The 144,179-nt window shown below is 41.7% G+C and overlaps 2 protein-coding genes across 4 annotated transcripts; both read left to right on the top strand.

Moving 5' to 3' along the window:
- Positions 1 to 27,762: 27,762 nt before the first annotated feature.
- LOC307131416 (uncharacterized protein) lies at positions 27,763 to 43,590 on the top strand. Of its 3 annotated transcripts, XR_013817166.1 has the most exons (11): positions 33,485 to 33,945; positions 34,064 to 34,149; positions 35,142 to 35,276; positions 35,411 to 35,581; positions 35,665 to 35,692; positions 37,427 to 37,446; positions 37,661 to 37,746; positions 37,859 to 38,079; positions 40,595 to 40,941; positions 41,071 to 41,579; positions 41,670 to 43,590. XR_013817166.1 is itself a non-coding variant. In XM_079825057.1 (10 exons), the coding sequence occupies exons 2-10, from the start codon at positions 34,113 to 34,115 to the stop codon at positions 41,331 to 41,333; spliced, it is 1,308 nt and encodes a 435-aa protein (XP_079681183.1). In that variant the 5' UTR covers positions 27,763 to 27,879; positions 34,064 to 34,112; the 3' UTR covers positions 41,334 to 43,590. The 3 variants fall into 3 exon arrangements, 2 of the variants coding, with proteins under 2 accessions (XP_079681183.1, XP_079681182.1); XM_079825057.1 differs by lacking the exon at positions 33,485 to 33,945 and adding an exon at positions 27,763 to 27,879 and having other exon boundaries at positions 41,071 to 43,590; XM_079825056.1 differs by having other exon boundaries at positions 33,645 to 33,945; positions 41,071 to 43,590.
- A 23,382-nt stretch (positions 43,591 to 66,972) lies between these two features.
- Positions 66,973 to 91,648, top strand: LOC307132040 (zona pellucida sperm-binding protein 3-like; the record flags this gene model as incomplete). Its single annotated transcript, XM_079826173.1, has 11 exons — positions 66,973 to 67,040; positions 67,161 to 67,353; positions 67,638 to 67,744; positions 67,812 to 67,821; positions 67,990 to 68,165; positions 68,334 to 68,451; positions 68,528 to 68,610; positions 73,135 to 73,195; positions 79,039 to 79,182; positions 79,258 to 79,482; positions 91,574 to 91,648. The coding sequence occupies 11 exons, from the start codon at positions 66,973 to 66,975 to the stop codon at positions 91,646 to 91,648; spliced, it is 1,260 nt and encodes a 419-aa protein (XP_079682299.1).
- Between the last annotated feature and the right edge of the window lie 52,531 nt (positions 91,649 to 144,179).

Raw genomic sequence — 144,179 nt, 5'->3', positions numbered from 1 at the left:
TAAACATTTGAGTTCTACCATTTTTCGAATCCATTCAGCCAATCTCTGGGTCTGGCGGTAGCACTTTTAACATAGCTTAGCATAGATCATTGAATCTGATTAGACTTTTAGCATCGTTAGCAAGACCAATGGAAAATGAAACGTTTTCTAGACCGATATGGCTAGGAACTATACTCTCAATCCTGCGTAATAATCAAGGAACTTGGAGCCGTACCATGAGTGCAGCGGCGCAATGATATTACACAGCGCCTGAAAATAGGCTAACTTCCGTCAACATAACCAACGTGACAACCTGCTTGCACAAAGAGTGTGTTGGGGACTATTTTTAGGAGCTGCATAATATCATTGCGATAGCCATATCGGTCTAGAAAATCACAACTTTTCATTTATAGTCGGTCTTAGTACATGATGTAACTACAGAAGAGTCATGTTTTAAATAGGAAAAATATCGAAACTCTTCTGTCATTATTAAGTGAGATGCTAACGGTCTAATCAGATTGATTGATCTATGCTAAGCTATGCTAAAAGTGCTACCGCCACACCCGGAGTTCAGCTGAATGGATTCGAAAACGGAAAAACTCAACTGTTTAACTCTAGGGGAGTTGGAAAATTTGCCTATTTTTTTTTTTTTAAAGTGGCATGTTCCTTTAAATCATAACCCTTATTATTAATAATAATAATAATATGTTTATTTTTTATAGCGCCTTTCAAGAACCCAAGGTCGCTTCAGAATGGTGTACAAGAGAACAATCAATTACAGTCAGACAGTCAGCCTGTTCATTATAGCAATTAAACAAGCAGGTGTACAACAAATAACTCCAACAACAACAAAGAAGTTATAGAATCAAAAGAACAATTAACAGTAGCTGGTCATGTAGCATAACATGAAGAGGTGTGAGATCACTTGAAGGCAGAGGCGGTGAGAGAAAAATTATTATTTACTGCATGGAGAAAAAAGATGAGTTTTAAGTTGGAATTTAAAAATCTGAAGAGTAGGTGCGTTACGGATAGTCGAGGGCAGCTTATTCCATAATTTAGGGCCAATAACACTAAAAGCCCTTCCTCCAACAGTAGAGCGTTTAAACTTGGGGACGACAAGCAGGTTTTCATTGCTGGATCTGAGGGTCCGGGCAGGAACATATGGTTGAACTAAATCAGCAAGATATTATGGTGCAGGGCCATGACTGGCTTTATAGACTAAACCTAACAGATGCAACTGGCCACAGGAAGCCATTGAAGTTGGTTGAGGATGGGAGTGATGTGTACGGATTTTTTATTAAATGTTAGGGCTCGAGCAGCAGAGTTTTGCACCATTTGGAGGCGATGTATAGCCTTAGTTGGTAAGCGCCGCTGTATAAGGCGTTACAGTAGTCTAATCTGGAGGTTATTAAAGCGTGAATAACAGTTTCAGTATCGTTAAAGTTGAGGGATCGACGGATACGAACAATATTTTGCAGGTGGAAAAAGCATGACTTAACTGTCTGACCAATATGTGAGTCGAAAGATAACGTGGAGTCAAGCAATACTCCCAGATTTCGCACAGTTTTTGAAGGTGTAATCTGGACACCATCAATATCAGTAAAAATGTCATCACGTGGCAAATTTTGTGATTTAGGGCCAATCGACAAGATTTCAGTTTTATCAGTATTAAGCTGTAAGAAGTTATCAGTCATCCAGGTTTTAAGTTCCTGAAGGCAGGAGTTAACAGAAGCGAGAGGATAAGCTGAGTTAGGTTTAACTGTGAAATAAATCTGAATATCATCAGCATAACTATGAAAGGCAAGACCATGTCGTCTGATTATCTGACCTAGTGGCAGCACATAAATGAGAAATAAAAGAGGACCAAGTACAGAACCTTGAGGTACACCATGAGTGATAGTAACGGTACTGGATCGATCTTTAGCTATCCTTACAAACTGCTGTCTATCTGATAGATACGAGGTCAACCACTGAAGAGCAGCACCAGTGATGCCTATTGCAGATAGTCGTGAAAGGAGCGAGGAATGGCACACAGTGTCAAAGGCTGCACTGAGATCGAGCAGATCTAGGACACTGTTTGCACCAGAATCAGAAACCAGAAGGAGATTGTTTAGCACTTTTAAAAGTGCTGTTTCTGTGCTGTGATAGGGACGAAAACCAGATTGAAGTGGTTCAAAAAGATTATTTTGCTCTAGATGAGATTGCAGTTGTGCTACGACTACCTTCTCAAGCAATTTGGCAATGAGCGGGAGGTTTGATATTGGTCTGTAATTGTTCTGAATGGTGTTATCAAGGCCCGACTTCTTTAGTATCGGAGTGACAGCTGCTACTTTTAGATCATTCGGAACATAACCAGTTGCAAGAAATCTATTTATGATATGAGTAATGGGTTGAATAAGTGAAGGCAGAAGGGTTTTTAGAAGGTATGTTGGGATAGGATCAAGTGTGCAGGTTGAATTAGAGTAGAATTAGATTTGATAATCAGTTGTTCAACCACAGATGTATTAGTGAGTAACAAAGTGTCCTGGGGATGACCTATCAGACATGGAGTTAAACAGGAAGAGGAAGTTGGAGAAAACGATTTATAAATGTTATCATTTTTTTTGTTGAAAAAATGACTGAAAACTTTCACAGAGATCAACAGAGCCAGTTATAGCTACGGGTGAGGGTTTAACCAGTTTGTTTATTTCAGAAAAGAGAGCTTTCGGTTTGCATTTAGCTTTGTTGATGACAGTAGACAGATAGTCAGAACGTGCAATGTTAAGTGCTTCTTTATATTCCACTACCGAGTCAGAAAAATCCATGGAATGCACAAGAAGGGGTTTTCTTTTGTAAAGTCTTTCGAGACGCCTACATTTTGTTTTCAAAACTCATAGTTCTGGAGTGAAGCAGGGAGAGGAGTGAGTAGACGGAACAGTTCTAGCTTTTAATGGAGAAAGATCATCCAAAACATCACAAATAGATTGATTATAGGTTGAGACTATCCCATCAGGATTTAGGAGGTTGAGTGATGACGGTAGAAAAGAAATAGCAATAGCAGCAGGGAAATCGTCAATGGTTATAGATCTCAGGTTACGGTAATATATTGTAGTTTTGATGTTTCGTTTTACAGAAGGGAGTGAGAAGTCGAGGACAACTAATTTATGATCAGAAATGCCTAAATCATGACCCTTAGCATGCACATTGTCAATACCAACAGTACAAAGCAAATCAAGAGAATGAGAGTGGGAATGTGTGGGAAAATCAATATGCTGAGACACTTCAAAGCAATCCAAAAAAGGACATAAAGTCTTTTGCAGAGGTACAGAGTGGTAAAGCCTAGGTAATGTTAATGGGCAGAGGGCTCGCAGGGTGTACAGCAGTTTGTAAAAAGCAGTCCAAAGAATGTCAAAGGGATTTCAAAGTTGAGTTTTTCATGTCCCAGAACTGACAAAATCACACGGCAGCTCAAGACGCTTAACTCAAAGCATCTTACACTGTTCCACCAGATTCAGACTTGAAGTCCTAAGCAAGTAACGTACAGTATATCCAACTTGAAGTCCCCAACAACAACATCCACACGTAGTAGTCCCGTTGATGATAGACGATTTACAGATGATTAACAAAACAAGAGACAAAACAAAACAGAACCAAACAAAACAACGAACGGTGAATAGCGGTGAGAAGTGGCAGCCATTGCGCGCACAGCGTACTCTCAACCGCAACCGGAAGAACACCTCCTACTGTGAACTCAATTATGGGTGGGTGATATTCTGGTAGATACGATTAACCGGTAGAGGTTTTGGATTATGGTCTCTATCATGATTACGTTCATGTGACGTTGCCGTGATGCGGCATTACAAAATCTTATAATTTGAATGCATTTTAAGCCTTGCAGTTTTAAAACAAGTGATTTAAACCATTAAAGTACAATGCAAAGCAGCGAAAGAGGATTCATTTCAGTATAAGCGCAAGCTGTCTGAGCAACTCTAATCGCGAACACCTGAAACGAACACATAAAAAGCTGCGGCTCATACAGCGCACGAGTGCTGAACTGATTTAGTTTTGCCGCCTTATTGGGCTTGAACGTCAAATACACATGCTTATGTTTCAAAATGGCCACAAGTATCCTCGTAAACACAGTCGTTTATGCCTTAAGTCAGGGGTGTCCAAAGTCGGTCCAGGAGGGCCACTGTCCTGCAGAGTTTAGCTCCAACTTGCCTCAAAACACCTGTCTGGAAGTTTCTAGTATGCCTATTAAGACCTTGATTAGCTGGTACATGTGTGTTTAATTGAGGTTGAAGCTAACTCTGCAGGACAGTGGCCCTCCAGGAGCAGGATTGGACACGCCTGCCTTAAGTGAACGTGAACAGTTGAGAAAGAAAGCATGTGTGTATCAGTACATTAGATCAGTGCATTCAGTCTTAAAGTGACAGCAGCCTAATAAACCTGCAGCCGCCTGTACCATTAATGCTAATCAAACACTCTTGTTTCTCTTGACTGAGTCACTTTTGATCATCTTATAAAGTTTATGTAGCACATTTGATTAATCAGCTTTTTTAATCAGGTCTATTTCATTTGTGGAATTTGTTAATAACATACAGTCAAACCAAAACTTATTCAGACACCAGATGAAATGTTTTACTAGTGTGTGCAGGACACTATAGTTAATTTATGTAAGTGAGGATAGCAAAATAAAGTAAACTGTGACATATTATACCCAAACATTTATCATAGGGTGGACTACCAGTAAAATTGATTTAAAAAAATTGGGTTCAAAATGATTCAGACACTTTGACCTGATCATGTTTTGCTGAAGTGTGTTTTCTTTAATTGCTAATGTGACCTGGTTCTTCAGCGGTTCTTCAGAGGTGCATAGCACCTTAGTCAAAGAACCGGTGAAGAACCTCTGAAGAACCGCTGAAGAACCACTGAAGCACCAAAATTGGTGCTATATAGCACTAAAAAAGGTTCCCCTATGATTACGAGCCAAGAACCATTTTTGGTACCATATAGAACCTTTTTCAAGTGTATGACACTTGTACTTCTTCTCATCAAAATGCAGCTGCTCCCCTGCATGGAGTTTTCCAAGAAAACTGGCCAATAAATCCTTTTGTCCCCTTTTTTGGGGTGAACTTAGTGAATAGTTTCATAAGAATCAAACCTATCATGTCTGATCATGTTCTGATTCGATCCCCCTCTCATACAATAACTTTGTTTTCTATTCTCTGCGATGTCCTGTCTAATGAAGGCTAATGAATAACCACAGAAGGGGCACAATGCAACACTACATAAAAAAAAGGAAGCAATGTTACCTGGAATGTTTTTACAAGTCAGGAAAATACCTAGTATCAGAGGCATTTTTTTTTTCTTCAGTTGTTTAAAATAATCTGACAATGAATCACCACAGGAAGAGGGTTTCCCCTGCATTTTTGGTGGAGTAGGCTATGCATGTTCTCCCAATGTTGATGTTGGTTTCCATTGTAATTAAAAAACATTCATGATAAGTGCATTGGAGGCACTAAATTGTTGTTAGTCGCACAACAACTCCAGATCCATGACACTCAAAACTGTCCTGTTACTACAGCTAACATTACGACAACATTGGCCCTGTTAAAAATAGCAAGACTCATATTACTCACATATCGAGCAAAAACAATGCAACCTTGGCGTCAGTTTTCAGGCCTTCCCACTTAAGTTTCTCCAGTGCCGGAAATCTTTTCATCTTATTTAGTGTATTCATTAAAGTCCCCCTGTCACTGTAAAAAATGATCGTGATTTTAACGGTAAAAGACTGTAAAAATGCTACGGTTAAAACCGGTTAACAGAGCGTTTCTGTACTATATACGCTGAATAAGATCTAACCTTACTAATTTTACAGTAAAATACCATTAAACTGACAGTTTTTGGAAGTGAAAAAGAACAAGTTGTTGTGTAATTTACAGTGATAAACTGTAAATTGACATTCCCAGAATTTCCTGCGTGACACTTCCCATTTGAGCAACTGGGAAAACCAGGTAGCTGCTGGTAGAGGTGTTAGTGAGGCCAGCAGGGGATGCTCACCCTGTGGTCTGTGTGGGTCCTAATGCCCCAGTATAGTGATGGGGACACTATACTGTAACAAGCACCGTCCTTCGGATGAGACGTTAAATCGAGGTCTTGACTCTGTGGTCATTAAAAATCCCAGGATGTCCTTCGATAAGGAGTAGGGGTGTAACCCCGGCATCCTGAACAAATTTGCCCATTGGCCTTCTCCATCATGGCCTCCTAATCATCCCAATATACAGATTGGCTTCATCACTCTGTCTTCTCTCCACCAATCAGCTGGTGTGTGGTGGGCGTTATGGCGCAATATGGCTGCCGTCGCATCATCCAGGTGGATGCTGCACATTGGTGGTGGTTGAGGAGATTCCCCCTTCTATATGTAAAGCGCTTTGAGTGCCTAGAAAAGCGCTATATAAATGTAACAAATTATTAAATTGATGTATTTTCGTTGAATTAACCTTCTTCTTAGTTTTTCTTAGTTTTTTTTAGGTTTATGTTACATTTAATGTTGTTAAATTAATGTTTATTGCATTTTTTAAATGTCATGTGTGTTACCATGATGGTGTTTAGAGTTTCTGTGAATGACACTGTGCACCTTCTATATATTTGATATTCCTCCAAAAAGCTGCTTGTGATTCATCATTGTCTTTCTTTTTTTTTCTTTTTATTTACTGGAGGGCAAATACATTACTTAAGTTCCTGTGTTCCTGTTTCTCGAGCACCCACGGGATTGGGGCCTACACCTATGTGTTGTTGTCCAGGTGCAGAAAGCGATTTCTGGTAAACGCTGTGTATACAGTATTTGAAATCATCTAAAAAAAACAGCTAAAAAAACGCCCGTTTATCTGTTGCCTCTGCCCCCACGTTGACTCATATGTGGTATGCAACAGTCAACGACTATGGCGAAATCTGCTGTGCCTGACACCCAAGGGTATAATGTCACCAATAAGTGAATTTGGGTTTCTGTGATAATTCAGGTCAAATTGTTATTTAGCTCCTCTACTCCTTCGATGGCAAAGTCATCCATTCCATCCCAAAAAACAAACAAACAAACACCATTTTCATGAACAGCTCCCTACATAACACGACAGTCCAAGTAACAAACTGCCCAGCCCAAACATTTTTTTAGTTAAGTCGCTGTTTGGATTTACATAGGCAAATGCTTAAGAGTCTATGATTTGATCATTATTGCAGTGATTGCTATGTTTCTATCATGTTATATGTTTGGCAACAGTTTTAACTGATGGCGTGTGTAGCTTTTCATCTCTAAGATAGCCATGTAGGAGGACACATCATGGCCGTATGCCAGGATGATCAGTCATCAGGCTTAAATTGTGAAATAATGGTTGGGAGGAAGCATCATGAATCATTTTCACACATGATTTGGCACCTCTGAGTCCAGACCTTAAATTAATTGAAAGTCTTTTGTGCTGGAGGAGACTTTACATAGTGCTAGATTAGTGCAGTGTCGATACAAGATCTCAAACAAAAATTAACGTGTCCTCTTAATGGAAATAAATACTGTGGTGTCACAATTCTCACAAAAGAAAAGAATTAGCGTAAATAATATGTCATCCCTGATATGATCAAGTATGACGCAATACCAGCTTCAGATTGCATAGTTCATTGTTTTGCCTTAAAAAAGCAAGTAGTGCTGAAACCCAGTCATGGATTTATTCATAGATCCATTTAGTCATCCCTTCACTTTATTACTCACTTTTCCTCAGTCAAGTCAGGGTCATACAGTATATACTGACCCAATAACATATCTTGAAAACTAGAGCCAATCAACAATGAGTTTGACTTCATTTATTTCAGAAGCATTTTGGCTGTAGACCAGTGTAATTCATGTCAGTTTCATGTGTTCGTCTTGAAAAACACTAAATAAAAAGTCAAATTTGACACAGCTCATTTAATTCATTTGACTGTAATGGTGTGAAAACGGACTGGGAATGAGACACTTATTTTAATATTTTGAAAAAATGCCTCAATGTCTTTTTCCCCACAAACAATTACTTTCAGTGTTTCAGTTATTTTTGTGTAACCTATCCTTTTAAAGGTAGGGTAGGTCATTTTGGAGATGCTAGCAATAGAAATAGCTTTCTATTAGCTTTCAGCTATTTCTGAATAGAATACTGAATGCAATGATTGGTCCTAAGACTTCCACTGAGGATTATATGTAAAAACATTTTATATTTAGACCACTTCTATTATTGTTTGCTATCAGGATGTGAAAAGAGTTTCAACCAGAACAACAATAAAAAACCTCTGCCTCTACCTTTAAGAAACCAAGAATAGTTTCTTGCTGCAGTGTTAAAGCCAGATCATAGTTACACATGTGCATCCATTTGGGTTTCAGCAGTCTTCGGGGACGTGGCTGAGTCAAGATTGACTTTTTTCTTTTATAACAGAGATTTAGGCAGCTGATGCAAGTCTCTGCAAAGACTTTCTTACAAAAAACAAAAAGTTTATAAAGGCAGACACACCAAACCAATATCAACAAACTAGTGAGACCGAGTCTCCTCACGCCCACTGCATCTGGCCCAAAGAGATTCACATCTCCGAGACAACAACCATGATGTGAACTAGCACGTACGCTCTGCAACTGTGTGCAAAGGATTTACTGCTCCTTTACACACTAAATCCCACTCACTACAAACCTGATCATCATGGCAAGTGAGATGAAGATTACTCGTGTGCATGATCCCTTGACTTCATAATTTGCTTGTTTTCATCACACAGTTTTTGTTCTTGTGCACTGGTCAGCAAAGCTGAACAACCAGGGCTGGACTGGTAATCTGGCATACCGGGCATTTTCCCGGTGGGTCGACGCACTTTGGGGCCGATACAAGGTTAGGCTATTTATTTATTTAATTTTTTGCCACGGACTGGCCCATCATGCAGGGACAGCGGCCCATTGGTTTGTCTTCTGAATTGACAGGCCAAAGCGAGAGAGACCTTCCCTCCTCCATAGACTGTGTCCATATTAGGCGCTGTTTAAAAATTTGGACGCATGAAACTGCAAAAGGCGAATATCCGCTGCCGCTGACGAACGTGCGCTGCGTTTCTGCTGCTCTATGAAGTGATGAACCGGCACTTTGACTCCGAATGTTGTTTTACAATCGTGTGATATGGGAATATTAAAGGTTCTGTGGTGAATCAGCTGAAAACAGCCGCGACCATGTAAATACATCACGAGGTAAATTGGAAAACAGCAATACACACAACTACAAACTTGTCACTCTAATCTAGCACAACCAAATTCAATAGTTTATTATTATTTATTTATTTATTTTCGAAACCATATACCTATGGTAATGAGGAGCATGATTTTACCTGTGACTACCATGCCCATACAGTTAAATGAAACTGACCTACAGTTATACTCAGTTAAAATGTCATTACACTCTAAAAAAAAAGGTTCTAGCCTATATGGCACCAAAAATGGTTCTTGCCTCGTAATCATAGGGGAACCTTTTTTAGTGCGATATAGCACCAATTTTGGGGCTTCAGTGGTTCTTCAGCGATTCTTCAGAGGTTATATATAGCACCTTAGTCAAAGAACCGGTTAAGAACTTCTGAAGAACCACTGAAGAACCTCTGAAGAACAGCTGAAGCACCAAAATTGGTGCTATATAGCACTAAAAAAGGTTCCCCTATCATTACGAGCCAAGAACCATTTTTGGTGCCATATAGAACCTTTTTTTTTTTTAGAGTGTAGGGTAATTAAATTATAATTCAACAAAACAGCTTTAAAGCCTGGATCCCATGCATTAAAGGGATAGTTCACCCAAAAATGAAAATTATGTCATCATTTACTCACCCTCAAGTTGTTCCAAACCTGTATGAGTTTCTTTGTTCTGCTGAACACAAAAGAAGATATTTTGAAGAATGAAGAATGTTTGTAACAAAGCAGATAGAGCAACTATTGACTACCATAGTAGGAAAAAAAATACTATGGTAGTCAATAGTTGCTCTATCTGCTTTGTTACAAACATTCTTCAAAATTTCTTCTTTTATGTTTCACGGAAGACAGAAAAAGAAGGGAGCAAAGAAGAGAAGCCCAGATGACTTCAAGAGCCAGAGGGAAAAAAAGAGAGAGAGCCACAGTTCCAATCCTCTTTTATCAATTCCTTGACCATGTGACTGAAACCAAATGTATTCTTTTAAACTGACCAATCAGACCAAACTCACACATAACATTCAAACTGACCAATCAGACCAAACTTCCCCCACTGTAAAAGGTGTGGCACCCCATGTGGCCTACAGGCCTGTCTTTTGTCTTCCAGGTCCTTCTGATAAGCAAATGTGTTGACAACAGTAAAGAACATTTCTTTGTTGGATTTCAAATATCAAATATCTTTGATTATTTTCAATCCCTTCAGTCACCCCTTGGCACATTTGGCCACATTCATAAAATGTCCAGAGGTGACACAGTCAACAAAGACATGCTTTCAGTTGTGTAGATGTCATCTTCAGACTTGTCGTCCAGGCACGCTGGAAAAGCAGTTTGTCCTTACAGCCCTGCTTGAGAACTTCATCAAATGGCGTGGTGCAATCTCTTTGATCACTGATATGCAAAACGTCCATTGAATACCTCACACCTCAAGAACAGTCACTGAAGATGAGAACAAACGCTTGTCTCTCTTTCTGAGGCAGAACACAGGAGGTGAATTCGAGCAGCAGGAATCTTTAAAAAATAGCCCAACAAACAGCAAAATAGCATACACTTTTGTCATTTGTCATTTGGTCATTTGTCATTGGTCAGAAGTTTGATATGGTCAGATTAAAATATTCTCTGGCAATAAGCCTTTAAATCGATGTACTTAATAAAGTGGTCAAGGTTTCGAATAAAAGAAGATCTCACAAGCTCTTACATTATGTCTAGATACATTTAAATAATCTGCATCATAACAAACCAACAATCACATTGTTGGGTTTACACCCCTCTTTCATTAAGAGTATTAATTCAATTCAATTCAAATTTATTTGTATAGCGCTTTTCACAATACACATTGTTTCAAAGCAGCTTTACAGAAAGTGCATTTCATAGATGTACAGTAAAAATGTTAGAAAGACAATGTTAAAGAATAATGTTCGAAAAAGTTAATCAATCGTGTATTAATTTAGGCCATAACAACGCTGGCGTTGAGTCGTCTCTTCACAGGCGTGGAGTCGTCTCATCACAGGTGTCGGGGCATCCGAAGTCTCCATGAGAGGCTGGATACAAACTGGAGCTGATGAACTATTTACCTCGGGACTAGTGTCCCGAGATAACAACAGAAAAGCAGATGGGAAATGATTAGCGTAGCTGCTGTTCAGAATATTATATTAATGTTTTTGATCCGATTTAACTGTAGTATAAAAAGATAATTATAATGTGAATGCTTGGCTAAAGAGATGCGTCTTTAATCTAGTTTTAAACTGGGACAGCGAGTCTGAACCTCGAACAATATCAGGAAGACTATTCCAGAGTTTAGGAGCTAAATGTGAAAAAGCCCTCCCTCCTTTAGTGGACTTAGATATCCTAGGAATGACCAGAAGCCTAGAGTTTAGTGATCTTAAAGAGCGCGATGGATTGTAGGGCGATAGAAGATCCGTTAGATACACTGGAGCTAAACCATTTAGGGCTTTATAGGTTAGTAGCAATAGTTTGTAATTGATACGGAACTTCACAGGTAACCAGTGTAGAGATGATAAAATTGGTGTTATATGATCATATTTTCTTGACCTAGTAAGAACTCTAGCAGCCGCGTTTTGGACTAACTGTAGTTTGTTTATTGAGGATGCAGGACAACCAGCTAATAAAGCATTACAGTAATCTAATCTCGAGGTCATGAATGCATGAACTAACTTTTCTGCATCAGAAATAGATAGCATGTTACGTAGCTTAGCAATGTTTCTAAGATGGAAAAATGCCGTTCTTGTAACATATGAAATATGATTTTCGAATGTCAGGTTGCGGTCTAATATAACACCCAGGTCTTTTACTGTAGTGGATAAAGTGACAGGACATCCTTCCAAGGTAAAATTGTATTGCGAGAGGTTTTGTGGGCAGTTTTTTGGACCAATAAGTAACACCTCCGTTTTATCTGAATTTAATAGCAGAAAATTACACGTCATCCAGTATTTAATATCTTCAACACACGCTGTCAGTTTAGATAATTTAGCGTTTTCATCCGGTCGTGATTAAATATATAATTGAGTGTCATCAGCATAACAGTGGAAATTAATTCCATGTTTTCTTATAATATTACCAAGTGGCAGCATATATATAGAGAATAGCAGAGGGCCTAACACGGATCCTTGCGGCACCCCATAGTCTACTGACGTTATCTTTGATTTTTCCCCATTTAGACAGACAAAATGGTAGCGGTCTGATAAGTACGATCTAAAGCAGTTTAATGCCTGTCCCTGAACACCAGTATAATTTTGAAGTCGATCTAAGAGTAGTTTATGATCTATAGTATCAAACGCAGCACTAAGATCGAGTAGAACTAGTATTGAGATACAGCCTTGGTCAGAAGCTAGAAGTAAATCATTTGTGATTTTAACGAGTGCAGTTTCTGTGCTATGATGTGGCCTGAATCCTGATTGAAATTTTTCATAGATATCATTTTCTTGCAAGAAAGCGCACAATTGAGCGGACACAACTTTTTCTAGTATTTTAGACATAAATGGAAGATTTGAAATTGGTCTGTAATTTGCTAGGTTATTATGATCTAATTGTGGCTTCTTAATGAGAGGTTTTATGACTGCCAACTTGAATATTCTTGGAACATGACCTAAAGATAAAGATGAGTTAATAATATTGAGAAGAGGCTCTTCCACTACTGGTAACAATTCTTTCAGTAGTTTAGTGGGTATTGGATCTAATAAACATGTTGTTGGTTTAGATGCAATGATAAGTTTGTTTAGCTCTTCCTGTCCTATAGTTGTAAAGCGGTGTAGTAGTTCTTGACGGGCGATAGTTGCGGTTGAATCATAAGACATCATTAAAGATTGTACATTTACAATTTTGTTTCTGATGCTTTCTATTTTTTCAGTGAAGAAGTTCATAAAATCATTACTACTAAACTGTGACTGAATATTTTGTTCAGGCGATGCTTGTTTATTTGTTAGTCTAGCCACGATGTTAAATAAAAACCTTGGGTTATTTTGATTATTTTCTATTATTTTGCGGAGATGCTCAGCCCTGGCTGCTTTTAGGGCCTTTTTATAACGTGACATACTATCTTTCCACGCGATTCTAAAGACCTCTAAATTAGTTTGTTTCCATTTACGCTCCAAGTTACGAGTTTCTCTCTTGATAACATGTGTAGCACTGTTGTACCATGGTGCTTTAGTTTTCTCTCTAACCTTTTTTAATCTAATTGGTGCAACAATTTCTAATGTGCTCGATAAAATCGTGCTCATACTGCTAGCCATTTCCTCTAGTTCATCTGTTTGTTTGGGTTCACTGAGCAGCTGAGCCAGATCAGGTAAGCTATTTGAGAATCTATCTATAGTGGTTGGAAGGATTGTTCTGCCTGGTCGATAACGTGGCGCAACATGACAGATTTCAGCAGTACGCAGTATGCAAGTTACCATGTAATGGTCAGTGACATCATCACTTTGCGGTATAATATCTATATCGGTTGGGTTGGTTCCATGTGATATAATTAAATCTAGTGTGTGATTAAGACGATGAGTGGGACCAGTGACGTTTTGCTTAACCCCAAAGGAGTTTAATAGATCTGTAAATGCAGCCCCTAATGCATCATTTGTGTTATCTACGTGTATGTTAAAATCTCCAACAATTAATGCTTTATCGACGTTGACCAATAGATCTGAGAGAAAGTCTGCAAACTCTTTTAAGAAATCAGCATAGGGCCCTGGAGGTCTATACACAGTAGCCAAGGCTAGAGATAATACGGATTTCTTTCTTACATTTAAGAGCGTAACATTTAGCACTAGTACTTCAAACGAATTAAACCTGTGACCTGTTTTCTGAGTAACATTAAGAATATCTCTATAGATTGTTGCAACACCCCTGCCACGACCAATCAGACGGGGCTCATGCTTATAACAGTATCCTGGCGGAGTAGACTCATTTAGACCGAAATAATCATTTGGCTTAAGCCAGGTTTCAGTAAGGCAAAGTACATCGAAACTATTATCTGTGACCATTTCATTTACAATAACCGCCTTAGGTGTGAGCGATCTAATGTTTAGAAGACCCAGTTTTAGAAATTGTTTTTGTTCACTAATATTGAGATTTTCTGGTTTAATCACAATTAGATTTTTCCTAGATCCTACAGTAGATTTAATGTTTGACCTCACTAAACGAGGAATAGACACAGTTTCTATATAATGTTCTACACAGTTATGTTCAGACACAGTTTCTATATAATGTTCTACACAGTTATGTTCAGACACAGTTTCTATATAATGTTCTACATTGGTACTTATGTCAATTAAGTTTGGACAGCATTGTTTTTGTTCACTAATATTGAGATTTTTTGGTTTAATCACAATTAGATTTTTCCTAGATCTTACAGTAGATTTAATGTTTGACCTCACTAAACGAGGAATAGACACAGTTTCTATATAATGTTCTACACAGTTATGTTCAGACACAGTTTCTATATAATGTTCTACATTGGTACTTATGTCAGTTAAGTTAGGACAGCAAATACTGTGATTTGGACTTTGACTTACTAGTCATATGGTGGTGTGCAGCGCTCTGGAGATGTTGTCCGACAGAAGAGCCGCTCCGATTCTGCTGGGGTGAAGGCCATCAGGACGGAAGAGCCTAGGTCGCTCCCAAAACAGATTCCAATTATTTACAAAGAGCAGCTTCTGTTCATTACACCATGACATTAACCATTCATTTAGAGCAAATAATCTACTGAACTTTTCATGTCCTAGTCGGTACGTGGGAAGAGGTCCAGACACGATGATCGATGCTTCAGGCGATGTTCTGCGCACCGTCTCGATCAGGCTCCTGTAGTCCTTCTTCAGAACCTCCGTCTGCCGCAGCCTGGTGTCGTTCATTCCCGCGTGCAGCACGACAGCTCCGATGCGCTCGTCACCGTTCAGGATCTCGGGAACCTGCGCAGCGACATCGAGAACACGAGCACCAGGAAAGCAGTGAGTGATAACCTTGCCTTTACCTGAGGTGGCGTGGACATGTCGGACGATGGAAGTACCGATGACCACAGCGTCGCGTTCCGTCTCGCGAAGAGGGGAGAAGCGGTTCCGGGTGGAGATCTCGAAGACCGGGAGGGGCGGAGAGGTCATAGCTCTGGTCCTGGCTCGCGTCTTCCGCTGTGGAAGCACCCAGGGTCGTGTCGGCGCCGGAGTGAACGAAACCAGGGATGATGATCGCGTCCTGGGTGCTTTGGTCCTGTGCAGAGAAACACACGGAGTAGACGAGGTCGGAGTCAAGAGGTTACTAACCGCATCGGCGCGTATTGTTTCAAGCGCTGATCGTCGCTCTCTCAGCACGGCTCGTCTCTCTAGTAGATCGCTAATCTGCTTCTCCAACGACTCCAACTCTAACTGCACCGAATGCAGCTCGAACGTGTCCTCGCCTGCACTCAAAGGTAACATTAGACACACATCCGAGTTATTCGTCATTGTAGCAGATGTGTTGCGATGACGAATTGTCGGTTTCAGTGGTGACCGGTGTAAATAAGTTACCACGCGTGCAATGCTAGCGGGCTACCGGTGTAAATAAGCTACCACGCGTGCAATGCTAGCGGGCTACGGTTAGTAGCGGAAGTTCGGATATAAGTAGTGATATCAAAGCAATCCGATTGTTTTTTATAGAGAATCGTATCGGAGATATATTCACACGCTGTAAATAATAGAAAATAATCGTTTGTAAGTGAGTGATAAGGAGAAAATCAAGGATTATGAATCAATTCGACGGAGCTCTAACATCAACAACGCGCTCACAACCCGCGCATGCGCAAAAATTACAGGTGTCATTAGCAAAATATTGTGTAACCAAATACAGAAATTCAATTGAATTCATGTCCAAAACCATTGTTACATTATAAAATTAGTTAGTTAGCTTTTATTTGTCATTCAACTGTACATACAGAATGCACATATGAACGAAATTCCGTTGCACTGGCCCATAATACATCTCTATATACTACTGTGCAAAAAAAATTATCTGTATAATATATTAATCTAAAAATAGAACATATTATATAAAAATAAATAAAAAGTGCTACAACATGCATTAAAAATGTCACAATAAAAGGCTTTTTTAAAACGGCATATCAAATTATTGCACTTGTTAAGTGGCGGTATGTAGATTCAAAATTTCATTACACATTATGAATAAATTACAGTTTAAAAAAAAAAAAAATTCCCAATCCAGTTCACATGAAAACTCCCTGCAGGGGATTTTGTAAAATATAGTGGTTAAGACGTTATGTCGAGTTCAGGAGCCTGATAGCTTGTGGAAAAAAGCTATTACAGAATCTAGCTGTTCTGCCCCGAATACTGCGAAACCTTTTACCCGAGGGCAGGAGAGAAAACAATCCATGATGAGGATGGGTGGGGTCTTTTATAATGTTTTGTGCCCGAGTCAAGGAGCGTTTGTGTGCGAGGTCCTGGATGGATGGCAGTGAAGAGCCAATGATCTTCTCTGCTGTCCTCACCACTCTCCGTACAGACTTCCAGTCTGATGCTTTGCAGTCTCCAAACCAGACAGAGGCACAGCTGGTCAAAATGCTCTTTCTATACTACCTTTGTAGAAAGTGATGAGGATGGGAGGTGGAAGATGGGCAGTTCTCATCCAGCGCAGAAAGTAAAGACGCTGCTGTGCTCTCTTCACAAGAGAGGTGGTATTCAGGGACCATGTTAGACTGTCTGTGATCTGCACCCCAAGGAACTTGGTGCTACTGACTAGACCCACCGTAGTGCCGTTAATGAGCAGTGGTGTGTGACTGTGCTGCTTTCTCCTGAAGTCAACGATGATTTCTTTTGTTTTTTCCACATTCAGGAGCAGGTTGTTTATATTGCACCAGTCCACAAGCTGTCTCACCTCCTCCCTGTAGGCCTGTTCATTGTCATCCTGGATGAGACCCACAACTGTCATGTCGTCAGCATACTTCACCAGATGGTTTGTACTGAACCTAGCACAACAGTCATGGGTCATCAAGGTGAACAGTAATGGACTCAGGACGCAGCCCTGAGGGGAGCCAGTGCTTAAAGAGATGGTACTGGAGATGTTATTTCCAACCCTCACAGACTTTGATCTATCCATTAAAAAGTCCAGTAACCAATTACACATGGGGGTGCCAAGGCCCAGGGGTCCCAGTTTGCTGACCAAATGCTGTGGAATGATCGTATTAAATGCCGAACTAAAGTCCAAAAATAGCATTCGCACATGGGTGTTCTTCTCCTCCAGATGGGCCAGACTCAGATGGTGTACGGAGGAGATGGCGTCCTCTGTGGAGCGGTTGGGGCGGTAAGCAAACTGGAAAGGGTCAAATGAGGGGGGGAGTAATGAAGTGATGTGATCCTTTACCAGCCTCTCGAAGCACTTCATCATTATAGGAGTGAGTGCCACAGGACGATAATCATTGAGGCATGTTATTGTGGATTTTTTGGGGACTGGTATTATGGTAGCAGTCTTAAAACATGACGGGACAACAGCCTGATTCAGAGAGATGTTAAAAATGTCTGTGAGGACAGGAGCCAACTGATCAGCGCATTCCTTAAGCACCCGTCCTGGGATGTTATCAGGGCCCGCTGCCTTCCGAACATTGACCTTTTTCAGGGTCCTCCGGACGTCCGCTATGTTCAGACTGAGTACCTGCTCATCTGAATGCGGAACACTTTTTCTTGCAGGATTGTTATTTTGTGCCTCAAACCTTCCAAAATAATTATTGAGTTCATTGAGAAAGTGAATGTTGTCCTCGCAGGGTAGTTGTGCAGCCTTATATCCTGTGACAGTCTGTATACCCTGCCACATGCGCCTGGTGTTTGTAGAGTCACAGAAGAAACCCTGTATTTTCTGGCTATAGGCACGTTTTGCCCTCCTAATGGCAGAGTTCAGGTTTGCCCTTGCTGTTCTGAGTGCCACCATGTCCCCCGTTTTGAACACAGCACTTCGTACCTTTAGCATTTCACGCACCTCGCCAGTCATCCAGGGCTTCTGATTGGCTCGTGTGATGATGTTCTTTGTGATGCTTACATCCTCCGTGCACTTCTGAATATATGCGGACACAGACGCAGCATACTCCTCCACATTAATGTATTGATTTTCTGTCGCAGCCTCCTTGAACATGTCCCAATTTGTAAAGTCAAAGCAGTCCTGTAATGCTGACATAGCCCCCTCAGGCCAGACCCTCACCTTCTTTACAGTTGGTTTTGTCCTGATAAGTAAGGGCCTGTATGCAGGAATTAGCATAACAGAGAGGTGGTCGGAGGAGCCGATGTGGGGGCGGGGGACTGCCTTAAATGCCTCCTTGATGTTAGTGTAGGCTAGATCCAGTCTGTTCATACCTCTGGTGGCAAAATCCACATACTGATGGAAATGAGGGAGAACTGTCTTCATATTAGCCTGGTTAAAATCCCCAGCTACAATGAAAACACCCTCCGAATGTGTGCTTTGCAAATCACTGATGGAGCGGTAGAGCCTATCCAGGGCCACTTTAGTGTTTACATTGGGTGGGAGGTACACTACTGTAATGAGAACAGTTGTAAATTCTCTAGGCAGATAAAAAGGTCTGCATTTAATAGTCAAAAACTCAATGTCTGAAGAACAATGGCTTGCGACCACTACAGCATTATTGCACCAATTGTTGTTTGTGTAAATTAACACACCACCACCCCGAGATTTTCCACTGAGAGCACAGCTCCTATCAGACCTGAATATAGTTAGCCCCTCCATACTCACGGCGTCGTCCGAAATGGATGGATTTAGCCATGTTTCCGTCAGAATTATGGCACAAAAGTCTCTCATCTCCCGTTTTGTTGTTAAGTCCAGCTTCAGGTAATCTAATTTGTTCTCCACGGAGCGGACATTAGCTGGCAGAATGGATGGAAGCGGCGTTCTGCATGGGTTAGCCTTTAGCTTCGCTGTTAATCCTCCCCGACTGCCGCGCTTCCGATTCCTATCGCACCGCCTCCGTCTCCTCCTGGAGCGGTATGATTCGGCGGTAGACTCCGCTGCTTCGTGGGCCACCGGGTCTAGCTGGCATAGTAGTCCTAGACTATGCAGAGTATCCAGCGTGATCGCATCTACAGTTCCTAAACTGCAGATTTTTCATAATTCTAGCATGACATGATGTTCATATGTTTGTCTAACACTGCTACACTGCACATAAATTGTTGAACTCATTTTTGTAAGGTGCTTGTTTGTTGTTAAATGTCTGATGCTATCGGGAGCCAGTGCAGCCGCAGCCGAGCAGGGCGCCGCCATTTATGTAAAATGGACAAAATACAAAGACTCAGAACTCAAAATCAACAAAATTCAAAATCAAATGCATTCTTACAATACAATGATAAAATATTTTTCACTAGGTAAGGATGAGAAATACCCCTTTGATATTTAAATTGATGAGACAAATAATACCTGATTTAGTAAATCAAAAGAAAGAAACAAAACAAACAATAACTTGAAGAAATTCACAGTTGTAATACAGTCTAGATGTAAAGACATTTTGTGAGGCAGATGGAGATTTGACTTTGTGTGAAAATCAAATTTATGTGACTGAATTTAGCTGTGGCTATGTGTAAATCATGCCCAAACATGGTGAGGAGGGTTAACAATTGTGATGCAAATTTAGCCCTGTTGTAAAACAGGCAGCCAGCAATACAATATCAGTATGAGATGTGGTCTGGCTCAAAATCTTCTCACACCAATGTTTTTGTTAAAGAGCATGATAAAATGCAAAGTTTGGAGTTCTTGAATCCTTCGCTGTGATGAAAACATCCTCATGGTTAATGCAATTGTAATTCACACTGTAGCCACATGGCAATTATATGCTCCTGTAGTTGGTTTAACTGCAGCTATATCAGAAATAGCAGAGTTTCCAATTCGGAGACTAACAAATTCAACATAGACACACATGCAACTTGAAATTGCTGTACAATTCCAGTATTAAAGTTATTCCAATTTACACAAGATACATGGCCTAGAATGCACAGCATTTACAGCCTTTATCCTAAGTGTTTCATCACTTACAGTAAAGCAATCATGTGTTTTAAAGAATAAACTTGACTAGTCTATGTGTATCTTGTAGCACAAACAACTATAATGTGTAATCAATGCGCACAATGTGTTATACAATTACAAATTCGAAAATACAAACAGGATCATTGCAATCTGGAAATGGATGTTTTACTATTAAACTCATTGCTAACAGGCTGCTAGCCCGCTCGCAAGTGAAGTTAATAGCTGAAGGCCTTGCATGAACACTGCAGTCAACTCACTGAGAGTTTTACCTGCAAATGAGCGCTGATATTTGCCCTTAGAAAGTAATTTACTATTTTTCTGAAAATACGGCGGTGGTCGACCTCTACCCAGTGACCAGCATTTTCCCTCGGCATGACCTATTTTCTGACAGGATCTGCAAAACCTGTTCTCTTTGTCATTGGGTTGTCTGCTATGTTCTCCTGGAATTTGAGGATAATGACGCTAATGCTTGCAAACCATGCGTACTGGTACACGACTCTGCGCTTTTCCGTTGCTGCACCCGCTTAAGAACTGAAATAGGCACACTTTCTTGTGCATTTTCTGAACTAAACACTTCAGATTCATTAGAGCAAGTCACCTCATCTATGAAGTGAACATGCTTTTTAATCCCATCGCTGTTAAGCATTATGGGAGGCATGCGCTTTTTAGCATTTAGCTTAGCCTTCAGATCTCTAATGGTTTCTTTGTGCTTTTTACACTTTTCAGTCAGGGCTAACTGCTCAGCTAGTAAGTTATCTAGCTGCGTTTGAAGATCTTGAATCTTTGCCTCAGACTTTTCTGCTTCTTCATTTTTAGAATCCACTTCTTTACATTTCGCATCTATACTTGAAAATAGATGTGTTGTCACATCACGTAGCCTTTTACAACTTATGAAGTTTAAAGCCTCAATTATTTCACCATGTTTTGATTTCTTTTGATGTCTGCCATTTAATTCCCAATATCTGAACATTTCATCATCTGAACTTTTAATTCCAATATACTCTTTCTTGAGTTTGGACAAGGTAGGCTCAACTTTTTCACTCCATAAAGCAAACAATATGTCACTAGAAATTTTCCCTTTCATCCCGAGGAGATTATCTGAATATTCACGGATTGTACAGTAATGGGACTATTGAAGCTATTTAAAACCTTCTAAATTCTGTTTCATGCAATTCCTTCAACCATTAAACAATGAAAACAGACTTACACAAAGAAGGTCAGCTTTAATCCATTCACAAGATCAACTGTGAAAAAACGTCCTCATTCGTACACAGATCAAAGTAAATTTCAGAAAATTCACTGCAAGGGATCCCGGGTTTCGGCACCATCTGTAAGAGTGGACTCCTGTAGATGGTTCATCTGCAGGGTTGCCATAGACTAAAGAAACGTTATCAGAAAGATGGGAGAAAACTTTACATTTCTTGTCTATTTCCACCCACTGCAACTCATACCAACGACGGAGATAAGCGCAGTTACAATAGCAAAATATGTGGGAGAGCGTTGCTATAATATGACTATATTGTATTGCAATAGAGATCACTTCAAAGTCAATACTAAATCAAAACTAGTTAGCACAGTATTCGTAATAGAAAGGATTTAATGACAAAATCTGGTTATGGTTACACTAAAAATAGTTTCAAAATGGATGAATGAGATGATAAACTTATAACATTAATCGTACACAGCATGAATACAATGTTACCTGAGAGAGAGAGAGAGAGAGAGAGAGAGAGAGAGAGAGAGAGAGAGAGAGTAGGGGAGAGAGAGAGGAAGAGAGCAAAGAAGAGAAGCCCAGATGACTTCAAGAGCCAGAGGAAAAAAAAGAGAGAGAGCCACAGTTCCAATCCTCTTTTATTCTGACCTCTTTCAAACTGACCAATCAGACCAAACTTCCCCCACTGTAAAAGGTGTAGCACCCCATGTGGCCTACAGGCCTGTCTTTTGTCTTCCAGGTCCTTCTGATAAGCAAATGTGTTGACAACAGTAAAGCAAATTTCTTTGTTGGATTTCAAATATCAAATATCTTTGATTATTTTCAATCCCTTCACCAGTTAAAACATTCAAGAGGAACTCATGGGCCGGATGGGCTGGATTTGCCAGGGCCGAATTTAAGCCCCAGTCCAGCCCTGTGAACAACCAGAGGGGTTTTCTCATGACTGAATCAGCTTTGCAGTGATAACAGGAAAATAATGCAACAGTTTGTTTTGGCTGTACAGTAGCTCTGGATAAAACAATGATGTAATCGTCCAGCTCAGTTCAATTCTGATATAATGATGTCAATGCAGGCAGATCAGTAATATGTTCTTCTCCCCGTACAGAGAGGCTGGGTTTGAGAAAGCTGTGTCAGTTACCTGTCTGTTAGCAACAGAATGTGTTGCTTCAACAGAGTTCATACAAGCGCGAAATATTTCATGATAAAGTGAGTGTTGGTAAACCAGGGCACCAGGACGCCCAACTTCATTTCAAGTGAACCGTGTTTTATGTAATCGTTGACATGCAATTAACTCTTTCCCTGCCATTGGCGGAATTTTCCGGCTTTCTGTGTTTTCACTGTTATACGGTAGGGGGCACTATTACACATCTTCTGAAAGAGTACGGAATCTCCTGATCAAAACACAGGAAAAGAAGAAGCAGAGACAAGCGATATCATATGTAATTGTGGCAGGGTAAAGGAGCCTGTTTATTAGAGGATGGGGAAAGGACCAATGAGGTGAGAGCAGCGCGAGTATTTAAAGACCTTTATTTTGGCATCTGTTTGCGTGGCTTGCTGATTCCGGGCTTTCTCCCCCCTGGCATTTCCTGTCCCACTCCAGGTTATCTCCAGGTATGTTAAGGCTAGCGGTGTGTTGTAATGGTGTGGATCGCTCTCTTGTAATCTGTGTTATTTATAGTTTGATTTGTAGCATTTCTGGTGGTGTAGACATTTGAATGGTGGCTGTATGCAGTCTCAGCTAACATAGCGAATGTGTGTGTGCTGGCTGGCGGACTGAACCGCGGCGGATTGAGTACCCATATATCGGGCATTTGGGCGGTGTTTATCTGCTCATCTAAACGTAAGTATCTCTTTCCCATTTTTCTTGGGGATTTCATAGAGTTAATGAGTCTTGTTTGGTTAAAGGGAGAGATTTACTGCTCGTGCTAACGGTGTGTGAGTGTTGACTGGCAGATTGGTCTGCGCGCATTGTGAGTAACCATACACGGAGCGCGTGAGTGACGTCATCTAAAATTGTAAGTAGCATGTTCCCTTATTTTTTCAGCTGTTATAGATCGAGTCTAATATTTAGTGTTTTATGACTTAAAGGGAACTTCCTCATCTGTAGATTCTATCTGGTGGGAGGACGTTAAGGAGATGCCGCTGCTGTTTTGCTTATTTGGTTTATTGTTTTGATTCCTTATAGTTTCTTTTGGTTGTTTGGGGTTACTGTTGTTTTGTCTCACTGTGTGGGATTTATTTTGTAATTACAGTGTGTGAACTTCCACTAGTATTTATTATGTCTAGTGATTTTCCTTAACATTATTTCAGACTAATTTGTGGTTTGTTTTTCATCATAATACATTTATGTGTGGCGTTGGATTCTGTCCCGCCAATTAAGCCCTGCTCCTTGTTAGCCTCACTTGTGAGGAGGCGGGAGTGCTCTTGACGTGACACCCTTGTGTATGTTATTGTGTGTTTGTGATGGTATAAATGTTCTTTTAATCCATTGACCATCTTTTGTGTGTGCGTCTCCAGGAGCCAGTGTATTCGTGGTGGAGCAGGGGAGGCCGGTTGTCGTGATCTAGAGGCACGCATGTCACAGTGTGTGATTTTTACATTGACACGATTTTCTTGCAGTGCTTTGCCGTCTGATTTGGGGTGAGTGAGGGTTGGATGACCTCTCGATTGCGCCCGGCCTGCCTTGTCCCTGAGAAACCTGGCTCTGAACAGAAGTGTTTGATACCATGTGATTTTAAGAATAATTGTGATGTTTTAGTTACAATAAAATATATTTTGGATTGTGACCCTGGTCTCACTGGTTTAAGTCCTTGCCCTCAGTGAGTAATACTTACCTGTGTGTCCTCCGTTAAGGTATTTCCCTGGTTTTTCACCAGGGTGGCGTAGTCTGGTATAAATTTATTGTGGTTTCCAACTCTCTTGCTTATAAGTGCGCCACATAATCATATGCACATGTAAAATAATGCGATCAACATTAAACATCATATAAATCAAAACTGCCTAATGTTACTGAATGAAATGTCGACCCAGGACAAGCTCTAGGACTGTGAAGCTGCTTTAAAAAAAGAAAAATGAAGTTAGAATAAAATTAGTTTGTTTTGTTTAAAAGCAGAGTCTCTGTTCTTTCTTTGATAGCCAATATTGCATGTTCAGATATTCATACAACAAAATATTATGGGGGCCATGAACATTTTGTGAAAATTATCAAAACGCTGGTGGTGGCTGGCAACTTTTGGTGGTGGGTGGGGAAAGAGTTAGCAACGCTGGTGGGGAAAGAGTTAGCAGTGAACTTAACACCAGATTTGAAAATGGGGGGTAGATTTCAGAAAAAACATTGTTTTATTCTGCAAATGAATAAAATGTCAAAGGAGTATTTATAATAATAATTATAATAATACATTTTATTTGTACTGCACTTTACATTTGGAACAAATCTCAAAGTGCTAAATCTCAAAGTGCTATTATTATTATAAGGATTTATGAGAATCTGCAAGGTGCTGTACTGCAGGTATCGCTAGACACACACCCTGCCACAGTCTGACACTAGGTGGCGCTATAATAGAGCAATTTCCATTTTGGATGATAACTACATACAAAAAATGTTTGCCTTGAGTTAAGCCCTAAAAAATGTTAATCTCCGATTTCATTTCCACCAGAATTTCCCTAAAAACATCCTCCTAGGCCATTGGTCCGATCTTCACCAAAATAGGCACACCTTAGCTAAGGACGGTGGTGGCAAAAAGCTATTAAACAAATTTTGATTCGTTGTAAGTAAAAGGGATAGTTCACCCAAAAAATGTACTCACCCTCAAGCCATCCTAGGTGTATATTGTCACGGTTTGCAGGTCTGTGGATTCTGTGTCCTGTAGTTTTTGTGTGTGTGTCTGTGGCTGTCACGTGTGTTATAATGGCAGTGAATGGCAGCCCAAAATTTGAAGACCAAAAGTGCATCCATCCATTATAAAAGTAATCCACATGGCTCCGGGGGTTAATAAAGGTCTTCTAAAAGTGAATCGATGGGTAGAAAAATATCCATATTTAATATCCACACGTTATAAAGTAAAATATCTAACTTCCGACGGACTGCCTTCTGTATTGAACTTACAAAGAAAGTGTAACGCCTCTCGCAGTTCAAAATGCTTACGTTAAGTTCAAAGTCATCGTCGCGCCATGTTACACTTTTTCCGTGAGATGAATACAGAAGGCGGTCCGGCGGAAGCTAGATATTTTACTTGTGTTAAATATGGATATGTTTCTTACAAAACCCATCGATTCGCTTCAGAAGATCTTTATTAACCCCCCGGAGCCGTGTGGAGTACTTTTATAATGGCTGGATATAATGGATGGATTCATGCGTACTGTTCCCTTAACGTTGGATTCTTTGGGAAGCTTGTCTTGCAAGGTTATCAAGGTTATCTTTCCCTCACAACCAGAAACACAGTTACATTGTTGATTTTGTGGTCTAAAAACAAAATGCCAGCGCTGCCGACGGCTACCGTAACCCGAACAAAGCTCGTTGATCGGTGGCTCTTGCTCTCGCTCGGATTGATGTATGAATGTGTGTGTGTGCGTGTGCTCATCCAGGAGAAGTGCCCAAACAAGGAATTCCGCCCCTTATGATGTAATACAGGGCCATACTCGAAAAAACTTTCTGAAACGTATTCGAATCCTGAAGTCCATCCTCAGCCATACGTCCAACTAATTTTTTGAAACTTTGGCCATGTTTAGCATGAGAATCAACTCTTTAACAGTGTAAATAAGTCAGAATGCATGACATATTTGTACATACTATAAAGTACAGAATACAGACTATTTGTACATCTTGTAAAAATCAATATGTGTACCAATTTTTGTCAAAATCAGCCACAAGGTGGCGCTATAAGCAACTTCACATTTTAGCTAATACCTTCACTACACTTTCCACACATCAGCTCTAGACCATGCTGACAATCACAGTTCAGAAGTTATTATGCCTGTAATTTGTGTGCACAAACTCCTAAACATGTGGAGATCATTTCCTGTTAAGGAATCTAGCCACTGTTCACCATACACTTTTTTGAATGCTTCTTAAGTGAAACATGATGCCCACAGATCCAGGAATAGGGCTGAACAACTGGATTATTATGTACTGTAAATAAACAATGCTCAATGGATGCATGCCAGTGCAACAAACATCTAAAGCATCTTGCAGTCCACTTAGTAGAAACTTTTACCAGAGATCTTTACTAGAGTATCTCAGTACCTGCTCACTAATGAACCTCACATGCAATGATGCAAGAGGTGTCATACGTCAAATGAAATATGAATGACTCATGTCCATACTTGCTACTTCCGTTTGTGTGCTGTTGGGTCACACAATCTATGGTCCTTCCTTATTCAATGATGCAGCCTGAAGAGGGCGGAGCAAAGTTTAAATTTGGATTGAATAAATTCTCATCCCATCATCTTTGGATATTCAAGCTTTATTGAACAGGGATACACAATGGTTGTCTGCACATCAACTGCAGGTATGACAACCCATTTTTAAAGTTTTGAGTTGCCTTTTTTTTGTATGAATATTATTTTAAAATTACATTTTTTTTTTTTTTTTTTTTTTTATTGCAGGTGTGACAATCCTGTGCATTATTGCCTGGATATCCTCTCCACAAGGTAAGTAAACACTATAATTATACTTTAGACAGTATTTAGGCTCCTATTGGTTTTTAGTGTCAGCTAATAATAATTTATAAGAGTAATCCGTTAAAATTGATAATTGAGTAAGTCTGATGGTCCCACTTTATATTAGGTGGCCTTAACTACTATAAAAAAAAGTACAATGTACTTATTGTGTTTATATTGTATTGCAAAACAGTAGTGCTGATATTGAGGTGGGATACAGGTAAAGTTAGGGACAGGTGTGGTGGTATGGGTCAGCTTAAGGGTAAAGTTAGGGACAGCTGTGGTGGTATGGGTCAGTTTAAGGGTAGGGTTTGGTGTAAGGGAAGTGTCATTATAAATATAACTATAGCAATTAATACAGATGTAGGCCTACGTATTTTTGTTTAAATGTAAGTACAATGTAAACATGAAATAGGTGCATTTTATCAATTGATTAATTAAATGTTAGTAGGCCACCTAATATAGCTAAAGTGGGTCTGATATTAGTGGTTTATATAAAGCAGTGGCTTGTTATGGATTTATTTGTGCAACCACTAATGTGGAGATTGATTAGCTTCAGTTTAGTGTGTCAGTGTTTCTTTTTTTTTGTATGCGGGATGATCTATTTAGCTACAATTCAGTGTGTCAGGGTTTTTTTCTGGATGGAGGCGGGGACGTTTTGACGCACTCGTGCTTAAGTGTCTCTGGTCACGAGCCATGCACCAGTGTGAGTGAGGAGGTTGCTGCGCTCTCGGAGTTGCGCTGAGAAAGCTGGAAGTTTAGCAAATTCTGGCAGCCAGTGAACAAGAAACGGTTAAAACCCACCGACTCTGGATACGTGGTAACTGGGCGTCGAGGGACAGTATTTATCACCGCGGTCATTTGGCATGATTTGGGAGCGAACGCGCTTTTGTATTCCACTGCGCAACTTTGTTGATTTTCTGTGTAAGCGCGCGCTTATTTTGCAGCGGGACACGGCGTTCTCTAAGTAAAAAGAAGCACAACTTTTGCGTTTTTAATAACGCGAAAAAGATTTACTGTACTGCAGTGCAGCTTACAAACGTTTGGTTTAGATGTTGAGATGCATTCCCGTTGTTTTGCTTTCTGTTGTATTTGTTTCTGCTTTGTTGAATGTGATGCTGAGAAAGAAATATAATATGCAATGTTTAAATAGGCTTGTTGGAGGAACACGCTTAACCATTCATTTCTAATAGATTGTAATTGTATTCACAATATGTGGCGAGGTCATTTTTTTGTGCGTCGCATTATATAAAGTTGAGCCGTTCTTGCAGTAGTGTGCGTGGTAAGTGTAAGTCATATTTTGATTGTTTTTATTGGAACTCAGACAATTTCCAAAAACATTGAGTATAGGCCAATAGCATCCAAAAACGTTCTGTGTGACCAGGCTGAACCGCGGCTCTAGGCATGGGCATGCCTAAACATAATTTGGCACTGATAGTGTTAATCGTGTTTTAATGATTTGTGCGTGGATTAAAAACAATCCGAGGCGGGCTGTGTGTTGAAAAGTAGGCTATTTTCTTGTGGTGCCCCCCTGAGCACTTGGTGCCCTACGCGAGCGGCGGCACTGATAATGATTATGTAACTTCATATTTACTGACGAATTTTAAAGTGGTATTTGGCTGACATTAAAATGGGTCATACAATTGCAAATAGCCTACCTGAACAGTTGAAATACGCTAGAAAACCTCGCTCATTTGAGAATAGGCAAAACATGCACAGAGCAAGAACATAATTTAAGTGTATAAATGCGCCTTGTGTCAAATTCACGTTAGTTTGTTCAGCTGTGTACTGAACCATTATTAACACTTGTATGTTCAGTTTAATTTCAGGTCAGTGTCCGGTATTGTCTATGTTAAGTGTGTATTGCTGTCCGTTTGCATTGCTGTTGGATCTGTAAAGAATAAACCCTTTGAACTGAATCGTATCTGTCTGCCAACCACCTGTGACACACAGTTCATAAAAACCTTGCCGTGAGAAAAATTAAATGTTTTATTAACAAGGTTCAGGAGAAGCACGTTCAGATAGTTGACACAGGTGGAGAGCACTCAGCCAATCAACAATAGAGGTATATATATATATATATACACACTCTTAAAAGAAATGGTTCTATTTAGAACCAGAAATGGTTCTATCACCTGCTTCATATATGGAACCCCAAAATGGTTCTATATAGAACCATATTAAAGGGTTCATTAAAAAGAACCCCAAATGGTTCTTGGAATCCAAGTTAGATGGTTCTTTTTAGAACCATTTAAGGGTTCTTTATTATTAAGTTATCACCGGTATTTAATAATATAACCAATCCAGACAGTACAAAAATTTAAAATTCATTAAATTTATTATTTAAAAAAATAGAATAAATATTATCATTTCAAATCTGTATTAGACCAAGCATTTTCACTTTTTAAAAAACATACATAAACATTTAAAATCTGTATATTCTGTATTAGACCAAGCATTTTCACTTTTTAAAAAACATATATAAACATTTAAAATCTGTATATTCTGTATTAGACCAAGCATTTTCACTTTTTAAAAAACATACATAAACATTTAAAATTACATCTCTGTATCTGTGTTAGACAGCTAAACTTGAAATGTTTAATTACATACAACCATTTAATATTAACTGCAATTGTACTTTTTTAAAATTGTAATTGAACATTTTACTCTTTTTCAATTTAATAAACATTCACGCATTTTAAATTTTTAATATATACCAGCTTGCTTATATACCCTATGTACATATATACCATTCTTTTAAATGTCTCTGAACTGAGGAAACTAATCACAATCCTAACAAAAATAACACATTTATTAAATAGTATTATTTACACAAGTTGACTGTACATTTTTAGTACAGGTATTGGTATTCTTGTGTCATGACGAGATCTTAGTTTAAGCATGTATTTTTGAATGAAAATCTTTGTGTTCTTAATGGCAAGCTGAACATTGAAAAGAAAATAGGCTGCAAACAGGCATTCCACAGCCTGTGTAATGTCAATGTCTGCCTCTCTTATAATGTTCACGTTGTCCATTATAATGCTGACACTTTCAGCCTTGAGGGGATCAGGACAGCCGTTAAGCACTACAGTTGGTGCAGGACCTTTGGGTTCCTGTAAAAAAAAAAAAATTACAAACAATGAGTGCTTTTCACCAATTCATAGAAACAGACTTAAAATTACCCCATAATTTACTCACCAACAAGGCAACCTAGACATTTATGACTTGTTTTTTTCAGTTCAACACAATCTGAGTTATATTTAATTATAATCATTCCAAGCTTTGTAATGCCACTTTGATTACTTTGAATCCCACTGGTTCATTCGTTCTTGTGACTGAATCGTGACACAACATAAGATATGACAAATAGGCACGCGACATGCAAGAACCAACAAGACTCAAAACTATTTATGTGAAGCTGATGTGCCGATGTGTGATTGTGCTTAGTTATTCATTTATTTACTCCAGCAAAAAACATCCACAGGGTTTGTCCAGGGACGAATTTTAACCCCTGGAGAGCACTTTTTGGGAGTTTCAAAAGTTGGGGTGCTATTCAATGACATTACAAAGCTTGTTACTAAGAAAGAGATTGAGTAAATTATAGGGTAAGTTTTATTGAAAATTGTTTAAAACTTTGGTGTAAGGGTGAGTAAACAGTAATATTTTTTTATATTTAAATGAACAGTTCCTTTATTAAGTCAACTCCCTCAAATGTTAATGAAACTACAGAAGACTCTATACTTACACTATCTACACAGTAGAGGAAGCTGGCGTTTTCTTTGAAAAGTGCTGGCAATAAAATGAGTGCAGCATTCCTAACAAGACCTACAAACAGATACAAGTTAGTGTACATCAGGCACTGAATTCAATTAAAGGAATAGTTTACCCAAAAAATGAAAATTCTGTCATCATTCACTCACTCTCGTCATTTCAAACATAAATGGCATTCTTTCTACAGCATATCAAAAAAAAAGATATTTTGAAGAATCTTGGAAACTGAAAAACACTGGTACCCATTCACTTGATTTGTATGGACACAAAACCAATATAGGTCAATGGGCACCGCCGTTGTTCGTTTACCATCCTTCAAAATATCTTTTTTTGTGTTCTGACGATTAAAGTCATACAGATTTTAAATGATGAGAGGTAAGTAAATGATGACAGAATTTACATTTTAGGGTAAACTATTAATTTAATACTAACACTTATAGGTCAACAATTTATAGGTGCAGCCACTGAGCTCACGAGAACACAAGTACAGACAAGTACGCATATTGAGAAACGTCCCAAGTCTTGCAGTCTCTACTAATGAGCTGATGATTTAAATCAGGTGTGTTAGATGAGGGAGACATGCAAAATGTGCACTGGTTGGGGGTCCCCAGGACAGGTTTGAGAACCACTGCTCTAGGGGTACCTGGGGTGTGCCGGACATAAGTTATGCAGGAAAAACCCTGGTGAAGTTACCTTCTGTGATTTCCTCTGCTGGTCCAAAGAGATTGGCATATAGATTTTTTTTTTACTTCCTTCTTTTGCACTCCTGATGATGTTTGGGGCCATTTCATTTAGAGAGGTTTCCATGTTCTTTGCCAAGTCTGTTCCAAACCTCATTGTCATTTCATGCAGCATCTTAAATACAAAACATTGTTTACTTCAGGTGCATATATCCAAATTACACAACCCTCCACTGCATCTGTCAGTCATCCTCTATTCAAACTGCGTGGCGCGTTCGGTTACGACAGTCAACACGACGAAACTCTCTCCAAGATGATTCAATGTTACTGTTATTATGCTTGATCTGTAGATAATGTTTCATGGTTTCACAAAGTTTCCCATATCCCTCCGTCTTCCAACGGGTTCGCTTTTATTTTTTAATCGGCGCCTAACGTTATTGTACAATTAGTTACCGTTAATAAACAGCGAGCGCGCGCTTCACTGAAATAATAAAATCACGCTTAGTCTCCTTCTAAACACAGCTGTCTTATTGTTATTGACATTAACATAATTAACACTGACAAGGGAATAAAGGGAGACTGTAACTTAATTTGTTTAAAAACCGAGCAAAATCATTTTAACAGGGCTTTCTGAACCAACGGCTGACGAAGCCACTCAGTTCTAACCAGCAATACTTTTAACTGAAGTAAATATTATCCATTTTTCTTCTAGTATCACTATTTAACATTAATTTTAACAGAATATTAACTGATGGTACTACATATTTCAGTAATATGGTTTTAAAAATGTAAAAACTTAACTTACCTGATGGCTGAACGGGCAGATGGCGGACTCCTCAGTTTGAAAAATTAACCGTCTCAAGTTCATCTTCGCCAATCCACCAATAGGAATTCAAGAAAGGATGACGCAACACATATACGTCACTACTTGCATTTTTACGATTATTTGTTTTTTAATGCCCCCTTCGGGTTAGATTAAACCATGGTACAAAATAAAGAAAACACCTGGTTAGTTTATTTATTTTACACAATTCTTTGTTAAAAAGCCAACTATAATGTAGTAGGAAATATAAGTTTCATGCTAATGTACAAAATTGCATTAAAAAGCTCAAATCATCCATTGATTCATGCATATAAATTTTTTTTGACTCTTGTTTTTGACTACAGCAGTCATTCTCCTCAAAAAGCTTTGTGAATGTGTTGTGTAGGCCTATAATTATTGTGTAATCTTTAGTTTACACTTCAGTCATAAAACATGAATTATAGAACCGTTTTAATAAAAAAGGTTCTTTGCTCTCCAAGGGTTCTACATAGAACCATTTTTTTGTAAAAGGTTCTATTGGCCAAGTATAGAACCCTAGGGTTCTATGTAGAACCTCAAGGAACCCTTTTTTTTAAGAGTGCACGCAGCAGTCCTACCTCCGTTTGTTGACAGTTCTCAGCAACCCTCCACCACCCCTTCGCCACACTAGAAGTCCTCCCCCCGGACAGCACGCCAAATACGCATTAAATTACTCTCTATAAATGATATGTAAGTGCAAACTCGTAAAACACTTAGCTGCTGTGCCTGATGTTTATCCAACTGACCCGATATTGGAGATCAGAGTCTGAATCCAAGTTCCGCCCTCCATAATTCTCCTTCCAAGCTAAACTCAAAAGTTGGCAACCCTGTCTTTAAACCAGTTTACACTGCACTGACAGCCACTAGATTACAGCAGATATGCTGACTCAGTCTGCAAAAACATTAAAGCAAGGACCAACACTAACAGGCGTCGACAAGAGTAACACACTGATCTCACAAGGGTTTAGGTTAAAGAGATTGTTCACCTGAACATTAAAATCATTTACAAATAATTTACTCGCCATCAAGTCATTACAAACTTGTGTGGCTTCCTTCTGTGGAAAACAGAAGAACTGTTTTGTCCACTCAATGAAAGTCAGTTGTTTTGGACCGCTTCCAATTGCATGGATGAAAAGAAAAGAAGAAAAACTGACTTTTCTTTTGGGCATTCCACAGATGAAAAAAAACTCAAAACATTTTTGTCAAATGAAATCATCAAGTGCTGTTCACAATGCGGTTTTCTTACAAAAACAAATGTAGGGAGAGGTTTATTTTTTTCTGCCAGGAATTTGGATAAGTGGGTGTTTCATACCAGGATGGAGGGATGTCCCTTCACGTGTCCTTTTTCCTGCCATTATGATGACATCATTGCAATCAGAGGCATATCAAATGATTGCATTTAGATTCAAGATTGCAAATAGTTTGCGCTGATGAACTGTTCGCAATACAAGTCAATTTCATATTCAAACTGAATTTAATCTTTAATAGCATTTTTGGGTAACTTCCCCAAACGGCACTAATCATTATTCATCTTTTTTTTTTTTAATATGTTTCTTTGTTCCTCGTGAATTCAACACGACACAGGAAGCCAGTAAGTGACCTTACACAGAACCTTAAAAATAAGAGAGCCTCTTTACACAAATGTTTTGCCATCACTTAAGTGTAAATGAACCAAATGTTTTGGTAAAGATGATCTGTCCTATTTATAGTGCCATTGGACAGAGGGAAAGCAGCCATCATCTGGGAATCTGTGGAAACATGTCTTACATCAGAACAGGAAATTCCTGCTGTAATGGTAGGAAAGACTCTCTGCAAGCCTTGATTTAGCCTGCACTACGGAAGAAGTGACTCGCGAGTTTAGGAAATACAGCGGTTGCACGGTGAAACTGAAACTTTATTTATTAGTATAAATTCAACCAACGTTATCCTTTTCCATTCCTCTTGGCAATGACAGATACAAGTCCTGCACAGTGGCCAGATGGATTTGAGTCATTCCTTATGCATGGAAGAACGTTCTCTGACAAAACACCCCAAAGTGGCTCAATAATATTGAGATCTGGTGACTGTGCACTGATCCACCGCCATGCTTCACTCTGGGAGGGATAGTTCACCCAAAAATTGTAATTATCCCATGATTTACTCACCCTCAAGCCATCATAGATCTCAACACAAGAACACAATCAGAGTTATTTAAAAAATACATATTTTAGTTTATAAAGTTTTGATCTCACAAACAGCCGTTATATTAATCAGTGAAGCTGAGTACACAATGAATCTCTTATTTACATAATGTCTACACTTTGTTAGAGAGGATTTGCGATTCTGCGTGCATGCAGAACTCAGCACTGGACAAAATCTCGAGCGGTGAGTGGATTCTAACTTCAACACCTGTGATTGGCCATTGCGTTCAAGAAATCAACAAACATGTCTGTGATTGGCTACATTACTCACCGAAGTGAAAACACGATAGATACAGATACGCACTGGATCTTTTGCCAACTCTATTATTATGCTATTATTGCGAAGAAAACAGATCCTAGACCAGTAGTTCTGGGCAGCTTTTCCCTATAAAAGCAATCAGTAGCAGAAGCAGTGGATTGAGTGAGAAAATTACACGCTGTTATCAAGTCTGTGGCGTCTCCCTCGGTCCGGACTCTCCGGAGGGGGGCAAGTTTCAGTTTCATTGTCCAGCTCCTGTATATGACATATAAAATATAAAGTATATAAAGTAAATTGCAAAGACTGAACACTGTAGGCTGTTTTTGCTTGTATTTTATTGTGTTGCAGGTAATTTAACTATGGGATTAAGCCATCTGGTGGCTGACTGCTGTGAATCTGTAGCTTACAATCGCCTAAATGAGATTTGCTGTGAAGGCAGCGTTTTCATTCCAAGCAGCGCTCAAGTGCAATGCTGTGGCAAAGGTAGACGTTCAGCTTGATGCGACTTGAACACCACGCATTGTTCAGTTTTGACGCATTTTAGCATGGTTTTGATTTTATCGAGATTGTTTGATCTTCATCCTATTAGATCAAGGATGTCCTGTTCTCTCTTTCAGCGCTCTTCCTACCGACGACTCATTTGTGTTGTGACAACAAACTGATTTTACAGGAGGAAAATCATGTTTGTTGTGGCGCAGAACCATATGACAACAGAACCCACCACTGCTGTGTCACCCCTGAACTACTAGTGAAGCCTTTAAATGAGAAATGCACTACAGATCAAACAGGTGTGTGTATACAGCTCTTACAGTTTCATGTCTGTTTGATTTTTTTTTTTTAGCAGGTTATAATCTAAATCTTATTCTCACAGATTCTGATAACAAAACTACAACGACCTGGTGAGTCATACAGACCTGATTAATAATGATCTCTTTACATGGCATCTTTACACAGCTGAGTTAAGGCTGCTCTGTGCCTGATCAAAATTCTGTGTAAAGACGCCATAGTCTCTTGTATAAAAGTATATTATTAAAATTGTTGTGTACATGCATTTATGCCACCTCTGAGCAGCATTAATGAGTCTATGTAAAAACTTCAGAATAATTTTAAAGCTAATTCTAGTCACAGCTGCACTCTCAAAAATAAGTGTACAAAATTGTACCTTGTAAGGTACAAGTGGCCGTCACTGGGGTGGTACCCTTAAGGGTATATTTTTGTACCTCTAAGTTAGGGGTAGGCAAGTTCGGTCCTAGAGAGCTGATGTCCTGCAGAGTTTAGCTCCAACCCTACCAAACCGCCATAGTATAAAACTCATGGCTCCCAGCATGCATTGCAGCATTAAGTGTTACCACTGTTGAGATTCATATGCTGATTCTTGATATCTGTGTGCATCTAAACTTTTCCCCCCTAGAATGTATTTAAAAATCAAAATTCAGAATGTCTGATCTGTGGCAATAAAGTATTGTTGGTGAATATTATTTATTAAGTTTTAAAGGAACTGCAACTAAAGGAAACACTGATCGCCATAATGGTGTTCAATTAAACATCAACATCTAAACCTCTGGTAATTCGCAATAAGAGCTTCTATAGACGTCTTTCAGGGTTGGAGCCAAACTCTGCAGGACAGCGGCTCACTAGGACTGAACTTGCCTACCCCTGCTCTAAGTAGAAGAAAACAATGGTTTAATTGTACCCTAATGCTGTGTTCACACCAAACGCGAATAGAGCGTCAGGAGTGAGTGATTTCAATGTTAAGTCAATGGAAAGGCGCATTGACACGCGTCTGGAGGCCCTGCAGCGCGAAAGGACTCGATTCTCGCGATGGACTCGATTCTCACCTATTCTTTTAAAAATAATCTTGCGTTTTTGGAGTTGTGGGCTCCAGTGAATCACCGGGCGCTGAGCGCTCATTAACCCCGGCGAGAGCAGCCTTTCCTCGGCCAGTCCTTCTGACGTTTGCCGCTGGCTCTGATGTCCTGTAGTGGTTCGTCTTGTGTGGATCTAACAGGCCATCTTTGGTGTCATAAATCTATAATTTGTTGTCTGCCAAATCGTTTTGACTGAGGGCAAAGAGAAGTTTCATAACTTAATTTTTTTAGGTGATGAGGTTCATTCTCGTGTTGCGCAGCACGTTTGAACTTCCACAAGAACCAATGAGGTTAATTCTTGTGTTACACAGCACGTTTTAGCTTCAGCAAGAACCAATGAGGTTCATTCTTGTGTTACACAGCACGTTTGAGCTTCAGCAAGAACAAATGAGGTTCATTCTTGTGTTTGCTAATCAGTGTTTATATGTGAATAAAAGCCTAAATCTGTTTATCATATATAAAGCCATTTGGACTAAAACAAATTAGCACAAAAAGATACTTAAGTACAATAACTAATTGCATTAACTCACTGTGTGTGTGTGTGTGTGTGTGTGTGTGTGTGTGTGTGTGTGTGTGTGTGTGTGTGTGTGTGTGTGTGTGTGTGTGTGTGTGTGTGTGTGTGTGTGTGTGTGTGTGTGTGTGTGTGTGTGTGTGTGTGTGTGTGTGTGTGTGTGTGTGTGTGTGTGTGTGTGTGTGTGTGTGTGTGTGTGTGTGTGTGTGTGTGTGTGTGTGTTTTTTTTATGTGTTACTGGAAATCTCTACAAGCACTCCCCCCAAAGTCACAGGTAAAGCTCTTGGCATTATCATTGTCTACTTATAATTACACATCTCCCTTACAGAGACGATTGAGTTTTAGTAACTTTTGATAGTTGCCCACGCTGATATTTTTAAGGTGTTTTAACTTATATAATTTGTTCTCGCCCTCACTGGAAATAATGGTGATTTTTTTTTTATGGTTATTGTAGCAATAAATCCACTCTTTCATTCGTTCTCTTCCAGAATTTATGTGTGGATCAGAACCCTACGATCCCAAGGAAGAAATTTGTTGCTCAGGGAATCTGTATGGGTTATCAGCACTTATTAAGGTAGTATTGCCTTTTGACCTGATGCTTAGCTTAGGCTTTATAGAACATCTCATACAAATACATCATGGTATCCCATACATACATTAATATACTGTTTACCTGTGTCCTTCAGTGCTGTGGTGAACATGCTTACACTCCGTTCGAAGACAATGTGCTGTGCTGTAATGGAACCCTTCATCGCGATGTGCCTAAGAAGTCTGAGTGTGTCGGAGGTATTGTATATGCTCCATCAAACAGTACCTGCCACCTGTCAACCCGTCCCCGTCTTGGCGAGCACTGTTGTGGAAGACAACCCTACAAACCTGACGTGCATATTTGCTGTAATGGACACAGGTAGGAGTACAAACTTTTGATTTGATTTAAAAGTGCACTTTGTATTTTTTGCTTATCAACCAAATGTAAGTGGCATGCAGCTGTTCGTGCAATTACCATCCTCAAGGGCCATCTGCAATACTTCAACTTTAATGGGCAAAATTCCAGATATAGATGGTATAGTTATCAGGATGGGATAAGTTGCTAAAAAGCCAAACCTTGACCCATTATTTCAAATACACAGCAACCATGAGGTGTGGAATTACATACTTGAAAGTACTGATCATTTCTTTAGGCGTAAAGCATTTTGTACAATGTAAAAAAACATGTATAATCCTGTTCTAATAAGTCAGAGAACAAAAAGTAGTACTGTGTGATTCTCTGAAAATGTAATAGCTTAAGGACAAAACATTAACAAATAGCAGAATGTACAATGCTGTCTTGACAAAAAAAGAGTCTTTGTCTCTAACTGGAAATTCAAGTCTAACTGATGCATGTAGAGGCAAATGCAAAGACTAATTCATGGCACCGCTCGAGAACGGGAGTCTCTCAGTCATTTAGGCATAAATCAACATTTTATAACCACTAACAACCTCAACAAAAAAAAATTCAAAAGCATAATTTACCTTAAAGGAACACTACACTTTTTTTTTTTTTTGAAAATAGGCTCATTTTCCAACTCCCGTAGAGTTAACCAGTTAAGTTTTACCGTTTTCGCCGATCTCCGGGTCTGGCGGTAGCACTTTTAATATAGCTTAGCATAGATCATTGAATCTGATTAGAACGTTAGTATGATATTACGCAGCGCCTGATAATAGGCTAACTTCCGTCAACTTAACCAACGTGGCAACCTGCTTGCACAGAGAGCGTGCCTTGTAAACATGGAGACATTTGTGAGAGAGGATTCAGAAGATATTTACTTTGGTGCAGATTCTGAACCGTATCTATTTGAACCGGAATACCTGCAACTCTGCAACTACACAAACTTAGCGCCGGTCACATTGGAAGTTACCTAGCTGGGACTATTTTCAGGCGTTGCATAATATCATTGCACCGCTTCACTCATGGTACGGCAGCAAAGTTCCTCGATTATTACGCAGGAATAAGAGAATAGTTCCAAACCATATCGGCCTAGAAAATCACAACTTTTAATTTTCCGTCTGTCTTAGTACACTATGTAACACAATGTTCTTCCCTACAAAAACACAAGATATGTAGCAGGAAACATCTGGTTATTTTCTTCTGTCACTGGCCATAATTCTTCTTTGTGGCAGTTTTTCTGGTGATTAAAGAATCAAGGCCCCAATATACTCAATGCAAAGTTCTTTTCTGAGCTTACAGCAGTAATTCCCAATTTCTTTCTGCCAGCCCCCCCATTTTTAGAGAAAAATACTTTCAATTCTGATCCTTCAATCGCGAGTTATTGGACGACAACAATCGCTACAACAATCGCTACAACTAATAACAGACTGTCCAAGTCTAATGTAGCGTTCACACCGGACGCAAATGACGCAAATAATTTGCGCTATTCGCATGAAGTTGGACGCTTGAGCATTTTGAGTTTACTCGCTTCATTCGCGCGTGACATTCACTTCACAACAGACGCAAATTTGCGTCATGGGAGGGGCTTCTGCCAGCCGGCTCGTCTCTGACATGGGCTGTGTTTACACGTCTTTTTTGTTCAAATCTACTGTTAATGTGTGACAAAACGTAGTTTGAAGACTTTTTCAGGCGATAATGTAGTTGTTTAAAGCGCAAATCTGTGGTTTATTTATAAAAAGAGTGCCTATTTGAACATTTTATCTGCCGTTTTCGGAGTTGTGAGCTCCAGTGGATCAGTGGAGCTCAGCGCTCGTTAACCCCGGCGAGAGCAGCCTTTCCTCGGCCAGTCCTTCTGCCGTCTGCTGCTGGCTCTGATGTCTCTGTGGTGTCTCGAGCTATAATTCGTCTTGTGTAGATGTAACGGCTGATCTTTGGTCTCATGGATCTATAATTTGTTCCCTGGCAAATCGTTTAGGTTGAGGGCAAAGTGAAGTTTCATTACTTTTTTATTTTTAGGCTATAACTTTACGTTACAGTTGTAGCCGACTAGCACTGACTTTGAATGTTTGACTTAATTGTTTGCTTTATTTCATGTATAGCTTATTATACCTTTTACTCATACTTTTGTATTATTGATCAAACAAACTTGTTAAAAGTTAAAACAGTCCTTCCCATAAAAATCAGTCTACAGGCTTTCATAAACAACCTATCAAAGAACTCCCAAAAAAGGCATGTTAGAGCAAATATTTTTGAATCAACACCCCAAAATGAATAATTGGAGTTCATTCCACACAGCATTGCAGACACACGACACGGCCACAAAAATGCTGTGAAGGAAAATTTCTCTCATGTTAGAATACAGGGATTTCCCTTACAGCAGTGTTTTTCTGGGGATCATGTGCTGGTGAAACTGACTTGCTAAATTTCCACCTTGGGCATTTTGTATCTCTGCTGCCTATTAAATGACTTTTCTATCCTACTTTTTTCTATCCAGACACGACAGGACGGATGGTACTTTCTGTTGTGGTTCAGAAGTCTATGACCACAAAAACATGAGGTGCTGCTCGGGTCATCGCTACAACCTAACAGGGAAATCAGAGTGCTGTGGAAACCTCTTGCTGGAATATAATAGCAACAAAACATGCTGTTCTTCCTCAACCCATGCCATTCTTTATGACACCAAAACAAATCACAGTTGCTGTGGGCATTACTACTACAACACGTCCCTGTGGAGCTGCTGTGCTGAACATCTCCACCCAACACCAAGCCATAACAGCTCTCACGACAAAAACAGACTTCAACCACTAATGGATCTGATTCCTGGCATATGCAACAAAACAGGTGATGCTCTTGAAAAATGTATTGTGGCACAACCTGAAAAACTAAATACTTTTTATTGGAATTCGACTAAATGATCAAATGGTCTGTTTGTGTGTGTGTGTGTGTGTGTGTGTGTGTGTGTGTTTCTAGTGCTCTTTGGCAGAGTGGAGAGTATGGCACTTAACACATCTCATCGTCACATTGTGTTGAAAGTTGTCGTTGTCAGCAAGGACCCTTGGCTTCACGTGTCCCTGAATCACTGCCGCTCCCCTGCCCTGGAGATCGGCATGACCTACCTTTGGGAGAAAATCAAAACTGAATACAAGCCTCTCTCCATCTCTGTTGACCCAGTCTCTGACATCAACATGTTCTATACTGTGTGTTACCATCACAAGTGTCAGAAAGGAGGATAGAAATATGGATTGAGGTCTATTTCCAGTCATTTCCAATGCTGATTTTCAGTAGATGTCTGTTCTGAAGAGAAATATTATCCTTCATTAATGCTAAATTAACGCAGTATGTGAAAGCCATTATATTTGAAAGCTAGAACCTTTTTTTTTCTTAAAGGGATAGTTCACCCAAAAAATGAAAATGAGCCCATGATTTACTCACCCTCAAGCCATCCTAGCTGTATATGACATTCTTCTTTCAGACGACTTGCGCTAAAAGAGTAACCCTTGACCCTTGACACATGCGTATTGACAAACGCAGACGCGCAGAGGATAGAGCAAAACAAAACGTAGCATCAGGGGTTACTCTTTTAGTCGACTCGTGTACCGCTGACCGCCGGAATCTAGATATTTTAGTCTATAAAGTTTTAAATATGGACATTTTTCATACACAAATGCACCACTTCGCTTCAGAAGGCCTTTGTTAAACCCCCGGAGCCGTTATATGATGATAGATGCACTTTAATGGGAAACAAAGCAACATTCACTGCCATGGAAGAGCCAGGATATTTTTTAATATAACTCTGATTGTGTTCGTCTGAAAGAAGAATGTCATTTACACCTAGGATGGCTTGAGCATGAGTAATTACAATTTTTGGGTGAACTAACCCTTTAAGACAAGTTAACAAAGTCTCAGCATTATGCAGAGGCATTGCATGTTGTGCATCTGGGCTTTTTTTTCCCTCTTTGGGATTTTTTTCTTCATCCCAATAGACCTTTATCACACTTCCTATTTCTGGTAAGTGAAGCAGTGTACCACTACATCAAATCCCATCGCATCGCAATCAAAAGGAATGTCTCGCCGGCATTACTGCAGCCATCTGGTGCTCTAATTCTAAACGACGACACCCTTACCTCCGATTTCACCATTTACTGACACTAAAAGAATAGAGGAAAGCGTGGGTGAGACTGATATGGAGGGATGAGGCTCCTTTTAAAATAATATGCGGGAGTATGTGAGGATTTTTACATCTCATATCTTCCGCCTACTGAAATGTTCCCTTTTTAATTGAATTTGACTGATAAACACCCTTTCGAAAATTAACCATGGTTTTATTATAGTAAAAATGTAGTAACCATGTTTTTTTTCCCGTGGATTAATTATTTGTTTTACGACAGTTTTACTACAAATGCCATGGTTAAACTACAATAACCCTGTTTTTTTTTTGTATGCAGTATTAAAATTGATGAATGAATGCGTGGTAACTGCCTTAAAGAAATTTAATGATGTTAAACATTTGATTAATCTTAAACAGTAATGCATTGACTTTGAATATTAATTAATTTTGGTATAAATGTGTGAATTACATACAGTGAAAGGATTGTCAATGACAGAATAATGACTAAACAATTTAATACAAACAAATAAATATGTTCATTCTGATCTTATTCATCAGGTCTCACACACTGATTTAGACAAGCACTGACACACCATGTGGTGAAATAATCACATATGTTGTTTACGACCCTTGCGGCTTCCTCTTCCTCCTGTACACACTAATTATCAGTTAATCTCTTCTCCTGTCACTGGAAATGTCCGGATTTTGAAATCATCCTCCGGATGCTTATTTTAAGAGGGGCTTGTTCAACCAGGAGTTAATGGCACATTTAAAATATACATAACCGGAATAATCGACACACTGCTTTCTTTGACGCGCATTTCCGGTATTCAATTCCGCTGTGATAAAGGTCTAATGGATTGATCCTGTTTGGAGTGATGTATTAAGCTATTTAGTCATTCAGGTGATTTTCAAGATTGTAGTTCAATATTTCGAGTTCTCTTTTTTACAATTTAAATTGCTGTGCAGTGATAATTTTATGTATCACTTAAGTTGCACTGCAATAGCTAAGAAGCATGTTTATCCGTACTGTATTTCGATATGTTATTAGTCTCAGGTCTGTTCCATGTTTTAACAATTTTAAGGGTTTAATGGACCTTCAAAGGTGCCTTTAAATGTCACTGCAATATATACATATATACACAAACCAAATTCTTTAACAAAACGTATGAACTTTATGTAGTGAATTGGGAGTTTTAAACTTTTCCTGTTCTGTAGGCTACTGTTCAATTGTATTAGCTATAACTGTGAAGACAAGCTAATTGAAGAAAGTTCACTCATTCAGGTTTCTGCCATATCTTTGCCAAAATGATATAATATATTGTCATTTGTGATAGTATATCAAATCTATTGTTTCTAAATAAAAGTGTTTGAGCAAGCACAGAGACTGCATATTTTATCAGGACTTTAACACTGCTTATGTCCAACCTGCTTCATGAGTAGGTAGCCTATCTTCAAGCGATCATGAAGAGTTTGATTAGCTTTGATTACAGTTGGAGATTAGGCTTGTCATCTTTTCATGAATTGTAATAGTCTTAATAATCATTAAGATATAGGGAAATATCTTTATGTTCAGATGGGTTTATTCATTTATGCTGAGTACTATATACTGTACTCATAAACTCAGCAAAAAAGAAAGTTACTTTTACTTTTTTCATACTGTATTTTAAATATAATTTTGTAAAATCCATATAAGCTTTACAAATTATTATTGGACACCTTAGTGCTTTTTAAACTAGGGTCACTCTAAACTAAATCCTGGGTTAACTTGCTTCACACTGCTCATAATTTTCCCATGGTTAACAATTAATCCTGGGTATTCTCTGGGTTAACGTTCTTATTTGCATATTTGCGGAGTCAGTGTCATTGAATGGATGAACGCAGCACGCAACCTTTCCTGTTGGGTTTTCAGATTTTGCTTCCAGGGACTTTTTTTTAGGTATTGGACATGTGTGTACCGAATTTCATACTTGTATGTGAAACGGAGTGCGAATGACGCTTAATTGAAATTTTGCATGTGGTGCTATTGAGCCATTTTTCCACGCTTAATTCTGAAACCCATATCAGATGTAGATTTCCACCACTTCTGATGTAGTGCAAAGTTTCATTTCGAGCATGTTTGGGCTCTCAAAAATGCGATTAATTTAGGAGAAGAAGAATAGAGAGGGCAATTCCAATAGGGTCCTCACACCTTCGGTGCTCGGGCCCTAATAAGACAGAAATTTGCAAACATTTTTTTATTTTTTTTTACAGTAATACTATATTGATATATATTCTGAAACTAGATGTAACCAAACACCTACACAACTGAACACCTACACATTACCATCCATTCAAAAGAAAAACGTAGGAACAATTTTATACTGAAATGTAAAAATGGACTATGTCACATAAATTGCAGTGAATTAAGCCTTGTTTATACTTGTAAATTTCCATCCATTAGCCCAAAAACCGGATACTAATAAATTGGTCAAAAGGAATTCTGCGTGTAAGCCTTTTCAGCCTTTCGGTGAAGTTCTCTTAATTTATTGGAATCTCATTTTAAATCTGACTCCATTAATAATTTTATCTGACTCCAATTCTAAGTGACTCCATAAAGTGTGCTACATTTAGAGTTTATCAGCTGATTTTACGATTAGTTGCGATTTAATTTAGATCGTTGATTTTCTTTGTATCTTCCTAGTTTTCATATTCGTTCATCGAGAGACCCTAAATCGCAGAGAGACATGACGCGTCCGGACCGCGCGCTCACGGACACAAAATGGTTACTTCTGTAATTAGTCAGAGGGTGCAGAGTGAATATTTTACCTTTAAGTGGTTGCACATGCTCACTCAACAAAAAATGTAATTTTAGTAATATTCACGGACTACAACGTGCTAACCCAGCGATAGTCAGGAATCGGAATATCGCGCACGCTGCGCTCCATGCTTCAGTCGTGGCGTCATCGGTGTGATCTATCATAACCCTAGATTTTGCGGTAATAAAGGAGTATACATCGATCCATACTAGAATAATGATTTCGGAACCATACAAGAGAAATCAAGATTAACATTTATTTTGGCCAGACAGGAAAAGTAAATAAGTAAACAAGAATCCATGGTACACAACTGATCAGTGTAAAAACATAAAACACAATTGCAAAGCAATATGAAAATAATTTAAAAGAGTCATCATGTCTGGCACATCTACATGCAGTTTGCACGGGGGGTTCTGACTACAGAATATTCCCCCAGAGAGTTAGAACATCCAGCCTTAAATACTCCAACTAGAACAAAAGGGTTGTACACAGTAAAATCCCCAGTGTTAAATTAACACTGCTCAGAGCACATATGGTCCCACTCTACAGAGTGTTAAAGTAACACTGAATCAGTGTTAAAGTTAATGAGATAATTAAGAGATTAATTAAGTGATGATTGACCATTAGTGGTGAACACCTAATGATAATGAACAGAATCACTGAAGAAAAGAGAAAAAAGAAAAACACAAGAACTACGACTGACTATAAAAAAGACATTCAATCTCTGAAGATCTCAGCAGAGGAGGATTAAACAACTCCACAAACAGCATTACCAGCTTCACACATTACTAACCAGACTGACTTTATTTCTGTCAGATGTCTACTGAGAATTAACTGAAATTTTGTTTGATTTTGTTTTGAAAATTGTTCGTTTTTAATGTGACCATCATGGTGATCAGTGTTTTCTTTAGTTGGGGAGTTTGATGACTTTTTAACATTAGTGTTTTTCTGGCTGCTGTAACTGAGTTTGTTATGGCAAGAAAAGCGAGAGAAAACACAATCAGATGCTGTCGGCTGCTCAGTGATAAGAATATGATCATTGTGTAGTGATTTAATTAATTGATCTTATGACTGAGTAAGAACAATATACTATTAACTTTTTTTATTGTAATTCTAGAAGAGATCCAGCAGTGTTTTAATTAGAAAAGTTTAATAAGTTTTGCAACCGATTGTACACTAATCACTTCTAACTCCTGCGAGATTAACTCACACACAGACATCAAGGATCAGCCTATGAATCTCAACAATGGTGACATACTTCATGCCACAATGCATTCTGGGAGCCATAGATGAGTTTTGCTTAATGCACCCAGAATGCATTGCGGCATGAAGCATGTCACCATTGTTGAGATTCATAGGCTGATTCTTGATGTCTGTGTTTGAGTTATACTCGCAGGAGTTAGAAGTGCTTATTGTGTGTGTTATTAAACTGAAGTACAAAATGTATCTAAAATTTTTTTGATAATTGTTTAGTTTTTCTGATGAAAACATTGCTGGCTCTTCCGCTGTAGAGTCACAAGGCTACTATAATCATTGACTCTCAGGAGATCAGCAAATAAGGCACTATATGATGATAACAACTGTATCATAAACAACAAGCATCAAGTTTCTCTTGCTGTTCTCACCATATCAAACAGTTACAGCAGCCAGAGATATAAACAATGTTAACAACTCAAGGGTCAAGAGGCCAACTAAAGTAAACACTGATTACCATGATGGTGACTTCAAACAAAACTATTATTTTCAATAAAACATCAACATCTAAACCTCAATAAGAGCTTCTGTAGACGTATAACAGACATAAAGTCAGTCTGGTTATTAATGTGTGAAGCTGATAATGCTGTTTGTGGAGTTGTTTAATCCTCCTCTGCTGAGATCTTCAGAGATTGAATGTCTTTTTTATAGTCAGTTGTAGTTCTTGTGTTTTTCTTTTTTCTCTTTTCTTCAGTGATTCTGCTCATTATCATCAGGTGTTCACCACTAATGGTCAATCATCACTTAATTAATATCTTAATTATCTCATTAACTTTAACACTAATTCAGTGTTACTTTAACACTCTGTAGAGTGGGACCATATGTGCTCTGAGCAGTGTTAATTTAACACTGGGGATTTTACTGTGTAAATATTTGCAACACCCCCACCTGGTTTTGGGGGAGTGGATCAGATATCTTTGAAGAGACTACTCAAAGGAGAACTGAATTCTCATTAGTTTTCCAATCTTTCTAATACTACCAGTGACTGCAGTGAAACTGAGACCATTTTACCATTCGCACTGAGACCTTTAAAAAGACATCAAACATGAAAGGGATAAAACAATAGATTTACAAAATACATCATCACTGGTATATCTGCATTTGGTGACTTGAAACCAGGACAAGGAGAGGGCAAAATGGGGAGGGGGGAGGAATGTTTGTCAGGGTGTTGTCACAGTTTCTGTGAGATCCTTTTCTCAAGATTAGTGACTTTTATTGTTCAATTGCTGAGGTGTGTATCTCAGCTTTTGTCTTAGCACCAAAACCGACTCTTACATACTCGACACGTCCAGACGAGCGTGAGGTCGCGTGCGGCAAAAATGACGTTATCGCGGAGTGGGCGGTAGTGTGGGTTGAGTGTGCGAGGCCCCATTTCGCGTAGCGGTGTGCAGCACATTTTTTGTAACTTTTCGCGTGGTTTTGCATCCAAAGATGCACGAGTTCTAGGCGAATCAAGCCAAGCATGACGTCTCATTACACCGAGTCCTAGTTTGTACATACCGATTAGTTGCTTATGTTTACAAAATGAGCCTACAAAAGCATAAATAAGCCTTTTTATTGAAAATAAAGATCCATGTTTAATTAAAAAAAAATTACGAAACTAAATGAAAATGTTTAGTGAAATTAGGAAATATTTAAGAGATCGTTAATTTAGGTGTATACATGTGTGCATACATTTTGTTCTCATGTCACAAGTAATAATATCAAGGTTTACTGAGTTTTACATGATTCTTTTGTAGTATATTTTTTGGTGAAGTGTATTAAAATAAATGTGGTCACCTGTGTAGCTACATTCTTCTACTTCTTCTCTCACTGCTGTTTCCTGATGGTTTATAAAACAATTACTCAGAGTTGCCCTCTGTCGTTTCACAGAATAGTACAACGGCGAGTGCGTCAAGTATAAACGCCTCGTCCGTTTGGGGATTGACAAAGTGTGTGTGTTGGTTGAAAACCTTTATGAGGGGAAAGATTTTTGTTTTGGTAGTTTTAGTGCATTTTTTATGTGAAATTATCTGCTGTGCTGAGCTGAAAGTTTGTTAGGAGAACTGTGTGAAGAGATTTGAAAAAGTGACCCAAGTATTGAGAAATGGGTCCTAGCAATTGTATATAAAAAATTAAAAAACACTGCAAATGCCAAAGGGCATCCTGCACATCAAAAACAGACAAAGCAACAAATTAATATTATTCAACATATCCTAGATTTTTACAGAAAATATTCAGATGTAACCCCCTTTATAATAATTAACATTTTCATAAGTAACTGTAATTTAATTACACATTTTATCTCAGTAACTGTAACTGATTACAGATACATTTATTTTGTAATTAAATTACATTATCTAGTTACATGTAACTAGTTACTCCCCAACACTCCTAAGTATATATGAGTAGACTCGTCCCCTCTGTCATAATCAAGGAGTCGAGGGCCTGTCACAATAAACCTCTCTTGTCCACTTGTGGAACACTTCAAACTGGCGACAGGGATTGCCCCGAGGGGAAGTGCTTAGGGAGGTTTGTGAGTGTGTTGCTAAATTTGGAACTACAGACTACTCTTACTATTTCTGCCATATAAAGATATAGGTGGGGCGGCAGTGGCTCAGTGGTTCATGTAGGTTGTCTACAAACTGGAAGGTTGGTGGTTCGATCCCCGGTTCCACCTGACCAAGTGCAGAGGTGTCCATGAGCAAGACCTAACCTCAGCTGCTCCGACGAGCTGGATGGCGCCTTGCATGGCTGACACCACCGTCTGTGTGTGAATGAATGGGTGAATGTGAGGCAAATGTAAAGCGCTTTGGATGGCCGTAGGTCTGTTAAAAGCGCTATATAAATGCAGTCCATTTACCATATTGTAAAACTAGTAATGCTAGTTAATATTTCTGCATGTCTACAAGCAAAGCGGAATGCACCCAACATCTACCCAAAGTACTTTGGGCAAGCTCCAGTAGAAAATCTGAGCATAAACCTTTTTATTTGTCTTCAATATGACAAATCTGACTAATTGGAGTCAAGATACATCAAATGCGTATAATTTTGAGAACCAATGAGAATTTTCTGGTAGCATAAGCTCCCATTTGGGCAAGTCTGGAGAATCATGACTGTTAATGAAGAGGGAGGGATTATCGTTAATTAGCCAAAATCTGTAGAATATAAAAAGACCAAAGGGCATCATCTCAACAGTGTGGGTGGGAGTGTGGAAGGTGGAGAGTGGATTGGTGGTTGGCGGGTTAGCAACAGCTGTGCTGTGACTGAGGAAGATGGATGCAGGAAGTTGGGACGGGGAAGATGAGTCTTCGTTAATAGATGGAGAGGAATGGTCCCAGGTTCAATCTACTCAGAAACGGAAAACAAGGGGATCAGAATCGGATGGTAACAATTCTGAAGGAAAAGGAAGGGACAATAAGACCAGGAAGATGGAAGCTGAATTTAAGGTTATGGTAACGCTTGCAGATACAATCGAAAACATCAGTAATCCGATTAGACTGACCAACCTAATTAAAAAGGCTGTTGGTAATATTAAAGCTGCAAGATATATGTCAAACAACCGTGTGCTAATGTATTGTGTGGATAAAAAACAACAAGAAAAAGCACTGAAAATGAAGGAATGGGGAGGAGTAACTATCGAAGTGCATATACCGGGAGAAATGGAGAATGTTAAGGGAGTGATTACAGGAGTACCGGTTACACTAGCAGATGATGAAATTAAATCACAATTGAAGGGAGAAATGGTGACTGAGATGCAACGTCTATTTACAAATAGGAATGGAAGTAGAGAGGCTAGTACTACTGTGGCAGTAACATTTAAATGCAAGAGACTACCTGAGCGTATCAAAATAGGATATATATCCTATACAGTACGACCGTTTGTATGTCCACCTTTGAGGTGCTTTAAATGTCAACGACTTGGGCATGTAGCAGCCGTGTTTAAAGGTGGCAGAAGATGTTGTAAATGTGGTGGAGACCATGAATATGGAAGATGTGGAGAAGGAGTGGAAGTGAAATGCTGCAATTGTGGTGGACCTCATAGTGCTGCCTATCTAGGATGTGAAGTTCAAAAGCAAGCCATGGAAGCTATGAAATATAAGACTCTAAACAATGTTTCATATGCAGAGGCAGTTAAACAAGTTCAGACTGTTCGCAGAGATGTAAGGAGTAGTAACATTCTCCCCATGCAGGGAGATGTAGGAAAAGGAGAATGCAAGCATACCTGCCCTGTTAATGAAAATACACTTGTCGTTAATAAGGTCAAGTTTGTAGCATTCATTGCTGATGTTATTAACTGTACTGCTCAAACAAATAAAAGAACTGAAAAACTGAAGATTATAATAGCTGCTGCAGCTCGTCATTTGGACATAAATGATACGTCAATTGAGCAAATTCAGTCATTACTAGGACAGCCAGAGGGTGCGTCAAGCTCACAGGAATCAAAAGGTGGTCAGAAAACTAAAACTAAATGACAATTATAATTCTACAATGGAATGCTAGAAGTGTAATTGCAAATGGTCAAGAATTTAAAAAGTTTATAAGTGATTTACCAACATTACCAGATATTATATGCGTCCAAGAAACTTGGCTGAAACCACAACTGAACTTTGTCATACCTGGATATAACACAATTAGGAAGGATAGGATTGTAACGAGTGGTGGTGGGTGTTTTGTAGCAACCAATGTGGATCGGGTTAAATGAATCACTGTGGTACGTCTGGTCAGGACGCAATGAAGATGCTTATCGGGTTTGTTGAGGATTTATTGGGTGCATGTATGTGTGATAATATAGGCAGGTTGATCGGCCGTATGCGACATTAATTAGGCCTATTGAATGTAACAAACAGGATTATAGTGATATTCCATAAAGAACAAGAGAAATAAACTCAGTAAACATAGAAACTTACTTTTAGATGCACTCACACGATTAATAGCACCACTTTTATGACATGAGGCAACTCTCGTGCGTTTTGGAGTCCTCACTCTACGGATTCATAACAACTGAATGACGCACTTCCAACACAGTCGAATTACACTGTTATTCCACAAGGGGGCATAAACGGTCCATAGTCATTGAATAACTCACTGTAATAGAACCTTCTAATATAAATGTATTACTTCCAGTGCTTAATAAAGGGTCCTTTGTAACAGCCGCCCCCAAATTTGCACAGTCAAATTTGCTTATTAAGAAGGGCCTGAGACTACACCAATGTCTGGGAGCGCTGGTAGTTTTATGAGGCGCGCTACGGGTCTGATATATGTTCTGTCCTTAATTTTCACCTCAGCTGTCCTGATGCGGCCATCATTCCCGGGGAAAACATCCGTGATCCTCCCTACTGGCCAGAGGGCTCTAGGTAACTGTGGATCCACAATCATAACAATCATGTCTGGCTGCAACTGCTCAGTGTCTCTCTGCCATTTAGCACGGGTTTGTAGGTTGGGTAGGTAGTACTTTGTGAAGTGTGTCCAGAACTGATCGGCAAGCACCTGAGAGTGTCTCCATCGACGTCGACTTAAAAGTTCTGTTTCATGATACACTGTCTGGGGAAGTGATGGATCGAGCCGCCCCATAAGAAGAAGGTTTGGAGTCACTGGGTTGGGGTCAGCAATGTCAGTGGAGACGTAACCCAGAGGTTTAGAATTCAGAATTCCTTCTATTTCAGTGAGAACCGTGCTCAGGACCTCCTCAGTTGTACTTTGCCCTTGTAAAATGGCATACAGGGCAGACTTGATGGATCTGATCTCACGTTCCCAAACCCCTCCAAAATGGGGACTACTGGGAGGATTAAATCGGAATTGTATTTGCTGTTTGGCCAGCTCCATCTGCAAAGTGGGACACAATGATTTGAATGACTCTTGGAGCTCTCTTTCGCCACCTTTAAAGTTTGTGCCTTGATCTGATCGTAATTCTGAAGGTTTGCCCCGGCGTGCTGTAAAGCGTCTTAGAGCCATCAGGAACGAGTCAGTATCAAGGCTGCCTAAAAGGTCAATGTGGACAGCACGGGTAGTCAGGCATTTAAACAAGATGCCCCAACGTTTCTCACATCGTCTACCTATCTTAACTGTAAAGGGTCCAAAACAGTCCATTCCAGTAGAGAAGAATGGGGGTTTGAATATTTGCAGTCTGGCCTGAGGGAGGTCTGCCATCCGAGGCACTGTCGGTTTGGCTCGCCATCTTTGACAGTCAGGGCATGAATATTGCTGCCGTTTAATGGCTTCTCTGCCACGCAAAATCCAATATTTACGGCGGATCTCTGCAAAGACCCGTTCAGAACCAGGGTGATGAAGCTCTTTATCTATGTTCTGAATGAGTAGTTGGGTTATTTTGTGAGAGGGATCTAGGACAACTGGGTGGATGATATCTGCGTCCAGTTGTTGACTGTGGCGAAGTCTCCCACCAACTCGAATGAGCCCTACTGTTTGGTCATACTCGGGTGCCAAGGTTAGAAGACGGCTAGAGTACGGTACTGGTTTTCCTGCCACTAGACAGTGGAAGTCCTCAGGGAAGCTATCATATTGAGATTTTCTTAGAATGTCTCTTTCTGCTAATTGATGATCCTCAGCTGAGGGGTCACCTTCTTTACCAGCCGCCCCATGGCGTAGAAGTGCTGCAGCTTCAACCAAGGCTTTAAAACTGCTGAACTGTTGTGGGTCAGGCAAGGACTGAACGTCAGCAACTGTTAAGTGACTACAGAAAGTAGACTTCCTCAGCTCGGCAGGATTTTCAGATGTACTTATTTTGGGGATAATGGGCCAGCAGCTGGGTGAGAGCAAGAGATATTCTGGTCCTTGTCTCCATTTTTTGTCTATGGCTAGCTCTTCTAGAGTCTTCCCACGGGTAATGTAGTCAGCTGGATTATTGGTGGATTCCACATACCGCCAGTTGTGCGCACTTGTGAGTTCTTGTATTTCGGCAATTCTGGTTCCCACAAATACTTTGTAGCGACAGGATTCTGACTGAAGCCATGTCAGGACTGTAGTGGAGTCAGTCCAGAGGACAAAGGATTCAATGTTCAGGGTGAGCTCTTTAGCCAATAATGAAGCTAACTGTGCACCAGTGAGAGCTGCGCACAATTCCAATCTAGGCACAGATAACTGCCGTTTAGGGGCTACTCTTGACCTGGCTGTGAGAAAGGCCACCTCTACACCTCCTTTCGGATCCTCTGTGCGCAAGTATGCTACGGACCCATAGGCCTGTTCAGAGGCGTCACTGAAAATATGTACTTGCCGACTACAATTCACGGAGTCCATCTGGGAACTCACATAGCAGCGGGGTAGTGTGATTTGAGTTAGATGTGGCAGTTCTCTTTGCCAATCATGCCACGTTTGAAGAATCTCATTTGGCAGTAGTGGGTCATCCCACTCTCTTTGTTTCGCCCACAGACTCTGTATAAGTATCTTGGCCCGAGTGATATATGGAACGAGAAACCCAAGGGGGTCATACTGGCTTGCCACTACCTTGTATATGTTTCTCATTGTGGGGGTTGAACAGTCAGCAAGACGGCTTTGGTATCCAAGAGTGTCAGATTGACACATCCAACGCAACCCTAATGCCAGTTCTTGAGGGTCTGATGCGGTTTGGTTAAGCCAAAGCTCACTGCTTTCAGATCTGGCATCCTTTGGTAGATGATTGATGACATTAGGAGAATTGCATGCCCATTGACGTAGTTCAAATCCTCCTTCCGCTAACAGATTCCTCAGTGTATTCACCAGCCCTTTAGCCTCCTCAGGTGTAGCAACGCTCTGTAGACAGTTATCTACATAGAAACATCTTTCGATGGAGTGTCTGACATGATCTCCGGGTTCACTTTGGTCAACTACGTGCTTCTGTAATGCGTATGTGGCACAGCACGGACTGCAAGTCGTTCCAAACGGGAGTACTTGCCACTCGTAGATGCTAGGGGGTTCCTCTCTGTTCAGATCACGCCATAGAAATCGGAGGAGGGGCTTGTCCTCAGGCAGTAGTCTTACTTGATGGAACATGCCCTTTATATCACTACTAAAGGCTACTGCATGCTCCCGGAATCGTAGCAGTACCCCGAGCAAGGAGGACCCCAGAGTTGGTCCAGGCAGAAGCAAGTCATTCAGATTTTCTCCTCTGTATGAGAAAGAACAATTGAAAACAACTCTGTTTTTTCCATTATGACTCACCATGTGGTGGGGGATGAACCATGATTCTTCTTCCCCAGTCAGTTTGTCCTCCGGTATTGCAACCACATAGCCTGCCTGTACCAGTCTTTGAATTTCTACTCTGTAAGCCTCTGACTTCACAGGATCCTTAGCCAGGCGATTCTCTGTGCTACGAAGATTAGGCATCACTGCTTGCTTGGTGGCATGTAATTTCGGCATATTCTTAATTCTTAAGAGGGGTGTAGCATAGCGTTGGACTCCTTTGATATCAATTCGAGTTGTCTTTGCCTCTAGCAGGTCGATGGCTTCTTGATCTTGTTTGGATCTGGTGGCAAGTTTCTCACTCCTGTAGGGCAGTACATCGAGTTGCCACAGTTTCTCAATATGTCTGAACAGCTCACTGGAAGGGGAATGAATTGATATGTTGACACATTGTTGGGTAAGAAGTGGATGTCTCACAAGCTTAGCGGGCCCTTGGACTGTCCAGCCTAGTCGTGTCTTCACTGCTGCCGGTCCACCGGGAGGACCCAAGCGTACAGGCTCAATCGGGGTAACTAAGTGGGGATAGTCAGAGCCGATTAATAGAAGAGGCCGGACGCTATCAAAGGAAGGGATTGGCAGCCCTCTGAGGTGTCTGTATTTATTCTGTAGGGTTGCAGCTGGACATGTGTGCTCGGCCAGGCCTAATTGGTCTGCAGTAAAGGCCATGTGTATCTTAAAGACTCTTTGAGGCTGACAGGCTGGAGAGATGGTGAAGGAAACAGAAGTACCATGTATGACTCTCATGTCCTGCCTAACAGTTCTCAGAGCAAGGTCTTCTGGTTGGCCTTGTAGCTTCAGTTTCTGAGCTGCTGCTTGCAAAAGGATGGTGCGTTCTGAGCCATCATCCAAAATGGCAAATGTCTCGATGGCCTGTTCTCCATTCCGAAGAATTACTTTTGTGACCTTTAACAGGACCTGACTACAGCCCAACGGTCGGTCTAGGTACAGGACATCACTGGTGTTGTTGACAAGACAAGTGTTCTCTTTGACTGGTCTTTCATTCAACTCATGAAGTGCATCGAGATGTTTGCCCTTACATACCTTACAGCTGATTTTCAAACGGCACTGCGCTGCCTGATGAGATCGACCACAACGCCAGCATCTCTTATTGGTTTTCACCCAGTCCGTTTTCTGATCTTTTGTGAGCTGGCTGAAATTCTGGCACTGATTCAAATAATGCTGGGTATTTGTGCAGTAAGGGCAGAACATTTTCGGTTTGTCCTGGGGTTTAGCCACACTCGAACTGGACTCTTCTGTAGATGTTGTATCGAGAGCAGGGTCCGCACTGTGGAATATAGCCATTGTCTTGGCGGATTTAAAGTCTAGGCGCCTATCTCTCTTCTGGGCAGTATGCTCCCTTCGGTCACCTCCAAGAAACTCGAAACCACTCTCCTGTATTTTTAGCTCGTATTCAAGCCAGGCTGCAAGGTGTAAAAGAGTGGGGATATGAACGTTTAAGGGGTACATATACCTTTTGAACTCAGCTCGCAAGTCGTGGGGCAGCTTCGACAACAGTCTTGTTACATGGGAACCGCACTGGAGCTCAACCCTGCCGCTAGCCCCCAGTTGGTCCAGCATGCCAACCAATGCTCTGACTTTCAATGCAAACCTTTTGAATCCACTGGCATCATGGCTACGGATAGTAGGTTCATCCATTAAATCAGCAATCCGCCGCAAGGCTAACTGGTGAGGTTGCCCATATTGCTCAGCCAGAGAAGCCATGGTATCTGAATAGGGCCTACTGGAATTGATGTAAGAGTCTGCAATGAGAAGAGCGTCCTCAAACTTCAAGTGCTCCAAGAGGATTTGATATCTAAATCTCTCAGTAGTATCCTCAGGTAGAAGATTGTCTAATGAGACCTTCAGTCGTGCGAATTCCCGTGGGTCTCCCTTACAGAAGTCAGGGATTGTGGGTGTAGGGCCTCTGTATATCTTCTCTTGTTGAGGGTAGTAAGGATGCTGTACTGTGTCTCTATAAAATGGCATGCTGGCAGTAAGGGCTGTTTGCGGAGGCCTGGACTGTGAATAGTTACGCGCCCTCTGCTGTGGAGTTGTTGCCATAGGATACCTCTCGGGTTCACAGTACTCAGGTGTCGACACGCAGGAGGTAGATGGTTGTTTATTCCCTAATTTCCGCAGGTTAGTGGTTAGTTCCTCCACCATATCTGATATATTGTGTCTAAGAGGTGGTGGTGGTATATCCCTTGCGGGGGGAAGGATGTCATCATCCACTACCGGAGGAGGTGGCAGTGGCCAGTCGTCATATTCTGGTAAAGGGGCTCGGCTTGTTGGCACTGCTCTTTGGGGGATTGAGGATGCTCTCTTACTGTCCATTTGCTGTTGCATATCTAGCACTGTAGACTGTAGTTGTTGATTTTCTCGCTTAAGTTGCTGCATCATCTTCATAATCTCCGATACATCCTCCGTTGCAACTGGGTGAGATACAGGTGTGCTTTCATATCTTGGTCCAGTGGTTGGTGAACTGCTTATGGCTCTCCGGTCTGCCCACATGGCCTCGTCGCTTGATGATGGATACATGAGAGGGGTCATCTCGGCTACCCTTTCAGTGTGACTTGCCTGTAACTCTCTGTGATGAAGGAATGTATGAGCAGCTTGGGTCTGTTGACCATAGTGAGGGAGAGCAACCTCATAATCCTCAAACCACGCTGGAGGCTGTATTCGCCGCTTAGGACGCACGTCAGCAGGCCGTCCTTCTCTGGCCATCTTGTCTGGAAACATCTTCAACACATCCACAGCAATTTACTGGATCCGGCTCGAAGGACCATATGTTTTGTAGCAACCAATGTGGATCGGGTTAAATGAATCACTGTGGTACGTCTGGTCAGGACGCAATGAAGATGCTTATCGGGTTTGTTGAGGATTTATTGGGTGCATGTATGTGTGATAATATAGGCAGGTTGATCGGCCGTATGCGACATTAATTAGGCCTATTGAATGTAACAAACAGGATTATAGTGATATTCCATAAAGAACAAGAGAAATAAACTCAGTAAACATAGAAACTTACTTTTAGATGCACTCACACGATTAATAGCACCACTTTTATGACATGAGGCAACTCTCGTGCGTTTTGGAGTCCTCACTCTACGGATTCATAACAACTGAATGACGCACTTCCAACACAGTCGAATTACACTGTTATTCCACAAGGGGGCATAAACGGTCCATAGTCATTGAATAACTCACTGTAATAGAACCTTCTAATATAAATGTATTACTTCCAGTGCTTAATAAAGGGTCCTTTGTAACAGTGGGTGTGCAACATTTGTTAAAAATGGGGTGGCATATAGAGAGATAATAATAGACACACAAATAGAATGTGTAATTATTGAAGTGTGGATGGATATAGGTAAGGTTAAAATAGTAAATTTATATAATCCTTGTAATCAGTTAACAGTAGATAGTTTAAATTCAATAGGAGGTGATGGTAAAATAATATGGTGTGGGGATTTTAACTCTCACAATGTTCTTTGGGGAAGTTTAACTACTGATAGAAATGGGGCAATTTTAGAAGAATATATGGATGAACAGAATTTGGTATGTTTAAATAATGGAAAAGGTACTAGAGTTAATGTCAGAAATTCATCAGTGTCGTGCATAGATTTAACATTAGTTTCAGGAGCTATAGCATTAAAATGTCATTGGGTTCTATTAGAAGATACCACAATAGGGAGTGATCACTTTCCAATTATGTGTAGTATGGGTTTGGAAATGACGAAGGAAACATTTTTTAAACTATCTAAGTGGAGATTTGAAAAGGCTGATTGGATAAAGTTTAATAAAATATGTAATGAAGAATTAAATAACTTCAACATTATGGAGGATATAGATGAATGTAATAACAAATTAACATTTATGATAGCTAAAGCAGCAGAAGAAGCAATTCCTAAAACAAAGAGTAGAGAAAGGGGAAAAATTGTACCATGGTGGAATCAGGATTGCTCTGATGCTATAAAACAAAGAAATGAAGCTTTTAGGTTGTTAAGAAGGACATTAATACCTGATTCTATCATTAATTATCAGAGGAAAAGAGCTCAGGCTAGGAGAATTGTTAAGGAAGCTAAAAGGAAATATTGGCAGACATTCTGTTCTTCACTAGGAAGAGATACACAACTAGGAAATGTGTGGAGTATGTTAAAAAAGATGAATGGTATTTATCGAGCCAGTAATATTCCGGTTTTAATAGGAGAAGGAAGAATAGCAGTTAAAAAGGAAGAAAAAGCAGAACTGTTTGTCGAAACCTTTAAAAAAATACATAGTAATGAAAATTTAGATGAAAATTACAGGGAAAGAAGAATGGAAATTCTAGAACAGAATCAAGATGTATATAATCAGAAACCTAATGGACAGACTGCGTTAGATGCTACATTTGAAATGTTTGAACTTAAAAGAGTACTAACTCAGGTTAGACATACAGCACCAGGAAAAGATCAAGTGTGTTATATGATGTTTAAGTATGCTGATGAAGTAGTGCTAAGAGCAGTATTGGGGCTATTTAATAAGGTGTGGGTGGAAGGTAAATTGCCAAGGGAATGGAAACATGCTGTAATAATTCCCATAGCCAAGCCAGGGAAAGATCCATCATTAGCAGGTAACTACAGACCAATTGCTCTTACATCTAATCTATGTAAATTAATGGAGAGAATGATTGCAAATCGGTTGTACTATATATTGGAAAGTAAGGAATTAATAGCATCATACCAACATGGTTTTCGCCCTGGACATTCTACTATGGATGCACTAATAAGGTTAGAAACAGATGTTAAAAAGGCATTGGCAATGAAAGAGGTACTGATAGCTGTGTATTTTGACATCGAAAAGGCTTATGATATGATGTGGAAGGAAGGATTATTATTAAAGTTGGAGAAAATGGGAATTGGAGGAAGATTTTATAATTGGGTAATGAGTTTTATGTTTGGAAGAACTATACAAGTGAGGGTAGGAGATATTTTATCAAGTATGAGTAATGTGGAAAACGGTACGCCCCAAGGAAGTGTTATTAGTCCTATTTTATTTAATATTATGATTAATGATATTTTTGAAGGAATTAATCAGGATATTAATAAAGCATTATACGCAGATGATGGAATATTGTGGAAGAGAGGAAGAAATATTACCTTTATTGTCCAAAAAATTCAAAAAGCAGTAGGGATTGTTGAGAGATGGTCATTAGAATGGGGTTTTAAATTTTCCATAACTAAATCTTGTTGTCAGTTTTTTACTCGGAAAAAGATAGGACCAGATGTTCAGTTGTATATGTATAAACAGCCATTGGAAAGAGTGGTGAAATTTAAATATTTAGGTTTATGGATGGATTGTAAACTGACTTGGAAAACACATATAGAATTTATAGAAAAGAAGTGTAATAGGGTACTTAACCTAATGAGATGTTTAGTAGGACAGGATTGGGGTGCAGATAAAATATCAATGATGGGAATATACTATTCTCTTCTTCGCTCCATAGTAGATTATGGATGCATTGTGTATGGGTCTGCATCTGCATCGTTGCTAAAGAAATTGGATGTTATTCAACATAGAGCATTAAGATGCATTCTAGGAGTTACTAGAACAACACCAGTAGCAGCAATGCAGGTGGAGCTATCAGAAATGCCTTTATATTTGTGTCGTCAAAAACTATCTATGGCATACTGGATAAGTTTAAAGGGCCATAATAATAGTAATTTAGCTAAGGAAGTATTCAAGGAAAGTTGGGAGAATAGACATGGTACAGGATTTGCATGGAAGGTCCAGGAATGGGCAAAAGAAATGGGAATAGATTCAAAAATATTTGGACCAACTATAACAACATCTCCAATACCACCTTGGTTGTTAAGTGAACCACAAATTGATTTGACAATACATGAAAGAATTCAGAAAGGAGAAGTTGGAGGTGAAGTCAAGTATAAAACACTAGAATACATTAATACTGTTCATTCGTCATTTATTCAGGTGTACACTGATGGTTCAAAAAACCCTGAGACAGGACGAACGGGTGCAGCATTTTATGTACCAGAATTTAAAAGTGGGAACAAAGCAAGGCTAACTGATGCAACATCAGTGTATACAGCAGAATTAGTTGCCATTCAGATGGCACTCGAGTGGTTTGAGGAGGAAAGGCCAATCTCTAAAAGGAACGTTTTAATTTGTTCAGATTCATTGGCATCAATTTTAAGCTTCCAAACCTTTCAATCATGTAGGAAAGACATAATGACAGAAATTCTGATTATTTTATTTAGATTAAGTAAAATGGGAATTTTAGTGCAGTTTTTATGGGTACCAGCACATGTTGGGATACAAGGAAACGAAACGGCAGATAAAATGGCCAAGGAAGCACTCAAAGTGGATAGTATTAACAAAGCAGTCACTTTAAGCAGGGCAGAAGGGAAGTCATTGATTCAACAAGCCTGTGGGAGTAAATGGCAGAAATATTGGGACTCATGTAAGAAAGGAAGACATTTTTATAGAATACAAAATAATATAAAACAAAGTCAAATTAGTCATAATATAAAGAGAAAGGAATTTATTATTTTTACAAGATTAAGAATGGGTCACACCAATCTTAATGCAACATTACATATCATGGGCAAACACAACTCGGGCTTTTGTAATGTATGTCAGGAAATGGAAACTGTAGAACATGTTTTGATTAGATGTAAAAAATTTGAACAAGAAAGAATTGAGCTTAAAAGAGATATGCAAGCTTTGGGTATTACAGATTTTACCATATATAATATTTTGAAGACAGGAATAGAGTCTGGTAGAAAAATTATAGCATTAATGACATTCTTGAGGAATAGTGGCCTGAAATATAGAATATAGGAAATATAAGAAGTGTATCATCTTCGTTCATACTCCAGCACAGTAGGTGGCGGTATGCACCTTTTCAGTTGGTTTGCGACCCGCCAATAAATCCACAAGAAGAAGAAGAAGAAGAATCTCAACAGTGTGACAAGCTGTTGAACAATGGCAGGAAGCTGGTGTGCTGTTCAATCGCTGGCACTTTATGTGTGGGTTTGTGCGTTTTGTCATGCTGTTCCACAGTGGAGTAATCTGCCCCAGAATCCACAAGCTCTGATGTTAAAGCAAACTGACCAGCGGCTTCAACAACAAGCTAGTCAACTGTTTCCTCAGAAGGTTCAACAAGCTAGTCAGCAGTTTCCTCAGACGGTTCAACAAGCTAGTCAACAGTTTCCTCAGAAGGTTCAACAACAAGCTAGACAGTTTCCTCAGCAGGTTCAACAACAAGCTAGTCAACAGTTTCCTCAGCAGTTTCAGTCTAAGCAGCCAGTGGCGCAGGCAGAGCCCCTTGACAAATGTGCTGTAGCTTATTATGAGCAGATCCAATGTGGCCCACCTGGTATCAGTGGTGCTGAGTGTGAAACTATCAACTGCTGCTTTAACGGACAGCAGTGACTCGCTCTTACCTGCCTTCCCATAGAAACAATGTAAAGGTGTTCATGTTAAACCAGTCCTCAGTAATAACCTGCTTTTGTTCCTTGTTCCAGTGACTGTCCAGTGTATAAGAGATGGTCAGTTTGTGGTAGTGGTGGCTAGAGATGTTACACTACCTCGCTTGAGCCAGGATTCAGTCCGTCTCCTGGGAGGAAACGACTAACCTTGCAGTCCTGTGGGATCCACACCTACCTTTGCTATATACCAGTTCCCTGTCACCGCATGTGGCACAAGCATGATGGTGAGTAGCTGCTTGTGGTTCTGTTCTGCATGGCTTAGAATGACCTGGATGCCAACAGTTACTATTTGCAGGAGGACGGTGGATATGTGGTGTATGAAAACCGAATGACCTCCTCGTATGAAGTGGGTGTCGGACCACTTGGTTCCATCACAAGGGACAGCCATTTTGAGTAGGCTTTTTTTTTTTTGTAGAAAAAATATTAAGCCTTCACAGGCTACAAGCTTCCTATTTGTTGTGTAGGTACTCTGCTACTTCTGTGGAAGCTCTGGTTGTGGAGGTCAACTCTGTTCCTGCACCTCCACCAGTAGCAGCTTCTGGACCCCTCAGGGTGGAGCTTAGACTGGCAAATGGTCAATGTGTCACCAAAGGCTGTGCAGAAGGTAAGTGTGTCCAAGTGTGCATGAGTATCTTAAACTCCAGGTTGTGTCAGTTTCTGGTTAAACGCTGATTTTCTTCCTCAGGGGATGAGGCATACACGTCCTACTACGGTGGTGCTGATTATCCCGTCACAAAAGTCCTGCGGGAGCCTGTGTATGTTGAGGTGCGCATTTTGGAGAGGACTGACCCCAACATTGTCCTAATGCTGGGACATTGCTGGGCGACATCAACCCAGTCCACTCAGTTTACCCCAGTGGGACCTTCTGGTCGATGGGTGAGTAAGGCCAGTCTTTATCCATCTAGTGTGCTGTAAGGCACTTCTGACTGCCTCTTTACCTTTCAGATAACCTTACCAGGATGACCTTTACCTGACCACATTGGTTCCAGTGACTGGATCTCCTGTTCTTCAGTTCCCAACCCACTACAAGCGCTTTGTTGTGAAGATGTTCACATTTGTGGATCCAGCATCACTGGCTCCTCTACAGCAAACGGTATGCTCTGCAGCCTTACCTGAATCCTTAATATTAGGGGTTTTTTTTCTTTTGTGGCTTAACCCTTTCCCCCCCTGTTAGATCTTCATCCACTGTAGTACAGCAGTGTGCCATCCCTCTTCTGGCTCCTGTGAGCAAAGCTGCACTAGGAAAAGTGAGTGCTTTTTGTAAACTGACTTCAGGAACCACGAGAATTTGTTTTTTAAATGCCTCATGATTCTACCATTTCTTTTCCAGGAAGAGATGCTAATGTCAAGACCATCTCTAGTGGGCAAACTGTGGTGTCTGGAGAAGTTAATATGGTCATGTGACTTTAGTAGTTTTAATAAACTTAACTCAACCATGTCTCTCTGGTATTGATCTTTCATGACAGTTCTCAGTTTGATTTATTGGGCTACACTACTAAACCAGAGTTCCCTTTTTTGCTTCAAGGTTAAGCTTTACTTGACCTAAACAAGCCAAGTTTCTGCCCAAACCTGACCTATTTGCCAAGTTCCAGTTGCTAACCTGGGTCCCTTTTCTTAATGGTATCAAATTAGGGGTTGTTTAATCTGTTTTGGGCTCTACTTGTGGCTTTATGGCTGGGCTAACATGACTGCTTGTACTGATTTTCAAGCATGCCAAGTCCCTCTTTTTTGTTAATGCTATTTGAAAGCCCCCCCGAAGTCATGCAAGTACAGCATTGCATCTGCAATGAAATCAGTATCAACCTGCATTTTCCTTTTTAATCCCAAATTGTGGCTAGCATATTTTTTTTCTTTAGGCTAGCCCCAATGTTTTTTAAAAGTAGACTGGTGTTTTAATAAAAGCTTGTTTAGTCTCTTTACTGGTGTATCACACCTGAGTTGCTGTCTGAGGGCCTGTTTACGCCTGGTACTAAATCATTTATCAGTCCAATCACAAGTGGACTATGCTAAATAAAGGTGTTAATGGGGTCTTAAATGTGTAAACGTTTTTTTTTTTTTTTTTAACCTTCACTCATGAAAGGGGTCCTTTATAAACTGTTTCCAGAGTGTGACATTAACTGGTCCAAAGCATGTCACTTCTGTAGATTTGGACAACAAGCTACTTTGTTTAACTGTCTGTGCTTGTTGTTGCACCATTTAAAACAGAACGTGGAAGGCAGTTTGACTAGTATCCATGCTGTCAAGGAAATGCATCCCATTTTAACTATATTTAACTGGTTTGAGGAGCTAAATGTTGGTGTATTTAGGTTTGTGAAATAAACATTTCAAAATGGGGTCTATTATATTTGTCCATTTTATTGTCCCATTAACTTGAGTCTTAGTCCTGTTAACTCTTCTTGCTCTTTGTAGCTCACATTTTCCCTAGAGACATTTTGGTGGAAAATTTGAGAAAACGTAGGTATGTGGCCATAGCATAAACTGCTGATGTTAAAGAATAAGAAGCTGAGGGCAAGTGGACAAAAATGAATGACACTGGGCGTTTTCACACCTAACTTGTTTGGTCCGGATTTTCGATCTTTTCAGTTTGGTCTGAATCAAAATTGCAGGTGTGAAACCTCCCCCGGACCAAACAGATGAAATTTGGTCCGACGAAAAGAGGTAGTCTCGGTCCGGATCAAACTGAACAAAGGTTCGGTTTGTTTCTAGTGTGAAAGTATTTTCTGTATGGTTCGGACTTTCAGACTATTTACAGGAAGTTCCTGTTTATGTTTAAATATTGTTATTTTTAAATTCAATCTAAATTGATTATGAAAAGTGAAAATATGCGCAATGTCACAAGACAGAAAGTCAGAAATAACTTTGAACAAAATGTTGTATGATTTTGCTTAGAAAGCATTTCTTTAATGGGAATTTCGTTTTGTATAAATTGTATCTTAATTTTAATCAACGTTTAATCAGATAATTGCCTGGATTTAATAAATAAGAAGCAAATAGTCTATAGCAGACAATAATCGCAGGAACGATCACATGCTTTACACATGAACTGGATCGGGTCTCAAATAAACCGAAACTCAGCAGGCTACTTGTCTCACAAACATGAGAAATATGTGTATATAAAACTTGAAATGTCCACTTTTAAACGTAACGAATAAAAAATAGTCAAGCAATGCGCACCGTTCAATAGTGGCAACGATATGCGTCCGTTCATTCATTCTTGTCAAAGAGGCTGACGTCAGACGCACGTCCGTTTACAAACCAATCAATGTCCAAATGCCGCCCACATAGATGATGACTAGTGGACGCAAGTGTGTCATGTAAAGTTCTTTAGTCCGCTGACATAATTGCAATGTGAAACCAAACCAAAACTAACCGAATGTATAAAAAGTATCAAAACATGAACTTCGGTTCGGACCTTGGTGCGGACTTTCAGGTGTGAAAACGCCCTCTGTTTCAATTCACTTTTTCATGCCCTTCCTTCACTATCTTTCCTCTGTGTCATTGATTTTGTACCAGGAGATTTTTTTGTAGGTATTGGGCTGTTACATGTGTTTACTGAATTTCATACCTGTACATGAAACGTAGTGGGAGGGGCACTTCGTTGAAATGTTGTAGGTGGTATTATCGAGCCATTTTGCCATGCCTAATTCGGAAACTCATATGTAGATGTCTTCAGGCCAGGACTCTCATCAAACATGTGAAGTTTGGGGCAGACTTTGTCAGGCTGCCACGGACATGCCTTTCAGCGAAACCTCAAGATCTTCGCAATTTAACATCACCAAGGCTTTAAGATTAGACTGACCAAAAATGATGTTGTTATGGTAAAATCTCAATGAGGAGTTAATCACAATGTAAAACAAGGCATTTCCTGTTGCCCGCAGGAGGCGCTATGACTGTAACTGAATATTGGCATGTAGATGTCTTCAGGCCAGGACTCTTATCAAACATGTGAAGTTTGGGGCAGATCGGAAATGCCCGAGTTACGCCAGAGTATGCCCGAGTTACAACAACTTCCTGTTTTATGGCGAACCATCGAACTTTGTGAGGCCGCCACTGACACGCCCTTCAGAGAAAACTCAAGATCTTCGCGATTTAACATCATCAAGGCCTTTAGATTAGACTGTGCAAATATGATGTTGATCTGATCAAATCTCTAGGAGGAGATTGTTAAAGTACAACGTCTGGAAATGGCAAAAACTGCAGAGAATCCAGTAGATGGTGATGACACTTTGCAAAAAAACACTACGTGCCTATAGACTAAACACGCAATATGCATGTGCATGATGTCACAGTTTTCACAAATTCATGTTTTTTTGTAGTTTACATGGAGACAATAATGGTATCATTTTCAAAAACTTGAACTTTGAAATCCTGTTTTTAAAAGTTTGCATTTTTAAGGCCCACAAGTGAATTGAAGCGAAGCGAAGTGACGTCTGGTGACCCATACTTGGAATTTGTGCTCTGTATTTAACTCAACCAAGTGCACACACACACCCAGAGCAGTGGGCAGCCATATTGCTGCTGCGCCCGAGGAGCATTTGGGGGTTCGGTGCCTTGCTCAAGGGTCTCACCTCAGTCTTGGTATTGAGGGTGGAGGAGAGCGCTGGTTATTCACTCCCCCAACCCACAATTCCTGCCTTCAGGTTACAAGTCCGACTCTCTAACCATTGGGCCACGGCTGCCCACAACTGCCCCACAAAGCACTGTTGTTGTGTAAATGAACATAATGCATTAAAAGTTGTATTTGAAAATGGTGTCATGTAAATGTCCCCCTCAATTTGTCAGATAAGAGAGACATACAAATTGTGCAGAGCAGTGGGTCCCAGAGATGCATAAACTGTACAGGTCCAGAGGAGAATCAAAGGCAATCAATTAAACTAAAAGGGGAGGAGCCACCTTCATTCAAAGCTGTACAAAATGGCAAAGCCAAGCACTGGTGTGTGTTGTGGCATTTGTGTCAAAGTTTGCTAGGATGGAGCTTCTGAAATGTGTGTTAGTGGTGGTTGTGATTGTTGCGTTTGATCTGCCTGATGCATGGGGAAGTTTGAGGTACAGTCAAAGTCCAAGAAGCATGGGGCCAAAATTAGATCCAGCTTACAGAAGTTCTGCCCTTTCTCCTCCAGGGCACTGGAACCCTTTGCAAGTGGCTTCTCCGTTTCAGAGTCCTTTGGGTCCTGCCTCCAGAGTCCTTGCACAGGAGCCTTTTGGCCTTCAGGAGAAGCAGCTGTTGCAGGGCCCAGTGAAGCCTTTGGATTGGAGGTTTCCCATCGTTCCCGAGGTGCAGAGCGAGTTGGCGGTGGACTTCCAGTTGAGGCAACCTGTGACTCCCAGCAGTGTATCGGTTCAATGCGGAGAGAACCGGGTTCTTGTAGAAGTCCAGCGGGACTTGTTTAGCAATGGTCAGTTGATCCAGCCAACTGGTTTGTCTTTAGGTGGATGTCCTGTTGTTGGTCAGGACTCTGAGTCTAGGGTGCTCATCTTTGAATATGAATTACAGGACTGCAACAGTGTGCAGATGGTAAGAACTCCTAAATCTTAATCATTTGTTTGATCAAATTGAGGAGATCCAAAGTCCTCTTCAAGCACCGTCAGTTAACACTGCTTTAAGTGTTTGTCCACCGTATTACACAATCCACTTTCTCTCATTCATAATAATGATTATGCTGTCTTGGTATGTGACCTCTTCATGATGAACTGTCTTGTTTTAACTACAATCTCTTACAGATGAATGAGGATGAGCTTGTCTACACCTTCTCTCTTACCTACACCCCTGAGGCTCTTGCAGGTACTCCAATTACCAGGGCTGATGGTGCAATTGTTGGCGTTCAATGCCACTATCCAAGGTAAGTGACCTGACTTTCACTGCTTGTGCAACTGAGACCATTTAATGGGTACTTTCATGAACCACAGACTACACAATGTAAGCAATGATGCCTTGAGGCCAACATGGGTCCCTTATGCCTCAACCAAGGTTGGTGAGGAAGTCTTGATGTTCTCACTGAAGCTCATGCTGGGTAAGTGCACTTTCTTTGGACCTTCGACCTTGCAAATGTGGCTCATCCTAGGGTGTTCCTTCTCTTTTGTAGACGATTGGTCCTACCAGAGGCCTTCATACTCCTATTTCCTGGGTGGCATTATTAACATCGAGGCATCTGTGAAGCAGTACAATCATGTGCCTCTGCGTGTATTTGTGGACAGCTGTGTGGCCACTCAAGTGCCTGACGTGAACTCCCTTCCGAGATATTCCTTCATTGAGAATCATGGGTAAGGTCGTAGCTCTTGATGCTATAGGACTGTTTTGTTTTTTGTTTTTTGTGTTTTTTTTTTTTTTTTTTTTTTTAAACCTGTCATCGAGATTCATGAGGAAGGTCTAGTTGCTTGACGTTCTAGAGTTGACATTCATGAGTTGCTCTTTGTGGTGACTGTCGTCAGGTGCTTTGTGGATGCCAAGGCTACAGCTTCCAGCTCCCACTTCATGCCTCGGTCCCAGGTTGACAAGATTCAGTTCCAGCTGGAGGCATTCATGTTCCAGGAGAGCACCAGTCCTTCTGTATGTACCACAAGAGTTAATTCGACTTCTCTTCCCATCTGCTTTGGTTTTCTGACTTGTCTGTGATCCCTTGCAGATCTACATAACATGTGTTCTGAAGGCAACTATTACTTCTGCACCCAGTGACGCTCAGTGCAAATCCTGTTCCTTCGCCAATGGGTACTTTGCACATCCCTTTTTTTTTTATGCTGACTTTGCTCATGTTGATAGTGCTTTGTCTTGTTGCAGGTGGTTTGCTGCTGATGGAAATGACCAAGTTTGTGGTTGCTGTGACTCAACATGTGGTCCTGATGGTGGAATTGCTGCTTCTCCCTATGGAGGTCGGTAGCTTTTGCTTTAAGGTTGCTTTTAAGTGCTCCTAACTTCGCTTTTTTTTTTTTTTTTTTTTTTTTTTTTTTCCTCTCTTCTTTAGTTGTTCAGTGGGAAGGCAAGGCCACACTTGGTCCTGTAATTGTTCAAGGGCAAAAGAAAGTTTCTCAATAAAACTGATGTCAATCCTTGCTTGTATCCTACTTGTCACTTTGCTTCATGTCTTGGTTTTGACCTGGAAAGAGTGCCATATTCTGCAAATGTGGTGGAACTGACTGTACCTTTGCAAGTCCCATTTAGTCTGAAACCCTATGGCTGCATGCTATGTGACTTGCAGAGGTACAGAAAGTGAAATGCTGTTTCATGCATACTGAGCTTTTTACACTGTTAAAGACTTGGATTCCCATCCTAAACATTATTTTTTTTTTTAAGTTTGGAGTTTCTGTGCCAAAAATACTCCGTCTGGTTTCGGAAAAGTTTTTCGAGTATGTGACATCAGATGGGGTGAAATGTCCTTGTACGGGTTCTTCTCCCGGAAGGGCGCGTGACTAGAGCAAGCTGTGCTGTAGTCACAGCACTTCACGAAATCAATGTCACCAAAGATGTGTTTTTGGTTGTCATGGCAAGACAACCCTGCACAGCTTCCCAAAGAACCCATCGTTAACGGGACTGTGGATGAGTTTGTTTTTCCAGAGTAGGAGTTGTGCAAGTGTTTGTTCCCTGAATTTCAGCAACGATTGTTTATAAAAAAGGTACAGTTCAACTCTGGATTTGTAGCTCGTCTAATGCTGAAAGATGGCACGGTCCCAGCGATTTAAAGGTTCATGATCGTGTGTTGGTAGCAGGCGGTGAGTAAAACTGCTTCAAATGTCTGTTAGATATCAATTCCATTGTTTTTCTATGTAAAAATGCATGGCTCTACGCAATAGCTGTGCACACTCGTCATTCTTTAGTTCTGCCCAAACAATATGCGCCCCCCCCCCCCCCCCTACTCTTAAGGCACTCAAGATTGACTGAAAATTAGTGTTTCACCCCCTCCTTTAACAGTTGAGAGTTCTTTTAATGCTGCTCTAACCAGCAGAATACACTTGACGGGTTTAAATCCCAGTTGCACAGGTGGGGCATGTTGTAACTGTTAAAACGTGCCCCTATTAGAACCATGCTATTCTATTGAGGAAAGAATGACAGTCAATGTTCTGTTTTGCTGTTTGTCAAACTCAAATTTGTTTATTTTTAATGAATAATTAAAATTATAATTATTTTGACTTGGTTTGTCTTGTTTTATTGTATCTAACATCAAGCTGTTATGTTAATGTGCCCCACCTATGGGGCAGGTTGTCATATTTCACTTTTTCGGGGTAAATCGGAAGCATAACCGAATGGAAACAAACCCACTTAATTATACTAGATGTGGGGGAAGAAAAAATACTCTAATCCCCAAGTGGATTTACACAAACTGAGAGTCAAAAAGCGGTAGGTGGTTCCCTGCTTTCCCCTATTCTTTTGAAGATGTCGCTTTACATTGCATTTTTTGGTGTTTAACAGCAGAACTCCTGGTGAAAAGCCTGTGCTACACTGAGAAATGTACACGGACTAAGTATTTCAGGCACTTGTTGACTCTTCACGACCAATCGCTTATTGTACCCCCAAGTTGTAAGTCGCTTTGGATAAACGCGTCTGCTAAATGCATAAATGTAAAATGTAAATGAAAAAGCGTATTACCCATGATACTCAAAGATTTGGCAAGCAAATCATTCCAAAAGAACTCTGCAGAGAACTCCTCATCCCATGAAGTGCTGCAGCTGATTTGTAATTGCGTTGGACTTTTAATATTCCTGTGCACTCAGTGTGTAATGCATATTTTTATGACTCTTGTATTAACTTTCACCGAAAGTGATCTGTTTTTAATAGTCATGCACAATCTCTAGTCTAACACTTGTTTGTGCTCCGGTGCTTTTTAGATGACATTTAAGTTTCTATCATGGGCAAGCTGTCATTTTCTTGATTTGTTAAATTCTGACTGTAGATAACTTAAAACCGCCTTGTGACTTTTTAGAACTCTCATTTGCTAATGCAGTGATTTTTCAATCCTGGTCCTAGGGCATTGTTTCCCAACCATGATCCTGGAGGCTGACTGTGCATGTAGCCAAAATATGTCTCTTATATAACACCCCCGATTCAGATCATTAGGCAAGAGCTCCATTAACCAAACAAAGAGTATGTTTACATGAAAACCAGATGTGAGTGGAGCGTCGTGGTTTTCTCTCGCTCAGAGAGTGCGCCCGCGTTTTGCTGGATTTTTCCACATGGCAGTGTAAAACAACTTAAAATACTCAGTAATTTTTGGCCTCACAGACATGAACGATATGTCTTTAAAAAGCTGTCTACTTTTTTTTTTTTTTTAAGTACATTTAAAATAAAAACTAAATGTCGTGCTTTTCGCTAAATAAAGAAAACAAACAGAATGTGCATTCTCCCTGTGATGTCCATTCTGAAATGCGTCTTTAAATTAACTCCAGAACTCCGAGAACTTGCTACACGACAGATATCTTTATAAAGCTTGGAATGTCTACTTTTAAATGAAAAACTAATTCTCTGTTTATGTAATCTGTATGAAAACAGCGAGAGGTACAGTTTCTCAAGGCTGCTCCTTATCTGTAATGTGACCACACCCACGCGCGCATAAATCGATTCACATGCAAATCGTCTACGAGGAAGGAACGCAAACCTGTAAACACCCCATCACCTCAAAACAAAGACTCGTCTGTATTCTTCTGCTTTTCGTTGAGTTTGGAAGACACGCTGAGTTTAACTTGGATTTAGGCTACCTCAGAAGAATGTGATTTTAACATGAGAATTTAAGGTAAAACATTTCTTCTCACTTATATTAGCGTTACTCATGCAAAAACGTCAAATTGTAGGCTAGGCTACTAGTTTAACTAGCCTGGTCCTACCAGACTCTCGTACATTTAATTTGTAATGTACAGAGAGTCTGGCCACTCTCCATTGACAAGTGTTTACTTCCTTGAGGGCTGTATTCTGTTGAAGTTTAAAACTATTGGATCTGCCCAGAGCCACTCTGGATCTGCTATAACCAATCGCTAACGTTTGGTCGTGACGTATGTCATGCGACGTTCGCCTTTTTTTTTTTTCTCACATGGAAATCTGTAAAAATGGTTAAAAAGGACATAAACAGTGAGTTTTGAAGTGATATATTCTTGAAAACTCAGAGATATGGATTCGGACAGCAATTAAATGACCACACAACCTGGTGTTTGTCTAAAACGGTAGGTCATTCGGCCGGGGGATTTTATGCGGGTTGTGGGAGACGGACGGCAATAAAATCACTGACTAGCCCCTGTAAATGATGACTACCTTACGACCGTACGGGAAACTATTAACTTACCAGGGTTTCAGCCAACTCCTTCACCACTAACGGAGCGAGCTGGAAAATTAAACTTTTCCTGGGACACATCATGGCCTCCAAAAAAACTCAGCAAAGATTGTTCTTGCTCCGGCCTTAACTTCTGGATTTTCGGCAGCGGTGCCACAATGGAATGAATGGCTTCGCTCGCATCTTTCGCCATTACTGAACTACAACTAGTTTTTCTCTTATTAAGAGTAGTTTTGACCAAAACAGTTTAACCTGGCAAAAAAAATGTCTGGCAAAAAATCCCATAAAGGCATGTCGGACTCTGAATGGATAGCACGTCTAAAAGGTTTGCCAGCACAGGAGTTTGGCCATCAGTTGAGGGTAACAGGCCAGCACCATGACAGAAAAAGTGGCATGACGTGTATCAAAGGGTGAGTGTGTGTGCTTTTGTGACCTTTTCATGAAATAAACAACTTAAGTGTTTGTTGACTTACATAAATGAACATTAGAATTGTTTGTTTAATGTATTTGCATAACAGAAGAACATATTAGAGGTCAGTACAAACATCTGATCTCATTCATTAGAACAATGCATTGTTACTTATGGTTTACACCAATGTAAACCAGGTATCATTATTATTTATAGATATTTGTGTAAATAATGTTGCAGGTATTTGAGATTTGTCATGCTATAAAAAAAAACTACAGTGTGAACTGTACTTTAAAAAAAACTACTAGACTTTTTTGTTCTGGGGGAGATTTGAGAGAGAGGATGCAGGGATGTTGGGGGATGGTTTGAAGGTGTGAGATGTTTCTCTCGTTCTTTTAATGGGGGAAACAAACTCACTCATTCACTCTTTCTCTAATTTACTATTTTCCCCATTAAAGAACATTAATAAAAATAAATATGACACATCTTGGAAAATGACCGTAAATAAATGTGCCATTCCTGTTTTGGTAAAAATGCATGTGTTGTGTATTACATGTTATCATTTTTACAGATTGAAAAATGCCCGATGCAGTCTTGCAGCCAGACAACCTTACTTGGAGCAGTCCCAAAGTGTATGTGTGGTTTTCACACTCAAAAGGTAACAATCTGAAGATGTTGCAAGTATTTAAAAATGATTGTATGTAAATTTGTGGTTGTCTTAAAGGTCCCATGGCATGGCATTTTTCTATTATTGTATAATGTTTCCTGAGGTGTACTTGTATTGTTAGTATGATTTTTACATCATAAAATGTCATAATTTAGAAATAAAAGGCATTTTTTTCTATACTGCTGTTTGTCCTGTGGCTGAATGCCCTGTTTCAAGAGGCGTGTCTGCTGTGAGACTTCAGTAAAACACCCACTGTTGTGATTGGCTGACATCTTTGCATTTGAAATGAGCGGAGGGGGCGTGGTTTAACGAGGTCTACAACGCACGAGCTGCTGCCAGAGAGACGGATGGACCTGAGTTCACTTCACATCAGTTCTCAGCATGTCTCAGTTCAGTGAACTGTTGTAGTTACTAGAATATACTTCAGGTTATTAGCTTATTTCTAGTCGGAGGGGCTGTCACTCATGTCAGAAAGTTAGTAACTTTAGTAAATTATGGATCAGCGCTGACTCTAGACGCGAACCGTTTAGAATGATTCATTCCCATTTAAAAGAATGATTCGTTCGCGAACCGGACATCACGGAGATGGAGCGATTGCTAACAAAGTTATTTATAGTAACTACTGAGTTGTGAGCGCTGTCTGTCAGCGCGAGTTTATTGTGTTTTGTATCTGAGAGTTCTGAGTAAAGAACTAAATAAAGTCCCGTAAATAAATAAAGTCTGAATAAAGTCCCAGTCACGCAGAGTCCGTCTTCATCATTATTCTACCAACTTTGTAACGCATGCAATGTACCATTACAGCGAGATGAACGAGTTAGTAAGTGTTGATTATAGCATTATTTTTAGATATGTTCCAATCATATGAAAAGCGTCAGTTGAGTACACAGCGCAAACAAAGACACAACAGCAGTAATCGAATGTAATCCAGTTTATTGTGGGGATAGCTGGCTAGCCTAGCCGGATACCCTCACGCTTACCCTGCTTAATCTCGCGCCGCATTTGGTGCCTCCGCTGTGGGCCAGATGCAGTACTGGGGGTCGGGGATGTTGAAGGCCGACCGGTCAGTGCAGCCCGAGCTTCGGCGTGCGTGAGGTTTATCTCTAAAGAGACGTGAGTCTGCCAATGTTGAGCAGAAACTCATGAATGTATGCACATTGTAGAACAGATAGACGCGACGAGGATGTACAAAGACACTGACTCACAAGATAGAAAACACGAAAACACTGTTCTGTCAGGAGAGAGAGAAGCCGCAGTGTGTGCACGAATAATAAATAATTAGCTACACATAAGAAATCACTGATCATAGATCAGAAGGAACTGAAAAAAGACTTCTGTTTTCATTTGTACATCCAAACACTGAGAAACTGCCAGCATTCACTCGTTCATAAGCCATGATCTCTCGAGCGCTTGCATGGGCGTGCCAGATTCTCTGGGCGGAGGAAAGGGAGGTAACCGTTCCTGTGTGGGCGTCAAAACAGGAGACTTTAGGATTGGCTAGTCTGGCCTGTCATTTTCTCAAAGGCAGAGAAAGACAGCCAGAACTAGGTTTTACACCTATCAACATTTCTATCCACTTGGGGACAATATTCAGGCTAGGGGAACTCGTATTAATGTTGAAATACCTCATTAAATGAAAATTTCATGCCATGGGACCTTTAAACAGGCCACTGCCTCTACTGGACCAGCACAGGAGGTCATGGAGCAGAGTCCGTCTCAGCCTCGGCTCCAGCCCTAGACCCCTCCATCTGTGACATCTAGGATTATTCCAAGTTTGTCAAGGGTAATACAATTTGTTTTTAAAGGAATTTCAATTTTAAGTTTTAAAATGTAAAAGTTAAGTTGTAAATGTAATGTGATGTAATGAAGTGCAGAAAGTAAAAGGCCGAGTTGTTGGCTGGTATGTTTTTCACACCTACCTGCAAAATTGTCACACCTTGTACAGGGGTGTGCTGATTGGTTAGTTTGAATGCCTCAGATGGATTTAGTCACATGGTCAATGAAAAAAGAACAATGTAACCTGTGCTCTCTTTCTTCTCTGCTCAAGTCCTTCATGGCATCTCTCTTGATCTTTTTCAACTATTAGAGCTACAATTTCTCTCTTTCTTTCTGTATCGCTCAGGTAACATTCCGCCACGTATGCACAATTAATTATACACACATTATTAATTCAGTCATCATGCATCTACTTAGTGGCCATTTAAAGTGTAATCTGTTACTGTTAATAACTGTTAATAAATACCTCAGGAAGCCCTATGTTAACAGTGTCCAGAAGCGCCGTCGTCTTCTCTGGGCTCGGAGGCATCTGGGATGGACCATCACACAGTGGAAACGTGTACTGTGGTCAGATGAATCAGTATTTCAGGTATTTTTTGGGAGGAATGGACGCTGTGTGCTCGCGACCAAAGAAGAAAAGGATCATCCAGACTGTTACCAGCAACAAGTCCAAAAGCCAGGGTCTGTCATGGTATGGGGCTGTGTCAGTGCCCTTGGAAAAGGTAACTTGCACTTCTGTGAAGGCACCATTAATGCTGAAAGTACATAGAGATTTTGGAGCATAATATGCTGCCTTCAAGAAGACATCTTTTCCAGGGACGTCCATGCATATTTCAACAAGACAATGCAAAACCACATTCTGCACACATTAAAAAGTCCTGGCTGCGGAGGAAGAGGGTACGGGTACTTGACTGGCCTGCCTGCCTGCAGTCCCGACCTGTCTCCAAAAGAGAATGTGTGGCGCATTTTGAAGCGCAAAATGCGACAACGAAGACCCCGTACTGTTGCCCACCTTAAGACTTGTTTGCAGGAATAATGGGACAAAATTACACCTGAAACACTTCATCACTTGGTGTCTTCAGTCCCTAAACGTCTTTTAAGTGTTGTGAAAAGGAATGGCAACATTACAAAGTGGTAAATGCTTTACTGTCCCAACTTTTTTTTAAATGCAAAATTAGTTAGAAAATAAGCTGACCTGCTGTTGATATTTTATATATTAAACTGGCTTTAAGAATATTCATTCTTTTTGGATGACAGTAGTGACTAATACAAAGTTATAGTTGTTTTATGGGAGGGTAGTCTTGGAAAAATAAAGCGCTTATTGATCAAATTACCTTGCTAGACTTAAAGGGTTAGTTCACCCAAAAATTTAAATTCTGTCATTAATGACTTACCCTCATGTCGTTCGACACCCGTAAGACCTCCGTTCATCTTCGGAACACAATTTAATATATTTTAGTTGAAATCCGATGGCTCTGAAAGGCCTCCATTGGCACAATGGCACTGTACACTCACAAGACCCTTAAAAGGTACTAAAGACGTCGTTACAAAGTCCATCTCACTACAGTGCAGGTTCTACAATAACTTTATAAAGCGACGAGAATAGTTTTTGTGCGCAAAAAAACCCTAAATAACGACTTATATAGTGATGACTGATTTCAAAACAATGCATCATGAAGCTTCGAAGCGTTATGAATCAGCGAGTCGAATCATGATTCGGATTGCGTGTCGAACCGCCAAACTGCTGAAATCACGTGACTTTGGCGATCCAAACCGCTGAATCGACTCACTGATTCATAACGCTTCGAAGCTTCATGATGCAGTGTTTTGAAATCGGTCATCACTATATAAGTCGTTATTTAGGGTTTTTTTGCGCACAAAAACTATTCTCGTCGCTTTATAAAGTTATTGTAGAACCACTGTAGTGAGATGGACTTTGTAACGACGTCTTTAGTACCTTTTATGGGTCTTGAGAGTATAAAGTGCATTGTGCCAATGGAGGCCTTTCAGAGCCATCGGATTTCAACTAAAATATCTTCATTTGTGTTCCGAAGATGAACGGAGGTCTTACAGGTGTCTAACGACATGAGGGTAAGTAATTAATGACAGAATTTTCATTTTTGGGTAAACTAACCCTTTAATGTTTTTTCTTTTTCTTTCACAGACTGCTCTTTCTGGGGCAATATTGCAAGCTCCATCTGCAGTTCGACTGCATCGTTTGTGGTCGGAGACCTTGCCACAGGAAGACCACAGGTGGTTTGCCAACAGACTTTTTAAAACGCTTTGTGAAAACGTACAGCTCTGGTATTACCCACCACAGCCAGCACTTCCCTACAATCAGGCTCCAGCTCCAGACATATTTTTTTGTCATGCTCTGTTGCTGTGGTTGCCATACAAGCTGTGGAGGGTAAAGGTTCTCTGTCCCAATCCTGCTTGTGGACAGCATCAGCTGACAGGGGGCGGTCAGCACAAAAGGGCACGGCAGGTTCTGGACATCGATAGGATGTACAACACAGGGCTTAAAAACGGAAAAAAATATCAATCGGTTCACTCCGAGCAGAATCGATATTATAGCGTTTCCGTTTTTGCGTTCCTCAATAAACATTACTGTTCCGAAAACGGTTTGATAAGAAAAAATACCGGTTAATAACGTTATTTTAATTTGGCCTATACTTTAAACAAATATGTATAAATAGACTTATTTTCACTCAATAATAATATAACGCATGGTAATTAAAATTGAATATTTATTTCATAACATTTTTAAAACCAGAAATACATGCATTAATTACAAAGCATAAACAGCGGACCTGTTTTAATGGAGCGTTAGACAATCTAAAGTGGCCTCTTATGCCGAATTATTTTCAGAAGAGTGATAACATTCTTTGTACATAACTTTTTTTCAACACGACTTTTTAAAAAATTGCATGAATAAAGAATAAATAAACTGGATAACCATTGCTCTTTTAATGCACCGTCAACTGCTAATTTCAAAGCAAACACTGCGCAACACGTCCTTGCATCACATAATCAGATTCAGTCAGCTAATAAAGCTTGATCATTTAATGCAATATAACATACCATTTAATACGAAGCATCAACCATCTATATAGAAAACATTGACCTGTCCTGTATTGGCAATCTGAAAGACTATAGGAAAAATGTTTGATAGATGCTAGTAACCTAGGACTTGGACAGGCTTAAACAAAATCCATAAACTAGCCTAAATCAGTCTATTTGAGCTTTAAATCCGTACTGCTTATTTAAACGTTCGAAAAGAATGTCCTCCAATACCTGCACATTCATCGTAGACCTCAGCGGGGAAAGAAATGTACTTGAGGCATGAAAATGCGCGCGCTCTACACTGACTTGCGTTACCGGTAGATTCATAGATGACTGGTGCGCGGGCATTTCACTCACGCTTGATCTGTCACATCACATGCTGAACTACTCTATTCATGATTGGTCACTGTCAAATTAAAATATTAAAGAGAACGATAAAATAACGTTATTAACCGGTTAAGGTCATTTCAAATTAACGTTTCTGTTCAGAACGATTCAAATTGATTTTGATTTCGTTTCCGTTTTTGTTCCTCTTAAAATTTCGTTCGTTTCCGGTTTTCGTTTTCGTTCCTTGAACCGGTTCAGAGCCCTGGTACAACATGGTCACAGAAACCCTAATCTTTGCCAAATGTAAAGCCACGCATGTGTCTTGGAGTCAGACTGTACTGCAACAGCTTGATCTGGACCATCGATCTAAGTCTCAGGTCATCCTCATGTGGAAGTAAGTACACTATCATTCCGCATGTACTTGATAGCCCTTCATCACATTTATTTTGGATTTTGCTTTTCCTAAGGTATGCTTGTGATATGAGGGTCATTAGGTTCCTGCGCGAACGTGGCCTAGGCAACAGTCCCATGCGGATCATAAAACAGCTGCGTGAGAACCACAGTGAGGAGTGGCTCCAGCATCTGCCCCGTTACACCACGCAATGTTTGGACTTCTAACCTGGGGTGTTGCCAGTAAAATTTCAGGAACCCCAAGAGCCTACAGTGGTGCCAAGCTGCAAGTGGCTGCTTACAGTGTACAGTCAAGAGATCCTGACAAGGCTGGATGAAATCCATGCCAGGATAACATCCACCTATGGCTCTGTCTTGAAGATGGATTCCACTAAAAAGGTTAGTGGTGGATTTTTGTTAATTTATGATGCTGTTTATTATATCACAGCATGGCACACTATCTGTGGTGTGCAGGTTAATTACATTCACAGCATGCTTCATATCATTGGTCAGGTGCTTATAAGTGTGCTTACAGCGCAGGAAGGAGCAGGACTGGACATAATGGTAGATGGTATGGTGAAACGGTACCAGAAGGCTGGTGTGGACCCACCTGCTGTGTTGTACGTGGACTGTGGCTGCTGCACTGAGGTGGGCGAGACCAAGCTGAAAACAAGATTCAGAGGTTGGCCAGATCTCATGGTACGCTTGGACATCTGGCATTTTATGCACAGGATTGCCTTGGGGTGTACAACTGATGCCCATCAGCTGTATCCCATCTTTATGTCACGGCTGTCAGCATGCATTTTTGAGTGGGATGCGGCTGATGTTTCTGAGCTTCGCAAAGCAAAGAGAGAGCAGTTGATATCCCAGGGTTGGCCTGCGCTAACAGATGAAGATGTCAACAAGCATCTTACCAGGATGGAGGTGGCTCTCCATTGCCGAAAATGTCAATATTTCGTGCTTTGAATATCACGGTTATCACCAATACCGGTATATTGCGACACCCCTAATTGTAACATTATACACTACTATTCAAAAGTTTGGGCTGAGTAAGAGTTTAGTTTTTTTGTTGTTGCTGTTTTTGTTTTTTGAAAGAAATTAATACTTTTATTCACAAATATGCCTTATATTGATAAAAAAAACAGCAAAGACATTTATAATGTTACAAAATCTTTTTATTTCAGATAAATCTTTTTCTTTTGAACTTCCCTCTTCCCACAATGGCTTGCTTTACTTGTGTTGTGGCTTCATTCCGTTGTGTTGTGGCTTGCTTTACTGTGTTGTGGCTTTTTCGTTGTGTTGTGGCTTGTTTCCGTTGTGTTGTGGCTTGATTCCATTTTGTTGTGGCTTTTTCATTGTGTTGTGGCTTGATTTCGTTGTGTTGTGGCTTGATTCCGTTGTGTTGTGGCTTGCTTTATTTGTGTTGTGGCTTGCTTTATTTGTGTTGTGGCTTTTTCGTTGGGTTGTGGCTTGCTTTATTTGTGTTGTGGTTTTTGCGTTGTGTTGTGGCTTGATTCCATTGTGTTGTGGCTTTTTTGTTGTGTTGTGGCTTGCTTTATTTGTATTGTGGCTTTTTCGTTGTGTTGTGGCTTGATTTATTTGTGTTGCCACTTGATTCCGTTGTGTTGTGGCTTGCTTTACTGTGTTGTGGCTTGATTCCGTTGTGTTGTGGCTTGATTCCGTTGTGTTTTGGCTTTTTCTTTGTGTTGTGGCTTTTTCGTTGTGTTGTGGCTTGTTTCCGTTGTGTTGTGGCTTGATTCCGTTGTGTTGTGGCTTTTTCGTTGTGTTGTGGCTTGCTTTACTTGTGTTGTGGCTTCATTCCGTTGTGTTGTGGCTTGCTTTACTGTGTTGTGGCTTTTTCGTTGTGTTGTGGCTTTTTCGTTGTGTCGTTGTGTTGTGGCTTTTTCGTTGTGTTGTGGCTTGTTTTATATGTGTTGCGGCTTGATTCCGTTGTGTTGTGGCTTTTTCGTTGTGTTGTGGCTTGATTCCGTTGAGTTGTGGCTTGCTTTATTTGTGTTGTGGCTTTTTCGTTGTGTTGTGGCTTGATTCCGTTGGGTTGTGGCTTGCTTTATTTGTGTTGTGGTTTTTGCGTTGTGTTGTGGCTTGATTCCGTGGTGTTGTGGCTTTTTCGTTGTGTTGTGGCTTGCTTTATTTGTATTGTGGCTTTTTCGTTTTGTTGTGGCTTGCTTTATTTGTGTTGCGGCTTGATTCCGTTGTGTTGTGACTTTTTCGTTGTGTTGTGGCTTCATTCCATTGTGTTGTGGCTTGCTTTACTGTGTTGTGGCTTTTTCGTTGTGTTGTGGCTTGATTCTGTTGTGTTGTGGCTTTTTCGTTGTGTTGTGGCTTGATTCTGTTGTGTTGTGGCTTTTTCGTTGTGTTGTTGCTTGATTCCGTTGTGTTGTGGCTTGATTCCGTTGGGTTGTGGCTTGATTCCGTTGTGTTGTTGCTTGATTCCGTTGTGTTGTGGCTTGCTTTACTTGTGTTGTGGCGTTTTTTTGTTGTGTTGTGGCTTGCTTTATTTGTGTTGTGACTTTTTCGTTGTGTTGTGGCATGATTGTGTTGTGGCTTGATTCCGTTGTGTTGTGGCTTGATTCCATTGAGTTGTGGCTTGATTCCGTTGGGTTGTGGCTTGCTTTATTTGTGTTGTGGTTTTTGCGTTGTGTTGTGGCTTGATTCCATTGTGTTGTGGCTTTTTTGTTGTGTTGTGGCTTGCTTTATTTGTATTGTGGCTTTTTCGTTGTGTTGTGGCTTGATTTATTTGTGTTGCCACTTGATTCCGTTGTGTTGTGGCTTGCTTTACTGTGTTGTGGCTTGATTCCGTTGTGTTGTGGCTTGATTCCGTTGTGTTTTGGCTTTTTCTTTGTGTTGTGGCTTTTTCGTTGTGTTGTGGCTTGTTTCCGTTGTGTTGTGGCTTGATTCCGTTGTGTTGTGGCTTTTTCGTTGTGTTGTGGCTTGCTTTACTTGTGTTGTGGCTTCATTCCGTTGTGTTGTGGCTTGCTTTACTGTGTTGTGGCTTTTTCGTTGTGTTGTGGCTTTTTCGTTGTGTCGTTGTGTTGTGGCTTTTTCGTTGTGTTGTGGCTTGTTTTATATGTGTTGCGGCTTGATTCCGTTGTGTTGTGGCTTTTTCGTTGTGTTGTGGCTTGATTCCGTTGAGTTGTGGCATGCTTTATTTGTGTTGTGGCTTTTTCGTTGTGTTGTGGCTTGATTCCGTTGGGTTGTGGCTTGCTTTATTTGTGTTGTGGTTTTTGCGTTGTGTTGTGGCTTGATTCCGTGGTGTTGTGGCTTTTTCGTTGTGTTGTGGCTTGCTTTATTTGTATTGTGGCTTTTTCGTTTTGTTGTGGCTTGCTTTATTTGTGTTGCGGCTTGATTCCGTTGTGTTGTGACTTTTTCGTTGTGTTGTGGCTTCATTCCATTGTGTTGTGGCTTGCTTTACTGTGTTGTGGCTTTTTCGTTGTGTTGTGGCTTGATTCTGTTGTGTTGTGGCTTTTTCGTTGTGTTGTGGCTTGATTCTGTTGTGTTGTGGCTTTTTCGTTGTGTTATGGCTTTTTCGTTGTGTTGTTGCTTGATTCCGTTGTGTTGTGGCTTGATTCCGTTGGGTTGTGGCTTGATTCCGTTGTGTTGTTGCTTGATTCCGTTGTGTTGTGGCTTGCTTTACTTGTGTTGTGGCGTTTTTTTGTTGTGTTGTGGCTTGCTTTATTTGTGTTGTGACTTTTTCGTTGTGTTGTGGCATGATTGTGTTGTGGCTTGATTCCGTTGTGTTGTGGCTTGATTCCATTGAGTTGTGGCTTGATTCCGTTGTGTTGTGGCTTGCTTTACTTGTGTTGTGGCTTTTTCAATGTGTTGTGGCTTGATTCCATTGAGTTGTGGCTTTTTCGTTGTGTTGTGGCTTGCTTTACTTGTGTTGTGGCTTTTTCGTTGTGTTGTGGCTTGCTTTATTTGTGTTATGGCTTGTTTCCGTTGTGTTGCGGCTTGTTTCCCTTGTGTTGTGGCTTGATTCCGTTGTGTTGTGGCTTTATTCCGTTGTGTTGTGGCTTGATTCCGTTGTGTTGTGGCTTGCTTTATTTGTGTTGCGGCTTGATTCCGTTGTGTTGTGGCTTTTTTCCGTTGTGTTGTTGCTTGATTCCGTTGTGTTGTGGCTTGCTTTACTTGTGTTGTGGCGTTTTTTTGTTGTGTTGTGGCTTGCTTTATTTGTGTTGTGGCTTTTTTGTTGTGTTTTGGCTTTTTTTCCGTTGTGTTGTGGCTTGATTCCGTTGTGTTGTGGCTTGCTTTATTTGTGTTGTGACTTTTTCGTTGTGTTGTGGCATGATTGTGTTGTGGCTTGATTCCGTTGTGTTGTGGCTTGCTTTATTTGTGTGTTTTTTTTTCGTTGTGTTGTGGCTTGATTCCATTGAGTTGTGGCTTGCTTTACTTGTGTTGTGGCTTTTTCAATGTGTTGTGGCTTGATTCCATTGTGGCGGTCAAGTGATGTTTGTTTATGAATGATTCGTCACTCAGTCTAGTTGTAAAACGCGGGCTATAGCGTTTGCTACGCACTTGATTATAGATAAAATAAGCTCTCTTTATACACGTTGTGTTGTGTGTAACTTCACCCATATGCAGCAGTGATACTGTAGATACATTTTACTGACTTGACGACTTTGAATTCCATTCAGCCATTTCGTTCTTTTAAACATACTGGTAGTTCAAATATATATTTTCAATGGCTAATTTCTCCGAACACGTCCACATATGTAATCTTTGATCATATTCCAATTTAGGAAGTCATTATAATGCAGCCAAAGATAAATTAAGACCAAAGCAATGAAAGAACCGTTCATGTGCCACTATGACAGAGACGTGTTTCACCACAGAGATAGGCACACCCGAGAAAAGATACAGAAAATAATATAATTTCATCTTGTTCTCATAGAGAGAAATAATATTATTTTATCCAATTGTCCAGTGTTTGTTTTTATGCCAATGCTAACTTTGCGAAGAGTCTGGTAACAGAGAGCAGGTAGGCTACAAAACATGTCAAATAAATAGTTTAGTTTTACTTTTATAAATTGAGCATGATCATATTACAGATACATTACTTTTCAAATAAATAAATGAACTTGAAATTATTTTACTTCACGTGTAGAGACTGCACAAAGATACAGTACATGGCCAAATAAAAAAGACTTTCAATAATAATTAATAATAAGTTAAAGGGTTAGTTCCCCCAAAAAGAAAAACACCTAATGTAACCCACCCTCATGTTGTTCCAGAAAACTGTATTAGTTAGATGTCGTTAACCAAACCATGTCAGTGCTTCTTAGTTAGAATGTCCATAAAATTCAAGATATGAAGCAAAAATGCCCCTGTTTGAGTTTTAGTCTCAGAGCGTTTTTACACTCGGCACGTTTGTTGTGGTCCGCGTCAGAGCGCGTTCTACACCGCAGGCTCCCTCTCGTTCGTATCCAATGTAAATCATCAACACTATCATCCCTTACATGTGTTTTATTGAACTAAATACAACTTCATCTGATAAAATGCATGCGCAGGTTACTTTTCTTGCGCACCCGAGTCCTTGTTGCTTTCACATTCACATGAATCGAGCGCAATTTGCGCAATCGAACTCAGACCAGCTCCTTCAGGCAGTCTCGAATTCTGTTCCCCTGAGCTCAGCTCACCCGGGTTCATATGACAACTTTCACATTACCAATTATTCGAACTAAACTGCCAGTGTGAAAACGCCCTCACATTTACATCATGATAGCCTATAGACTACAGTATAAGCAATATAACATGAGTTATCCCACATGAAAAAATACTATAGTATATTACATGGCTCTGAACCGATTCAAGGAACGAACACAATTTTTAGAGGAACAAAAACGAAAACGAAATCAAAAACAATTTGAATCGTTCGGAAAAGAAACGTTAATTAGAAATGACCATTAACCAGTTAATAACGTTATTTTATCGTTCTCTTTAATATTTTAATTTGGCAGTGACCAATAATGAATAGAGTAGTAGCTACAGCATGTGACGTTGACGGATCAAGCGTGAGTGAAATGTCATCTATGAATCTACCGGTAACGCAAGTCAGTGTAGAGCGTGCATTTTCATGCCTCAAGTAGACATTTCTTTCCCCACTGAGGTCTACAATGAAAGCGCAGGTATTGGAGGACATTCTTTTCGTATGTTTAAATAAGCAGTACGGACTTAAATAGCTCAAATAGTCTGATTTAGGCTAGTTTGTGGATTCTGTTTAAGCCTATCCAAGTAGGCTATAGCATCTATCAAACATTTTTCCTATAGTCTTTCAGATTGCCAATACAGGACAAGTCAATGTTTTCTATATAAACGGTTGATGCTTCGTATTAAATGGTATGTTATATTGCATTAAATGATCAAGCTTTATTAGCATACTGAATTTGATTATGTGATGCAAGGACGTGTTGCCCAGTGTTTGCTTTGAAATTACCAGTTGACGGTGCATTAAAAGAGCAATGGTTATCCAGTTTATTTATTCTTTATTCATGCAATTTTTAAAACAAGTCGTGTTGAAAAAAAAGTTATGTACAAAGAATGTTATCACTCTTCTGAAAAGAATTAGGCATAGAGAGGGCCACTTTCCGCTCCATTAAAACAGGTCAATATTTATCCCGCTGTTTATGCTTTGTAATTAATGCATGTATTTCTGTTGTGGTTTTAAAAATGTTATGAAATAAATATTCAAGTTTAATTATCATGCGTTATATTATTATTGAGTGAAAATAAGTCTTTATTTATACATATTTGTTTAAAGTATAGGCTAAATTAAAATGTTATTAACCGTTATTTTTTCAAATCAAACCGTTTTCGGAACAGTAATGTTTAATGAGGAACGCAAAAATGGAAACGTTAAAATATAAATTCTGCACGGAGTGAACCGATTTATATTTTTTTCCGTTTTTAAGCCCTGGTATATTATAGTAAAATTACTCTAGCAAATACTATAGTGTTTTTGAACCGTTCTTTCACGAGTTCACACTTACATCAAATTAAATGGAGTAAAGATTATGCGTATTTGGCGTGCTGTCCGGGTGAGGGCTCCGGGCTCGGAATGATGCCCCCCCCCCCCCCCCCCCCCCCGTGATAGGATTGGTCTAGAACTAGACTGTATTGCATTATGGATTGAGTTGACGTCCAATAGGTTTTTATTCAATCAAAGTGAGGAGATGGGGTGGTGGAGGGATGCTAGGAAACTGTCAACGAAAGGAAGGTGAGTCAGCTGTATATAAACATATGGCTTGCTTTACTTGTGTTGTGGCTTTTTCAGTATGTTGTGGCTTGCTTTATTTGTGTTGTGGCTTGATTCCGTTGTGTTGTGGCTTGCTTTATTTGTGTTGTGACTTTTTCGTTGTGTTGTGGCTTGATTGTGTTGTGGCTTGATTCCGTTGTGTTGTGGCTTGATTCCGTTGTGTTGTGACTTTTTCGTTGTGTTGTTGCTTGATTCCTTTGGGTTGTGTCTTGCTTTATTTGTGTTGTGGCTTTTTCGTTGTGTTGTGGCTTGATTCCATTGAGTTGTGGCTTGATTCCGTTGTGTTGTGGCTTGATTTATTTGTGTTGTGGCTTTTTCGTTGTGTTGTGGCTTGATTCCGTTGTGTTGTGGCTTGCTTTATTTGTGTTGTGGCTTGCTTTATTTGTTTTGTGGCTTGATTTATTTGTGTTGTGGCTTGATTCTGTTGGGTTGTGGCTTGCTTTATTTGTGTTGTGGCTTTTTCGTTGTGTTGTGGCTTGATTTCGTTGTGTTGTGGCTTGATTTCGTTGTGTTGTGGCTTGATTCCGTTGTGTTGTGGCTTGCTTTACTTGTGTTGTGGCTTTTTCGTTGTGTTGTGGCTTGCTTTATTTGTGTTGTGGCTTTTTTGTTGTGTTGTGGCTTGTTTCCGTTGTGTTGTGGCATGATTCCGTTGTGTTGTGGCTTGCTTTATTTGTGTTGTGACTTTTTCGTTGTGTTGTGGCTTGATTGTGTTGTGGCTTGATTCCGTTGTGTTGTGGCTTGCTTTATATGTGTTGTGAATTTTTCGTTGTGTTGTGGCTTGATTCTGTTGTGTTGTGGCTTGCTTTATTTGTGTTTTTTTTTTCGTTGTGTTGTGGCTTGATTCCATTGAGTTGTGGCTTGATTCCGTTTTGTTGTGTCTTGCTTTACTTGTGTTGTGGCTTTTTCGTTGTGTTGTGGCTTGCTTTATTTGTGTTGTGGCTTGTTTCCGTTGTGTTGTGGCTTGATTCTGTTGTGTTGTGGCTTTTTCGTTGTGTTGTGGCTTGTTTCCGTTGTGTTGTGACTTTTTCGCTGAGTTGTGGCTTGATTCCATTGTGTTGTGGCTTGTTTTACTTGTGTTGTGGCTTTTTCGTTGTGTTGTGGCTTGCTTTATTTGTGTTGTGGCTTGTTTCCGTTGTGTTGTGGCTTGATTCCGTTGTGTTGTGGCTTTTTCGTTGTGTTGTGGCTTGTTTCCGTTGTGTTGTGGCTTGTTTCCGTTGTGTTGTGACTTTTTCGCTGAGTTGTGGCTTGATTCCGTTGTGTTGTGGCTTGTTTCCATTGTGTTGTGGCTTGTTTTCGTTGTGTTGTGGCTTGCTTTATTTGTTTTGTGGCTTTTTTGTTGTGTTGTGGCTTGCTTTATTTGTGTTATGGCTTTTTCGTTGTGTTGTGGCTTGTTTCCGTTGTGTTGTGGATTTTTTGTTGTGTTGTGGCTTTTTCATTGTGTTGTGGCTTGATTCCGTTGTGTTGTGGCTTTTTCGTTGTGTTGTGGCTTGCTTTATTTGTGTTGTGGCTTTTTTGTTGTGTTGTGGCTTGCTTTATTTGTGTTGTGGCTTTTTCGTTGTGTTGTGGCTTGTTTATGTTGTGTTGTGGCTTGCTTTATTTGTGTTATGGCTTTTTCGTTGTGTTGTGGTTTGTTTCCGTTATGTTGTGGCTTTTTCGTTGTGTTGTGGCTTTTTTGTTGTGTTGTGGCTTGCTTTATTTGTGTTGTGGCTTTTTCGTTGTGTTGTGGCTTGTTTATGTTGTGGCTTGCTTTATTTGTGTTGTGGCTTTTTTGTTGTGTTGTGGCTTGATTTTTTTGTGTTGTGGCTTTTTCGTTGTGTTGTGGCTTGCTTTATTTGTGTTGTGGCTTGTTTCTGTTGTGTTGTGGCTTGATTCCGTTGTGTTGTGGCTTGCTTTATTTGTGTTGTGGCTTTTTTGTTGTGTTGTGGCTTGATTCCGTTGTGTTGTGGCTTGATTCCGTTGTGTTGTGGCTTTTTCGTTGTGTTGTGGCTTGATTCCGTTGTGTTGTGGCTTTTTCGTTGTGTTGTGGCTTGATTCCGTTGTGTTGTGGCTTGCTTTATTTGTGTTGTGGCTTTTTCGTTGTGTTGTGGCTTGTTTATGTTGTGTTGTGGCTTGCTTTATTTGTGTTGTGGCTTTTTTGTTGTGTTGTGGCTTGATTTTTTTGTGTTGTGGCTTTTTCGTTGTGTTGTGGCTTGCTCTTTTTCGTTGTGTTGTGGCTTGATTCCGTTGTGTTGTGGCTTTTTCGTTGTGTTGTGGCTTGATTCCGTTGTGTTGTGGCTTGCTTTATTTGTGTTGTGGCTTTTTTGTTGTGTTGTGGCTTGCTTTATTTGTGTTATGGCTTTTTCATTGTGTTGTGGTTTGTCTCCGTTATGTTGTGGCTTTTTCGTTGTGTTGTGGCTTGTTTCGTTGTGTTGTGGCTTGTTTCGTTGTGTTGTGGCTTTTTTGTTGTGTCGTGGCTTGATTGTGTTGTGGCTTGATTCCGTTGTGTTGTGGCTTGCTTTATTTGTGTTGTGGCTTGCTTTATTTGTGTTGTGGCTTTTTCGTTGTGTTGTGGCTTTTTCGTTGTGTTGTGGCTTGTTTATGTTGTGTTGTGGCTTGCTTTATTTGTGTTGTGGCTTTTTTGTTGTGTTGTGGCTTGATTTTTTTGTGTTGTGGCTTTTTCGTTGTGTTGTGGCTTGCTTTATTTGTGTTGTGGCTTTTTCGTTGTGTTGTGGCTTGATTCCGTTGTGTTGTGGCTTGTTTCCGTTGTGTTGTGGCTTGATTCCGTTGTGTTGTGGTTTTTTCGTTGTGTTGTGGCTTGATTCCGTTGTGTTGTGGCTTTTTCGTTGTGTTGTGGCTTGATTCCGTTGTGTTGTGGCTTGCTTTATTTGTGTTGTGGCTTTTTTGTTGTGTTGTGGCTTGCTTTATTTGTGTTGTGGCTTTTTTGTTGTGTTGTGGCTTGCTTTATTTGTGTTGTGGCTTTTTCGTTGTGTTGTGGCTTGTTTATGTTGTGTTGTGGCTTGCTTTATTTGTATTGTGGCTTTTTTGTTGTGTTGTGGCTTGATTTTTTTGTGTTGTGGCTTGATTCCGTTGTGTTTTTTTGTTGTTTCCGTTGTGTTCCGTTGTGTTGTGGCTTGCTTTATTTGTGTTGTGGCTTTTTCGTTGTGTTGTGGCTTGATTCCGTTGTGTTGTGGCTTGTTTCCGTTGTGTTGTGGCTTGATTCCGTTGTGTTGTGGCTTTTTCGTTGTGTTGTGGCTTGATTCCGTTGTGTTGTGGCTTTTTCGTTGTGTTGTGGCTTGATTCCGTTGTGTTGTGGCTTGCTTTATTTGTGTTGTGGCTTTTTTGTTGTGTTGTGGCTTGCTTTATTTGTGTTATGGCTTTTTCATTGTGTTGTGGTTTGTCTCCGTTATGTTGTGGCTTTTTCGTTGTGTTGTGGCTTGTTTCGTTGTGTTGTGGCTTGTTTCGTTGTGTTGTGGCTTTTTTGTTGTGTCGTGGCTTGATTGTGTTGTGGCTTGATTCCGTTGTGTTGTGGCTTGCTTTATTTGTGTTGTGGCTTTTTCGTTGTGTTGTGGCTTGATTCCGTTGTGTTGTGGCTTGCTTTATTTGTGTTATGGCTTTTTCGTTGTATTGTGGCTTGCTTTATTTGTGTTGTGGCTTTTTCCCGTTGTGTTGTGACTTGATTCCGTTGTGTTGTGGCTTGTTTCCGTTGTGTCGTGGCTTGATTCCGTTGTGTTGTGACTTTTTCGTTGTGTAGTGGCTTGATTCCATTGTGGCTTGCTTTTATTTGTGTTGTGGCTTTTTTGTTGTGTTGTGGCTTACTTTATTTGTGTTGTGGCTTTTTCATTGTGTTGTGGCTTGCTCTATTTGTGTTGTGGCTTTTTTGTTGTGTTGTGGCTTGATTTTTTTGTGTTGTGGCTTTTTCGTTGTGTTGTGGCTTGCTTTATTTGTGTTGTGGCTTGTTTTCATTGTGTTGTGGCTTGTTTCCATTGTGTTGTGGCTTGTTTTCGTTGTGTTGTGGCTTGCTTTATTTGTGTTGTGGCTTTTTTGTTGTGTTGTGGCTTGCTTTATTTGTGTTATGACTTTTTCATTGTGTTGTGGCTTGTTTCCGTTGTGTTGTGGATTTTTCGTTGTGTTGTGGCTTTTTCATTGTGTTGTGGCTTTTTCATTGTGTTGTGGCTTTTTCATTGTGTTGTGGCTTTTTTGTTGTGTTGTGGCTTGCTTTATTTGTGTTGTGGCTTTTTTGTTGTGTTGTGGCTTGCTTTATTTGTGTTGTGGCTTTTTCGTTGTGTTGTGGCTTGCTTTATTTGTGTTATGGCTTTTTCGTTGTGTTGTGGCTTGCTTTATTTGTGTTGTGGCTTTTTCGTTGTGTTGTGGCTTGATTCCGTTGTGTTGTGGCTTGTTTCCGTTGTGTTGTGGCTTGATTCCGTTGTGTTGTGGCTTGATTCCATTGTGTTGTGGCTTTTTCGTTGTGTTGTGGCTTGATTCCGTTGTGTTGTGGCTTGCTTTATTTGTGTTGTGGCTTTTTTGTTGTGTTGTGGCTTGCTTTATTTGTGTTATGGCTTTTTCGTTGTGTTGTGGTTTGTTTCCGTTTTGTTGTGGCTTTTTCGTTGTGTTGTGGCTTGTTTCTGTTGTGTTGTGGCTTTTTTGTTGTGTTGTGGCTTGATTGTGTTGTGGCTTGATTCCGTTGTGTTGTGGCTTGCTTTATTTGTGTTGTGGCTTTTTCGTTGTATTGTGGCTTGCTTTATTTGTGTTGTGTCTTGATTCCGTTGTGTTTGGGCTTGTTTTCGTTGTGTTGTGGCTTGATTCCGTTGTGTTGTGGCTTGATTCCGTTGTGTTGTGGTTTGTTTTCGTTGTGTTGTGGCTTTATCGTTGTGTTGTGGCTTGCTTTATTTGTGTTGTGGCTTGATCCTTTTGTGTTGTGGCTTTTTCGTTGTGTTGTGGCTTGCTTTATTTGTGTTGTGGTTTGTTTTCGTTGTGCTTTGGCTCTTTCGTTGTGTTGTGGTTGCTTTATTTGTGTTGTGGTTTGTTTTCGTTGTGTTGTGTCTTGATTCCGTTGTGTTTTGGCTTGTTTTCGTTGTGTTTTGGCTTGATTCCGTTGTGTTTTGGCTTGATTCCGTTGTGTTTTGGCTTGATTCCGTTGTGTTGTGGTTTGTTTTCGTTGTGTTGTGGCTTTATTGTTGTGTTGTGGCTTGCTTTATTTGTGTTGTGGCTTGATTCTGTTGTGTTGTGGCTTTATCGTTGTGTTGTGGCTTGCTTTATTTGTGTTGTGGCTTGATTCTGTTGTGTTGTGGTGTGTTTTCGTTGTGCTGTGGCTTCTTCGTTGTGTTTTGGCTTGATTCCGTTGTGTTGTGGTTTGTTTTCGTTGTGTTGTGGCTTTTTCGTTGTGTTGTGGCTTGTTTCTGTTGTGTTGTGGCTTGCTTTATTTGTGTTGTGGCTTGAATCCGTTGTGTTGTGGCTTGTTTTCGTTGTGTTGTGAACTTATATTTGCTTTTTATATTGTGTTGTGTTGTGCACTACTGGGCCACCGTGCATGTGTCTCCTCAGACATGTGCAACATCTCACAGCAAGAATTGGCAAATCTTCTGCAGTCCTAAAGCAACTGGTGGCCGCAGAGCATGACTGCTACTTTATTACCAGCCCCCAGAGTATATAAAACCCACAGGAAATGAGTAACACTGGTTGAATGAATGAATTAATTTACAGTTTTTTCTGATTGCTTAAGCACATTTTTTGTAACTATTGGCTATTTTTGCAACATTCTACACACAAATAAGAAAACCTTTCACCCAATTATCAAAACATTGTAGTTCTCTTGCAAAAGCGAACCCAGCTAGATTAACGATACTCGGTTACTTAACGTAACCTCGGTTCTCTCTAGAAGAGGGAACGAGTATTGCGTAAGTTCCTTACGCTACGGGAAAGTATTCTTTCTTCGAGATTTCTGAAAAACCCAAAATTATCCTTAATTTTGTAACATTGTCAACGCAGTGCGGCAGCCTGGCAGACCATAGCAGGCTATTCCAGCGTGCTATTGGCTGCTCTGCTGGCAACTGCAGCAGCCTATCGGTGAGCCCGCGTGACGTGGCGACCAATGAGGGCGCTTCGCGCCCACCTGGCTTCATTTGCCTACAGGTGGGGCGTGGCCACGTGTATATAAGCAGGGCTCACGGGCTGCATATTCGGTTTTCGTAGTTCTGAAGCGTAAAAGCCCGCGGGGCGCACGGCAAGGAACGCAATACTCGTTCCCTCTTCTAGAGAGAACCGAGGTTACGTTAAGTAACCGAGTATCGTTCTCTTACGAGAGGTTCTCTCGTATTGCGTAAGTTCCTTACGCTACGGGAACATATTGTCAACGCCGTGCGCGCCTCGCATACAGCATATGTATCCCAGGGAACTGGGGACCATAACACTGCTCGGGCAGGGTGGCCGGTAAAGGAAACGGGCCACCACATATACGGACACTTCGTTTGAACTGACGGGTGGTTACAACGGGTGGTTACAACACCCTGCCTTATGAATGAGGGAACGGCACCTGCCGGTCGCCTTCAAATTCACCACACCTTGTCTCATGAATGAGGGAACGGCAAGGCCGGTCGCCTTCAAATTCACAATATCTTGTCATATGAGTGAGGTAACGGCACCGCCGGTCACCTTCAAACTCACAACAGCTCTTTTCGTAAATGAGGGAACGGTACCGCCGGTCTCCTTCAAATTTACATAAGCCTTGTACCGAACTTACTACCAGTATGTGAGCTATGTCTGCGCAGAATCACCGGGCAGAACCAACAGCCTTATTGAACTGATAACACTTTCGCCTGTAAGGCAGGAACTTCCAGATTGTAAAATCTCACGAACGTAGACGGGGAGGCCCAGCCTGCCGCCACGCAAATATCGTGGATGGAAATCCCTCTGGCCCAAGCCCACGAAGAGGCCATGCCTCTGGTGGAGTGTGCTCTGACACCTAGCGGGCACTGCAGGTGTTTGGAAGCGTATGCAGTTGCAATCGCGTCCACTATCCACCTGGACAGGGTCTGTTTCGAGGAGGCGAGACCTTTAGCGCGCCCTCCGAACGAAACAAATAGCTGCTCAGAACGCCTGAAGGCGGCGGAGCGTGTGACATAAACCCTCAATGCCCTGACAGGGCAGAGGATATTGCCACCGTCCCCCTCGTCGGATGCTGGCAGAGCCGAGAGGGAGATAATCTGCGCCCTGAAAGGAGTGCCGATCGCTTTGGGGACATAACCATGCCTCGGTCTGAGAATGACCTTAGAGTCATTAGGACCGAACTCCATACACGTCGGGCTCACTGAGATCCCCCACGCGTTTCACTGAAGCCAGAGCTATCAGGAACGCGGTTTTTAGCGAAAGGAACCTTGGTTCCACAGTCTCGAGCGGTTCAAAGGGATGAGCCTTCATGGCCTCTAGGACCAAGGCCAGATCCCAAATAGGAACCGATGGGAGCCGCGGGGGATTCATCCGTCTAGCTCCTCTGAGGAAACGGATGATGAGCTCGTTCCTTCCTAGCGTGCTGCCTAGCGTCGTCTGGGCGAACGCTGTTATAGCCGCTACATACACTTTGAGCGTGGAAGGGGACCTGCCCAGTTCCAAGAGCTCCTGGAGGAAGGAGAGCACCCGCTGGACCCCACATTGCTGCGGTTCCAATCCCTTGGAAGCACACCACTCAGTGAACACCGACCACTTAGAACTATATAACCGCCTCGTCGAGGGGGCTCTAGAGTGTGAGATCGTGTTCATAACCCCTTCGGGCAGGTCAACGGGTATCCGTTGGTCACCCATACATGCAGAGACCATCGCTCTGGATGGGGATGCCAAACTGACCCTCCTGCTTGAGAGAGGAGGTCTGCTCTCAGCGGAACTGGCCAGGGGGGTGAGTGCGACAGCTTCACCAGCTCTGGGTACCAAATCTGGTTCTCCCAGCGCGGCGCTATAAGGAGCACCGGGCGGCGCGTTTCCCTGATTTTCGCTATAACCTGGGTCAATAGGGAAATCGGCGGGAAAGCATACAGCGGGAGGCTGGGCCAAAGTTGGGACAGCGCATCCTCGCTTTTGGACAAGAACGTCGAGCAGCGGGCGTTCTCTTTTGTTGCAAAGAGGTCGAGCTCCGCTCTGCCGAATAGGCGCCATACCAGCTGGACTGTCTGGGGGTGCAGGGACCATTCTCCTGGGAGAATGAGGCCCCTGGACAGCTTGTCCGGGCCCACGTTGAGGTGGCCCGGAACGTGCGCCGCTCTCAGCGAGCGCAGCGAGCTGTGTGCCCACACGAGCAGGCGTTCCGTCAGATTGCCCAGACACCTGGACCTGACACCGCCCTGCCGGTTCACGTAGGACACCACCGTGGTATTGTCCGACCGGACCAACACATGGTGTCCCCGTATAAACGGGAGAAACTGCTTGAGCGCGTTCTCTACCGCTATCATCTCCAAACAGTTTATGTGTAGGAGTTTTTCTCCGCTCGACCAGAGGCCCGAGGCCGGTCTGCCCTCGAAAACGGCGCCCCAACCCGAGGTGGAGGCGTCCGTCGAGATGACTTTGCGGTGTGAGATGGCTCCCATTGTCACTCCCCGCTGGTACCAGTCGGCTACTAACCAGGGCTCTAGGGCTGCAACACAGCCCTGAGTCACTCTGATCCTGAAACCTCCGGCAGCCCAGGCTCTGTGAGGCACTCGGGCGTTTAACCAGCGTTGCAGCGGGCGCATGCGCATTAAGCCCAGCTGGAGCACAGCTGCAGCTGAGGCCATACGTCCCAGCATCCTCTGAAAAAGCTTGAGAGGTGCGATTTTGCCCGGCCGGAAGTACGCAGCCATGCGCCGAACTTGGCGTGTGCGTTGTGGTGACAGGCGGGCAGACATAGCCACAGTGTCCAGATTCAAACCCAGAAATGAGGTTGATTGCGTGGGCACTAATGAGCTCTTGGTCCAGTTGACCGTGAGCCCCAGGCTGTCCAAATGGCTGAGCAGCATTGCCCTGTGGGCGAGGAGCTCGGCCTCTGACTGCGCCAGGATGAGCCAGTCGTCCAAGTAGTTCAATATTCGCATCCCCCGGTTTCTCAGGGGAGCGAGGGCCGCGTCCATGCACTTCGTAAATGTACGGGGTGCTAGTGACAGGCCGAACGGAAGGACGGTGTATTGATAAGCCTGGCCGTCGAAGGCGAATCGTAAGAATGGCCTGTGACGCGGCGTTATCTTGATTTGAAAATATGCGTCTTTCAAATCTAGGGAAATTAGCCAGTCTCTCGGGCGAATATGCGCGAGGATCTGCTTGGTCGTAAGCATCTTGAACGATCTCCTCAAAAGAGCTTTGTTCAGACGCCTCAGATCCAGAATCGGTCTGAGCGACCCGTCCCTTTTTGGCACGAGAAAATATCGGCTGTAAAAGCCTGACTCGCTCATAGAATGGGGAACCGGTTCTATAGCCCCTTTGCACAGCAGCGTGGCTATCTCCGCTCGAAGTAGATGTGCTACTTCTTCGCTCACTCTCGTCTCTATACGCGCACAGAAGCGCGGAGGGCGGCGAGCGAACTGCAGAGTGTAGCCGTGCTTCACTGTTCTCAGCACCCATTCTGATACACCTGGAATGGCTTCCCACGCTTTCGCGTGTGCCAAACGGGACAGAACGGCCTCTGGGCTCGAAACGCCGCGTTTCGCGGGTTTGACGGCCCGTATAAGAGGGGCGGGCGCGGTGCGCGCGCTCTCTGTGCTGTGGGCCAGCCGCTCGCTTTCGGTGGCTGGCCGCCTTACACACTGTGTCTCTACCGCTTTGAGCGGGGAATGTCTTGTGTGTGGCCCTACACTCATCGCTTCGGCCACCTTGGGCGGAAAACAAATGGTGTGTGGCGCGGCGCGTAGCGCCTGGGGCATAATGTTCGCGAAAATGTGTGAGCGCGTTTGAGCGGGCACAACTCTTACGCGTGGAACATGACCGGTTAAGAGTGGCTGTGTGACAGCGCGTGTGGTGGCTAGGCGTGGACGCAGACAAGCGGACACGTGACCTAACTCTAGCACTCGAGCGGCCGGAGGCCGCTTTATGTGAGTGGGGGACACGGGGTTTATAGTGCTTATGTGCAGGGGTGAACACAGAAAAGTGGGCACATTTACTGCATTTGAAACACATACGGCGTGAGCCGTGCAACCAGAAATAATGCAACTTTTGTGATTTCTCTGGTTCGCCGTAAAAACGGCGGTGGTTGACAGGCGAGAGGGCGTTTTTGCCGGCTCGTTGGCTGCGTGAAATTCCTCTGCAGCAGCCACAGTGGTGGGGGCTGACAGGAAAAAGAGTTTTGACGGTGGTCCGGCCGAAGCGGGACTTAACCGTCGTTTCTTGCCTCTGGCTAGGAGGGCTTTGGAGGCTCGGACTTCAGCACGATCCTAGGCCGGGGGCCCCGAGGGGGAGGCGGCTTACCGTGGCTGGAGGAGCGCGATCTGGGGCGGCCGCTCGGTCTTCGCTGAGACGAAGGGGGCCGCGCTGCGCGGAGCTCGGTGCTGGCTGGTCGCGAGGACGGCGAGCAACGGAGCTACCGCTGGCGCCTGGGCGTCGAGGCAGGAAGAGGTTCATGGCCTGCGTCGTCTTCTGTACTTCGGAGAAACGGTCGACGATCCCCTTGACCGCTGGTCCGAAGAGCCCAGATGGAGAGAGCGGGGCGTTTAAGAAGGCCGCGCGCTCTGTTTCTCGCATGTCCGCGAGCGTGAGCCAGAGGTGGCGCTCAGCTACCGTGAGGGAGGCCATAGAGCGCCCGAGGGCCTGTGCTGCGGTCTTGGTAGCGCGGAGGGAGAGATCCGTCGCGCTTCGCAAATCCGTGATCAGCTCAGCGTCACAGCTCCTCTCGTCCAGATCACGGAGGAGATTGGCTTGGAGGATTTGCAGCACGGCCATAGAGTGCAGAGCAGACGCAGCTTGACCGGAGGCAGCGAAAGCGCGGCCGATCAGCGATGACGTCACTCTGCAGGCCTTAGACGGGAGGGCAGCCTTTGAGCGCCAACCAGAAGGCGGGCAAAGGTGCGCTGCGACCGCCTCTTCCACCGGAGGGATAGCGTTGTAGCCTTTCTCAGCCGCGCCGTCAACTTGTGAGAGCGTCGAAGAAGCCTGAGACGAGACCCTCGCGGAGAATGGCGCGTTCCAGGACTTCGCGAGCTCCTCGTGAAGCTCTGGCAGAAAGGGTGCAGTCCTGGCGGTGGGCGCACGGCGGCGACTGTTCAGGAAGCATCCGTCGAGCCGATTCGGCGCTGCCACCTTAGGCGGGGCCCATTCGAGGCCTAGCTGCTCGACAGCCCGGGTGAGAAGGCGCAACAGTTCGGCGTCCTCACCCGCTCGAGAGCGTCCGGAGGCTCGGACTGAAGAGGTCGCGGAAGACCATTCCTCGCTGTCGGAAGCCATGATGGAGCAGCTGTCGGCGCGTTCCGCGGCCGCATCCGCCTCATCCCCAGAGGCGGCAACAGAAATGGCGGCCTGGGGTGGGGGCGGGGAAGGCGAGAGTGAAGCGGGCGGGAAGGGTTCCGGCGAGCTTCTCTCGGCCAACTCCGGAGTCCGCTGCGAGCGGCGCTTTTTCCTGCGCGGCTTAGCAGAGACTGGAGGGATGTCATCTTCGAACTGATCGAGTCGAGCCCGCAGGGTCGACATCGTTAGTTCTTCGCACTCCGGGCATCCGCCGGCGAGAAGTGCGGCGGCGGCGTGATCACGGCCCAGGCAGAGAGCGCAGATCACATGGCGGTCCCCGGAACTGAGCTGCGCGTGACACGAGCCGCAGGTGGAACGAGACATTTTTAGAAAAACGCTCGGCTCTTTTTGTGAAAGTGTGACGCAGCGGCGACAACACTGAGCAATAAAAGGATATAATGCTGCCGGATAGCAGAGCAGGCACGGATGGCTGAAGGTGGCGCGATGCTGCCGGCTTCTTCAGGCGCTGTCCTCTGCTTGCTCGTCTGCACGTTCAACGGCGGCGGGTTCCAGATCCAGCGATGCGAAGGGCTTCGCTGAAGAAAAGAAAATCGAATATGCAGCCCGTGAGCCCTGCTTATATACACGTGGCCACGCCCCACCTGTAGGCAAATGAAGCCAGGTGGTCGCATTGGTCGCCACGTCAAGCGGGCTCACCGATAGGCTGCTGCAGTTGCCAGCAGAGCAGCCAATAGCACGCTGGAATAGCCTGCTATGGTCTGCCAGGCTGCCGCACTGCGTTGACAATGTTACAAAATTAAGGATAATTTTGGGTTTTTCAGAAATCTCGAAGAAAGAATACTTTCCCGTAGCGTAAGGAACTTACGCAATACGAGAGAACCTCTCGTAAGAGAACTCTTCACACCTTCGTAAAAATGGTGTTTTCGTATCAAACAGTAAACACAAGCCATCATCTACTAAGCACACAATGTGCCAACTACACACTGATGGTATGAATACAAAACACATCTGGCTTTTGCTTTCTCTGTGTACAGATGTCAATTTGAGGTCATACTTTTGTCATAGTGTCATCATACAAGGATCCAAACTTCAAGTATTGGTGTTTATTCACACTCATCAAAACCAAGACAAAGTCAGAACACAAAATAGTAATTTCACAACAAAAAAAAAACAATCAGCCTACATGTCATCTTTCTGGGTCCGGCCACAAAATTTCATCCACATCGCATGCGATATCCTCCAGTCCAAGGCACCGCTAAAATATCTCCTTGAATGCCGTATCCAGGCCTGACATGATGCCTGGTCATTATCTCCACATGCCTCCTCCATTGCCTGTAAAAGGGCTACCTGTTGATGAGGATGACGGTCGTACACTTTCCAGCGCCAGGTGGAGAAGAACTCCTCGATGGGATTTAAGAATGGAGAGTATGGAGGGAGGTTGAGTGCCATGAAGAATGGGTGGTCTGTAAACCAGTTGCGGACCAAAGCAGCCCTATGGAAACTAACATTGTCCCATATGATGACATATCGGGTATGCTCTGGTCTCTGAACAGTGAGCATGTCATGTAAGGTGTCCAGGAATGCAATAATGTGTGCAGTGATGTATGGGCCTATGGTTGCATGATGGTGAACAACACCATTTTGGCTTATAGCTGCACACATGGTTATGTTACCACCACGTTGTCCTGGGACATTGATGATGGCACGGTGTCCAATAATGTTCCTGCCACGTCTCCTGGTTTTACGGAGGTTAAAACCGGCCTCATCTACAAATAGCAGCACAGGTCCCATGGCATCTGCTTCTAGTTCCATCACTCTCTGGACAAGACAAAACAAATGCAACACATCAGGCCATGCACAGCACTACAGTATGCACTTCCAAATTCAGAACCAATGACACTATAGCTTACCTGCACATAGTCATATCGCAGTTGCTTTACACGTTCTGTGTTTCTCTCGAAAGGAACTCTGTAACTGAAGTTTTAGTGACTAATTTCGGGAGGAGCACGTCCAGATAATTAAACCTAATTAAACCCAAGTGGAGCACCCTCAGATAATTAAACCTAATTAAACACATGTGGTGCACATCAAGCAAATCGATTTAATCAACAAAAGGAGGTGTATATATACAGCATATTTACCTTCTTTCGTTGACCGTTTTTATTTTTAGCATGGACTGCTAGCAAGGTCGCCCCACCCGCCCACGCTGTATAGCCTAAAATAGCTCAAACAGCTCGAAGCAATTCTACAATGCTAAAATCTTTTCCTTACAGATTTCTAAACCATTTCGGCCGCTTCCATCAGCATTCACGGTAAAATAAATTCAGCTTTTCCCGGATGTAACTGTTAATTGTGTTTGCCACAATTCACAATTGAGATTATGACTTCTAAAATCTTTTTTTTTTTTTTTTGGACTTCTAAATTCTTATCGTTGTTCTAAATGCATGTTAATAGCGTGCTGTTTTAGAAAAATTACAACCGAGTCAACCACGAGAGTGCTCGGACAGTGTAAAGAGTGCAATCCGCAGACTGGCAACAGGGGAAACTACAACAAGCCTTTCTTGCGATCTTGCCGCCTCTGTGTAGCCTATACAGACATAATTTTCACACGCGAGAAGTAGCCTACGTTCATCATGGACACGGACGCGGTAATAAACTATAAATATACTTGCTGGTAAAGCTAAATCACTAAAATGATGACCGTACAAAACGGCATATTATGCCAACGATCAGCCACTTGTTGGAACCAGCTGATAATCACTGCTTTGATTCAATACTTCTCAACTTGACGCTCGCTCACATATGGAGATGGTGGCCCAGTGGGTTAAACCCCTGAACTGATCTGCAGAAGGTTGCTGGTTCGATCCCAGTGGTCACCACCAGTGTGTCCTTGAGCAAGGCACTTTACTCCACGTTGCTCCAGGGGGATTGTCCCTGTAATAAGTGCACTGTAAGTCGCTTTGGATAAAAGCGTCTGCCAAATGCATAAATGGAAATGGAAATGTAAATAAGCTCGGTCACACAGGGCTCGACAGTGCGACCATATAGCTACTCACATTTGCGACAAAAAATAGACGTGTGCGAACTGTATCTTGGAGCACCCATTTCCTTAAATGTAGCATCAATACCTTACAGTAGGCTATATTGTATACCATGCTATTAACGATTATTTTATGGCATCTTATATTTTGGGGATAGAAAAAAATATCAGGTTACTGCAAACTTCAAAGGCTATTTCAATAAATACATGTGAAACTCACGTTTTAGATTCCGAGCGTTGTACGGGCTTGCACAACAATGCTTCAGTTCAGAGCAGTTCACAATCAATGAATGGCGCACATCTATGCCAAGCAAATATTTATGAACAATGACAATGTTTTCTTTATTGTGATTTAATATTGTTTGTTGTATACATATATAGCGCTTCACACAGAGAGGCCGGAGAGCTGGCCTGAATGGTCGTTGCCAAGTGTAAGCAATCTCACATATCTGACATTCCATGGGATTTATTATCCGCGTCGATCAGCGTGTGAGTGAGAGAGAATGTGTTCCGCCTTAAAGGAGCAGTTTTCAGCGAGGTAAAGTATCCGCCAAGGCTGCTTTAGGGACCGTCTGCAAATTCACCACAGAGTGCAAAGCAAATCTCAACAAACCATTCAAATTAATTTTTACAGGGCCATGGTAAATGCCTAGCGAGCGAAATTATTTGGCTTTCATGATCCAAAGGTTGTGTATTCCTACTGGCCAGACTGACCTACAGGTGAAATTAACTGGAGTAAAGCTCCATGACATTGGACATTCGATATCCGCGGTTTTAGGGACTGTCTCTAAAGTTACACATGTTTCTAACTTCAATAGCATTTGAAGAGAATGGCTTTGTCATAAAACCAACTGTAAAGTGTTCATCTAGGTGTCAGGTTGATGCACACATTTTAGATTTTTATTTTTAGATTTAATAAAATAAACTGTCAAATTACATGAAAATATGGACAATTATTTCACTAGGCTACTGTATGGGCTCATACACAAAATATGCTAGATTTAAATGTCATAGCTGTTTCCCTAATATGAATGTGGTTCTCCATTTGTCCGTCTAACCTTTTCTCCAGTGCAGCAGTGGTGCTGTTCCCTCTGCTCCCGCAGGAGCTGAGTTTCTCTGGCTAATTTCTCCACTGCCATAGCAGTGCTTCTCCCTCTGCTCCCGCAGGAGCCGAGTTTCTCTGGCTAATTTCTCCTCTGCCACAGCAGTGCTGTTCCCTCTGCTCCCACAAGAGCTCAGTTTCTCTGGATATTTTCTCCACTGCCACAGCAGTGCTGTTCCCTCTGCTCTCCCAGGAGCTCAGTTTCTCTAGCTAATTTCTCCACTTCTGCAGCAGTGCTGTTCCCTCCCAGAACCTTCCAATCCTACATGACCGCTTGGAGATGTTTAAAGCATTCCACTCTCTCCTTTCAATCAACTCGTTTCCTATCTTAATACCGTTAAGGGCCTCCAAGTTGGGTCCATCAAATGCTACCCGAGCGGCATCAAAAATTTTCCGCAATCATTGTATGGAGCTCTCCCCAGGAAATTCACGAACCTCCCTCCTGATCAAGGGTTCAGCGATCACAATACTAAATGTCCTCTCAAAATGTATCCCTACCCTTCGTACAGGTTACCAGCCCATCAGTGCAGCCTGCATACTTAACCCTTGTTTAAGCTTTTTCGGTTTCCTAGGATGCTCAGAAATTGTGACCAGCACTCAATGGCGAAACCATATCGTACTTAATCAAACGAATCAAGACAGACCAAGTTAAAAAAATAATAATAATAATAATTTGATCTACATTTTCAACATCCTGTCTCCAATCCAACCATACCAAACCCTTCTTGCGTACCTCCAAATTAGGAAATTTCAGGCTAAATCTCCTTCTGAACCCCTTCTTATAGACGCTTCCAACAAACCCATTACACGCTTCTGGTTCCAAAAACATCTCAAATCTGTTCATCTTTTCTTTCTCTGTCCGGCGAGGTTTCCTTTTCCGATTGCAGTGAGTATTGATCTCCCTTCGGATGCCGCGAGGGCCCTCCCGGTCACTATCCAACTTTTTCTTTTTCTCACCCAGCGAGGCTTACTCGTCCGATACCGTGAGTCTTGTTCTCCTTTCGGATGCTGCAAGAGCTCTCCTGGTCAAATGCTTATCTTTCCTCTTTTTCTGTCCAGCGAGGGCTCTCCTGGACAAACCTCTACGTTTACCTTCCACCCATCTGCCAGCGAGGCTTACCCATCCGATTGCAGTGAGTCTCGACCTCCCGTCGGATGCTGTGAGAGCTCTCCTGCCGGGTGTTTCACATCTCTTTCACCGTACCGTTGACCGATAGGACCCACTCACCTGATGCCAGGAAGGGTTAGTCATCCTCTTTAATTAGGACGCTCCGTTTATCGGTTGGTAGGGCTCACCCATCTGACGCCGAGAGTCTAATCTCCCGCCAGATGTGGCTTGAACCCTCCCGATTGGCCATTTCAAAAATTACCCGCTCGTTAAATCTCGTTGCTCCGTCTTTTCCGGTCGGTAGGGTTTTTTCTCGTCTGTTGCAATGAGCCAGGCCCCCCTCAGACGTTGCAAGAGCCTTCCCAATCGGTAATTTTTGAGGATGCTCCTCATTTATCAGCCGGTAGGGAGGTTTCTCATCTGTTGCAGTGAGCCTGGCCCCCCTCAGACGTTGCAAGGACCTTCCCGATCGGACATTCTAATTCAAGGCTGCTCCTCATTTATCGGCCGGTAGGGTTGTTTCTCGTCTGTTGCAGTGAGCCTGGCCCCCCTCAGACGTCGCACGAGCCTTCCCAATCGGTCATTTTGAGGATGCTCCTCATTTATCAGCCGGTAGGGAGCTTTCTCGTCTGTTGCAGTGAGCCGGGCCCCCTCAGATGTTGCAAGAGCCTTCCCGATCGGTAATTTGAACTTAAGGCTGCTCCTCGTTTATCGGCCGGTAGGGTTATTTCTCGTCTGTTGCAGTGAGCCTGGCCCCCCTCAGACGTCGCATGAGCCTTCCCAATCGGTCATTTTGAGGATGCTCCTCATTTATCAGCCGGTAGGGAGGTTTCTCGTCTGTTGCAGTGAGCCGGGCCCCCCTCAGATGTTGCAAGAGCCTTCCCGATCGGTAATTTTAATTTAAGGCTGCTCCTCGTTTATCAGCCGGCAGGGTTATTTCTCGTCTGTTGCAGTGAGCCTGGCCCCCCTCAGACGTCGCATGAGCCTTCCCAATCGGTCATTTTGAGGATGCTCCTCATTTATCAGCCGGTAGGGAGGTTTCTCGTCTGTTGCAATGAGCCGGGCCCCCCTCAGATGTTGTAAGAGCCTTCCCGATCGGTAATTTGAATTTAAGGCCGCTCCTTGTTTATCGGTCGGTAGGGTTGTTTTCTCGTCTGTCGCAGTGAGCTTGGCCCCCCTCAGACGTGGCAAGAGCCTTCCCGATCGATCGTTCCAAATCAAGGTTGCTCCCAGTACATCGGCCAGTAGGACCCGTCCGCCCGACACCGTGAGCTGCCCCCATCAGAGGCAACACGGGCCCTCCTGGTCTAGCAACCAGGCTTATCAAAACACCAGGCCACCAATTATCTGCGTATTTGGGGGTTTCGTGGTGGCTGTCCGGTTCTTTGCATTTTGGGGGATACTCTGGGGTTCGGGCCAAAATTCAGAGCCCGGAGCCCTCCCCCGGACAGCACGCCAAATACGCATAATCTTTACTCTATTTAATTTGATGTAAGTGTGAACTCGTGAACTGAAGTTTTAGTAACTAATTTCGGGAGGAGCACGTCCAGATAATTAAACCTAATTAAACCCAAGTGGAGCACCCTCAGATAATTAAACCTAATTAAACACATGTGGAGCACATCAAGCCAATCGATTTAATCAACAATAGGAGGTGTATATATACAGCATATTTACCTTCTTTCGTTTACCGTTTTTATTTTTAGCATCCCTCCACCACCCCATCTCCTCACTTTGATTTAATAAACTCTCATTAGACGTCAACACAATCCATAATAAAATACAGTCTAGTTCTAGACTATCTTTATCACGGGGGGATACTCTGGGTTCGGGCCAAAATTCAGAGCCCGGAGCCCTCCCCCGGACAGCACGCCAAAAACGCATAATCTTTACTCTATTTAATTTGATGCAAGTGTGAACTCGTGAAATTTGCTTCATTCTTATTCTGTGGCGCGCAAGTACACGACTTAGTGCAGAAATGCTTACACTGTGTATATTTTGAAAGATGGTGTCATTATCAATTATGCGCTGCTGTATTTCGCGCAGTCTTATTGCATTATTGGCAATCACCATGTTCACTATATGGGTCTCTTGCTCTGGAGTGAACATTCTTCCTCTGCCCCCAACATCTGGACGTCTAGCAATTCTGTAAAGTAACAATTTCAGTATTTTTGCATGTATGGTACGGTTGTGTTTCTCATTAGAGTATGGCAGTGCTACAAAGTACTTACCGATTCTCATTTCGAAATGTCCTAATGATGCTTGCCACAGTGTAGCGGCTCAAATTAGGCTGAACCCGTTGGCCAGCTTCCCTCAGGGTCATCCCATGGTTGATGACATGGTCCACTATTGTAGCTCTTATGTCATCAGTTATTCTATTTCTTACTCTTCTTACCCTTCCTCTTTCCCCTCCTCGTCCTCTTCTTGCTCCTCCTTGTCCTCTTCCTCTAACTTCCTCTAACCCTCTCGCTTCTTCAACTCCACGTCCTCTTCCTCCTACTTCTTCACCTCCACGTCCTCTTCCTCTTCCTCCTACTTCTTCACCTCCACGTCCTCTTCCTCCTCCTATTCCTCCTACTTCTTCACCTCCGCGTCATCTTCCTCCTCTTCCTCCTCTTCCTCCTACTTCTTCACCTCCGCGTCCTCTTCCTCCTCTTCCTCCTACTTCTTCACCTCCACATCCTCTTCCTCCTCCTATTCCTCCTACTTTTTCACCTCTGTTTGTGCTTTTAGTTTTGCACACATCCTCTTCCTCCTCCTATTCCTCCTACTTTTTCACCTCTGCGTCCTCTTCCTCCTCTTCCTCCTACTTCTTCACCTCCACGTCCTCTTCCTCCTCTTCCTCCTACTTCTTCACCTCCACGTCCTCTTCCTCCTCCTATTCCTGCTACTTCTTCACCTCCACCTCCTCTTCCTCCTCCTAATCCTCCTACTTCTTCACCTCTGCGTCGTCTTCCTCCTCTTCCTCCTACTTCTTCACCTCCACGTCCTCTTCCTCCTACTTCTTCACCTCCACGTCCTCTTCCTCCTCCTATTCCTCCTACTTCTTCACCTCCGCGTCCTCTTCCTCCTCTTCCTCCTACTTCTTCACCTCCACGTCCTCTTCCTCCTACTTTTTCACCTCCGCGTCCTCTTCCTCCTCTTCCTCCTCTTTCTTCTCTGATTCTCACTCTTCTCACTCTTACTGCTCCTTCCATTGTACTCCACACAGACAGCTTACCTGTGGCTTATTTATAGTGCTTAGGCTGATTGCAAAGTGAACTAATTATCTAAAACAGTTTTCACATGTGAAAGTGTGCCAGACAGTTGGCAAAATAGTGTTAATGATAGCCATACATGTGTATAATTTTGCTTGGAGTGTGTTGGAAATTTGGTAATTGAATGTAAGCAGTGAGTTGTGTTTAAAGTTCTGCAAAAAGAGTGTTGTGCAGTGAATTGTGCCTACAGTTTTGCAAAGTGTGTGTTACAAAATTGCAAACTGAGTGCAAAGCAGTGTTTGTGCTTTTAGTTTTGCACACATCCTCTTCCTCCTCCTATTTCTCCTACTTTTTCACCTCTGCGTCCTCTTCCTCCTCTTCCTCCTACTTCTTCACCTCCACGTCCTCTTCCTCCTCTTCCTCCTACTTCTTCACCTCCACGTCCTCTTCCTCCTCCTATTCCTCCTACTTCTTCACCTCCACCTCCTCTTCCTCCTCCTAATCCTCCTACTTCTTCACCTCTGCGTCGTCTTCCTCCTCTTCCTCCTACTTCTTCACCTCCACGTCCTCTTCCTCCTACTTCTTCACCTCCACGTCCTCTTCCTCCTCCTATTCCTCCTACTTCTTTACCTCCGTGTTCTCTTCCTCCTCTTCCTCCTACTTCTTCACCTCCGTGTTCTCTTCCTCCTCTTCCTCCTACTTCTTCACCTCCACGTCCTCTCCCTCCTACTTCTTCAGCTCCACGTCCTCTTCCTCCTCCTATTCCTCCTACTTCTTCACCTCCGCGTCCTCTTCCTCCTCTTCCTCCTACTTCTTCACCTCCACGTCCTCTTCCTCCTACTTCTTCACCTCCGCGTCCTCTTCCTCCTCTTCCTCCTCTGATTCTCACTCTTCTCACTCTTACTGCTCCTTCCATTGTACTCCACACAGACAGCTTACCTGTGGCTTATTTATAGTGCTTAGGCTGATTGCAAAGTGAACTAATTATCTAAACAGTTTTCACATGTGAAAGTGTGCCAGACAGTTGGCAAAATAGTGTTAATGATAGCCATACATGTGTATAATTTTGCTTGGAGTGTGTTGGAAATTTGGTAATTGAATGTAAGCAGTGAGTTGTGTTTAAAGTTCTGCAAAAAGAGTGTTGTGCAGTGAATTGTGCCTACAGTTTTGCAAAGTGTGTGTTACAAAATTGCAAACTGAGTGCAAAGCAGTGTTTGTGCTTTTAGTTTTGCAAACTCAGTGAGTGGTTTTGCTATACGTATTAATAGTTTTAGAAATTGTGCTACAAGAATCACGATTAGCGCTTAAGCATTCAGAAAAAACTGTAAAAAGGAAGTATATTACGTTTTCTCGTGGATAGCGAATTAGAGGACTCTTGTTCTCTAAAAGGGCTCTCTCTCTCTCTCTCTCTCTCTCTGTCTGTCTGTCTGTCTGTCTGTCTGTCTGTCTGTCTCTCTCTCTCTCTCTCTCTCTCTCTCTCTCTCTCTCTCTCTCTCTGTCTGTCTCTCTCTGTCTGTTAAGCTTTGTAAATATCGAATGTGTGAAGGAAAATGGACAGTGTGCTAGCCAGGGTTCAATAAAAGGCTGCCACATTCCATTATTCCATTCCATTAATTACGCAATAAATATGCTTTTATACACTGTGAAAAAAAGTTGCTGCCTTACATTTTTAAGTACAATCAACTTGTGCTGCGTTCCACTCCACTTTTAGACCAGCACTTGGGAACTTCCCTAAGCACTTACCCTCGGGGGAATCCCTGCCGCCATTTTGAAGTGCGTTCCACTTCGTGAAGTGGACAAGTGAAGTTTATAAGAACAGACCCTCGCTCTCTCGATTTTCACTCCATGTGTACACTTCAGGCAGCTTCATATACCACACTGCAACATGAATGTGACATCACCGCATATCCTGTTTAATTAAAAGTGTGTTAAATATATATATTTTTTATATATATAAAAAAAGTTAAAGCTATTGTGGCATCATAAGAGGGCGTGTTTTAGAAGGCAGATACATTGCTCTAAGATGGCTGGAGCAAGAGGGCATCTTGTAAGAACTACCCTTCCCAGGTTACCCCACGTGGACACTAGGAGGCAAGATGGCTGCTTGTTAAGGACTACAAAACCCAGGCTGCCTGAGAGAGCAGCTGCAGCTAATCAGACCCGGAACAGGATAGAACTGGCGGTGTTGAAGTGGTGTTTTTCTGGGCAACTACAAAAGTCAAAGATCCTGAACCTCTCATGGTGCCACACTATGTAAAAACATGTTGTCATAACTTATTGGTCATATATTTTATTACAGTGTATTAAAAGTTATATACAGTATATGTGGCTTTAACTATAACTTGCCTATAGTCTCCAAGCTGCTTCTTCGCTGCTGGTCGCTTCCTGGCTCAGCCACCTCCACTGGTCTCATCCAGTTCTGTAGCTGTCCTCGGTAGGGCTGTCGCGGTTGTGAAATGTACCTTGCGGTTATTATGGGTGGCTCAATAGCGCGGTCTGCTGTATTACCGCCGTTTTTTTTTTTTTTTTTACAAACCTAATTTATCCTGATTTTACTGCATAAAAAGCTTTGTTGTTGAGTTATGTAGCATAAATTGTTGCTTTTTAACTGACAAAGAGACACGTTTTAAAACATTGTTGTTTGATGTTAAATGCAAAACAGCAACAAGAACATGCCTTTTCCCATTTAAAAAATAAAAGAAATCAAATAATTTTAACGTATCACATGAAAAGAAGCAATAAGAAAATGCATGTTCCATTTTGAAAAACGAAAGAATTCTAAAGTAGGCTATCACATGAAAACAAAGTTTGAAAACAAAACCATGTGAAAATACAGAGAATAAACTAAATTTTACTTAAGCGTTAACGAAAGTGATTTAGACCTGGGTTATCATGTCCTTATTTCGCGCTAAGAAAACCAACATATTAACCTTATGTGGTTTCAGGGAGGATCGCATGGGGGTAACGATATTCCCCGCGCCACTGAAAACTCTTTCTGACGGTGTGCTCGTTGTACAAATACACATGTATTTGTGCGCGACTTTGGAAAGCAGCGGAAATCTAAACTGATTATCGCGCCACCAGGACAGTGGATTCGCGTTGGAGTCGATGCACTCCTCATGCAGATAGCGACCGAGCTCGTTATCTGCTCGCACTCTCTTGGGTATGGGCGCTGACGCGAAGGTTGTCCGTGACTTCAGTAGGTCTCCAAGAGTTTTTTTCTTTGCTGCAGGTGGCACCTCCATTTGCCCTTCGTCTCCAACCACTGACGCACTGGCAGGGGTCTCTTCGTCCTCCACTCCCACCATCTCTTCGATGAGTGCGAATTTTGTCTCCGTGTCATTGATATAATTGTACCTATATCGAGGATCTAAAAAACTGGCCTTTGCCAAAAGTTTTTGTAAGGCAGCTGGTTCATACTTCCCCTGTAGAACACTACACATTTTGTGCTTTATGTCCGATGTTAAGGTGGTATCCTCGCTTGATGGTTTAAGCATATCTTCTGTCAGGAGTTTCAGGACGGGTTTGACAGAAGACACTGTAACGTAGCTTTCGCCAGACAGCAGATCCGTAAACTCAGCCGCGGGTTGGGTACTCTTGTATCATTATTAATTTATTTAACATCAAATGCACATGACGAATTATAAAACAAGGCCACAAAAAAAAAAAAAACTGAACACTGCGGTTGCCGCAGTTTCTGCGGTTGCTTTCCTTCCTCTGCGGTTGGCTTGTCAATAGCGCGGTTTTACAATATTGCGGTTACCGCGATAGCCCTAGTCCTCGGCGCTCCTGCCCTTCTAGCATGACCACATCTCCTGGCCTTCCCATTCAACCATAGTCATAACCAGGCCTCGAGACCATGAGGCTCCATTGCGGTCTTTCAAGACCATCGCTCCACCTCGGCCCTTCGACCTTCCAGCTCCACGGTGGCTCATCTCCCCTTCTGCTTCACCTTGTCCATCGACCCACTGGTTCCACCACGGATGTCCAGGCCTATGGCTGCATCTGGGCTCTCCATCCCTTCGATTTCACCGGGTTTAAGTATCTCTTTGGCTCCACCTTTGTCCTCACTCTCATTGGCTCCACCTCAGTCCTCTAAGCTCCCGGCTCCACCGTGGTCCTCCGAGCCTACAGTAGCCGCGTTTCCATTACAGATTTGCGCAAAACTTTTGCAATATTTTCTAAAAGTCGATAAAAATATATTGTGAAATGACGGCGTTTCCATTAACTGATGTTATGCGACGTATGTTGGTAGGTTTATGTATATCCCAGCCACTGCATGCCATTATTTTTAACCTCTTAAGCTCTGGGACCATTTTTGGATTTCCGCCTGGATTTGACCTACCCAAATTGAAAAGCTTCCCATACCCACATACAGTGGTCACTAAATACACAATTTTGGTGTCATTTTAAAGGAAACCCTTTGAAGATTCATAAACCACTGCTAAAAGTGATTAACATGTAAATATATGTTGTCTAAGCTGTAATATCCCCCCCAAAAAACAGCTTTTTTTGTAATAAATTCAGTTTTGAAAGTGTCTATCTCAGGCCCTGTGTGCTCTAGCACCCTGCAGACAGTTCGGGCTGTTTCCACTAGATTCCAAAAAATAGGCAACGATAACATAAGGTTTAGAAAACGAGTTTTAACTCAAAAGGTTGAGTCCGCGACTATAGAAAGCGAATGTGTTTGCGTCAGTACGTCTGTGGCACTTAAATATTTACATTGTGACTCAGCTGGAAACACAGCAGCTCTGGATCGATTGGTTCCTGAAGTGTGTGTGTGTCTCGTCAGATGCGCTGCTACTGTCTCTGGAGGAGCTCCTCGAATTGTCCCACGGACATTCGAAAGTAAGTGCGGAACCGGCTATGATAACGTTTTATCTCTTGTACAAGATTAGCACACTCCCCTTCAGAATCTCTGCTCTTTAAGACTGGGTGCACCCAAAACCTTCTTTTCAGTCTCTTAAATAAAATGAAAAGCTCGTCTTCACTGAATGAGGAAGTGTCCGTGTTTTTCTCAGCTGTTGCTGTGAATGTTTTGGAATGTTGGAGCTCTAAAACGCCACAGACGTCGCCAATTTGTGTCACGGCTGATTGACGCAAACTATTCGCACACAAAATATTCGCTTTTCCGCTCCTCTTTTTTGTTACATGTCCGGTGCGAAAGGGCCTTAAGGCTACATATGCGCATCTGATTATGTCTGGAGACATGGAGTGGGGTCAGACATGATTTTGACCACTTCATTGAGTTTTGTTTTCTAGAAAGTCTTTCTTTAAAATTAATTTTGTTTTGTATAAATTGTATTTTAATCTTGATCAATGTTTAATCAACTATTTGCCTGTATATTTAATAAATAAGAGGCAAACCAAGATTGTCGGGAATGGATTGACGTGCGTAACTGGCCTGTTTCCTGAAGCTATAGCTTCTTTCTGTTTTGAATACCATCCATCCATCCATCTTCTTCCGCTTATCCGGGGCCGGGTCGCGGGGGCAGCAGTCTAAGCCGAGATGCCCAGACTTCCCTCTCCCTAGACACTTCCTCTAGCTCTTCCGGGGGGACACCGAGGCGTTCCAAGGCCAGCCGGGAGACATAGTCCCTCCAGCGTGTCCTCGGTCTTCCCCGGGGCCTCCTCCCGGTTGGACATGCCCGAAACACCTTCCCGGGAAGGCGTTAAGGAGGCATCCGGAACAGATGCCCGAGCCACCTCAGCTGTCCCCTCTCGATGTGGAGGAGCAGCGGCTCTACTCCGAGTTCCTCCCGAGTGACTGAGCTCCTCACCCTATCTCTAAGGGAGCGCCCAGCCACCCTGCGGAGAAAGCTCATTTCGGCCGCCTGTATCCGGGATCTTGTCCTTTCGGTCATGACCCAAAGCTCATGACCATAGGTGAGAGTAGGAACGTAGATTGACCGGTAAATCGAGAGCTTCGCCTTACGGCTTAGCTCTTTCTTCACCACGACAGACCGGTACATCGACCGCATTACTGCAGAAGCTGCACCGATCCGTCTGTCAATCTCCCGTTCCATCCTCCCCTCACTCGTGAACAAGACCCCTAGATACTTAAACTCCTCCACTTGGGGCAGGAACACTCCACCAACCTGGAGTGGGCAAGCCACCCTTTTCCGACTGAGGACCATGGCCTCGGATTTGGAGGTGCTGATCCCCATCCCAGCCGCTTCACACTCGGCTGCAAACCGTCCCAATGCATGCTGAAGGTCCTGGTTAGAAGGGGCCAACACGACAACGTCATCCGCAAAGAGCAGAGACGAAACCGTGTGGTCCCCAAACCTGACACCCTCCGGCCCTTGGCTGCGCCTAGAAATTCTGTCCATAAAAATTATGAACAGAACCGGCGACAAAGGGCAGCCCTGCCGGAGTCCAACATGCACCGGGAACAAGTCTGACTTACTGCCGGCAATGCGGACCAAACTCCTGCTTCGGTCATACAGGGACCGGACAGCCCTCAGCAAAGGACCCCGGACCCCATATTCCCCCAGCACCCTCCACAGGATGCCGCGAGGGACACAGTCGAATGCCTTCTCCAAATCCACAAAACAAATGTGGACTGGTTGGGCAAACTCCCATGAACCCTCCAGCACCCTGTAGAGGGTATAGAGCTGGTCCAGTGTTCCGCGACCAGGACGAAAACCACACTGTTCCTCCTGAATCCGAGGTTCCACTATCGGCCGGATTCTCCTCTCCAGTACCCTGGCATAGACTTTCCCGGGGAGGCTGAGAAGTGTGATCCCCCTATAGTTGGAACACACCCTCCGGTCCCCCTTCTTAAAAAGAGGGACCACCACCCCGGTCTGCCATCCCAGAGGTACTGTCCCCGACCGCCACGCGATGCTGCAGAGGCGTGTCAGCCAAGACAGCCCCACAACATCCAGAGACTTGAGGTACTCAGGGTGGATCTCATCCACCCCCGGTGCCTTGCCACCGAGGAGCTTCTTGACCACCTCGGTGACTTCAGCCCGGGTGATGGACGAGTCCTCCTCTGAGCCCCCAGCCTCTGCTTCCTCAATGGAAGACGTGACGGCGGGATTGAGGAGATCCTCGAAGTATTCCTTCCACCGTCCGACAACATCCCCAGTCGAGGTCAACAGCCGCCCATCGCCACTGTAAACAGCGTTGGTAGGGCACTGCTTCCCCCTCCTGAGGCGCCGGACGGTTTGCCAGAATCTCTTCGAGGCCAGCCGATAGTCTTTTTCCATGGCCTCACCGAACTCCTCCCAGGCCCGAGTTTTTGCCTCCACGACCACCCGGGCTGCAGTCCGTTTAGCCTTTCTGTACCTGTCAGCTGCCTCAGGAGTCCCACAAGCCAGCCAGGCCCGATAGGACTCCTTCTTCAGCTTGACGGCATCCCTTACTTCCGGTGTCCACCACCGGGTTCGGGGATTGCCGCCTCGACAGGCACCGGAGACCTTGCGTCCACAGCTACGAGCAGCCGCTTTGAAAATGGAGGTGGAGAACATGGTCCACTCGGACTCAATATCTCCAGCCTCCCTCGGGATCCGGTCGAAGCTCTGCCGGAGGCAGGAGTTGAAGATCTCTCTGACAGGAGACTCGGCCAAACGTTCCCAGCAGACCCTCACAGTACGTTTGGGTCTACCGAGTCTATCCAGCTTCCTCCCCCGCCATCGGATCCAACTCACCACCAGGTGGTGATCAGTTGACAGCTCCGCCCCTCTCTTCACCCGAGTGTCCAAGACATACGGCCGCAGATCAGATGAAACGACCACAAAGTCGATCATTGACCTACGACCTAGGGTGTCCTGGTGCCATGTGCACTGATGGACACCCTTATGCTTGAACATGGTGTTCGTTATGGACAAACTGTAACTAGCACAGAAGTCCAATAACTGAACACCACTCGGGTTCAGATCAGGGGGGCCGTTCCTCCCAATCACGCCCCTCCAGGTTTCACTGTCATTCCCCACGTGGGCGTTGAAGTCCCCCAGTAGAACGACGGAGTCCCCAGTCGGAGCACTTTCCAGCACCCCTCCCAGGGACACCAAGAAGGCCGGGTACTCCGCACTGCCGTTCGGCCCATAGGCACAAACGACAGTGAGAGACCTATCCCCGAGCCGAAGCCGCAGGGAAACGACCCTCTCGTTCACCGGGGTAAACTCCAACACATGGCAGCAGAGCTGGGGGGCTATAAGCAAACCCACACCAGCCCGCCGCCTCTCACCATGGGCAACTCCAGAGTGGTAAAGAGTCCATCCCCTCTCGAGGAGTGTGGTTCCAGAGCCCAAGCCATGCGTGGAGGTGATTCCGACTATCTCTAGTCGGAACCTCTCAACCTCACGCACAAGCTCAGGCTCTTTCCCCGCCAGCGAGGTGACATTCCATGTCCCAAGAGCCAGTTTCCGTGTCCAGGGATCGGGTCGTCTAGGCCCCCGCCTTCGACTGCTGCCCGATTCGCTTTGCACCGGCCCCTTACGGTCCCTCCCGTGAGTGGTGGGCCCACGGGAAGGTGTCCCCACGTCGCTCCTTCGGGCTGAGCCCGGCCGGACCCCGTGGGGGAAGGCCCGGCCACCAGGCGCTCGCATACGAGCCCCAACCCCAGGCCTGGCTCCAGGGTGGGGCCCCGGCTGCGCCATACCGGGCGACGTCACGGTCCTCCTTCTTTTTGTCATCATAAGGGGTTTGTGAACTGCTCTTAGTCTGACCCGTCACCTAGGACCTGTTTGCCTTGGGAGACCCTACCAGGGGCATATAGCCCCGGACAACATAGCTCCTAGGGTCATTCGGGTACTCAAACCCCTCCACCACGTTAAGGTGGCAGTCCATGGAGGAGTGTTTTGAATACATTTCTTGAATATATGTCTTAATTACAGTAGGCCTATAGATAGTTATGATATTTGTGGCTGCACCGGGGTCCGTCGTTAGGTAAAGTAATGCCACTCTCCTTATTAGGAGAAAAAAAAAAAGTAGTTTTAACGACATAAGATCTCGTTATTACAAAAAATTATTTTGTTAAAACGACATAACATCTCGTTATTACTACATACTTGAGTGGAAAAAAAATATATCACACACTTTCTATGATGGTTTATTGATATCTTAGTTGAAGTGTTTGTACAGTTTTGTTCACCAAACCAGAATGTCTTGCAGGTTTGGGTTAGTTAGGTTATATCTTGCAGGTTAGTTCAATCATTTAGATTTCAAGATATTTTTGCTATTGAGATGACTGGGAAAAGTGTCTATTAAATGCTTAATAGAGCATCTTTAATAATTTGCTAAATGGTATCTTAGTCCTGTAATATAGGGAAAAGGTTATTCTAAAATTCTAAATGTTCCATGTTAAGCTTGGATGTCATTTTGCACTTCATAAGCAAAATATCTGTGAAGGATTCACTGTTAATGAAATGTCTGGCTCCATAATCCCTCCCACACCACCCACAACTGTACGGCCCACAAACTTGGCCTGGTAATAGAGGAACTTTACATGACCAACTTTGTCATGCCTCAGGACAGCTAGCATGCTTCCTGCCAGTCTGTCTGCTTCCAGACAGGGGTTCCTGTAAGTCAAACTCTACAACAATAAAAAAATAGGTGAATGGCACCTTTCCATTAGAGATGGAGACATTCTGTAAACCCTGTGTTTTGCTCTAGAGACCAAAAAGATATAATTTATCTTCACAGCTATCAACAACCCAAGTTTAATTCTCACACTTTAATACAATGGTTCCTTATGTGGTAACTTTTTCTCCTCAAAAAATATTTTCAAGTCCCCCACCTACACGCACCCAAAAAAATATACTGCCCTACATGACCTTGCTTGCCTATAGGAGTTAATTACAAATATGTGACTTCAAGATACTTGTAAGACGTGTAATTTCCTGTAATTACTGTAATTTCCTATATTTTGTGTAATTTCCTGGTAATAGGCCTTTATCACAGAGGAACTGAATACCGAAAGTGTGCGTTGAAGCAGTGCATCATTATGCATGATTTCAATGTGCTGTTAACACTTAGCTGAACAAACATCACTTAAAATAAGCATCTCGAGGATGATTTAAAAATCCGGACCTTTTCAGAGACAGGAGAAGAGATAAACTGATCATTACTGTGTACAGGATTTTCCAAACTCTGCTGAACTTGTAGGTTTTTAATCCAACATAAGCCAAGGGTGACACCACACGGTGTCAGTGCTCATCTAAATAGTGACCGCGATGAATTCTGTGTGTGTGAGACCTTACGAATAAGTTCTGATTGAACATATTTATTTATTTGTATTAAATATTTTAGTCATTATTCTGTCATTTTTCATTGACAATCATTTCACTGTTTATGTAATTCACACATGCCAAAATTCAGTCACGCTGTTAATGTATTACTGTTTAAGATTAATTAAATGTTTATCACCGTTACATTTCTTGAAGGCTGTTACCGCGCATTCATTCATCTATTTATTACTGCTGTCATGAAAATCAACCATGGTTTTATTTCAAATTAAATAAAAATTAGATCTAAAAAATTTTGTTTAACCTTGGTATTAGTAGTAAAACTAATACAAATGGTAGACAATCGACAAAAACTAAAAAATGTCATTAATTGGTATTAGAGCACTGGATCGCTTCAGACCATGATTCAGACACTAGTTTTGATTGTGTCGCAATGGAACCGGAAGTAGCGGTGCACTGCTTCACTTACCGGAAATAGGAAGTGTGATAAAGGCCTATTTCCCATTTTATGTGTGCTTCGATCATTAAGTAATTAAAGGGTTAGTTCACCTAAAAATGAAATTTCTTCCATTAATGACTCACCCCAATGTTGTTCCACACCCGTAAGACCTCCGTTCATCCTCGGAACACAGTTTAAGATATTTTAGATTTAGTCCGAGGGCTTTCAGTCCTTTGAATGTAAGTGTATGCACACTTTGCTGTCCGCGTCCAGAAAGGTAATGAAAACATCATCAAAGTAGTCCATATGTGACATCATTTGGTTAGTTAGACTCTGTTGAAGCTTCGACAATACATTTGGGTCCAAAAATAACAAAAACTAAGACTTTATTAAGCATTGTCTTCTCTTCCGGTTATGTTTGAATCCGCGTTCACAACGCCACAGTGACGCTGCTGACAAAAGATGCTGTGACGTGTTATCTGGTGCGACAGAGCTTCGTTTGTAGTCTGAGGGAGACGCACGCTGTAAACAAGCTGTTCTACATTGTTTGTATTGCTATATTTTTTTTTAAATGGTGCGTAAGTGTGCATGTCTCGGCTGCCCTAATCGCCAAAGATAACCAGATAACACGTCACAGCGTCTTACGTCAGCAGCGTCACTGTGGCGTTGTGAACGCGGATTCAAACAAAGCCGGAAGAGAAGACAATGCTTAATAAAGTCTTAGTTTTTGTTATTTTTGGACCCAAATGTATTGTCGACGCTTCAAAAGAGTCTAACTAACCAAATGATGTCACATATGGACTACTTTGATGATGTTTTCATTACCTTTCTGGACGTGGACAGCAAAGTGTGCATACACTTACATTCAAAGGACTGAAAGCCCTCGGACTAAATCTAAAATATCTTAAACTGTGTTCCGAGGATGAACGGAGGTCTTACGGGTGTGGAACAACATTGGGGTGAGTCATTAATGGAAGACATTTCATTTTTGGGTGAACTAACCCTTTAAGAATTTAATCCTTTTTAAGTTATCGTTTTGCAGTGTTTACAGCTAACACCTTTAAATATTTAAGTATTATTCAATTCAGTAAATAACTGAAACAAGCACAACAAACTGGCAAAATAAAAGGGTTATAAATGTATCATTCATATATTTCTACTTCAGTATAGAATACATCTGTGTTTGTGGAACTAATGGTCACTCTTTTATTTGTTAAACACAATCCAGAATCCACTAAGTACACACTACTTAATTGTAGCGAAAACAATAAATTAATAAAAATATATCATAAGCTATGACAAAAAAAAAAAAAAAATTTAACTAGGTGGATAGTTACAAAAATTGCAATTACAAAAAGTAATTCTTGAAAAAAATCTTTGGACTACTTTTCTGAAGTCTAAACATGTTAATAAAAAGGTACAAATTACTTTGTGTTCTTAAATATGTAAAGAATTATATATAGGCCTACACAAATGATATAAAATTACAAGATGTTTCTTGTAAACATAATGTGCAGCTTTTTAATGGGGCAACAAAGATGCGAGAGAACAAGATAGGCTTTTAATAATCTTTCAGTGCACAAAACCATGATAATATGAAACGCTTCAAAACAGAGCGACACAAAGCGCTTATGCTCATCCCGGCTCCAGAATGATGTGCTTAAAGCAAAATGAAGTCTGAGTGCACAGCGCTGCGCAGGTTGCATTGAAAAGTTCATGGCACAAAGAGATCAGTTCACTGATCAATTGTTTCTTCACAGTTTTAAATTCCAGGTATTGTGTGTGTGATACTAATTAATAGTCCTTGTGTTGTCACCCGGTAGCGTGTACAACATCTTTCAGAAACAGATAAACTCCAGCAAGTCATTTTATGCAAATCCAAAGCCCTTTATTTACAGATCAAGTATTATAATAGGAATATATGATAATGAAGAGAGTTTTACTGTGCTGCCTGTTGTAACCGAACTTGACGCACTGTTTGAATTAACTTTAATTTAACAATGTAAATATTCTTCTGTTCCTCACATTCAGCTATGAAATGGCTTTAGATGCTTTGTACCAGCAAATCATAAAACCCACTTTATATTAGGTGGCCTAAACTACTATGTACTAATATTTAAATTAATAATTTGATACAATGCACTTATTGTGTACATACATGTTTTCACATTGTACTTACATTTTTACAAAAAATACCTGCATGTAATTGCATCTGTAATTAATTTATGTAGTAACATTCATAATGACACTTCCCTTACACCTAACCCTACCCTTAAACTTACCCATACCACCACACCTGTCCTTAACTTTACCCTTAAACTTACCCATACCACCACACCTGTCCCTAACTTTACCCTTAAACTTACCCATACCACCACACCTGTCCCTAACTTTACCCTTAAACTGACCCATACCACCACACCTGTCCCTAACTTTACCCTTAAATTGACCCATACCACCACACCTGTTCCTAACTTTACTCTTAAACTGACCCATACCACCACATCTGTCCCTAACTTTACCCTTAAACTTACCCATACCACCACATCTGTCCCTAACTTTACCCTTAAACTTACCCATACCACCACACCTGTCCCTAACTTTACCCTTAAACTGACCCATACCACCACACCTGTCCCTAACTTTACCCTTAAACTGACCCATACCACCACACCTGTCCCTAACTTTACCCTTAAACTTGCCCAGACCACCACACCTGTCCCTAACTTTACCCTTAATCTGACCCATACCTCCACACCTGTCCCTAACTTTACCCTTAATCTGACCCATACCTCCACACCTGTCCCTAACTTTACCCTTAAACTTGCCCATACCTCCACACCTGTCCCTAACTTTACCCTTAAACTTGCCCATACCTCCACACCTGTCCCTAACTTTACCCTTAATCTGACCCATACCTCCACACCTGTCCCTAACTTTACCCTTAAAATGACCCATACCACCACACCTGTCCCTAACTTTACCCTTAAACTTACCCATACTTCCACACCTGTCCCTAACTTTACCCTTAATCTGACCCATACCACCACACCTGTCCCTAACTTTACCCTTAAAATGACCCATACCACCACACCTGTCCCTAACTTTACCCTTAATCTGACCCATACCTCCACACCTGTCCCTAACTTTACCCTTAATCTGACCCATACCTCCACACCTGTCCCTAACTTTACCCTTAAAATGACCCATACCACCACACCTGTCCCTAACTTTACCCTTAATCTGACCCATATCACCACACCTGTCCCTAACTTTACCCTTAAACTTACCCACACCACCAAACCTGTCCCTAACTTTACCCTTAAACTTACCCACACCACCACACCTGTCCCTAACTTTACCCTTAAACTTACCCGCACCACCACACCTGTTCCTAACTTTACCTTTATCCCACCTCAATATCAGCAAAAGTGTTTTGCAATACAATATGAACATAATAAGTACATAGTAGTTACAGCCACCTAATATAAAGTGGGACCTAAGAATGGTGGTGAAGGATCATGTGATGATATATATTTCTGATGATTATTTAATTTTCACGACAGGCCTAATCTGAGCATGTCTTTGCCCGTCTGAGTTTTGTCGACAGGCGTAGGCGGCACGAAATTTGATGGAGACCGCCACCTCGTAATTCTCTAAGCAGAAAAAAAACCCTGCAGACTGAGTTCTGTTTGTTAATATTGATTGATATACCAATGTGTAATTGAAGGATTTGCACCTATCTAAATAATATTAAAAGCAGACTAAAAATAATTACTAAAAAAGGCAGCCAAGCATAGGTTTCAGGGACCTCAAAATCAAATACAAACTGGCAATGTCTGGTTTTAACCAGGTCTCCGTAAACACCAAAAGGCCTGCTTCTCTGTATTCAGAACAGACCTGTGCTTTGGTGCAAAATGTATCTTTTTTTGCTGAGTAAATTATTGTTGGCAAAGAGGTCTGTTTCCATGTTACCTTCGTCCTCTCCTTCTGAAACATCTTTTATCTGGCTTTTCTCACTTAGCTCTCAGCAAATCCACAGGGTCCAGCAAACTGGACTAATCAAAGGGCATCTCTTTTACTCTGACAGCGGGCCACTATTCATTGCTGTTGTTGAGTATTCATATTCCCCACTCTCGGTCTACTGTATGTCAATTGCCCTGATATGTTGTGACATGTTTACTGTTGATCTCTGGCACTTTATGAAAATGCACTGTCGATTGATGCACTTATGTAATCTCGTTGTACTAACAATGACAAATAAATTATATTATATTATTATATTATGTTGGGAATTTTGGGATAAACACGGGGACCAATATTCAAAGATGTACCTGTTTGTGTGCCACCATTTGTGTAGATGAGCATATCACAATATTCCACACAAAATTCTCACACTAATCCCTCCAGTCCAACTCATCCTGACTCGCGAACTGGGGGGGACTAAAACTGGCGTATCCGGCATGGAAGTCGGGCAAGTACGCTAAAAACCATCTGTCGCTAGTGCACCTCTTGAGATCAGGGGAGTGAGGTTTACCTGCACAGCTCTAGGGCTGGGTATTGTTCAGAATCTTTCGATCTGTGCCAATTTCGATACCTCAGTTTAGATACCGGTTCCTAACGATACTTTTTTCGAATACAATATGTTTTAAAATCCATTTCAACATCGACAAAAATACATTAAACACAAAACTTTTATTTTTCACCTTAATAAAAACAAATTCTGGTAACACTTCTCACTCAGGGTAACATTATTAATAAAACTGGTTGTGCTTTTTGTAAGGGTGCTCCGATCAGGATTTTTGGAGCCGATCATCGATCACAGGAAGCAGTATCTGCCGATACCATCACCGATACGATCTATTTGAAGCCTTCTTTTTATCATGTAGAATTAATTATAGGGAATTTTACAGACATTCATTCAGGGCCTGAATTTTATTTCTGACAATGGGGGAATCCCCCCCTTAGGTGACTCTTGTCATATAAATGTATGTAATTATCTCACCTAAATATTTGATCGTGCAGTGCATTTTTGTTTTTAAAGACAAATTTTCAGGTCTAACATCAGTATTGAGGTAAGAAATACTAAAGACATTTAATAAGAAATCAAATGTAAATTAATATTGGTCTTCCCTGAATAAATTAAACTAGATTAATCCTTACACTTAAGATTGCAAAAGTTAGTCATTCAAGAGCAGTGAGTGTCATAAAGGTTAATCAAACAACACAAGACAAAGAGAAACTCAGAGACAGCAGCAGTTTATTTGACTGCTGTCCCTTTAAGAGCGAACACGGATACGGTTACATGCAGCTGCACAAATGTTCACTCACGAGTCACGACGGGGTTTACGTGCATACTCGTCAAGGCGGTCATTTAGTATACATTTGTGTGTATTTGACCATTTCAGCGCAATTTGTACTCGCAAGCTTTTTGTGAGGTGGCCTGTGTGTGTGTGCTGAGTGGTTTGAACACTGGCAAGACTTAAAAATAAATGCAAATGATAAACTTTAGTGACGATGCGACACTGCCTCGATTGTGCAAGTCGCAAATCCTGTGTCAACTCTGCAGCTCGATTTTAGTGCAGATGCAATGCGCTGATGTGAAGCCATTTTAGCATTTTGAAAGGGAGAGAGAGAGAGCGCGCACGCACGCACGCGGTGATTCACTCGCGCTGTTTGAGAACTTGCGTCTCACAGAAAGTTTTCCTTTTGCGCCTTTGGTTGCAATACTTATCGCATATGTTGCACTTTGCTGACTCGGCATCCTCTTTTATAAGTGTATAAAAGCCACTTGGCCATTGGAACCGAAATTTGGCACCGAAAGATAAATCATTTTTCGATACTCATAGTATCAGAGTTTTTCGTTCGATACCATAAAAGAATTGCCGTTCGGTGCCCAGCCCTAGCTGTGACATATCCAAAACACACTCAAAAGGGTTAACGATTGGGAATTGAATGGGGGTTGTACGTCTCAGTTGAAATTGCGAGGGCTGTGAGAATCTTCACTACCTTTCTCCCTTATAGTGATGGCCCTGCATAAGTGGCCCTGCATATGCTGCCACCACCATGCTTCACTGTAGGGATGGTATTGATAAGGTGATAAGCGGTACCTGGTTTCCTCCAGACATGACGCTTGCCATTCAGGCCAAAGAGTTTCATCTTTGTTTCATCAGACCAGAGAATTTTGTTTCTCATGGTCTGAGAGTCCTTCAGGTGCCTTTTGGCAAACTCCAGGCGGTCTCTCATGTGCCTTTAACTGAGGAGTGGCTTCTGTCTGGCCACTCTACCATACAGGCCTGATTGGTGAAGGGCTGCAGAGATGGTTGTTCTTCTTGCCTTGCCACTCTGCACACAGTTTTACCAATAGTTTGAGGAACAAAATGAAGAGTTCAAAGTGTTGTCTTGATCTCTAAATTCTTCAGATCTCAATCTAAGTGAGCATGTGACTGTGGGATGTGCTGATACAACAAGTCCAATCCATGGCGTTTCCACCTGAGGCTGCATTCAAAATAGCATATTTCCCTATAGTAGACAAAAAAACAGTATGTGACAAAAGAAGTATGTTCAAATTCACAGTACTCATATAAGAGTTGGCAAAAAGTACCCGGATGACCTACTTCTCACAACGAGATTCTGAAATGTGCATACGATGGACACTTTACTATCCCATGAGGCCATATGAGAGCATTTATGACTGGCACTGGAGTGAAGCGACAAATCAAAACACTGGTAGGTCACGTGATAATGACAACATGGCAAATGTATTACATTCATACTACTGTAAAGCCCACCCAATCATCCCAATGAAGGCTGACGATTCGCGGTTGAAGGTCTATTGCGTGTTTGGTCTTTTCAGCTGGGCAAAGGGATTTAATTCCAATTCATCTTTATCTGACTCTATTTTATCATAATCTTGAATTTAGGTTAGAATGCCAATTGGATATTTGGTAATTTATATTTAGTAATTTAACTACACATTTAATAAGTCTGTTTAACCCTTTGTTGAAATTATACCATTCATAATCTACTAGAGATAGTTAATAATTCCAAAGTAAGTCAGAATAAATCCAAATGTGACAATTTATTAAATGGTAAATGGACTGCATTTATATAGCGCTTTTAACAGACCTACGGCCATCCAAAGCGCTTTACATTTTTGCCTTTTTTAATTAACAGTTAGGTAAATGTATAACGGCAATTACAGAATCAATTCAAAGAGAACCAATACATAACATCAAATGCTCTGAAGTAAAGAGATGCATACCTGACATCTGAAAATGACATAAGGCTGAGTGTCTGAAAAACGCTCAGCATTACGGGCTTGATCTGGTTACAGAATCGCGCCCTGACCCTCTTGCAACATCTCCTTAAATACCCAAACCAAGACAGAAACCTCTTTCAAATGGAAATTCACTTGAATCACTGTCCCATAGACCTGTATTGACAAAAGACCAAATGGCTGAAGACACACCCACCATAATAGGCTAAATATCTCTAAACTCTTAAAACCTTTATTATCTTTTGGTTTACTCCTGTGGGGATGAGATCTTTGTACCAGTCGCACTGAGACATTTCAAACAATATCCAACATGTATAATACTGTATAGTAGGGATGTGCATCTCCATAACTGAGGCCGATGTGATACGCATCTCGATGCATAGCCAACGATATGATACATTAAAGATACATGAAGCAGCTAGCGATGCGATACGATATGATACACCCCTGTTACGATGCAGTGCGATCCGATTTCGATTCGATTCAACATGATTTGATGCAGTATGATGCAATGAAACAAATATGATGATAAGCATATCAGTATGTTACAGATACTTGTATTTCTTTGTTTCAGACAACAAATCATAAATTAACTTAAGTGCCTTCTGATTTGTAGTGCATGACCCTTACACAAATAGGCTTTGGTAGTGCAAAACATTTTTTATAAAACCAAATGTTTTTTTCCTGTCTCCACTTAAACTTTTAACAGCTCAAACATTTAACAGTGAAACAATTTAAGGATGCTGCTCAGAGATAAACTGAAGAAATGTTCCATAACTTGCTAGCAGATGAATGTGCTTTCAGCAGACAGGCTTACTCAGTGAACAGAACATAGCACCTGTTTTGACATAACCAATAATAAGAAGTACCAAAAAAAAAGAAACTTTCAGTTATTGCATAACTGTATTTAAATGTAAAAAAAATTTAAATAAAATAAAACAACTAGTATAGGCAGTCACAGGCTGCTGTAAACCAGACTCATCAGATTAACCCTAAATTTAACTTTAATATCCTCTTTTAAGGTTTTTCTTAAGAAATATCAGTTGATCCACATGATCAGAATGAAGCAAACTGCGCTTTGCTGTAACTATATCTCCAGCTGTGCTAAACACTCTTTCAGAGGGAACACTTGTAGCTGGGATGGAGAGGTAGCTCTTTGCCAGTGCTGTGGAAGCAGTGGAAGATCTATTTGTTTTTTCCACCACTGCAGCACATCACCACTCAGACCTAAAGAATCCCTTTCTCTGTACTTTAACATTTCCTCCTTAGCTCTCTCCCTTGTGCTCTTTGTCGTCTGTGGTCTCGCAGTGTGGAAATCCCCAAACATCTGGTCCAAGGCCGTTTTCTTCCTGGGAGGAACATCATCTAAGAACAAAAGAGAAGAGGGGATTATCAGTTGTGTTGAAAAAATATATCAATCAATCAATCACTACTATACCACAAAAGCAAAACATTTGACATACGGTATTAGACTAATAACACATGCATCTCCAAATCAACATAGACTAGTTTTATTACTTGTGCCACAGTTCCTAAACTTCCTATTAGAACAAAGCAAACCTGTCTCTTCCTCTCTGTGGGGGCTCCTGTCACCTTTTGTTTCAGCTGCCTGACTCTCATTCAGTGTGGTCCTGTCCCCTGCTTGACAATAATTATTATAATCCAAAGACCAACTGTTAGATTTCCTTTAACTAGACATAATTTAAGACACAGGTAAATAAATTTAACAAATGGATACATGATAGAGAGGTAGAGGGGGAGAGAGTGAGTGAGTGAGTGAGTGAGTGAGTGAGTGAGTGAGTGAGTGTGTGTGTGTGTGTGTGTGTGTGTGTGTGTGTGTGTGTGTGTGTGTGTGTGTGTGTGTGTGTGTGTGTGTGTGTGTGTGTGTGTGTGTGTGTGTGTGTGTGTGTGTGTGTGTGTGTGTGTGTGTGTGTGTGTGTGTGTGTGTGTGTGTGTGTGGGCATGTTTTTGTGAAATGTGTATAATGACATGGGTATGACATAGGTATTACAAAAAGAGTGTGAAATATGAGGACGTTCCCCATGTCCTCACTTTTCAAAATGCTTATAAATCATACAGAACAAGGTTTTTTTTCACAGAAAGTGAACTGCACAGTCTCCTGTCTCCTGTGTCTCCTGTGATAGGTTATCACTATCCTGTGATAGTCTCCTATGATAGGTTTAGGGGCAGAGGCAGTGTAAGGGGATAGAAAATACGGTTTGTACGGTATAAAAACTATTATGCCTATGGAATGTCCTCACATTTCACAAATTTGTGTGTGTGTGTGTGTGTGTGTGTGTGTGTGTCTAGCTACAGTATTCTGAGTATATTTTTACCTTTTCATCCATCTTCACCACCTCTGTAGTTAGCTTCATGAATATCATGTCCTTGGTGTCGCTGTCATCCAGGAAAGCCAGGTCTTTGAAGCGTGGATCAAGGGCTGAAGAATAGTGTAGGAGGTCTTGGAGATATGTATAGCGATCATCAAAGTCCTCTCTGAATCGTTCCTTCATCTGGGAAATTACTGGTAGATCACTCTCCTGGAAATGTTTCTGTAATTTGGCCTGGATTGGGGAGATCATCGAGATGGTGGGGTTTTTCTCCTCACTGAGGAGTGTGGTTGTCACTGTCAGAGGGGACATCAATTTGAGGACCTCTTGGATTAGTGTCATGTCTTCCTCTGTCATGCTGGCCATGTTTTCTCTCCTCTTTATCTTCTTTGAGCAGGCTGCTGCTCCCAAAAACGTTCCAACATGTCAAAAGAACTGTTCCATCTTGTGGAAACATCATGGATTAGCTTGTGGTTTGGCAGCTGTAACTGGGCCTGCGTTACACGCAGAACTTCAGTTGCTTTTGGGCTCCTGCGAAAAAATGTTACCACCTTCCTCACTTTTGCTAGAAGCTCTGACACCCTGTCTACCTTGAGGGATTTTTGCAAAGCCAAATTAAGTGTGTGCGCGATGCATCGCACATGGGGGTCCATCTCAGCACCGACTCCTGCCAGTATCATGTTTCTAGCATTATCAGTGACCAACGCTGTTTTCTTGAAATTGATGTTCCACTCGCGGCAAACGTCCTGCAGTAAAACTGCTAGATTACTCCCCGTGTGAGCCTCATTGAACACTCTAGTCTGTAGAACGTGGTTTTGCAAAACCCATTCGTCGTCAATATAGTGTGCTGTGACAGTGATATACGAGTCAGTGGCGCAAGACGTCCAGCCATCAACCGTAATTGCAACTCTTTGGGCACTGCTTAATGACTCGGCTATCACTCGTCGGACTTTGTCATACAGAATAGGGATTTGTTTCTCGGAGAATAACTTCCTATCTGGTATGTGGTACCTCGGCTCCAAGACGTGGAGGAGGTATTGGAAGCCCTCGTTCTCTGTAACGCTGTAAGGCTGAATGTCTTTACAGATAAAAAAGGCGATTGCGTCGGTTATTGCCTTGGAACGAGCAGAACTGTTAGGCAGCTTCGATTGAAAAAAAGTTTTGATCGTTTGCTCACCCGGCGTCCCGCTAGCAGCAGCAGGTTCAGCTAAATCCGAGGGAGAGGAGGAGGAGGCCGGCGTCTCCAAACTCACACCGTGTCGGCTCTTCAAGTGTGTTGTCAGATTCGTCGTGCTGCCTGTATATTTTATAGTGGCACGACATATTTTACAAATTGCATGGGTTTTATCAAGATTTCCAGCTTTCTTATAAAACCCAAAGTGTTTCCACACACTGGATTTGTAATTACTTGGTGGAGGATGCAGCTGCTCTACCTCTGCCATGTTAATCTATGCTCTATGTGACTTTCTGGACACGCCCTGTCGCCACGGTCTCTGTAGTGTTTTGATAGGCTACATCATATTCACGCAAAAGTGAAGAGGGACGTGCTTGAAAAACAGTTTAGAGGGGAGAAAACAATCTAAAAACATGTTTCACTTTCTAAATAATTAAAGTATAGTATGTCTACTAATAATTATAAAGAAATAAATCTGTTTTTACCGATGCAGATATGTTAGAAACGATGCATTGCGATACAAATGCCAATTTGTATCCGATTGCACACTTTTTAAACCGATGCATCACATCGTTAACTTTTTAAGCCGATGCACCGAGCGAATCGGGGAATCTTCCCATCCCTACTGTATAGTGAGAATTCACATTAAACCATATAGATTTTGGGTGAATTCTGGAGGAGGGATGGGGGAAGAGGCAGGTGAAAGGAAAGGCATGTAAATTAGGCCCTGTCCACACGAACACGGGTATTTTCAAAACCGCAGCTTTTTCTACGCGGTTTGGCTGTTCGTCCACACGCAAACGAAGTAACCGGTTACTGAAACCGGACTTTTTTGAAAACTCCGACCAGGGTGAAGTTTTTTAGAAACTCCGGTTACAGCATTGTCGTGTAGATGGTGAAACCGGAGATTTCGGCTTGTTAAGTCGAAGTGTGCGCCGTTCTCTCCTTTGTTTGACGTCAGATTGTGCGCCGTTATCGCTTTTGTTTACATGAGTGGAGTCTATGCAATGGCGGACGTAGCTTTTAATAACTGCGCTTATCACATGTATAGAGATACATGCGCAGTTATCTCCTTGTATTCTCCTTGTAGGCGTCAGAATGCAATAATACAACATAGTAAGGCAAGTGTGTGAAGTTTCAGTCCACTTGGGCCCTGCCCCTGTGTACATTTACCTGTCACTGATACCAAAGTAAACTTGTAGAAGGGTTTCACTGAGCCCATGGCATCCCTCAGTGCATCGGTGCCGTGGATGGGACCCTTGTGGAAATCAGGCAGCCAATCATAGCGTGGTTTTGCGTTTTCATGTGGACAGAGATTTTTTTAAAACCGTGCTTTTGTGGGTGCGATTGTTTTTTAAAACAGAGGAGGAAAAACTCTCTTATAAAAATACCTGTGTACGTGTGGACTAGGCCTTAAAGTCATTCTTAGATGATTTACTCAGCGTGATGTCATCTCGCTCTCGGATTGGGACGCTAAATGCATGAGTGAGTTCAGCTGCTAATTTTCGTTATTTTTAGTCCTCGTTCCTCAATCAGACATTCCGGCATTTGCTAGTTTTTTCAGCCTTACACTACACACATTCATACTATATACACCTTACTTTTTCTGTTTACATAAACATTTACTTGGAGAAGTGTTGACCTCATGATACACTGTTAGAAGATGACAAGTGGGTTGTCACATGTTTAGTCCTTTTTGCTTGTGTTTTTATTTGTCACATGTTCCCATTGTTCTTTTTCCCGCCATTTGTTTCCATGATTACCCTCATTAGTTAATTTGTCCTAGCAGTGTCTTGTTAATTATCTCGTTTCTGTTTACTATTTAAGTTCCTCCCTGTTCATTCATTCTTTGTCTGGTAGCCATTATGGTTGAGTGTGCTTTCTGTATTGTTCTTATGTGTTCCTGAGAGTTTACATTAAAGTTTGTTATATTTGGACCTCGTGAGTCTACTGCCTGTTCCTGTGCAACCAACCTGTGACAGATTACCAGACCAAGACAGAGTAACAGCAGCAAGATGGGCATTTTGCTCACTCCTTGTGACCCGGCTGAACTGCTTATCCAAATAGCACAAGAGGGCCGGTCCAATGAAGAGTATGTTGAGGAGTTCCTTGACTTAGCCCACCTGGTGCCTTGGGGTGATTGGACGCTGAAGGGCATCTTTTGGACTGGGCTGGATGACCACTTATTTCGCCAGGTACCAGCAGCAGCGACCACATGCTCTCTGGCCCAATATCTTGATTATGTGCTGTGGCTGAGTGGTTCTTCCCTTACTGTTGGTGAGGTGGATAAGGACACCACCACCACTCAGTCACAGTCACCCTGTTCCACTCCAGTCAAGATGGCTGCTACCATACCTGCATCACCTTCAGCAGAACCAGCAGATGAAAACTGGCTTATTGACTTTTGGATGGAGATTCCTCCAGTCCCCATCGAGTGTCCAGTGATGTTTCCTTCCTGTCAGTCTCCACGAGCCCGCTCCAGCCTTCCAAGTGCCCGATTCAAGTGGAATCCGCTCCAGCCCACTAGCCGTCTCCATGGGCCGCAATGGCTTCAAAAGGCTCCTGATCCGCCACGGCTTCCAAAGGCTCTTACATTACATTTTGTTATATTTGGACCTCCTGAGTCTACTGCCTGTTCCTGTGCAACCAACCCGTGACATGGGTTCATGTGGAGAATTTTAGAGTTTTTTGTTTTCCCCCTTACAGGAATCTTAATCTCAATCTTCAATCTTACCTCCTTTCTTCTTCTCTCCAATGCAGCCTGAGCATAACTGTGACAGTGTTTCATCCACTATTTATTTTTTCTGCATTTTTGCTTTCCGGTTTCACTGAAAGGCAGAGTTTTACTAACATAAATTCTCATCCCTTTGCATCTGGATGTCAGTTTCTTGCTTCACTGCCCAGGGATACACAATGGAAATCTACACATCAAATGCATGTACTGTATGGCAGTCCACCTTTTAAAGTTGGTTGTCTGTAAAATCTGTTTTTTATTTATTTTTTATTTTTTATATATATATCTATATCTATATCTCTACAAAATAAATTGTATAACTTTTCTGCTTAATTTGCAGTTTTGGTAACAATCTTGTGTTGCCACACCCTCTGGACAAGGTAAGAAGAGAATCATGATTATACTTTAGATAGTAGGCATATTTAGAGGCATCTATTACAGGTATTATTGAGTTAACAAATACTGTTGTATAAGACATCACCATAAATGACTCCATGAATTAGATTTATTAATATTAGTAGTTTTGTTGGAATGGAAATATATTCCAAATGTCTCAATTATCTAAATTATGAGTTTTGGTTAGGAACAACAACAGCCTTTAACAGTTCTCATCGAGTTAAAAGCATCAAAGATTCACACAATTGCATGCTGCAATTGACCATTCCATGCAACAAAATAAGCAAATATATTAGGCCTATCATGCATGGTTTTTGTAAGCTCACTGACACTGTAAATTACACAAGTGCATACATATCCTGTGACAGCTATAATTTAATGCACAAATAACTAACATGTATATAATGTACATCCTATTAAAGGATATTATTCTCATAAGTGCTCTTTTAAGCTAAAGTGTACTGACTATTCTCTTTTATTGATTTTAATCTCTTTTAGGCGATGTGACCAACTGGAGTATGTCTATTGTAATTCTCATACCTACAATCCTGTAAATCATATTTACAGTAATGGCAGCATTCAGACTCGAAGCAGTGCTCGCACAGCATGCTGTGGTCAAGGTAGACAAAAGTCAGTGTTTGCACCTTTTACATTTTTCATCTTTTCATTTAGCCTGTTTTGAGCTGTGTTTCACTGTTTAATTTCATATGACATTTTTGACATAAGATGATAGAGCTTTTGGTGAGATTGTTTGATCAAGAATGGCTTTGTTCTCTCTTACATTAATTTACAGCCTTTTACATAATGACAACTCATACGTGTTGTGGTGACAACAAAATGCTTGAACTGAAGGGAAATCTCTCGTGTTGTGGGAGTGAATTCTTTAACAGGACGACCCATGTGCTGCTGTTTTGAAAACGACACTCTTGAAGTGAAGCTTAAATGACCATCGGTGTCCAGGTTTGTCTTCTAGCTCTGAGAGGGATTACCTTATCATAATTGTATGTGTTTTGACTGAAACTCTACCTAAGTACAGGTAAAGTTGTGTCATCCCCATTAGCCACTTAAACAAATTGCAGTAAAATAATATATGAATAAAAGTCTTGTATACCATATACTGATTAAATCTGCTCAGATGGAAAAAAGCTTTTCCGTTTTGGCATTTGTCCAATTTGAATGCTCAAAGGTATATTTGAGCCGTCCCACGCATCCGGGAAAACATGGAAGTTTTCCAATCATAGAAAAATAGGCAAATACATAAATGTGAAGTGATATGGAACTACTTCACCCCCCTGCATGTTTGCCCTACCTCCATATACGGGACATAATCAAGATTAACTACCCATATCAGTTGTAAATGGTTAAGCAGGTTGTTTTGAAAAATCAACTTCATCAATCATACATTTTTATTTTTTATTTTTTTTGGTCACAAGGGTGTGAACTTACAAACATCTTCAAATCATCTTCCCACTTGAAAGTGCATTCACTCTGACACTTAAAAAGTGTATAGCAGGGGACATTGTAAAATCTAAATTAGTTTTTTTTTGTTTTGTTTTTTTTAAACGTCAAGCTAATACATTTGATCTTGTGTACTGTATTTGATGTGCTCTGTGTGCATATCAATATTTGTATGTGAATTAAATCTGTAGGCTATATCATACAGTGGAAATAAAAGTCTATACACCTCTGTTAAAATAAAACCAATATCGTTCTTAAAACCAAAGTGACGCATTTCAGAGAGAGATAAATAAAAACTTGGAATAACTAAGTGTGCACACCCCTAAACCAATACTTTATTACAGAACGAAGATGAACGAAAGTTGTATGGGTTTGTGACAACACAAGGGTGAGTAAATTATGTAAACAGCTCAATAACCCTTTTATTTAAAGGCTTCATTTATATCCCGTAGACCGGTCCGTTCAAGCAGTGTCAATAATGTCACCCTTGTGTTGTCCCAAACCCGTAAGACTTTAGTTCATCTTCAGAACACAAATGAAGATATTTTTAATAAAGATATTAGAATATTGGCTGGCTGCCAGCCAGCATCATATCTCCGCAAGACCGTTTAACAGAGAGTGCAAGTCATAATTTTCCCCATGTTTCAAAGGGAGGTAAACCTGGGTATCATCCACAATTCCACATACAAATGATAAGGAATATTATGCTTCAGAAAAAACAAACCTTAAGGGAGCAAACACAGTGAGAATAGATCCCTGAGGTACACCACAAGTTAAGGGTAACATAGAGGAAGAAAAGTTCCCAATCTCCACCGACGAGATGTTCTATCAGACAGATCAGATTTAAACCAATTCAATTCGGCACTTTGAATTCCTTACTCAACTGTTCAAGCAAGATTGCATGGTCAATGGTGTCAAAAGCCTCATTGAATTGCAGTTACCTGAATCCACAGCTAACAAAAGATCATTCAACACCTTCAGCAAAGCTGACTCTGCACCGTGATGTCTAAAACCAGATTGAAACTTATCTAATAAGTTATGTTCACTTAAAAGTACAGACAATTGATGGAAGACGTCATTTTGAGATGGGGCGATAGTTATCAAAAATATAAGGATCTAAACTGACATCTTTTCAAAGTGGATTTGCAAGAGAACACTATACCCACGATGAAACCTGGTGGTGGCAGCATTATGCTTTGGGAATGTTTTTCTTCTTGGGACTGGGGTTTTAAATGTGCAGTGTGTGAATTTTAGCGACATCTAGTGGTGATGTTGTGAATTTCAATAACCTAACGCTCACCCCTCCCTTTCGAAGCTCGTAGAAAAGCTACTGGGGCCGACACAGGCATAGGCGTCGATTTCGGGGGGGACGGGGGAGACGCGTACCCACCAGATTTCGTCATGAGTCCTTTTTTTACCCACCACCACTTTTTTTTTTTTTTTTTTAAACCTCGAGTTCAATTTTGCGGTGAAGCATTGCTGACACACACATTATTTTTTCCACTCAATTGTGTCGTAATAACGATATCTTATGTCGTTTTAACTACATCTTTTCTCATAATAACGAGATCTTATGTCGTTTTAACTACATCTTTTGTTGTAAAAACGTTTGAAAAGCAGAAGCAAGCTCCGTAAAATAGGCTCTTCCGCTGCCTGTATCAGTGGCAGTGCCCATAACACGAAATTGTTGTAATGGATTGATGTAGCCTATACAGTTCTTAACAGCCATGGGTAGCAGGTGCCATGGGCCGCTCATGATTTAGCGTAATGACGGACCCCGGTGCAGCCACAAATATCATAGTTATCTATAGGCTAGGCCTACTGTAATTGAGACATTCAAGAAATGTATTAAAAAGAAAGACGCTTTCAGCCTTACTCAAAGTAGAGCCCTACATTTCTGCCCGAGCCCGACGGGCCCCGACTTTTTTACGCCCTAGGGCCGGGCTTCGGGCCAATTTTCCAGTCATAGCCTACCTCAGACGCGGGCCGGGCTTCGGGCTTTTTTAGGCTATAGGACGGCGCTATGCAACACGCATCGCCGCAAATGAGTAAAGCAAGCCAACACGCAAACTGCCACAAGTGAAACTGAAAATAAGCTAAGTTTTAGATGCTCAAAAGCACAATCATCTTCATTAAAATTAATGAGACTAAATGCTCTTACCAGTGTTTAGGTCGCTCGTTCTCATAATGCGGTCTTTGATGTTGAAAAGAGCTGATGAATAAAATACTCATATCGGTTGATTTCGTTGACATGAACTCCGTTAAATGTGCATATAGCACGGGAATTGAAGATCGGATATACATTCATTTCGCGGAGAGGTGTAGCCTAAGGTAAGACAACCAGCATGTTTTTTTATTTTTAATTATTTGTTTAGATTGTGTAGCCCGTTTTGTTTGCGCGCGCCGTTGCGATCTGCCTGCCTCATCTTGTCAAAAATGCCTTTTTACTGTGATGGTGGTGATAATAGGCTAAACGTTTAAACGCTTTAAGTGTTTTTTATGGATTTAATAAGCAAGACAAGTCAAGTGTTGATTTCAGAGGCTAAAGTGTTGGGTTAACTCACTGTCGGCCGCTGGCCGCTTGGTCGTCACTTTAAAAAGCAAAAACTTTAGTTTAACAAACATTAAATGCTTTAAACATTTTTCTAAATTAACTTAATAAAGAAACAAAACGAAATATATCTACTTTGACATTAAAAACAAAACTGAACTATTTTAATGGCTGTAACTAATGTGTAATAGGGAGGATAAAAAAAACACGGGCTCCAGTGGGACTCTGATAATGAAGTGGTAAAAAAAATTGCAAAAATGAAAAATATTAAAGAATTTGCGGGGCGCTTTCGTCGGCATGAGTAAGATAGGCTATAAGACCCGCAATATGTCTCTCATCTGACATTTTTATTTATTTACATTAGTAAGCTGCAGGACATAGTCTTTCAAAACATGACCTGCGCGAAAGAGAAAAAAAAATGTACCCAGCACTTCTGAAAATGCACTTCTGAATGCGTCTCTGTCCCCAGCACATTTCAAACCAAACTGACGCCCATGGACACAGGACAAAAATCTTGGAAAGCAGAGTGTGGCTGAATCCGAAATCGCCCCATATCCCCTCAAATCGGGAATTATTTGAAGGGACAGCCATTTGTAGTGGTGTTCGAAACCATAGTGGACGTTATTGGGTGCACTCATTCAATCCCACATTGCACCGCAATAATGAGTGTACAGCCAATGTACGCTCAATGGCTGTCCTTCTTCACGCACTCGTTTTCATTCACTCCTTCAAGTGAACTACACTCACCTACAGGATTATTAGGAACACCTGTTCAATTTCTCATTAATGCAATTATCTAATCAACCAATCACATGGCAGTTGCTTCAATGCATTTAGGGGTGTGGTCCTGGTCAAGACAATCTCCTGAACTCCAAACTGAATGTCAGAATGGGAAAGAAAGGTGATTTAAGCAATTTTGAGTGTGGCGTGGTTGTTGGTGCCAGACCGGCCGGTCTGAGTATTTCACAATCTGCTCAGTTACTGGGATTTTCATGCACAACCATTTCTAGGGTTTACAAAGAATGGTGTGAAAAGGGAAAAACATCCAGTATGCGGCAGTCCTGTGGGCAAAAATGCCTTGTTGATGCTAGAGGTCAGAGGAGAATGGGCCGACTGATTCAAGCTGATAGAAGAGCAACTTTGACTGAAATAACCACTCGTTACAACCGAGGTATGCAGCAAAGCATTTGTGAAGCCACAACACGCACAACCTTGAGGCGGATGGGCTACAGCAGCAGAAGACCCCACCGGGTACCACTCATCTCCACTACAAATAGGAAAAAGAGGCTACAATTTGCACAAGCTCACCAAAATTGGACAGTTGAAGACTGTAAAAATGTTGCCTGGTCTGATGAGTCTCGATTTCTATTGAGACATTCAGATGGTAGAGTCAGAATTTGGCGTAAACAGAATGAGAACATGGATCCATCATGCCTTGTTACCACTGTGCAGGCTGGTGGTGGTGGTGTAATGGTGTGGGGGATGTTTTCTTGGCACACTTTAGGCCCCTTAATGCCAATTGGGCATCGTTTAAATGCCACGGCCTACCTGAGCATTGTTTCTGATCATGCCCATCCCTTTATGACCACCATGTACCCATCCTCTGATGGCTACTTCCAGCAGGATAATGCACCATGTCACAAAGCTCGAATCATTTCAAATTGGTTTCTTGAACAGGACAATGAGTTCACTGTACTAAAATGGCCCCCACAGTCACCAGATCTCAACCCAATAGAGCATCTTTGGGATGTGGTGGAACGGGAGCTTCGTGCCCTGGATGTGCATCCCACAAATCTCCATCAACTGCAAGATGCTATCCTATCAATATGGGCCAACATTTCTAAAGAATGCTTTCAGCACCTTGTTGAATCAATGCCCAGGGGCGCTGCTAAGGGGGGGGAAGTTAGGACGATTCTAAGGGTCCACGCACTTTTGGGGCCCCCAGAGATTGGCTTTATTAGTAGTAACAGTACTAGTAGTAATGTAGGGGAGCGCGGGGCAAAACCTAACGCAGGGTTAGTTGTAACACGCATGTTTTAACCCTTTCCACACATGCCAGAATGACGAAACTCTGTGTATTTACTAGTGTTATCAACATTATTTAGAGGAAAAATTGCGCCAAAATTAACAATTCTCTGGAAGATATTACTGAACATGTTTTTAACCATAGCAAAAGTAAATTTCTTAAGTTTAGTTTTCATCTCTGTTTTTTGTGTTTATTGAAAATAAGACAAATCTGATATTATTGTAATCTTATATCTGTTGATATGTTCTTTAATGCTGATCTAACAGCAGAAGACACGAGCCATGATTTAAATCCCAGTTGCGCATGTGGGGTGTTGTCACAATGAGCCCCTACTAGAAATATGCCATTATACTCTATACTTTTATGAATTCTTTTGAGAAACCATGAGAAAAGGGTGAATAATGTCTGACAGTTAATGTTCAGAAATTATGAATTATCATTATGTTTTTAGCTGTTCTGTATTTAGCGATGTGTTTGTAGTCAAACTAAAAATGCTGATATTTTTAATGATTAAAAAATGCAATTATTTTATTTAAAAAAGTTAATAATTGTATTTTGACAAAATACTTTAGTTTGTCTTGTATATTTTTTTGATTATATCAGGAAACATTATAAGCTGTCATTTGGTCATGTTACCCCACCGGCGGGGCATTTTGTCACATTTCACATTCTTTCGGGGTAAATCAAGAGAAAAGTAAAACTGTATTAATGAAACAAAACCACATAATTGTACTAGACATGTGTGCAATTAATGTGGGGGAAAAAAATACTCTGAACCCCAAGTGAATTTACACAAACTGAGAAAGTCAAAAACCATTAGGTTGTGCCCCGCTCTCCCCTAATAGAAATTATAAATGTATAATCTACCAAAGAGTTACAAATATAACAAAATGATGGCTTATTTCCGGCAAAATCCAGCAAAACGCTCCACTCATGAACCGCTCACGGGTAAAACGACATTTACTCAAATCCCACTCCGACATGACATTTCTCTGTACTGTAGGCTGCTATACTTCTTATAGCCATTAAGAAAAGGTATTTCGTTCTATATTTGTTTAAATATTATAATGTTATTTTTTTATGTCTATCTATGTTGTCAGTCTGTCAATCTATGTTGATTATGAAAGTGAACAGCATGAGTGAGAAAGGACACATCATATGATGTGCAGTGCCAGGAGACAAGGAGTGGGTCAGACCACTTTTGACCACTTCATTAAGTTTTGTTTTGTAGAAAGCCTTTCTTTAAAATACATTTCGTTTTGTATAAATTGTATCTTAATTTTAATCAATGTTTCTTCAGCCAATTGGGGCATTCTGGGTTGAGCGAGCAGAGCTTAATTGGTCAGTATTATTAAATTGCAGACAAAGATTTTGGATCGCTGGGTTGGTGCGGTATGGGGCTCAACATCATATTCTTTCATAGGGCCCAAAATTGCTAGCGGCGCCCCTGTCAATGCCACATAGAATTAAGGCAGTTCTGAAGGCGAAAGGGGGTCAAACACAGTATTAGTATGGTGTTCCTAGTAATCCTTTAGGTAAGTGTATATTAGTGGGTTAATTTAGGGATTCGTGATTGAGGGTTTAATGTTCTGGCCAGGAAATCCTACACCCATCCAGGCCAAATTTAGAATTTAGAAACACGGACAGCCCTATTTTTTCCCTAAATAATTAAAGGTACCCTCACTTCCCTTTTCATTTTCTTAATTTTCCCTAATATCTCTCCCTTGTACCAGGATCATCAGCCATACACTAAGAAAAGAGGAGTACTAGTGTTATTGGAAATTGAAATTAAAACATGAATATATTAATACATGTGTGCATGTATAACGTGTGTGTATTTTTCTCAGACCTGTCTCTTTTTCACCTGTCACTTTTTCTGGCCTCATGTTACAAACAGAACTGTCTCCACCTTGGTGAAAATCAACCATCTATTTTAGTAAAAATCTCAGTATTATACTTAAGACAAAATGTTGTTTTTATGTTAAAATTGAATTAAATATCCCAAATTTAGCAAGGGATTTACATTTAACATGTACTATTATGATCATCTATTCTAAATGATCAACATTTACTAATGCATTATTCAAATCTTGCTAACATTATGCTGTGTTCCAGGCAGGTTTTTGAGCCCGTAAGTTACGACTTCAAACCACGACTCACGACTTAGTAGCGTTCCAGGCAAAGTCCTGAGCGGTAGCTATAGATTTAAACAAAGAATGCTGAACCGTACGGTGCTTATGCTCATTTACAATCATTTCTATCGCCAAAGGTGCTTACTCCTTGCTTATTTGAGGGAAACGGAGGAGAAAAAACGGCGCATAAGGCAAGAGAATCTCTTATACCTTTTATTTTACATTATTTAAATATTTGGAAATGTATTTGGTATTCATTTATTCTTGCACTCAATGGCCTGAAAACTAGCTAACGCCAGAAAAGCTGCTGATAATTTTTAACATTTGCGGATAAATAACGTTAGAGCAATACCTTATTTTAATAAACAATTTGGTTTTTAGTGTACAACTTTCATAAACACAGCATCTGTAGGGGCTGCCATTGTTGCTTCATGGGCTATGTGACGTCAGATCTCTTAACTGGGAGTACATCGATCTAGTACGACTTCACGGGTGGGAAGTCACAGGTTTGACTGCCGTTCCAGTGCACTTTCACGGGTAGAAGGTTGGAAAAACACGGGTTACGGGTTGCCTGGAACGCGGCATTAGTTAATGCACTGTGAACTAATGCTGCGTTCCGGGCAGGTTTTTGAGCCCGTAGGTTACAACTTCAAACCAAGACTCACGACTTTGTAGCGCCAAACTGCCTGAGCGCAAGGAATAGGCACAATGCACGTCGAACTTCCGGATTGGCTTATACCGGCTGACACATTTCCGGTTACACTGACCGCGCCGCGAAATTCTAGCTAAGCTCACTTGACTGACAGACAAACCGGCAAACATGGCTCTCTTTTACACTCACTGTCTTCAAGACCTACCTCATCTGAATATCAATGATGTGGACCGACTTGTCAAGAAGTCATGTACCACTCCCTCCAGCAAACGGGAAAAGGGATTTAAGATGTATATCGCCAGCTACATCGATAATTACGAGGGTAAGTTGTTACGTTGAAATGTTATTGTAGCAGCTTACGTTAGCGTCAATGTTAACGCTAGCTGTTTTGTTCGACTATGACTGACAGACTTAATAGCTATGTTTCGATTGTGACTTTTCTTTTATAGAGATACTGTCAAAAGAAATCTTTCTAATATGATGATCGGCTGCTACAGAAACATTTATTGTGTACAATTGTACAAAATATCTGTGTACACTATTTCTTTTTCAGGATTCTTTGATGAATAGAAAGTTCAAAAGAACAGCATTTACCTGAAATCCAAAGCTTTTGTAACATTATACACTGCATTAAATCAATCTAAAGTGACAGTGAAGACATTTATAATGTTACAAAAGATTATATTGCAAATAAATGCTGTTCTTTTGAACTTTCTATTCATCAAGGAATCCTGAAAAATTTTACACAAATATTTTGTTTCTGTAGCAGCCGATCATCATATTTGAAAGATTTCTGAAGGATCATGTGACACTGAAGACTGGAGTAATGATGCTGAACATTCAGCTTTGCCAACACAAGAATAAATTACATTTTAAAATATTTTCAAATAGAAAACAATTATAATAACTGTAATAATATTTCACAATATTACTGTATTTTTAATTAAATAAATGCAGCCTTGGTGAGCAGACAAAACTTATTTTTAAAACATTAAAAATCTTACCGTGTCCAAACTTTTGACTGGTAGTGTATGTTGTGGCAGAAGTTTGGTGTAGTTTTTTACTTTTAATATTTTTCAGAAGTTCTCTCTACAAGGCGCTGGATGGGGAACGTTGAATGTTAAGAGTATCAGAGGTGTACAAAGACTTTCCCCCTTCACTTGCACCCTTGGTAACAACAATGGGCATGTCAGCTGATGTCCCATTAGTCCATTCTGCTTTTGGAGCTGTCCAGGCAGGGAGCTTGCTGTCATTTCAGCAATGAGGGAAGTCATCAACATCCCATCTGCCCCTGCCTCACCCTCCCTTCCCATCCACAGCTACAGGCTCGAACCACCATCCTGTGCCTGTGTTCTATCAGAGCAGGAACATCTGCACCTGAAGTCTCTGGAGGTGTCATTCAACATGGCCCACAGGATAGAAGCTGCAACACAAGGGCAGAGTTCGTGCCAGGAGTGGCATCGTTTAAGAAAGATGAGAGTGACGTTAACTCGCTTCCACGAGGTATGCCATGTTCGTGGACATACATCTGCAGAGAATCTGGCTGAGAGAATTCTCAGGGGGACTCATCAGACTACGGACATGAGGAGAGGTATTGATATCGAGCCTCTCACTGTTAAAGAGTATTGCACTCTTAAAACCGTGAACTGCTCACCCTGCGGGTTCATTGTACATCCTGATGTTCCATGGCTAGGTAGTTCTCCTGATGGAGTCACATTTGATCCCTCTGGGAACCCACCGTTTGGTCTCCTTGAGGTCAAATGCCCCAATATCCAGAGCTATGTGGACTGTACCTATCTAAAAATGTCTGGTGGTGCTTTGAAACTCAAGAGGCAGCACAAGTACTACTGGCAAGTTCAAGGTCAGATGCTCTTGACAGGGCTAGAGTGGTGTGATTTTTGTTGTTTGTGCTCAGGAAGACATGTTAGTTGAGCAAATTTATAAAGATCTTGATGTAATGCACACCATTAGAGACAGTGCAGATCATTTTTTCTTTTACCACTACATACAGAAGTGTTTGCAGTAAGTCCTTTTGAACTGATCTGTTGTTCATGTTTGCAAGTCTATACAAAATGTAAATTGTTACTTAATATACAGTACACATACTGTTATTGTTTTACTGTTACACTGTATACTGCTATTTTTCAGATATTTTTATACTGTCACATAATCGTAAATGTAGACTAGCATACAATAGTACAGCTTTTCCCAAAGTGCACATGGACCATCAAGTTACTTGACTCTGAAAGCGATTTTGTGTACATATTTATTTATCTAATTTGTTTATTTGCTTTAATAATTGCAAAGGAATGTAACTATCATAATAAATATAATTCGATGTTCTGCTGTCCTCATTTCCAGAGGATGGCTGTCCACTCATAGTACTCGGCGACTTCAACATTCACCTGGACAAATCTTAAGCTTCAGATTTCCACACCCTCCTAGCTTCATTCGATCTCAAACGCCTCATCACTTCACATACCCACAAATCTGGTAACCATCTGGACCTCATTTACACACGCAGCTGCTCTACTGACAACATTTTGGTAAAACCTCTACACATCTCAGATCACTTCTTCATCACATTTAATCTTCAACTTACTACTCACGCACCCACCAGTTACTTTCAGGCGAAACCTGCGCTCACTCTCTCCTTCTCATCTCTCCTCTGCTCTGTCATACTCCCTTCCCTCATCCACACAATTCTCCTCAATGGATGTTAACACTGCAACTGACACTTTATGCTCCAATCTAACTTCATGTCTAGAAAGTATCTGCCCTCTTTCTTTTAGGCCAGCACGAGCTACTCCCTCTAACCCTTGGTTATCTGATGTTATCCCTGAACACCGGATGATACTCAGGGCAGCAGAGAGGAAATGGCATAAATCAAACCACCCATCTGATCTAGCTAAGTATCAGTCTCTGCTCTCATCCTTCTCGGATGAAATACACGCAGCTAAATCTTCTTATTTCCAAAACAAGATCAGCAGCACCTCAAACTCACGCACACTTTTGAGAACATTCAACTCTCTGCTCTGTCCTCCTCAACCTCCTCCCACCACCTCCCTATCTCCAGACTACTTTGCACAAATCTTCACAAACAAAACTACAACTATCAGCAATCAGTTCTCACCCCCGCGCACTGTGGATTTTAGATCAGCCACATCCACAACCGAACATCCTCTCACCTCATTTTCTACACTCACTGAGGCCGAAGTATCTAAACTTCTCCTCTCCAGCCATCTTACCACCTGTCCTCTCGATCCCATTCCCTCACATCTCCTTCAAGCCATCTCTCCTACACCTACCAGCACTCACACACATCATCAACACATCTCTCTGCACTGGCACTTTCCCTACCACTTTCAAGCAGGCCCGGGTAACTCCACTGCCTAAGAAACCCACATTAAATGCATCACTCATAGATAACTACAGACCTGTCTCTCTCCTACCATTCATAGCAAAAACTCTTGAACGAGTTGTTTTCAACAAGGTTTCATCCTTCCTCTCACAGAATAATCAGCGGGACGTTAACCAATCCGGTTTCAAAAGGGGCCACTCCACAGAGACTGCACTATTGTCGGTCACTGCAGCCCTGCGGATAGCTAAAGCTGAGTCCAAATCATCAGTCCTCGTCCTCCTTGATCTATCTGCTGCCTTCGACACGGTCAATCATCAGATTCTTCTGTCCACCCTCTCATCACTGGGCATCACAGGGACTCCGCTCCATTGGTTTGACTTTTATCTCACAGGTAGGTATTTCAAGGGTGCCTGGAGAGGAGAGGAATCTGAAGCACATCAACTGACCACGGGGGTTCCTCAGGGCTCAGTGCTTGGACCTCTCCTTTTCTCCATTTACACTACTTCATTGGGTCCCATCATACAGGCACATGGCTTCTCATATCACTGCTATGCTGATGACACTCAGATCTACCTTTCATTCCAACCAGACGACCCCACAGAAGCTGCAAGAATCTCCAGCTGTCTGGCTGACATCTCTGCATGGATGAGTGAAAATCACCTACAGCTCAACCTGGCAAAGACTGAGTTCCTCATCTTCCCTGCCAGTCCCACTATGCAACATGACTTCACCATCCAGTTAGGTACATCCCTGATTTCCCCTTCAAAGTCAGTCATAAATCTTGGAGTTACATTTGATGACCAGTTGTCCTTCAGAGAACACATTGCTAAGACACCTCGCTCATGTAGGTTTGCGCTCTACAACATCAGGAAGATTAGACCGTTCCTAACAGAGCACGCAACACAGCTTCTTGTCCAGGCCCTGGTTATTTCCAGACTTGACTACTGCAATGCGCTTCTGGCTGGACTCCCCTCTTGTGCAATCCAAACACTTCGAATGATCCAGAATGCAGCGGCACGTCTTGTCTTCAACGAGCCCAAAAGGACCCATGTCATACCACTCTTCATCTCTCTACACTGGCTACCACTCGCTGCTCGCATCAAGTTTAAGGCACTGACGCTTGCCTACAGAGCCACCACGTGCTCAGCTCCTGCATACTTTGACTCGATTCTACGACTCCACACCCCCACCAGAAGCCTTCGTTCAGCTAAGGAGCGAAGGCTTGTGGTACCATCACAGAGAGGCAAAAAATCCCTTTCCAGAACATTTTCATTCAACGTTCCCAGCTGGTGGAACGATCTTCCCACCGCCATCCGAAACGCTGATTTGTTGACAACATTCAAAAGTCAACTAAAAATTCATCTCTTCCGTGAGCACTTAACCTCTTAAAAAAAAAAAAAAACTCTTTCTTCCCTTTTCCCTCCCTACTCTAGCCTGTGCTACACTGAGAAATTTCCATGGACTAAGTATTTCAGGCACTTGTCACTCGACTCTTCATGACCAATCACTTATGGTACCCCCAAGTTGTAAGTCACTTTGGATCAAAGCGTCTGCTAAATGCATAAA

The sequence above is a fragment of the Gobio gobio genome, assembly GCF_949357685.1.
Source record: "Gobio gobio genome assembly, chromosome: 9".
NCBI classification, from domain to species: domain Eukaryota; kingdom Metazoa; phylum Chordata; class Actinopteri; order Cypriniformes; family Gobionidae; genus Gobio; species Gobio gobio.
The sequence above is the reverse complement of the archived record's forward strand: the minus strand, read 5'-3'. Positions and strand labels throughout refer to the sequence as shown.

Coding starts and splice junctions, on each gene's coding strand:
- LOC307131416 (XM_079825057.1), top strand. CDS start 34,113: ATGTCTTACATCAGAACAGGAAATTCCTGCTGTAATG. Junction 35,693..37,426: donor AACAAAACTACAACGACCTG/GTGAGTCATACA, acceptor AATCTCTACAAG/CACTCCCCCCAAAGTCACAG. Junction 40,942..41,070: donor TGGCATATGCAACAAAACAG/GTGATGCTCTTG, acceptor GTGTGTTTCTAG/TGCTCTTTGGCAGAGTGGAG.